At 42.7% G+C, this 121896-nt stretch overlaps 4 protein-coding genes and 1 non-coding gene across 10 annotated transcripts; 2 read left to right on the top strand and 3 right to left on the bottom strand.

Annotated features, from left to right (window-relative positions):
- Positions 1 to 750: 750 nt before the first annotated feature.
- On the top strand, positions 751 to 82957 carry SH3D19 (SH3 domain containing 19). 5 transcript variants are annotated; one of them, XM_032109560.1, is made up of 21 exons: positions 17398 to 17704; positions 39159 to 39199; positions 41596 to 41711; positions 45253 to 45293; positions 46198 to 46240; positions 47470 to 47617; positions 47852 to 48053; positions 48674 to 49666; positions 60979 to 61086; positions 64539 to 64651; positions 66837 to 66895; positions 68938 to 69202; positions 70445 to 70513; positions 71784 to 71856; positions 72170 to 72300; positions 74610 to 74668; positions 76255 to 76442; positions 76709 to 76761; positions 77258 to 77444; positions 78416 to 78513; positions 79808 to 82957. In XM_032109560.1, exons 4-21 carry the CDS (start codon positions 45278 to 45280, stop codon positions 79922 to 79924), a joined length of 2922 nt encoding a protein of 973 aa, XP_031965451.1. In that variant the 5' UTR covers positions 17398 to 17704; positions 39159 to 39199; positions 41596 to 41711; positions 45253 to 45277; the 3' UTR covers positions 79925 to 82957. The 5 variants fall into 5 exon arrangements, with proteins under 5 accessions (XP_031965449.1, XP_031965451.1, XP_031965450.1 ...); XM_032109558.1 differs by lacking the exons at positions 41596 to 41711; positions 45253 to 45293 and adding an exon at positions 751 to 798 and having other exon boundaries at positions 17665 to 17704; XM_032109559.1 differs by lacking the exon at positions 41596 to 41711.
- A 1983-nt stretch (positions 82958 to 84940) lies between these two features.
- Positions 84941 to 88542, bottom strand: RPS3A (ribosomal protein S3A). The gene is made up of 6 exons (XM_032109561.1): positions 88407 to 88542; positions 88047 to 88150; positions 86732 to 86919; positions 86350 to 86558; positions 85684 to 85793; positions 84941 to 85104 (listed from the first exon to the last, which is right to left on the bottom strand). The coding sequence occupies exons 1-6, from the start codon at positions 88466 to 88468 to the stop codon at positions 84983 to 84985; spliced, it is 795 nt and encodes a 264-aa protein (XP_031965452.1). The 5' UTR covers positions 88469 to 88542; the 3' UTR covers positions 84941 to 84982.
- Positions 85369 to 85438, bottom strand: LOC116444883. Its single transcript, XR_004240571.1, has one exon. It is a non-coding gene; the product is annotated as a small nucleolar RNA SNORD73 (small nucleolar RNA).
- A 1972-nt stretch (positions 88543 to 90514) lies between the features above and the next one.
- LOC116444289 (ribonuclease CL2-like) lies at positions 90515 to 91553 on the top strand. Its single transcript, XM_032109562.1, has 2 exons — positions 90515 to 90619; positions 91015 to 91553. The coding sequence occupies exon 2, from the start codon at positions 91021 to 91023 to the stop codon at positions 91453 to 91455; it is 435 nt and encodes a 144-aa protein (XP_031965453.1). The 5' UTR covers positions 90515 to 90619; positions 91015 to 91020; the 3' UTR covers positions 91456 to 91553.
- A 2180-nt stretch (positions 91554 to 93733) lies between these two features.
- Positions 93734 to 119618, bottom strand: PRAG1 (PEAK1 related, kinase-activating pseudokinase 1). Of its 2 annotated transcripts, none has more exons than XM_032109554.1 (6): positions 119558 to 119618; positions 116634 to 117026; positions 113653 to 115481; positions 105989 to 106146; positions 101952 to 102685; positions 93734 to 98620 (listed from the first exon to the last, which is right to left on the bottom strand). In XM_032109554.1, the coding sequence occupies exons 2-6, from the start codon at positions 116988 to 116990 to the stop codon at positions 97583 to 97585; spliced, it is 4116 nt and encodes a 1371-aa protein (XP_031965445.1). In that variant the 5' UTR covers positions 116991 to 117026; positions 119558 to 119618; the 3' UTR covers positions 93734 to 97582. The 2 variants fall into 2 exon arrangements, with proteins under 2 accessions (XP_031965445.1, XP_031965446.1); XM_032109555.1 differs by lacking the exon at positions 119558 to 119618 and adding an exon at positions 119159 to 119345.
- Positions 119619 to 121896: the final 2278 nt, after the last annotated feature.

The following is a 121896-nucleotide window of genomic DNA, read 5'->3' as shown; positions in this document are numbered from 1 at the left end:
AGTGGGGTTTTTTTGCATGTAATGTGCACTGCCAGAATGGTAATATAAATAGGCATTAAATAAGCCTGCAAAATATTTTGTTGTAGGCTTTAAGAAATGTAGTGGCACCTTAGCAGACTGTCAATTTAAATATTTCAGTGTGTTAAACTAATTGTGAATGAAGCAACTTAAATTTCTGGTATGTTCAGCTTGTGCATGAAAGTGCCTAACGGCGGTTGATCACCTTTGTCCTACTCGTGCAAGGCATGTATGCGAAGTGGGAGCTGAAAGGTGAAAGTTCACAAATGCTTCTGACTCATTAAACACTCAGATGTAGTTAGCAGTGGTTTATTGGAGAAGCAGAGCACAGGAGGGTCTGGAATGAAGAAGTAGTATTTTCTCTTGAAGCCAGTCACAGTTGTGCTGTGCCGTGTACTGCAGGATGAAGCCAGCTAAACTAAACTAACACCTTGCCGCTGCTCTAGAGGTGTGATCTCCTTTGTGGGTGTGCACTTCTGCTTTCTCTTGTGTGTCAGTTCTGCTGCTTGTCCAGCCTGTTGGTGAGTGAAGTCACTGGAGCTGTGGTTTGGTGGTAGCCTGGGCTGATGTACTGGGTGGCTGCCTCACTCAGAGCCCTTGTACTTGCTAGAACCTGCACCAACCTGTTTGGGTGCATTGTCCAAGCAGAGGGATATTTTTCTGGTTCTCTTCAGTGGGTGGGAGTCTTTTGATTCAGCTCACTGAAATGGTTTTGCACAGGTTTGGGTGAATGTTGGAGCTGGCACAAGGGAAAGAGTAGGAACATGCAGCCAGAGGGAGGTAAGAGCCTATGCCACCAGAAGTTAGTTTGGCTTAGATTGCTGTGAAACTGCAGCCTGAGATCTGTTAGACCTACTCATGGTTTTGTTTTTTTTTTTTATTTGGTTCACTGAAGAGTTGATCTGTTTGGTTTTTTGCCGTGTTGGGTTGGGAGCTTTTTTGCTGGTTTAATGAGCTGAAGATGCTTGCTTTAAGCATTAGACTGCCAGAGCAGATATTGAAACATGGAAACTTGGAGGAATGAGATAGGAAGAACCATCTGTGTCCAAGGGTAGTTGTAGACAGCTCAGGTGGCTTGTCTGACTGCCTGTGTCTACCACACTGCATGTCGTGATTCCATGTCATGGCATTATTTTCTCTGAATTCAAGAAAGTTTTTATTTGGCATGTTCTGGAAAACCTGTGAGAAGATATTAAATAGAGCAATTTGAAACTCTTCTAGAGAAATTATTTTCCCTTTGAGAAAATGCTGATTGAATTTATATATATATATATTTATATACATATATATATAGGTTTTTTAGGTTATAGGGAGGAGAGCTACAATACATTCTTTAAAAATTGAAAACAATGAAAGCAGCTGCATAGGTTCATTAAAACTGAATTATCTGGTCACCTGCTCTGGGAAAGGAAGACACTTTTGTTGGGAAGTTTTAGGGTTTTTTACGGCAATATAAATAAGAACAATAATGTGATTGATTTTTACCTCCTTTGTTGCATATTTCTGTCACATACATTATTGTTCTGGGAAGTTATAGAGACCACAGGATCTTTACTGGATTTTTTTGTTTAGAATGTTAGTATTTTTACTTAGTTTGTTTTTAATAAGGTGGAAACAAAAAAATTCCAAACAAACCAGAACAACCTCACTAAAATGCTATTTCTCCACAGGCTCTCTCCAGTCAGACTCTGGGCCTTAATCTGGTGTGCTTTCCTATTTTCACTACCTTTTTATTCTGTGTCTACTGACTAAAGTGGACTTGCAGGAAAGTTTATAGTAATATAGTGAATTTTAGTTATGAACTGCATTGTTTGATTATCTGTCCTTGCTGTCACATTAGGTCTGTGTACCACAGTATTCTGATATTATCTAAAGTGCACAAGAAATTTTTAACATATTCACTATCTGCATTGTTTCACTTTGAGTTCTGGCCAGTGTTCCTTGAGAAAGAATAGCCCGTTACAGATATGGTAGAACTGTCCTTACTTAAAAATAAAATGAAATTACCAAATATGGAAGCCAATAATTAAATTATTTTGAGCTGATAATGAAGACCTATGTGATTTGTACTTGAATGTGTGGTTAAAAGTACAGGTGGTCAATAGTACAAGGGAAGGCTTTGGTTTAATTTAATACTACTCTGTTTCACTTATCACAAATGCTCGTCTGTGGTTTGTTGTCATACAATGGCTGTAAATTTTGCACATGAGTTTTGCTGTGCTGACTGAAACATCTCTGGGTTGAGTTTTGTTGGGTTTTCTTCCCCCTTCCCCTGTTTCTGTTTCTCCATAGTAGTTCAGATGTTTCCTGGAACTTTTTCAACTCTAGTGAGCAGTTTGAGATTTTGGGTGAAATAATCTACTTTTGATTGGTTGATTGACTGAGTGCTTTGAAGAGTTTTTTGCCAAAACAAGATTTAGTTCAGAGTTGGATCAATTCTTTACACTCCCACAACTCCCACATCAAAACTGGCGCTGACTTGTTTTTGAAGCTGAGAACAATGAGCTGTGTCCAGTATAACAAATTAAGGTTGAATATTTCACTACTCAACATGCTGAGAGGTTATAGGGGTACATTTCTGTAGTGTGTTTGATGAAGTTCGGTGAACATTAATTTGCAGGCATCATGGACTTTTTACAGATAAATGAAGAATTTAATACAACAATGCTCAGCAGTTGTTCCCATGTTAATGCAAAACTACATATTTGGCCTTAAGAAGTAAAGAATGAGATGGTCTGCAATTCTTCATTAAATTCTTGGGTCCGAGACTGTTTTGGTGGTGATGTCCTTTAGGGTTCACTGGATCATAACAAGAAGAGCTCAAGCTAAGTCCTCCCCAAGGGGTGCCAGCAACCTTGGAGCTGGGAGAAAGCATGATTAGGAAAAGGGTAATTCGAAGACTTAGCTGCTTAACTGTTCCTATATTTCAGAAGTGGAAAGATAGGCATCTTGCAGAAGAGAAGTCAGCATTGTTCAGCTGGAAACTTCTTTGTCTGCATGCCTGTGTCCTTCAGTGCTGATCTGGAAATTGTTCTGCTTGTCCATACCAAGTGTAACAGTTTATCCTCTTTTATTCAGAGATGAGAAAAAAGCCCCCATGAAGTAGATCACCTGTTTTAAATAAATTCATAAAGTGTACCTATGATCCACTAGTCTGTCCGTGTGTACACAAGAAGCCCTTAAAAAGAGGACTAAGAGGAGCATTCAGGGTAGGGGAGTGGGTGCCACTATTTTATTTATTTCTTTGTTTAGTCAGTTAGCTCACAAATTCAAGAAGCAGTGGAGTTGATGGCCAGCTGAACATCTCTTCCCTCTTTTCCCTGGGATTCAGTCTGTTTTGTTTTGGTAGTCCCGATGCAGATTTAGGAGCTTCAGTTTTAATAATTGCTTCAGGCACCACAACAGTAAAACACTTAGGATCCAAAGAGCACAAATAATGTACTTTTCCTGTAATAATCTCTGACTGATGCTGGTATGTTGTGTCTAGCAATTGTTAAGAAGGTGAGGTGATTAGGCATTTTTCATAGCCCATTGAAGTTACTGCACACATTTCTACTATTTCATAGTCTTTGTAGTTTGCTTGAGGTAAATATAAATACTAACTAAAGTTTTTTTGGAAGTTAAATAACATAGCCTATACATGGAAATTCTCCAACGTATCTTGAAATTCAAGTTAGTGGCAAGAAAAACCTGCTTGCGGTTACTTGGAGTGTACCAGGAGTGTAGACTGAACCCCAAAGAATGTTGTGCCCTCTGAAGAAACAAGGCTTCTAAAAATGAAGGCTGGTCTTAGGAAAAGAATTAAATAACTTCTGATAGTCAATGGGGTGATTTCCTAGCCAAGGAAACTGTAGAAGGACAAATAATAATAAGTATCATTATTAAGTGATTAAATGGACCTTCTTCATTTAGGTTAGAGCCAAAGCAAGGCACAGAAGTATATAATTGCTTAGGGAGAGGTGAGTTTGTAGCCAGAGAATGACCCACAGAACTATGATTACCCAAAGACCTTGCTGTTACCGTGTTGTAAGCAGTCATTTCCTGTCAGGGCAACAAATGATAAGTCTGGGTTGTTGCATAAAGAATGGGGATAGACAGCAAAGGGTAAATGAGTCATAACCTCATTGCAAGAAGCTTTTGCCAAAGTGGTTGTTGTTTACAGATGGAAAAAAGTGTAATATTTGTGAATAAATTTGTCAATATTTGCTTTTGAGAGTCTAGCCTTTGTTGTCCCGAAATGGGTTCTTTCACCCAGTGTGCAAGAGGCCAATCCACAGAGTCAAGGTATTTGATTTATTTAGTTCAGCACAGAAAGGGGTTCTAGCTGGCAAATTCACAAAGCCAATACACCAATTATCAAAACTTTTCATAATTTATACATTTTGATAAGCAAAGGTATTAATGTTTATTTGCTATAATTTTTATAGTTCTCTTATTAATTAGTATTTTATTTGTTAGTTAAATTACTCTCTTGCTTCTTCTGCTAATCAGCCTACATGCTCAGACTTCCTTTGAGTATATGGGTTTCTTGAGTTGGTGTCTGTGAGTCAGTAGTTGTGGTCTTCCCCTGCCAGAATTGCCTTTTACCTAGTTAGCACATTAGTTTGATGAGTTGGCTTTGTTTATTCCTCCTAATCTGGTTCCTGCTGGCCTTATCTTGGACATTCTGCCCAGTGTCCTTGCAGTCTATCAGTTCAGCATTCTGTTGTGATCCTGTTTCTCAAATTCTGTACTCTTGAAGTTGTCCCTTTTGTTTCTTTCTCTATAGCTGTAGTCACTGAGGCATGTTAAGCTGCGATTACTGAGCTGTTAAATATACTTTATCTATTTGGAAGCCGTGCATCACCTTGATTTAAAATTTGGAAACTACAGAGTAGTGGTGTTGACACTCTCCATTAAAAGTTGATGTAGTTCTGTGTGTTTTGTTTCAGTAAGCATCTCATACAATATGTGCCATATGAAATTTTATTTTGATAGTGCGAAAGTAATTTGCCATGAACTTCTTTATGCTTATTGTCTATAGTTAAATACAATGCTTTAGCATGGTTTAGTTTCTTTGCTTTGATGATTTTGTGTTTGTGTTCATGGAAGTGTTGTCTGGAAGGGAGCTCTGGGGTCACCTAGTCCAACCTCCTTCTTGAAGCAGGCCTGTTGCCAAGGCTAGATCCATTTAGCTGTGTCTTGAAAAGTCTCCTGAAAGAAAGGGATTTACAGCCTCTTCAGGTAACCTGTTTTAGTGCTTCACTTATTCCTAATGGAAGAACTTTTGCTCACATACAACCTGAACCTCCCAAGCTACATTTGTGACCATTTCCCCATTCAATGTTGTTCACTAACACCAAGAAGAGTTTACATCTGTGATCTCTGTTGCTACCCTACAAGTAGCTGTGTGCTGTGGTTCAGTAGCTTCTTTTCCTTCTCTTATCTGGGGTAAAGGAGTGTGGCCCCTTCAGCCTTCTCATTGCACAGTCCTGCCTTGCTTATTCAGGTTCTCAAACTGTACAAAAAATGTAGTGGAAGTGTTGTTTTCATTGCTGGCCAAGATTTTTTTACTCTGCACTTGAAAAACAGTATGCACAAAAGGCACTGAGGCATTCCAACAGCAGATTTGGGAACACAATATATCATCTGTTGATGTGTGGTTTATGCTTGGCAAGCATCCTTCCCTTTAGTGAAGGATGAAAATAAGTTTTGTGGGAAAGCATAGATTCTGGCTGATGGCACATACCAAGAAAACTTCCTGTTTTTCCCCTCAACGTTGTATAAATTTTGACAGACACAGGATCTTATGTATATCAATAGTTGTTAATTGACCATGATGTAGTGCTGTTACACTAATTGCTTCAGGTGATGTTTTAAATCTGTAGAGATTTGTATGGATTTCATGTGTTTTTCTAAAAACATCAATTTGACAATTCTGACTTGAGAATTTAGAATCTTCTGACAAAAGTTAATGGTAGGCTAAATAAGATGCTTCAAAGATGAACCTAATTGGTTTAGGAATTTTTGCATGTGTTATAAAACAAATCTATCCCTGTTTTCCTGCTTTCTATGGCTGTATTTGGATCCAGCCTGAAGGGCTGGATGACAGCAAGGCTGAACATGTTCACACTGAAGTAGAAGCTGAATGCAACAAATGTTACTGTTCATTTTTTTCTTTTCCCTAAGCTTTTAAAGAGGTTGTAGCGTTTCTTTTGTGTGTGTGTTACTACCTCAGTCAGCTTGTTCAGGCTTTTGAAGAAAACGTGATTGGATCAGAATGTGCTAAAGATTTCAAATGATTGACATTGTTACTCCTGCGACTGATAGTGGGCACACCATCAGCCTTTCAGAGCTGTGCTAGTAGCTCACGTGGCCCAGTGCACAAACTGAAAAAACAAATGTCTTCAGGAAAGTATGCAAGAAACACCTCCTAGGATTCAATTTTTACTTCCAAGAGAGATTCCTTCCCCTCTGCAGTCAATTTCTTAGCAACTTCTGGGAGGCTGCATATGAAAGGCCCTGCTAAATTGCTGCCAATGGATTTATCTTTCACGAATTCAATTCCTTTTTTGAACCCACTTAGACTTTTAGTCTTCAAATATTACATGATAGTAAGGAACACGATCATTCATCATATGGAATCAGTTAGTGCCTTTTGCATAGTGGTTGGTATTTCTGCTGCGTTCTTGAATTATGATGATAAAATTCTTATCTATATTCTGCGTTTTAATGTGATCTTGATTGTGGTGATTTACTTCCTTAAAAACTTCGGTAAATTTTCATGCACTGTGTTTCTACAGAAGAATTTTTGATCCATTCTCCTTCTGGACAGAATATTGTATGCATAAAAGAAGCAGTTCGACTTTTTTCTTTAGATTCTATTCATAAGAGATAAGATAAAATTAATATAATTTGTTTTCTCAAGGTGATAATTTTGTATTCATCATTAATTCCTTCTTGCATTAAAACCTGAGTGCTCAATATCACAGATCTATACATGAAAATTGGTTCAGGTTGTGCACATCTGTGCTAAATCATTTACAAGAATTTTTGAGTGTACAGTGTGCTGTGATCTTACTGGTTATTAAAAAACTGTTGGTTCATCCTGTTGGAGAGATGGGACGTAAATGCCTGGAAACAAGCTCAGCATTTCAGTAAGTTTCTCATAATGAATTCCTTTGTTGGTGTGCTGTATTCATTTTATAACTGTCTGCGCTGTAAATTTAGGGTACAAAACTAATAGAAATGTGGGACTTGGGATCAAAATAGAAGTTTTATAAGAAGTTTCTCTGCTTCTACCTAGCACTTGAAGAACAGGTGCCACAGTTCAACAGATGGCAAATGCTGTACACTTTGTCATTTGTCTTAAGCTTGCCATTCCTTGCAAGTATGTCTGACACAATAGTCAGTGAATTCCAAACTGGGATGATGAAGTTCACCTGAAAATGGAATTCTTGAGGCTGAGCACCTGTCATGTCCTACCTGACAGTCTACCACGTCCATTGTTTAAGCAGGTCAAGTCCATGCTTGGAAGAGCATCACTGCCAGCGTGGAGCAGGTATCACTGAATGATGAGATGGGATAATGCTGCAGACCTCATGTATTCAGCACTTATAAGCCTAACTATGAAAAAACTGGGGTTTTTTTCTGTTCTAGTGTGCAAAGCTTCCTGAAGATTACCATTATCATGTCTGGGAAATGCATGGTAGCAGCTGCCATGACATCAGGCACATCTCATTTCTCTAATTGCTGCCCACTAGCTTGATGTTTGTGGATCCATTATCAAGAACTATTTGAAGTGTGTCATTATGGTATTCTGGCACCATAGCAATGCAGAGGTACTTATTAGTGTATTTACAGATGTTGAATGCCTCTGACAGGGTCTGTAGGCCTTTTTTGGTGAGTGCACAGAATTGGGGAGGGGTCTAGGAGCACATGGGAGGGTAGTTATTTCCTCCAAGGTACCAAACAATTGGAACCATTTCTGCCAGCATTACCAGTGTCCAGAAAAGCTGTGTTTATCTGTGGTAAGCACACAATTCTTTGTTTTGAGGGTTTCTGAATGCTTAATAGCTTTGCCATCCTTTTGCTTGGTCATTTTAAGTTGCCATATGATTTTTGAAGCCTTTCATTGAACTGTAAGCGAAACTGCTTTGTGTTACCATGAGTAGCAACTGAATGGATGAAATTTGCATTTAGAAGACTGAGAACAAGATACAGTAGCCTCATGTCAAGGGTCGAAGCAGTTAAATAATTACTTTTATAATAGCTGCTTTTTCTGCTGTGTATTTTTGAGGGACTGGGAGGAGAAGGTAGTATGATTGACAAATATTTGGAAAAAACAGGTGAGGAGGCTTTGTGAAATACTGTAATATTCTCAGAAATAAATACAGCAGTCAGCTTTGTCTATAGTATGGGGGCCACACATGAAAAATGAAAGCAGCGTGTATCTGAGTGGTTGTTCAGAAGGCATTTCTTAGAATTGTGACTTACAGCTTTCATTTTGTACACAGAGAGAACTCCAGTGTTTTTATTATTATTTGTATGTTTTGTAAATTTAACCCTGTTTTCAATTTTTAAATAAAAAGTAATACACCAAACTCTGTGTTGTGGGCCATACTTACTTTTGTTGAGCATGCTTGAACTTGCTACCAAGTGGTATGAAAGCCCTGTGCTTTTATAAAACCCCAGGAAGGGTTGCCTACCTCTGTTTCATCACAGCAGGTGGTCTTTCTATTCTGTGAGTTGCTATTTCCTTCCCTGTTTCCTGTCTTCCCTCTTTATAAAACATCATTATCATCCTCTGTTTTGGAGCTTGGGAGGGTATGTTTCACATTGGTTGGGCAAGGGAGCCTGTCTTAAGAAGGTAATGGCAGTGTCCCGCAACTGCATCTTTCTGTCCTTGTCAAAGACACTGAGCACCTGTGGGCTTCTTCAGTAGTCCTCTCCTCTTTGGCACTCTTACCAATTAGTCAGGACTTCCAGTGTGTTCCCACTGTTGGAATTGACCTTCCATTTTGAATTCCTGTCTCAAGTTGTCGTAAGATCCTAATTTAGTGTTGCTCAGATAAGTCTACACACCTTCATTTTCCCATGGACACAAAAGACGTGGCTACAGAGGGATCAGTTGGACTGCATGCATGGGCCTTCTGCACAAGGTGACATCATGGTGCAAGGAATCCAGCTGTACAGAGTGATTACTGGTCAGGATGGTCTTCCATCAACAGGTATGCAGATTTACATGCACATGTTAGGCCAGTAATGAAGGACTCTGAGGTGCCTTAAAGGGGATTTAGTAGATGTTTAACACTTACCTTGGAGTAGATGTGGAGAAATTCATTACACACCTCAGTAAAATGTCTTCAGAATGCCAGGTGACTCACTTTTTTAAAAATTGGGTGCTGATCATTTCATTATTAAATGATATGCATTAAAACATTACTTGTTTCAATAACAGCAAAGTGCTGGGCTTCCTGTTCTGTGGAATTCTGGCAGAGAGATGCACAACTTCTAAGCATGTGCTCAAAGCTGATGGATGAGGGTTATCTCAGGGTGCAACAATTTTTTCATATATGCCACCATCATTAAACAAATCCATTTTTTGCGCCTTCACATTAATCCTTTTTATGATGTGTCTAGGTCTTGTAATCTTTGTTTGATGATAAAGTGCAAGAGACCTTTTGGGAGTAATCCATGTAACGGTACTTCAGAAGAATCCAGTACACGTGAGAAGCAATTGTTAGATTCAGTTTCCCAGGTATTTTTTATTTCTGTGTTGGGCAAAATTACCAATGTCACTGGAGGGAAAATATTTTGTTAATAGGCTAATTTCAAATGCACTTCCATAGAAAATTAGTACTTGTAACAAAATCATTGAGATTTAAGACTGTTCTCATTAGGTGAACTGGGTAAACAGCTTGGGGATTCTTTAATCATGAATAGTGACAAAGGACCACAAAATAGTCCAAGAAGAAGCTATTGAGTATTTCAGTGGTATCTTAAGAGAAATAAATACTTTCATTTGCCTGGTACATTTATTATATTTTTAGAGATACTGCCTTTTTAAAATGGTTGAGCGTATTATGGTCCTTTCTTTTCATACATTATTTTCTTTCTCTCTGTGTCTTTTCATGTTCCCAGTCTCCAAATTCCTCCCACAGTGCAGACCTATGCACTTACTTGCATTCACTATCATGTCTGATATCTAAATTGGAAGCAGTGTCACCTTTATTCTGTCAGTGGCTTCACGGGATGAAATAGTCAAGAAAGAAATTTTCTTGTTTGTTTTAAAGCCAAATTAGTTTTCCTAATATACAGAAGGGAGAATATCTTCTGAATTGCTATTCAGCACTTTATTGTGAATCCATGTCTGGCCCACTTTGAATATGGCTTAGCTTCCCAGTGCTTAATGCATTACACTGGGGACTTTTGTTGCTGAGGTTTGTCATCTCAACAGTAAAAACATATTGTTTCAGATTAGCAAATTCAGAAAACTTTTAATTGTCCAATGAGACAGGGTTCTTAGTTTGGTGAGGGGGTGGGAAGGGTGAAATTTGCAGTTTTTTACGTCCAAGAATAAATGATCTTACTATACAGCGTAGTAGATGGAGAGTCCAGCTTTTAAAACTAATAAAGATAGAGTGTGACTTCTCAAAAATTCTAAATGATTATCTGAAAAGTATACAACAAAGGCTCTTTCTACAACACCTGGTTTTGTACTGTGTAGATAAAAGGAAATTGTTTAAATGGTCAAAGTGGTATCCCTTGCAGTACTAGACTTGAAGTGGCCAGAAATTTACATGTTTAGGAAATGGTTGTTCAACAGGAAAATAACCAAATCAAACAAGCTAAATGCCCTGTGGAAAACTTAAAGAAAATGGTTCCTTTTAGTATTTATAGAAAGACTTTTATGATTACCTTAGTCATTCCACAGCAGTATTTCTCTGTGCATATCTTAGGTCTCCTGGCACAGAAAGTGCCCCTAAGTTGTGTAGTAAGGAGCATGTTGTGACAGGTGAATGTACCTACACACAGGTGTTCAAAGCTGGAGGCTCTTTTGGTGCTGGATGTTCTGGTTCTCAAGCAGGGCAAACTCCTGAGGAGGAAAATAATTGAATAAACTTGGATCTTGCATATGGTGTTTGAATGTTTATAAGATGGTCTGTTAATAAAGTGTCAGAAGGACAAGTTTATCCACACTTCTAACTAGTCCATTTATTGCATGTTGTGTATCAGCACCCTGTGACAGGCAGACGTAGGTAAGACTGAGTGAGCTCTGTGGTCTAGCTGAGGAATATGCAGAACCTCTGCAGGCATGCTAAATCCCTGATTTGGAAAGAAAAAGGTAGTACAGTGCTCTTGAAAGATAATTTCCTTTTAATGGCAGTGCTAGCAACATCAGAGAATTATTTTTCAGAAATGTGGATTTAACATTTCTGAAATGCCTAGAGAGGAACGTGTTTTGTGGTTATAAGTCTTCTGTTCCAACTCGGAATGTTGAGTCAATTGATACTTTCTGTATGAAAGTATAAAAAAAATTCAATAGTGGGGCTCATCTAGAGTAGCTCCCGCTGTGATTCTGGTGGTGTAGTGATACCTGTCTCTAGTTGTACCTGAAGTACATAATCAGAGAATTACATTGCACTGATCAGCTGGGATGTCTTTTATGAAGATGTGGGGATTCGTACTTTCAGGAGTTGCTAATTTCTTGAAAAAAGAGCTTTAGAAACAGCTGTATCCTAAATTTCCTTTATAAACAACTGTGATAGAAGGCAAAAGTGTGGTAATATATGCACGTAATGGGTGTATTTGATTGCTTATATACTTTGTTTATCATTTATGGCTTAAGAACAAGCCCAGTTCCCAGTGCTGAGTTTGGTCTAGGTTCTTACAGCACAAACCTTTTAGAGAAATGGTGAAAGCTTACAGAGTCTGTTTATGTTCTCTTTTGTTTTCTATGTCAGCCCCCTCTTATGATGGCACATATGTTCACACTGAGGCGTGCACACTTTTGCTGTTGCAGTGCAGGAGAAATTTAGGAGCAAGAATGAGGGGGTGGAGCTTCAGAGTCACAAAAACAAATCAACAGCAAATGTAGCACTGGCAAATGTAGCCTCTGCTGTCCAGTAAAATCCTTTTATCTCTTATATGTTGTGCACTTATAAGTACACTAAAGGCTTTAAAGGTGATTATAGTTTATTTTCAATCTTTTTAGCAAGCTAAAGATACTATAACTTAAAGTTATACTGTATTAATTATACTTATAGTTTGGATAATTAATACGCTTTATGGTGGTCAGTGGGTTTCAAAGTTAAATACTTGACTGCAGAGGTTCAATGTGTTCTCAGCTATGTGTTGGGGTCCACCCCCAGCCATCTATTAGTCGTGTTTAAGAGTGGGGGGAAAAGCATTACTCCAATATAAAAAACTGCAAGAATGCTTTATGCTTACAGACTCAGTAACTGTTCAGCACTAAAACTGACAGACTACTATAATTTCATTGTGGGGGGTGCTATAATGTTGGTTTTTTCCTGGCAATGTACTGCTCTGGATTCCAACAGCATACTGTAGAAGTTAAAGCAAGTATAAAAACTGTCTGCCTTTACAATTAAAAACTCTCAGCATGTCCTGATTTTGTGGCCTTTTGTAGTAAAGGGAAAGCTATACATCAAGTAAATCTAAGAAGTTTCTTCCAAGCCTCTCATTAATCTCTCCTTGAGCCTTCTGCCTTTTAAACAACTGATAAGAGACTCTGCTGTTAAAATACTAAAATACATAAACAAATGTTCAGTCTTATGGGTTTTGTTGTATAGCTGTTCCTAACAAAATTAACCAAAATTTATACTAGATTCTACACAGTGGAATCAATTTGCGTTGTTCTGATTCCTTACCTGATGGAAGTGCTGGAAAGCAGGAAGAGTTGCTTTGAGCCACAATATGCCTTAACAGACAGAGGCAAAAAGGTGGCAGTATCAGTGGCAGTTAGTGCTTATCTCAGTGCAGATGAAGCAACTAGCATTGAAAATCCCGCACAAATGCAGATCTTTTTCCCAGAAAATGTGCATTTAGTTTGAGTGAGGGCCCCATCTACATTGACAGTTAGAAATGGAAATTTGGGGCTCTTGATGCAGTTGGCTGGTAGGGACTGCTGCACCATTTAGCTATGATCACCTGGGTCTAGATGCATGTGACTAAAATATGCAGGAACCATCACATTTCTGCATGATGCCTTGTAAAGCTGCTGTATTGGTCTTAGAGTCTGGGTTTGTTAAGGCCTGGCAGCCTTCAAAGCTCGTTGGAGATTGATGCATTCAGATTAGGGCAAGTTGGATACAGCCTCTTTCAATAATTTGCCTATCTTGGAAACATACATTTTTGATGTGCCAGCACTGCTTAAAAGCCCACAGTTCCCATTGCTTGGTTTATCTGGAGGTTTGCCATTGTTGCAGGAGTGTGTCATGCTTGCTTTCCTTGTGAAACCACTGCTGGGCCATCAGGGGCTAAAAGCTATGGGGATGGAGACTGCTTAGTGCTCTAACTACGTGTCTTCCTGAAGAGTGTTGCAGTGTCCCGCCTCTTTTGCTGGCTGGTCAGTTTAACTGGCATAGTTAAGCTGGAAGATACAATATTTCCCAGAAATGGGAATGGCATGTGCCCCCCTTTCCTCCCTTCAGCCAGTTAAACTTTTAAGAGATGAAGCTGTGGAATGGGGTTAAAAGTGGGAAGTTACCAGCCTCTGGTGATAATTCCATTGGAGGTTCCTCAGTAGCTTTGCAGTTTTGATGCGGCAAAATGTGTGTTAACTTTCCACTCATTTTTCAACAACATTTTATGTTTATACTTGAATTTTTTTCTAGTGAGAGCAAACTTTTCAGTTGAAGTCACTCTTAGCAACAAGATACTTTGAAGAAGCTTGCAAAATAAACAGAGGAAAATAATGGCTCTGCTTAGTGTGAGTTGCCTTTTTCCTTTTCTTTGCTTGTCTTCCAGAGACAAGAGTGATTGCCTTAAAAGATATTGTTTTCTGCATTGGTGTTCTTTTTGGCAAAAACTTAAGCTATTCAGGGTTTGTAGAGACACTGAAATGATGTTGACTCAGTTATTTTTCTCCTGATGGTTATGTTTATATTTTCCTTGAGAAGAAAAACTGTTCTATCATATTAAAAGCAAACAACAAAAGAAGCTAATTTTCCCATGCTTGAAGTGTAAGAGAATCACCAGTTAAAGAAACCTGACCCTTTCTGAAAGCAACTGGAACGTGGCATTTCTGTCTGCCACTCAACCTTTGAATGCTGAAAAAAGGCATAAGGTGCCCATGCTACTGCTGAAATACACAGAGCACGGTCTGTAAATAAACACTAGATTTGCCAAACAGTTGTGGTACGAAGAGCAGATCTTTGTGCCCTTATGTCTTCTTTGTTTCTTCTGCTGTGCTCAGAACTGGCTAGCAGTCTTCCCAACTTCAGCCAGGAGTCTCTGACTTCTTCCACCTCCTCTTCTCCACCTGCTAGCTGCTTGGCTTCTTGCATTATATCCTGCTGCTGGATGAGGCTAATATATTTCTCCTGCATGGCTGTAATTTTTTGAGGGTAACAAAGGTTTTGTAAATAGTAGATGTGGGTATGAAGTGGAGAAGATCTTAAAGTATGGTCTGCAGGAGGTTGGAACATGGTCAGTTCTTACGGATTGAGAGACTGCGGGTCTCCGGCTATGCAAATTGTGGTTTGGAGAACAGGCAGAAAGAACTTCCTTAGCTATAATATACTTAGAATCATACGGTCCACTTCTGTAGCTTGTGAGTACTAGCTGCTTATGAATTCCTAGCATATTTTACTGCAGCTACATACACAGTAAGGATTTTATTGCTTTTACCAACAGAAGGATAGGGAGGACAGTACTGGTGTCTCATGTCTGGAAGGTAGTATCTGTTACTAGAAGTGGCGTTTTTTCCTGTACGTTTCCCATGCCCCAGTGCAGACTGGCCTATTTGTTCATTGTAAGTGCTAGTCCAGCAGCGTTCAACGTTTGCTCTAATCTGACACACAGTTTTGGTTTCCAGAGTTTAAAATTGAAGAATATACAGTTTTCTGCTAGAAAGACATCATGTCCTGTAATGTTTTATAGCAATTTCTATCATTGATACAGAGGAAAATCTGTAGTGCAGGATTTAATTTTCAGGTCTTTGCAACTATACAGTCTTCTTGCTTATTTCTGTTAGAAAAGATTACAAAGACATCTCTCTGCTGTTGAGGTAATGTGTAGAGAAAAGAGAATCAGTTGTGGGCATGCACTTTTGAGACTGAGCTTTTTTAAGCCAAGGATTTGCCTACAGAATGGAGAGATAAGATCTGTGTGTGTTTAAATGTAACATATGTGAGTGTAAATTGCCTGGGGTTTTTAGGCTTTCATATTCTAGTGTTTCTAGAGGTGTGTCATTCCTTGAATTGGTGCTTGTACCTATTGCCAAAACAGCATTTAGAATTGCAAAATTTACAGAATCACAGAATCAATTATGTTGGAAAAGACTTCTGAGATTGAGCCCACCCTATGACCACCACCTTATCAACCAGACCGTGGCACCAAGTGCCACATGCAGTCTTTTCTTAGACACCTCCAGGGATGATGACTTCACCGCCTAATTGACTCCAAGCACCTAACTGAAAGATGGAGCTCTTTCATTACACTTAATACTCATTACACTTAATACTAAAACAAATTTAGAAGATTAAGTTCACAGCAAACTTTGAAGAGGTGCAGGTTTTAGTTCTATTTTAAAATGCTGGCTCTTTACTTGTAGTATTACAATTCGTTCTTTTCAAGAAGACCAGTATGCGTGCGGATGGCGTGGTCTCAGTAAGTTTATCAGTAAATAAAATGTGCAAAACCAAATGTAATTTTGAAATATTGAAACAGGAATGAAAATAAAAGGGAAAAAGGAATCACACTGATTTCCTGAATGAGCAGGATGCAGCAGTGAGGGCAGGCTGTGGTGGATCTGTTCACTGGACATGGGCTGTGTGGGAGAGCTCCCAGATGCTGTGCTTACATAGGCTCTGACTTGGTTTCTTCCTTCTCACTGGTTTATTCACATGATCATTTTAGCAGTGGGAGGGCTTTGTCTGAATACTGTTAGATTGTGGCTGTGTACAGAGCAGGGGACACTGATAACAAGCAACAGATGGCAAGCAGATTTCCGTAGGAAGTCCGGTCTTGTTTTTTTCAGTGCTCACAGGTAAGGAGGAAGATACATGATAAGGATGGAAGGAGTGTGTGTTTGAAGTACTCTTGCTGCAACTCTGGTTTGAGCTATTCCAGAACTATACCATGCTGCTTCTGCTACCAGAGTTGCACACAGTGTGATGAAATGGAGATCTCTGTGAGTCAGGAAGACAATAAATTATAACTGTGTGGCTGTGACAGCTCAGTAGGAGCACCTATGGATGGAAAAAGCATGACATACTTTTAAGCACTGTTGACATGAGATAATTTTTTACCACTTTAATGAAAACATAATCAAATGAGCACATAAAGCTTGGAGAGCAAAGTATTTCTTTTATACAGGAGATAAAACTGTGCAAACAAATGTCTGCTGTCAACAGAACAAATTTTATTTAAAATGCAAAGCTTTAAGATTGAAAATACAATCTGTGAGTGTGAAAATTTTTTTAGGAAGACTCTTCTGTATAGACAACATTTTCAGTAAAGTGTTTATTAAGACACGAAAAATAGCTTTCTGTTTAAAATACACACAGATCAAATTAGAAGCAAAATTACCATAGTCAATGGAGATTATATGTAGCTCTAGGAATTATCTTCTGCTTGTATAGTGGATCTTTCTGCATTAAAAGATTAAACCCCCCTCTAATTTTAGAATATATGTATTTTAGGTGGACAACAGTCTCAATTTTTCAGGTAGTTCAAAAGTCATGCAGTAAAAGCTATTCTGGACTTAAAATATGAATGATAATCCATGAATTCTAATATCATAGCACTGTGGTTATTTTGTAATGCTTGGGTGATAATCATAACTCTTGGGAGAAATATTTTATACTTTCTATGCATACTGGTGCTTTATGTGTAGTTTTTTGTGAGTCAATCTCATTAGTCCAAATAAGCTACTTAAAATACTTACAGGATAAACAAAACCCTTTCTAAAAACACAGAAAGATTCAGTATCTGGAGCCCTCAGAAGCTGAAGAGTTAATGGTGGGACTGCACTGGATTCAGTGTATTTGCAGATGTTGCTGCAACCAACTGCTGATTTTTCTCCCATCCTGTCAGGGAACTCTGCCAGCCATGATTCATGGAATGATTTTTTTGCGCTGAGTAATCTGTGGTTTTTCTTTTTTCCTCTTCCCTCTCCCTTATTTTTACCATGAACTAAAGCCCTATTCATTTCAGCTAAAGGGAGGAGAAGCTTCCAAAGCATTAATACAAAACATAAATACAGTCTGTTTTGAGTGGAGGAATTGTAACAAATGTTAAACTTGCAGTAATTTTACTTGGTCTTAGGCAGTCTAGTCCAGTGTGGGAAAACAGTTTTAGAAGAGAAACAGCTTTTGGTTTTGCTAGTCATATGGTTTCACAGTTCTCTTAAGACTTCTGTACTAGTATTGCTAAAGAACATCCAACTTCTGTGCTGATATTATGCCTCCTTTCTCACAGATCGCTCAGAAAGAAATAAACCAGACTGCCGCTCTTCAGGGTAAGAATTGTATTTCTCTATTTATTCTTCCCTTCTCTTTCTTTTTTTTGTCCCCTTAGTTTTTCCTTTTATTGGGTGAACTAGGAAATTGGCCAGAAAAATAAAAATGCCATTTTTCTACTCTCTGTTTTGGTAACAGTAATGTAATACCAAAATAATTTTGTTTTAAAAAGAATTGTTATATTTCTTACAGGCAGAATTTTTTTCAATAAATTAATAGGACTTGCTACATTGTGATTGTGTACACTTAAACTCCAAAGGCTTGTTATGTATCATGCACAGGGTTGTTTGGTAAAACTGTGGTTTAAAACAAGAAGCCTGTCATGACTTTTGCTGCTTTGAACTGTTTGCTTCTATAGCAAGGAAAATAATTCTTGGTTCAGTCAAAAATAGCAACACTATTATTTATTTCATTAACTCTGATCCCATCATACATAATGTTTCATAAGATGCAAATGGAAGTGTGTTAAACAAAACATACACACACACACACACCAGCACTTCATGTTTATTTAGAATTTCCATCAAGAGTTGTCATGAACTTCTAGGCTATTGATTTGCAAGGCCCTATTTTCCCTTAAGCTTCTGAATATTTTGTAGTTCTTCTTATCCTCTGATTTTTAAATAATCTCTTTCTCTATTGCCTCATTTCCAGACTCTCTCTCTTTCAATTCTCCCCTGGGGAATAGAATTTTGTCCCTATCACGTGGTGGATAATGGGATTTTAATGAACTAAAGTGATAGAGCAGGCCAGCAAACACTGCTTCTCCCATTCCTTTGTGAAAAGTCTTTCCAAAAAATGCCCCTGATGTTCAGTCTTTTGACATGACCTGACCTTTTCATTTGATTTTTACAGTCTACATTTTTTCCTTTTTGGTACATTTTTACAGTACAGTGGACTAGCTTTTATAGTTGGAAGAACAGTGTAGCATTTTCTTACAGCACACTTGATGTGTTGTATCTATTGTGTGATGTGATGGAAGAAAGGATGTTTTTCCCTTCCCTCCCCTATCTGCCACAGCACTGTAGCTGATTCCAGCTGTGCATTTAAGTTGCAGGGGAGTATTGCCTTTGTCTTTGAGTACTTTTATCTACTTAAAAGCTCAATCCCTGCATGTCCTGATTTCTTTTTATACTTAAAAATACTAAACTTTTTTTTTCTTAATATGATGCAGTTACAGTCTTCATGTTAGAACTTTCATTAGATCATGTTGTATTATAATAATGTCAAATAAATCCAAATCATTATGAAAAAGAAAGCTAATTTTATCAAAATGTTTAGTCTCTTTCCCTTTCTTCTGTCTGGTCGTTCTCACCAGTATGTTTTTTTGCTCTGGAGTGTATTTTAGAAGTTTGAATTTGGAACCAAAAGCAAAGTAAAACTTGCGATTTTTTTCCATGGAATGGAAAAATCCAATTCCATTGACCAGCCTTGACAGTAAAATTCTGCCCTAAACTGTCTGGGCTACAGACTCCAAATTCTCATGTGGAAAGCACGGAGTAATTAACAGTATAATGTAGATTGCTCATAATGTTGAGAAAAATGTACCTTTCAGTAGCCTTTCATTCCTGTCAGTGGTGCATGTGCTTTCTGACCATATCTATGTCTCTTCTACGCCCTTCTCAATCTCACTGGCCATTGTGTCATGAGCTGTGAGGAAGAAAAGCCACCATTTAAAGGGTACTGTTGTTTTGTGCACGTCTCACTTTTGTTTCTAGACTGGAACAGGAGCAGCCTGCCTTACTTAAGTGATGTGCTCTGCTAATTGATACTGCTACACTCAATGGTTCATCTCTCATTATAATTGGAAGTATAATTCTGTGGTGACAAATTGCTGGGCGAGATTCTTATCCTCAGTCTGGCCATATCATGCTTAGGAAAAGAGCTGCGGTTCCATCAAGGCCAGAGCCCCTTGATAGAAGACTTGAGGTAAAACTAAACAGTGAAGTATGCAAGGCTAAAATTGAAGTGCAAAGCACACTTCTCTTGTAACATGGGGAGCATTTCAGAGCTGTTTGAATTTCACTGGGGATAGTTTTATGCCATTTTATGATGAGCTACTGTGCTTATGACACTGCGCTCTCTGGGAGCAGTTTGTGACAAGGGAAGAAGAAAATACAATGGTTCGGAGGCATCTTGGCTACTTATTCCTTAAACTGCTTATTGTGGGATGCATATCTTAAAAACCCAAGATACTATCTCTCTCATGATCTCAAGTGGAACAAAAATGATGGTGCAGGTCTTGGTACTTGAACTCAAGTTCTAGAAACAAGAATTTCTGCACTAGAATTACTATGAAATATTGGAGGTGGACATGGGGAGACCATCTGACAAGATGAAGGAATAAGCAGTGAGTCTTAAGAAAGGTAGATAACCTAAGATGAAATAGCAGATGTGGATGTTTCCAAGAGAGAGCCAGAGAAGTAGTTTATTGTTTTATATAAAACTCTGGTGAGATCTTGCCCAGAAGTCTATCAAGTCTAAGTACAAATGTAGAACACTGGGATAAGAAGAGACCAGAAAAAGGCCCAGATATCCACCACCAACTCTTCCTCATGCATTGTAAGGTTAGGTTTTGGTCTGGAACATGATCATTGTATTAAAATATCACATAATATTTCTTGTGATTTCAGGGGTCTAAAGCTTGCCCTTTCCAACTTCCTATTCTTACATATTTCTCTGCCTGTGTATTTCTAGATGTATTTCAGGCTTGTGCTTGAGTCTTTGCAGTATTAGGGATGAAAAGTTTATATACAGTGAGACAGGAACAGTTTTAAGACATAGCTTGAACATAATTCCTTTGCAATGAGAGACATATAAAAAAGCCTGTTCTAGGTAGAGCAGTATATAAATGGTCATTAATATAGTTACTTTATTATCGGGTGGTGCCATTTAGAAGAATTTTTACAGCAGTATTGGGAACTTTGACAAATACTCTGGTTTGGTTATTAGCCTATCGAACGTTTAGACTGGGAGAAATGCTACAGAAGGGGGGAGCATTCTGAGGGGTGATACAGGGATCTAGCATAGCATGGGCAAGAAATCTGGAGAGTGGATGAACCAAAGACCATAGATAATGATTTAAAGGGAGGGAAACAGATATTAGGTAATGTTTACAAAATGTGCATTACATTATCTTTTGCCTCTTTTGGTAATTAGCAACCATCTGACACTCAGGAGAGTTTAGATAAAGCAAGGAGTAGCAGAACAGGGCCTGTGAGTATCTATTTCATGTACTGCTCTGCGCTGATTTTTTTGTTAAGTATAGCACATTAGTAAGATCAAAACAAATGTTCGCTGAATCCAAATAATACCTATTGCTGTGTTAAATTTTTATCAAAAGACATTTAGTTTCGTGACCTAATAGCCATCCTTCAATTGTTACATTTCAGACAGTATTAAAATATATCTCTACTGGTAAGAGTGGCCTGTAATTACAATTCTTGATTTTACTGTCAGGTCATGCTTGTACTGTTGTCTCTGATAGCTTCAGGTCATGCACTGCTGTAACACAGGTCAATTAGGTCAAAAGAAGTAGATCTTTATTCCTCTAAATGTTTTCAAACTGAAAATTATATGATAGTAATAGAATAGAAAATTTCAGGCATCTACGTATTTGCAGTTAATCCCTGAACATGTAAAACTTGTAGAAGGAACTGGATTTTTTTTTTCTTCTTTTGGTTAAGGATTATGGATCAAAAAATCCTGAAACACAGTCCTGTAATTTGATATAATTCATTGTAGTTGCCTTGACCTTGGAGATGAGAGCATGCAGGTAGGTAACAACTGCAACAATTTATTGAGAGATTTAGTAGGGTATCAATCACTTGAAGTCAAGTAAGAAATCTTGATTTTTAGTGTATCAGTGTCTACTGTGAAAAATGGGGAGGGGGATTAAAATAATTAGTTCATTTCTAGAAACAGATCCTAGGTTTTACGGGCATATAGTCTGCCTGCTGATTGTAGTGTGCTTAAGTTCTTTTACAGCTGCTTGCCTTCATTTGATTGAACTAAATTGAGCTTTTTTTATTTAAAATGCATCAAGTCAACAGTACAAATAGACAAAAGTCGTCTTTTGTTCCTTTATAAACAAGCACTTGAAGTGGCTGATCAAAGGGACTACTGATCCCTTTAGTGGGGCTCTGGTAAATCAAGCGATCATTTTTATGAATGGTATTTTGTATCCAACTTTGGTTTTAGTTGTTTGGGATTATTTTTAATGTAGCAGAATTCCATTAGTGAAAGCTTCCCTGCATTTCTGTTTCCTCTGCTATGTAATGTTGATTTTGTGGAATTGTGTTTAATAAATACTACAGTAACAGTCTGACTATAGCTTAAGAATGCGTTCTCCCAGATCCTCTGTGAAGCCTTAAAAGACACCCTTTAATGAAGATCTTAAGCATTTAACAGAGCATGAAGGGAATCTTAAGGCACTGGCCTGACAATGTGGTGGAACTGTCCCCACTTTATAATTAAACTGAGGTGGTTTTACAAATCAATATGCTTTTGAGGTCTTGAGAAAACAGACAGTAACAGGTTTTTCTGTGTTGTAACCATTACAGTCAGTCATTTAATAGTATCGTAGAATATCCTGAGTTGGAAGGGACCCACAAGGATCATTGAAATCCATCTCCTGGCCCTGCACAGGACACCCCAAGAGTCACATCATGTGCCTGAGAGCATTGTCCAAATGCTTCTTGAACTCTGTCAGGCTTGGTGCTGTGACCGCTTCCCTGGGGAGCCTGTTCCAGTGCCCAGCCACCCTCCGGGGGAAGAACCTTTTCCTGATATCCAGCCTAAACCTCCCCTTACACAGCTTCAGGCCATTCCTTCAGGTCCTGTCACTGGGCACCACAGAGAAGAGATCAGTGCCTTCCCTCATGAGGAAGTTGTAACTGCAATGAGGTCTCCCCTCAGTCTCCTCCAGACTGAACAGACCAAGTGACCTCAGCTGCTCCTCACACAGCTTCCCCTCAGGGCCCTTCACCATTCTTATGGCCCTCCTCTGGACACTCTCTAACAACTTAATGTATTTTTATACTGTGGCACCCAGACCTGCCCCCAGCACTGGAGGGGAGGCTGCCCCAGAGCAGAGCAGAGTGGGACAATCCCCTCCCCTGCCCGGCTGGCGATGCTGTGCCTGATGCCCCCCAGGGCACGCTTGGCCCTCCTGGCTGCCAGGGCACTGCTGGCTCATGTTCAGCTTGCCATGGACCAGGACCCCCAGGGCCCTTTCTGCAGCGCTGCTCTCCAGCCTCTTGTTCCCCAGTCTGTATGTACATCCGAGGTTGCCCTATCTGAGGTGTAGAATCTGGCGTTTGTTTTTGTTAAACTTTGTATTGTTGGTGATTGCTCTGTCTTAGTCAGATGGGCAGTGTGGAGAGACTTCTGCCGCTTCTGTACTGAGGAATCACAGAATGGTGGGAAGGTCATGCAGGTCATGTAATCAAGCATTGTGCTCATAGTGGGAAGATGCTGGTGCTAGTTCAGGCCCATGATGTTTTTTTCTAGCCAAGATTTGAAAATCTCCCAGGAGTGGGAGATTGAGCCTACTTATTTTCAACCCACTCACAGGCTGCTTGACTGTCACTTACTAACTTTATTTCCAAGTGATACGGCTGTGGGAAACACTACCAAAAGAAGCAGTCTAAACACTGGACTACTTAATATCCAGAAGGACCAAATTCATTCACACAAACATCCTGAAGTACAGTTTTTCATTACGGCTGTTTAAAACCCTTGTGTTGTCTACTAGCAATGTCTGGACAGCCTTGTCAATGCTTCTGTTTTACATAGGAAAATTTCGGGGTTTTCCCCATCTAGGCCAGTGTTACAGACTGTAATACAGATCTGAAGTTTGAGACTTTGAACCTTGCTGGCACTCCATCTGAATGGGAAGGGTTGCGTGTAGAAGAAAGAATGAATGCTGGGGGATGTTTTACTGTGATATTCTTACTCGTTACATTTAGCTTTTGTAATTTTTATGGCTAGGGAGTTACTCAGATTACTCTTAGTCTAAGCATGCTTTTAGGCTGTGAAAATAGAAATGTCCTGCTTTTGTACACTCTCAGTAGGCCAGAAGTTGGGTTAATTCTAAAAAGTATCTAGTCTCCTTCCCAAATCCTTGGGGTGCAGTTTCACAATTGCCCTGAGCTGAACTAAGCCTGTGTTGCTCCAAGAAGGAAAGGACTCATTCTCTCCTTTGGGCTGCTGTCAATGCTCATGTGGTTAGTTGGATCAGAGGGCTGATCTCCAAGGAAAAAAATAGCTGTCTTCACAGATGAAGCAGGTTCAGCATAGGGGAGCAGAGTGATTTCTTGCAAGTTCCACAATCAGTCAATGGCAGAACTGGAAGCAGGGGTTCCGAGCTGTGGCTTTTCTTGTTATCTTAAAAGCGGGGTCACATGACTCCATATTTTTCATTCCAAGAGGTAAATTTTGGACTCATTCACTCAGTGCAATCCAACAGGTTAAATATAGATTGAAACGGGTGAAACTTGAAATTGGAATCTATTTATGTGTCTTTCTTTGTTTATCATGTGTTTCTCATCAGCACGTGCTTTCACGTCAGAGCTTTTGCTTCTGGGAGTAGAATAAGCTGGAGCAATTTTGTGCAGCATGTTTCTTTGGTAGCTTCTTTGCTACAATAAATCATTATGCTTAACTTTTAATTTGCAATGTTAGTTTTCACCCTGCTCAGTTTATACTTACCTGTAAATGAGAAAAAAAGAATCACAGGTAGAGCAGAGGAATAAATGGCAAATGGGTTCAGTGTAGTTTTTGGCAGTTAGGGATCACAGGAGTATCTGGAGCCTGTTCCTGGGGGCGTTTGTTTTAATGTTGTCAATTCATCACTTTTGTGTTGGGTATTTTTGGCTATTCATCTCACAGATAGCAGTAAAGAGTTACTGTGAAGGGCGCATCCTAGCCAGTCTCCTAGATCCCTTATTCCTAAACAGAGAAGAGGGATTTGTTTTAATAAAAGAGTTCTCTGTTACTGGTTTCTGCAAAGGGAATTCTGAAGGTCTGTTTGCTCTGGTGCCCTGAACAACTCCTTCCGTTGTCTGGGCTGCTCTCCAGTGCTTATTCTAATTCATAATGGAAAATAACGCTGCAAATGAGATGGCTGTTGAAAGAATAAAGAGAAAAAGGCTCACCCTCTGTCTTCACTGAAAGAATTTCACTGCTTCTTTGGGCATCTTGTGTACATGAGCAAGTTTTACCATCCCATCATCTTTCAGAATAGACTCCTATGGAAAGTACTGACGACCATCCAGACACATGGCCACACTCCTTGTGCATTAGGAGAATTATCTAGGACATGAACAACCATGCTAGACACTAGTTCTTAAGAAGGTGGTTTCAGGAAGGACACAATTGCACATCACTTTTTTAAAGTCAAATTAATCAGTCATGGTTATAATTCTGCTTCTTTATGATTTTTTTTCCTCCCCTCTATGACGAACAGCAGATGATATTCATCTGGTAGCTGGGAAGGAGGGCTGGGAAAGAATTCTTTCCAAAGGTATTTGTAATACTCTCAAAGAAAACAGAAAAGGCGGAGGAGCTGCTAAGGGAAGCCTATAGGATATGTGTCAGGGCTGAGGAGGCAGACTCAGCAGGTTGTAAACTTACAATGCTGAAACAGTAATTGTTAGGTTCTCTCTGAAAGAATTTCATGTTGGTATTTTAAGAGTGTTGGAGCTTTGGTTTATTTCCCTAAGGACTTATGTAGGTTTCTGTCTAGGCTCAGTATCTACATTTTCCTTTGCCTTTGGAATTTGAGTGGGAGAGCTCAGTTTGCAGTTACATTGTGTTCGTTTCCATGGCCTCTACTCTGATGTGCACAAAAGAGAAGAGGTTGTTATTTCGTTCTTTTTTTTTTTGTTCTCTTTTTCTGTACTGCTCACCTACTTTATAATTTCATTGTAAGTTATTCTTTGGTGTCTTTGTTATTTATTCTAGTATAGGGAATCAGTTACCTTAAGTAGCAGCATCTGATTTGGCAGGTTGAACATTGAAATGATTGATCAAGTACTCTTTTAAAACATGTTACAGTTGCATTCTTACTACATCATGGGGGTAAGGTATTCCTAGTGAGGCCTGTCACATTGAAAATTTCTTCCTCTTTACTGTATTTCAGTAGAAAGTACAGTATAATGTACAGTTTGCACAGCTGTACTTCAGACTCTGATCCTGTCATTTGTGAAAGATTGCATTTCTGATTTTGCTACAAAATTTCTCTTTTCAAAAGTGGTATTTTGCTCAATGCAGGCATCACCATTTGAATTTAAGCCATGTTTACATACTGAGTTTGTCCTAGTTTTGGCCATCTGTGACAAATCACAAGCTCAACTGAGCTAGTATTAGCCCTTAGTGTAGACAAGGATGAGCTGCTTTTTCATCTGTTGCAGCTGCTTCAGCTTCAAGAAGAGAACTAATATTCAGTGACATGAAAAGTCATGTTGCCTGTTCCCTTGGAGGCTACAGCCAAGGCAGGTCACCAGCAGGTCTCTTCATGCCATAGGAGGGTCCCTTGCTACAGAGGACTGAAATTAGACCATGCACCCCTAGATGTGGAAAGTATTCATAGAAGTATGGTCTTTATAAGTATGCATAGCTGCATCTTAATCTTGGGAGCATTGTTACAAGAGGCTTGTCATCTGAATGTGGTGAACTTTGCCATCTCCTGAGGCTTGAGGCAAAGGTTGACTTCTAATTAAAGAGAAGGTCCAAATCTAATCAGGGTGTTCCAACCACAAGCAATAATTACTTTGTTAAATCTCTCTTTTAATCTATAGCATAATATCTGGTTGAAGCAAAAGAAGTACCTCAGTGCTGTCACGTTTTTATTAGGCAATACTTTTGCTTGGAATAAATGCTTAGTAAAAAGAAACAGCTTTAGTTTTACTATTATAATTCTTCTATTTCATGTCATTGGGCTTCTTCTTCCCCAATACCTCACACACCAGTATCTGGTATCTAGTATTAGAACCTGAAAGGAGGTTGTAGAAGTGAGAGGACTACAGGAAGTGGCCTTAAGCTGAGACAGGGGAGATTCAGATTAGATATTATAAAAAAAATTTTGCTGTTATGGTGGTCAGGCATTGGAATAGGTTGCCCGAGGAGCTGATAGAGTCACCATCCCTGGAGGTGGTCAAGAGATGGATCTGACGCTGGGTGATACAGTTTAATGTTTTAGTGGTTCAGGGGTTACAGTGGTAGTGCTGGGTTGAGAGTTGAATTTGATGATCTTAAAGGTCTTTTCCAACCTTGACGATTTTATGGTTCTATGAATACAGTATTAGTTCAAACAGTACTGATACCATTTTGTGGTTGGACCGGGTCAGGAACTTTCTTTCCTCTTCCAAAAGCACATTTTCTTTGGGCAACTGTTTTTAAAACTATTGTGTTGTTTTATTGCCTTGTTACCACGGCCCCTTCTAAAATAACAGGTCCATGAATAGCTAAAAGCATGTAGTGCTCCTGACGGGTGAAGGTCAGACAACTAGGAAGAAAGAGAACAGTATCGTGGGACAAGTACATTAATGACAGTTGCAGGAGAGGCTTTCTCACCACACCTTACTGGTGTATAGGACAAAAGATTATTTGCTTTACTGTTCAATCTGTCTTCTTCCTTCTAAGGCTGTTGACAAGGAAATGAGTTCTGTTAAATGAACTTTTTACAGTGTGAACTAGAAATGCTTTCTGTTAATAACAGTATTTATTTTTTCCATCAAAGACAGATCTGAAATGACAACACAGTTCTCTGGTGCAACTTGAAGCCATATTTTCTTGTCCTTTTGCTTGTTATTTGGCAGAAGAGGCAGACCCCCACCTTGATACAACCTATTTTCATGTGGTTGTAGAGGGCAGTAAGGTCTCTCATGAGCTTCTTTTTCTCCAGGCTAAACACTCCCAGTTCCCTCAGCTGCTTGTTACAAGACTTGTGCACCAGGCCCTTCACCAGTTTCGTTGCCCTTCTCTTGACACTCTCCAGCACCTCAATGTCCATAGTGAGAGGCCCAAAACTAAACACAGGATTTGAGGTGTGGCCTTACCAGTGCCATGTACAGGGGACAATTGCTGCCCTGGTCCTGCTGGCCACACTGTTTTTGGTACAAGCCAGGATGCCGTTGGCCTTTTTGGCCACCTGGACGTATGCTGGCTCATGTTCAGACACTATCAACCAGCATCCCCAGGCCCTTTTCAACCAGTTTTCCAATCACTCTTCCCTCAGTCTGTAGCAATGCCTGGAGTTGTTGTGACCCAGGTGAAGGACCCTGCTCAAGCAGGGCCATCCTAGAGCACATCGTGTGGATTGTGTCCAGATGGTTCTTGAGTATATCCAGCGAGGGAGACTCCACAACCTCTCTGGATAATTTGGCAAAGTCACCTGCACAGTAAAAAAGTTCTTTTTCATGTTCAGGTGGAACTTCCTGTGCATCACTTTATGCCCCTTCCCTCCTGACCTATTGCTTGGCACCACTGAGCAGTTTGGCTCCATCCTGTTGTCACCCTCCTCTCAGACACTTACTGACATTGATGAGGTCCCTACTCAGTTTTCTCGAGGCCGAACAGGCCCAACTCTCTCAGCCTGTTATTTTAAGGGAGATGCTCCAGTCTTACTATCTTCATTGTCCTCCTCTGGACCTGCTTCTGGAGCTCCATGTCTCTCCTGTGCTAAGGAGCCCAGAACTGGACACAGCAGTCCAGCTGTGGCTGTACCAGGGCTGAGCAGAGGGGTAGGATCACCTCCCTTGCCCTGCTGGCAGTGCTCTCTGAGAGAAGTGATACTTTGTGTTTATTAGCCAACAGTGGGTTTTTATTAGTTTTTATTTTAGTTCATATAGAGTTTTAGCACCTACAGTGTGTTGTGGCAAGCAGTGCCAAAGCTTAACCTCACATTGCACGTTGAAAAGTCTCTCTGGCTCTTGAGCTTGGTGTTAGCTAGTTTTATATAATGTTTTCTACATTCTGTAATGTAAGAGACTGAGCTGTCATTCCCTATAGCTTTGCTGCTTCTCGAGAAAGTTAAAATGTTGTTTTCTGCTTTTAAATAGATCATGTCAATCAATTAGGTGGTCTTAAAGAAAAGGTCGCTATTACTTTTGGAGGCCCAGAGGCATGTCAGCAAGGGGAGAGAAGGTTGACTGATATGAGAAAAAGGACGGGAATGATTTACTGCCTTTGGAATTACGGGCATCACTGAGAGTGGAGATTAGATAAATTACCTGCTTATGTTATCTGAATCCAGGGCCTTTAAGTTGCACTGGAGACCGAAAAAAAAGTACTATTTATTTTCTGTGCCTGTCCTTGTAAAGATTATAGATCATTTTCAGGTGGAACTTGAACTTTTAAAGGGTTAGAGGTCAGAGATGAAGTGGTTGTTACAAGAGAAGGGTAACCCCACTGGTTCCTGTTTTTTCCGGGTTTTTTTTTGGTTGCCGGAATAAGCTCATCTTTGTGGCTGTTTAATTTCCTCTGCCTAATTTACCTGATGACATGTGGTGCATTGGTTGAAGTGCATGGAGGAACATGTGATAGATCTATGTGTTTGGGGGACACTTACAGGCGAGGGAAGGGCATTGATATCTGTGGCTGTGAAATGTTTTGGAGAGGTATTTCTTATGGCTGTTGCTCTGACAAAGTCCGGTTCAATCTGTTCCACGAGGTGTTTGTTTCTGAAGCTAAATTTAGTTGAGTGGCAAAAAGTGATGATAGTGATTATTTCTTCCAAGTTGTAATCATCCATTAGAGAATGCAGTATTTACTGACTTGCCATATAATTTGAGGTTCGTGATGTTGTAAGACAGCCAGGATATATGATTGAGGGTGGAGGAAGTTCTTTTTGTCTTACAGTATGTTTGCATGGTGACTTGCTCAAAGATGAGATCTCTGGAGAAATGTCCCCGGAGGTTAAAGGCCTTCTCTCGGTTGCTGAGGTAGGTATTTTGTTCTTACAGCAAATTCAGCGCTGTTCCTGCCTATCAGGATTTTGCAGTGGGATAGATGCAGGTTTTGTAGGCATCAGAATGATCTAAAAAATTTCTTTGGCTCTGTTGGTCGATGCTTCTGTTTCACTCTTGGAAAATAATTTGAGTATGTGTAAACTTGAATGCTTTTCCCCAGCTTGGGCTGGCAAAGGTATTAACTTTACCTATACACTATACCTTACCAACAGTCTTGTAGATTCAGAATTAAAAGACTTGAAAAATAATCTTTGATGCATATCTTTTTGGAATGGTTGACCTTAATCTCAGAGTTCCTGGATCTCTGTGAATGTATAAAAAGGACTGAAGTTTAAGATCATGTTTAAACTCAGAGGTATAACATTGCAGACCTACAGATATGTGAATGTTTGTTTTGTTGTTGTGTAGTGCAAATTTCTAGTGAATCATTTTCTGTATTTTGTAACCAAAAGCTCTGTCAATATCTGTGGCATAGAAGAAAAGGAAGCATTTCAGTAAAGGTAAGGGAAAAGTGTTCAGGAAAATATGCCATTTCTCTGACTGAGCTGCATGCAGGGCACCTTCTGGAAAGACAGGTCCAATGAAGGGTGTGGTTATGAGATTTTATTTGACAATTTCTGTGCACTGTGCATTCTGTAAGGGCCACTGTTACAAGTTCATGGATCTCACATATTGTAGGGTGTAACTGGGTGAGTCAGCAGTACATTGCAACAAGATGTGATCATGCATGAAGATAGTTTTACTTCTGTGAGATTTTAATGTAAGAGGGTTGAAAATTAGTGTTTCTGCTGTTTGTTAAATGATTTATTTTGTTTATAAGTACAAACGGCCTGTTTGAAGCCAGTATGTTTCTTTATATGGGCGACCTTGTACTATTCTTAAACACATCTTTTGGCTGTTGGTTCACATTTGTGTTGTAGACAGGGTTTTGGGTTTTTTGTTTCTCATTTTTAAGTGCTGAGTTAAAGCTTCACTATGTTTGGTGCATATGTATTAATATTTCTGTCTTGTAGGCTGTCCCTTCACAACAAATACCTTTGCTCTCAACACACATCTATAATTAAAACAATAAGGAAATTCCCTTTGTTTCCTCACTCAGCTAAAGGTTAAACTCCAGCACATTTCATGCTGCTTATTTGACTCGGCTGGCCTATGAAGAAATTGAATTCAGCTGAAGGAGCACAGAAATCCTTTGGCATGGGACTTGTCTAATACCTTAGCATTGGCAATTGTCATACTTTGGAATTCCCAAAGGCACTCAAGTGATTTTTTGGCACTGAGGTCACACCAGTACTGAACATTTCTCATAATCCCAGTTCTGTGGGTTAAGTTGAACTTTACATTTTAGATTCCAAACATCTGTCTTTTGTATTACACCGCTGGAATTGGGCTGCTAATCTTTGACTAGGCAGTAGAACCCATTTGGTAGTGTTCCTGGGCAGTGAGACTCAGTAATTCACCTGTCGGAGGCCTTAGTTGCCTCAAGATTCCCTAGGAACTCCTTCATTACACTCTAATTTCCTCTCAAAGGATGCACAGTAGTTGAAGCAAATGAGCGTATATTTTACAGATTATTTTTACAGAGGAAACAAACATATCGAGGCAAAATAAGAAACATCTGTACCTTGTTCCCTTGGTCTGATTACTGCTGTGATGTCTTTGAAGTCTGTATACTTGCAAGCACCTGAGCTTTCTCCACTGGATTTCTCACCTCCAGCGTATGAATCATCTGGGTGCTGCTGAGTTCTTGCCCTTGCAGTCAACATCCTTTTGTTCCTGCTTGTTCTTCTCTGGAGCAGTGCTCTTTTGTGTTTCTATTCTGAAGCTTCTCTATTTTCAAAAGTCCAGCTGAAATATACCCATCTTTTATTTTCTTTGGGTGATTTCCCCACCCATTCTCTATTGTTTTCTCTTTGCTGATCTGCAGATAACTGATTTAGTAGGGATTTAACATACTCACTGCTATAAAAGAAGTGTTATCTATTTTGTTATAGTCATTATTAATGTTTCTAGTCAGATGAGAGCATACCACTTTTTCCCTTTACAAAGCTTTAAAGATAATCTTACCACTATACTCGTGTGTTCTATGAAATATAGAAACTATTTGAAGAAAATCTAATATTCATACTTTATAATAGTTAAAGCCCTGTAAAGATATCTTGAATCCTGTGGATCCAGATTTACTGGTTTTCTTTATGCCTTTGTCCTGCTCATCCTTCATGATTAAACCAGATTTTATTCATCTGTGATGTCAATTACAAAGGTTGTGGAGCTCATTTAGCCGCCAGGTTATATTTGATGTACGGAGATGTATGAAGCAAGCAGAATGTCCTGTCAGTGGCTAGAGAAGGCTTTGATTTACTGACTGAAATGCAACTGCAAATAGTTGAATCAAAAAACCATTCTTCAGAAATAGGCTTTGTTTTGTACTCTTTGACTGTAAAAGTAGGCCACTGTCATCTTTCCCCATGTGCAAATGCAGAAACTCTGTAGACTTTAATGGTAAAGTATTTCCATCAGCAGCTGCACTTTACTAAATTGTTCTGTTTGAAAGCGCTGGTTTTTCCCTTCTGTTTTTTAACTGTTACTTTTGTGTCTGAATATAATGCTGGCTGGGCCCAAGTATCCTGTCCTTATCACTGTAACAATTCAGTGATACTTTCATTTACATTTACAGTGCTACATTGCTATTATGCTATTATTAAAATTACAGGTGTTTTCTACTCCTGGAATTATTTACCACCAAGATTAAATTGCCATTAATCATAAATACTATTTACTGATTTTAATCAAAACATACTAGCAGGCTTATCATTACAGTGAGTGTGATACGTTGATAGATGGCATACCGGGGAGTCTTTTTAGCTGTTACAGGAGGGTCAAACTCTTCTAGCATACATTTTATTGGGAGCTGAAATCAGTCAAGGTACAATGAAGAGTTGAGAATGACTTGAATCATGCTCTAAGGATTTGCCTTTCTGGAATGGCTGTGTTTATACACTCATCTTGAGGTTAGGGGCAGTTCAGCTCAGGTTGCTATAGGAAATCTAGCTAGTAAGTCTGTAGCTCAGGATCAGGAAAGAATTAGTTCAGAGCGCACACAAGCCAAGTGACTCAGATTCACAAAAAATGTGGGAGTTGTTTCAGCTTCAAGGTCTAAGCTGGACATTATTAAATGTGGAAGCTTTTGTAACCTCATGACTTGTACGCTGCTGTGAGAATTGAAGTGTGAAATGTTATCATCTGCTGCCATGATTTGCTTTGACTTCCTGCCTGTGTTCTGCCTTAAAATTGAAGGTTTAGTTGCTAAAATACAATCCCAAAGTATGACAGTGACAAGCACATGAATATGTAATAAGTGATTGAAGAAACAGCTAGAGAGCAATTCCTGAAAGGATTTCCCTATGCTGATCAACGTGAGCTGTTTTAATTAGTGGAGCAGCTGGATTTTAGCTGCTGCTTAACTACATCCTCACTCGTCCAGACAGTGGGAAGTCGTGGTTGTGGCATTCATTAAGTGATGCAGAAGTAGACATCCTCAGCATATTGATGAGGATTGAATTGTCACTGGACTTAATTACTGGTTCAGGATTTCTTGCTTTTGGAGCTGGACCCAAGAGAGAAGTAAAGTTGTGTGGGGATAAGTCTTAATTTCTAGATGACCTTATCTATACTACTGAGCGTGTGATTTCTTAGGTGACTAGATCTTTTTTAGCCTCCTGTCCCCGCAGGCCAGGACAATACTCCATGATCTAGCAGAGAACATGCAAGTGTTCATTTACAGAAAGACTGTGGGGACAGGCTGCTGCCAACCGTATTTTTTCTGGTGCTTGTCCGATCTCCTAGTGAGCCAATATGGATGACCAGCACTAACAGGAAAAAAAAAAAGAAAGAGTGGATCAGCTGATACTGAAGGATGAGAAGAACAGCTGATGTGAGGTATAGCCAGCATTTGGTGATTTACTGTCAGATTAGTGGCAGAGTCATGGACTTAAGGTTTGTTTTCGTGAGTGGAGGCTGAGCTGCTTACCCCAAGGACTGCTGCTGGCCTCCCCGTCTGTCCGCTCCCATCGCTTCTCTGGTGCCATCCTGAGGCTTGTGTGGCTCTGCAGCCAGCTGGAGCAGTTGGCCTGTCTGGCTGAAAATTAATCAGGGTATTTGGGATGGGATTCTTTGTTGTTAACAAAATCACATGGCTGATCCAGCAGACTTGTGGCCATGCCAGCACCAACACAAGAGAGCTGGTGGAAATGGTGAGTGTGAGAAAGGCAGGTGTCTGCTTCTCTGACACTGATGGGGAAAGTGCACCTGGATTCCACGTGCTGTGTCAGCTCATTTACACTATCAGCTGGAGGACTGAGGCTCCTCAGCAATGGAGGCATTGAAGAGGCTGACCACTGTGGGTGCATTTTCTGTGTAAATTCACTTCCACAGGGTTAATACAATTCTGTCCACTGCATCCACATCATGAATTTGGGATAGTTGTGAAAATTCTGTTTTAGCTTTAGGAGCTTTTTGGTAGAACAAGTAAGTCTGTCTTTGGCCTGCAGGTGGTGGTAAATCTGATCTTTTGCACCACCCCAAATTTAGCTATAAAATTATTGACATCTTTCTGTAATTTGGTCTGCAGTGAAATAATTTAGGTGACATTTAAAACATTTAGTGCTTGGAATAGTGTCTTTTAATAAGTTTTTAGAATGTTGCACTGTAGTACACTGTTACAAAAAAGGCATGATTTCTAAAGTAACTGAGAGGAATATATCATTTTTTTTATTAAACTCGTGTTTTGCCTTACAGTAATTTCAGCATGAGCTATTTTTAAATTCTTAGTTCACATTCCAAGAAGTCACAAGACATTAAAAATAGCAACATTTTAATTCTTTTTACTCTGTGTGTGAGTATAAGGCAGGGTCAATAACCATCGCAATTAGATATGCATTTAACTTTTACACAGGTATGCGAATCTAAAGACTGATACTTTATGAAAAGCTTCATATAACGTGACATAAAGGATAAATGTTGAGACTTTGGAATAGATGCTTCAGAATATTAACTTTTTAGAACAAGTGATCATTCTTTTTCATTATTTTTGTTGGTTCCTTTTTCCGTCTAGACTTTTATGTATGTCTAGAGTGATGTGTGAAAGAAGTGCAGTCAGTTTTCCTGTAGAATATTCATTGTTATGTCAGTTTAGATAAATAAACTAAAGATCCTGGTTCTGATAAAGGGAACAGGCAATGTGGAGGGCTGCTCAATTCCTGCTGAGAATCCCATGCAAGCCATTAGGAGGGTGTAAAAGTAGATGAAGAAGAGATGCTGAGACAGGCTAGTAGCTTGGGATGTCTTTTGTATCCCAAGCAGTATCACAACCTGTAGAGCAGAAGACTGTAGATAGCTGGGGGAGACCGTCCCTAGATGGCTCACAGGCAGGAGGGGGACTGTCACAAGACAGTCCTGCCTGTGATCTCCAGAGGCAGGTAAAATCCATCAATGGCTGTTTGCGCTCAGCAACCAAGCTGTCTCACCGTCAGCTGACTTGTGGGAATGTGTCTGTGAGGTGCCCTCCCAGGCTGGAGGCTCTGCTGCTCCTATACCAGCTAAAGGACCAGGTGGGTGAAAAGATAGCCCAGAACCTCCAGGCCTCTTGGGTTAGGTAGCTGTCCTGCTCTGGGCAGACACAACTCCCTGCCTGCTCGTTCAGAGATGGCTGTGTGATTTGAGCTTTATTCCACTTAAACGGCACCTTCCCTCCTCTGCTCTGTGGGGACTGTCAAGGTGAGTGACGCTCACACAGGCGCTGTGTTGGGTCAGGAGTCACCCTGCAGGAGCAACCTTTTGAGAAACCTGGTAGCTAGACTGAAGTTGTGCTTGAAGAGAGACAGTGCTCAGTCAAGGAAGTGTCAAAGCAGAGCCCCTAATGAGGGAGAAACCATGGTTTATGCACAGCAAGTGCACTTACTCCACGGAACAGTTTATAGCTCTTTGCCTGGTCTACCTTGTGGCAGTTTTATTTCCCTAGTGCACAGATACGCTTTTGAAGCGTTTTCCTCAAGTATTTATATTTAGAAAACCTGTCCTTGAAACCCAGAGTAGAGCCTGCCAGAAAGAGTGAGTAGGTGTTTAACAACTTCAAACACACCACTCCAGGTTCTTTATCTTTCAGAAATGGTGTCCCATGGGACCCTTTTCATATTGCTGCCGACTTGAAGTACCCAACTGCTTTCAGCATAGCAGGCACAGCAACTTACAGATCCCCTCTGAACTTATTGAGTGGATTTTTCTGGGTGCAAAGAGGACCAGACAGAAGTGGGTTTTGAGGGGCTGGTAAGGGAAGCTCATCAAAGCTATTGCCTTAGCTGGAAATGAAACAAAGTTTGTGCTTTAAATTAACAGTTAGCAAGGTCTTCTAGGATAAATGTGCAGATGTCAGAGGAGTTGCTCTGGTTGTCCACTCCTGCATGCTAAATTGGGGGGGGATGGATGAATAGTTTCCATCTTTACTTATTCCATATTAGATATTACTGTGGTGTTGTTGCTAATGTTTATAAGATTCTTTAATACTTTGAAACTTCCTGCTGTCTGCACTGTTTTCTTCCAGCAGTATGAGTTTGGACTTCGCTTGTGTACGTTGCAGGGTGGCACAGGAGCTGCTGTCTCCCATCCCCACAGCTACTTATTGTCACACTGTCCCCTCGGGTGTTCTCATGTAACTGTGAGAGGAGTTCATTTTGGATGGATTAATTTTTCCTTGGCATGTGCATTTGTGAGCATTTTCTCTGCCTTCTGGTTCATTGCTGTGCCTTATGAACAGGAGGAGGAGGTGGGAAAGAGGCAAGGACCATGCAGTACAGTAATTGCTGCAGCTCCTACCTCATCAAATAGTAGAATTAAATTTGATTTGGTTATGTTAATTATTTGGATGGCTTGAGAGAAAACATGTCATTAACTGTGGAGCAGAGGAGGTTATTAGTAACCTTATCACTTCTCTCCTTGCAAGACAGAATAAGAGACCAGAAATTGCTTCCTGTGGAGGAGGGAGGGGCAGGCTCAGTATAAAGTATGGGTAAAATCACCAGCTGCCTCAAGAACAGCATCTTATTTAAATTACTGGGGTTTAGTAAATAATAAAGTTATGAAGTTTGCCGTTCATTTACAGGGCTTCATGGGAAAAAAAAATAATGTGTCCACTCTCACTTCCATGTTTATAAAGGGCTTAAATAATTGTAAGCTAGATGTGAATCAAACTCTCCTGGGGGTAGGAAATGTGGTGCTTGCCAAAAGGTTGTTGATGAGTGACCTGTTAAAGTGGAAAAGAAAAACTGTCTTCTAACAGTTTGTTTTGCCTATAAGCTCATAAATTTTCGGATAGAACCATGTTATCCTGCATTCAATATTACAGATAGTTGCATATTTGAGCTGCCTTGCTGCCCTTGATATATCCATACTTCAACTTCACTCGGATGGTTTCATGAGAGGTTTTACTTTTTGTTCTTTGCATTTTGATTTTAAAAATGTTTCTTATATATCCTTTTGGTTCTCATGCCATATGGAAAGTTTGAATTTGTGTCTACATGATGACTCCTATGATTTCTAGCCAAAAATACTTGCTTTTATATGGAAGTGCTTCTCACATTCTGAGGCAAATTGCATTGGGTCAAAGGGCTTTTGCCAGTGGAAGAAAGAAATTGTTCATTTTTGTTCTTACTGATACTTGAATATGCATACTTCACGGATTTCCTAATTTCTGCCTATAAAACTTAAGTAAATCCTGAATTCTTGGTATAGAAAGTTATGGCTGCTCCAGAAGATTTCAGATTCATGTTCCTAGACTTTGGTCTCCTTCCTGTCTGATAATAAATATGATTAAAACCCTAAAGATTGTAGTTATTCACAGAAATGAGAGCGAAAGAATAAAGTTTCAAAAATGAAAATCCAAAAGAAAGAGACTTGAGATACAAGGAACTAAGAAAAGAGTCTGGAGTACATCTGTGAGGAACACACAACTAAAAGTGTTTCTTAAAGATAAGGCTGTATTATGATGGGACACTTTGAAGGAAAATTAGAACCCTTTTCTGCTAAAAATGCACAGTGAAATATGACTGATAGAAATGTTTTCTAAAGCAGCTTTGCAAGCAGTGTGGATTGGGGCCAAGCCACGTTTGAACTGTTTCTGAAACCAGACAAATAGGCATTGTTTATTCTAGACTAGCCAGACTGTTTCAGATAACAGTTCCGTCAGAGCAACATTCATTTCTAGTCTTAATTAGTTTCCAGAATGATTGTAGAGAGAGGACGTTTTTCATCCACATCCTTTCTGACTCTCTCTTTCTTCTCTCCTCTGAATCCCCCTACTCTTCATCTCACTGGAGTAATTGCAGCCATCATGTGCACGTGGAGCTAAACTGAGCCCTGGCAGAGTTGGTGTGCTGCACACCAGCAGAGCAAGGGCAGACTTAAAATGCTAATGCACTCGCTGTACTAACATTCCTGCTGTTCTACTGCTGATGAAGTCTGGTGCTGGAAGGTTTCTGGAAAAGGCTTGATTAGTATACCTTTGTCTTGTTGTTAAGATACCGTATTAATTTGAACCAGATACAGTTTATTTCAGCCTTTAAAATGTCTATTCAGCATTCCAGAGGCTTCTCACCAATAGATATTCTTTATTTCTGGCGTTTAAAGGAGAAAAAAGAGAAAAACCCCTTCTTATCTGAACTGATTGGTTGTTTTGTTTGTTTGTGTTGTCTTAATTCCTCTGTATCTTAGCACAAAGTGGAAGATTATTAATACCATGTTTTTCAAGTTGCAGCATTTCTAAAAGTGATAATCCCAAATTAGATTTGATTTTTACCTGCAAAAATAGTAGGGGCTGCTGTATGTGTTAAATAAGGCATTCAGAAGAGAGGCATCAGAAACCTTAGTCTTACTAAGAAAACAGATGAGTTGGCAAAAAGAAACATTTTTCTGTCCTGTGTATCAACAAATATTTGGTCATGTTGTCTTCCTAACCCCACCCACCAAGTTATTACTGAAAAATGTTATCTCAGCTGGAAGGGAAGACAAGTTGTTAAGTAATTGTTAACAATATTTAGCAAAAGGGTTTAGGTTTTTACTTCACTGTGTAAGTTTTATTTATTTATGAGAATGTTAAGTCTTTAAATGCTTATAATCTGCGAATATGCACACCCACATGAGACAAAATGTGAACTTCAAGACAGGATTGAGAGAAATAATGGATTTAATAATTGGTTTTCTATCTTTGCAGAGTCTTGAAGCCAAGCTGTAACCTGGTTTTCATTAGAAGGGGTTGGGTATGGTTGTATAGTCCAGGAGTTTTGCACAAATTTCTGTACGATAACAACGTAAGGGAAAAAAATGGGCTTGGCAAACCCTTTACAATATATGGGGAATTTTTGCATTATGTTACTTAATTGTTTTCTCTTTGAGACATTAACCACGTTTTAATACTTTTTTCTTCAATAAGCCAAGGACCGTTGTCATCCATAAGAGCAGCAATCAAGAGATGTAAGTTTACTTTTCCTTTTTGAGAACTGTAATATTGTAATATTGCTACATCTTTATTTTTAGTAACTGTTTAACTTGGTATGTGAAAACAAAGTAGCTGTAAGTAAGCAGTAAGCGGAGGGGCTGTAATTTCTCTCTTTTTAGACCAGCTTTTTGTTCCTTCTGTCCAGTTACTAACACTTTCTTACTTATGCATTAATGCATCTGTGCACAGATGTGATCCACCTCTGAAGAGCTTGGGTTAGACATGCCCAATTTTTAGTTCATTTGACAAAATAGAAGATTGTTTTATTTTAGTAGAAATCTGCAGCAACTGGTTTTTCACTGTACTGGGAACAGAATTAGACTCATATACTGGGCTTGTTTTGGGAAATAAAAGATTGTTTATTAATCTTGAATGAAAGTCCAAACTCTTCTTCCCTGATTTCAGCTTTCAAGCCCTTTTCCCCTTTCCCTGCTCACGATGTTTCCAGGCAGAGAATTTCTTCAGATGCATCTTTCAAAGTATTTTATGCTGTCACTTTCTTCCATTTTTCAGTTTTATTTCCTTTCTGCCCATGACTTTAATTTCATATTAATGAAACAACCCTCAGGATTCTGCTATGGGGAAAAATAAATTAGTGTGTGTAGTACTGATTTGTTTTTCCTGGACCTATTAGTCAGGGACTCATTAGTGTGGATTAGATTGGAGGTAGTGAAAGGGCGTCATGAAAGCTTTATTCAGAGCAAGTCTGCATGATACGGTAGTTAAAATGCAACACTTCATTTGTGCTGTTGCTGCCGCAGATGGAAACTGGAAAACAGAGAGCACCAGATCACAGAGGGCCTTTTGTGGTGGAGTCAGAATTGATTTACACTGCCTAAGCCCCAGTACCTTGCCAAACTGAGAAATCATCTAAGAGATCACTAAGCATTCGATATCTGTTTTTTGAAAATGTAGTAGCAAGTGATTCTTTGTTTTGAGGCATAATCACGTAAAAATCTAGTCAAGAAGCTATGGCTTATGTTATTTACTTACTAATATTAACATGTGAATAACTATGATGAAATATAAGTACCATGTGAATTATTCAGATAATAAGCTAGCAAAATAATAACCATGTACATAGCAAGGCACTGTATATGAAACTGTAGTTCTTTGTATGCCAGTACCCAGTGCTGTTAGGATCAACCTATATTAAAATGGATGCTGAATATTCCTAACTCCCCTTGCCATTAACCTTGAAAAAGTATGGTATTCTCTGGACAAGTGTATTTCCCTAACAGAGTTAGAAACCTGTCTTTCTTAATCCCAGATTCTCTGGGCTCTTATTCTCAAATTTTCATGAAACATGGTAAGTATGTACAGGGTTTCAACTTACCCACCTGAGGACGATGGTATATATCACTTTGTTTTGATAAGTTTCACCCTGTCTTGTGGCCAAAGAGGGTTTATTTTCCTTTGTCACCCTGAGCACAGCTCCGGATAGAAAGACGGTGTCATTTTCAGTTGTTTGACTGCTCCATAGGGTTCAGAAAAGTGAGCCCAATGTAACTTGAAAGAAGCAAGCATGTGAACATGAGATCTGCTCAGGAGTAATCTTTTGATCTCAACTCTTAAAAAGTTACCCCAGGATCTTTAATGATGGTCTCAGGCCTGGACACATCACTCTTAGCCAGCTCCCACTGAAATCAGGGAAACTATTTCCATTGATGCCAGCACAGCAACATGCAGAAGAATGCCAAAGAAAGTAGAAAGAGGCAAGCCAGATGCTGCACCAGTGAGACAAAAGGGAACAATGTTTTCGCTCGCTTCTACACTCTTCCAGACCAGGGTATTGTTAGGGAGCAGGGCTACAGAAGCAAGTCTCTTACCCTAAAATGTTGGAAGAATGTGTGGGCTTGCTCTGTTCTCCTTCTGTCCTAAGCAAATACATGGCTGAAGGAAGGATGTGTAACAGTTTGTATACACTCTGAGGCTGTGGCTTTCCATTTGGCAGTTTTGCAGCCATTTTTGGCTGTGGGTTTTGTTTGTTTTTAATTTTGTTTGTTTTGCTTGGGGACTTCCTAGGTTCTTTTGGCTCCCACTTTTTCCCAACCAGATCAATTCCATGACCTCATTCTCTTCCCCATCTGCACAAACATTTGGGCTGGCATAATGCAGGGAATGGTGCAGAGGCAGGAACATGCAGCCCAAGGAAAGGTGTAGGAAGGAGTGAAGTGCCTTCATAAATCATGATTGTCAAATTTGGTAAAAACTACAGGCTTACTCTAAGGGTGTAGTTATGAAGATCTTATTCAGCAGCAGTGGCAGCCTCTATGGTGCCTAACAGATCAGCTGTGAAAAGGGTGTAAAGGACTACCCTGGGGGTGGGAAGAGGAATCCCTGTTACTGCCCGAGGTTATTTTTTTATCAGTTCTCTCCCTGAAGTTGTACGAAGAAGCACTGGAGCCAGGAAGCAGAGGCAGGAAAGAGACTGCTGTTGGGGGTGGCATGTTCCTTCCCCTGTGCTGCTCGTGGTCTGAGCCCAAGGTGAGCAGGTTCAGGGAGGTAAACTGAGACAAAAACTGTACAGACAGTGGTTATTTTTTTATCACTGTGAACTCGCTGTGGGGTCACATGAGTGCTAACGTTCATTCAAGGGGATCAAAAATCCATGTTTGGAAGGGGAATTGGGCATCACCATCTCTTTAGCTACATTCAAGCGTTAAATCAGCCCAGCTGTAATGTCAGACAACGTGGTATTTCCCTGAAGTGCCTGGTAACAGAACCAGAAAAGGGAGCAAGACCTCCCCCTTGTGCCAAGAAACAGTTTGGGAGAAAACTCTCTTACTTCAGAGATACATGAAAAATTCCGAGTTAGTTTGAACCTCCACATCTACAGAAATAGTCTAATCAGATGTTGGGTGAAATCAAGGCTCTTTTTTCTGATGTTGGTTTGAGGATTATCTGATTATTTTAGTGTTCCCTGAAGAAGGACCTCAGTCATGTAGCACCTTTGATATTGCAAAGACCGCAATCGTGGCCTCTTTCATGGGACTGTTCTGTCAGTTCTTCGAACTGCATCACTTTGTAGGTAAGGGAGGGAGTGTTTGCCCACCCTTGAGGCTTTTCTTGAGAACTGTAATGAATAACCTTTATTCCTAGGCATCTATATAGTGAAACAAATAACTTCTCAGTCTTAATAGTCTCCATATTTCATAGGTTTTGTAGAGTGTCTAGCCTGGTTTTAGAAAGCATTGAAAGAAGGTGTGTTTTTAAATATTAGCACACGTCCTTGTTGTAGAAAGGCTTGGCCTATTAGAGGCTATCTTTCCAATCTTTAATGCAAAATTAAACTTGTTTTTTTAACACTCTGCAACAACAAAACTGTTCAGTATTTCTTACAGATTTGCTAATGGAAGCGTGGAAATAGTTACGCAGTTTGTACGTTGTGGAGGCCCTCAGTGCTCACAACAGAACCTTATTTATCTCTGAGCAGATCCTTGAATTATCTTCAGTTGTCTTTGTATTGCCTTAAAAGGTTGCCTGAAAGACTGTAATTTCTATCCCAGCTCTCTTCCAAAGGCTCAAATCTGCATGTCAGACTTCTGTTGCCGCCAGCTTGTCTGTAGCATCAAAGTTTATGGGTTTGTGATATAATAGTGGTTGTACTTACACAGGCATTTTGATCCCATAGCTTAAAATGTCCCCTGCACCATAAACTGTATGTATTTCAAATACAAATAACGTATTAAGTACACTTGAAAAGTAGGACCCAGAGAAGGAACAGCAGCAGAAAAAAATTTAAACATAAGTATGCAGCACAAATAGAGTACCCTGGGCCTGTGCACGTTTAAAAATAATTGGAAAAAGCCCACTAAATAGTTCTTCTGAGAAATCTGTACAAAAGAGGAATCTATAAGTCACTGAGCTGCCCTCTATTTACAGTATCACCATTAATCCTTTATGCTATACTAGGTTAAACACATTTAGATGCCTCATTGACACTAACAGAAATAAATAGCAACAATTGTAGGAGTTGATTTGATTCCCCCCCCCCCCGCCCCTCACAAGACCAATAAAGTTATAAGATTAAAAAGTGAGGGTTTTGTGCATTGAGTTTCCTCTCCTACCCCTTCTGAAGCTACTTTGCTTGTTTTACTTAAATACCCCTAAGCATAAGCTTCTGGAAATGTTAGTGATTCTCACCCTGAGCATTTCTTGTTGAAGTTGAGAAACCAACTGTTTTCAGCTGTTAGTGTATAAACTAGCACTGAAATACATTTCCATTTACTCCCATGATGGAAGAGGGGTTTTTTAAATCTTAAAACTGTCATAATTTGAAATCTGAGGGAAAAATTAATAGTATGCTTTTTCAAGGCAGTCTACAAAGGGAATGAAGAATGGACTTAAAGGATCAAAAGACCACAAGGCCAGAAAAATGGCTGCAGATTTTTTTCTTGTGTTTTTTTTAAGTCAGGTGTGTACTATATTTTAACAAATCATGTCTTTTTTCATGCACTTTTTAATTTAAACGTATTTATTTGAAATGGTGAAGGAATAAAAGCTGTGCAAGTCTGGGGACAAGGATTATTTAGAAAGTTTATATTCTCTTTTCCCTAGCATTTGTGGAATACCTGAGAGCAGAAGATGCAGTAGCTTTCACCTCTGTTTCTACTGTGCTCTTAAGAGCTTCCAAAACAAAATATGTTCTAAAAGTGTGGTTGTAAAAAAAATGTGACAGCAAAAATAGAGGAGATGTTGACAGAAGAAGGGAAGACCTTTGTCAGTGTCATTAAAAAATAAATGTTTATATTAAATGTTTATACACATGGAAGTAACTTGATTCCATAAATGCCTGAGAGATTTTTTTTTTTCCCGAAAAATGAGTACATTCTGAAATGTACTCATTTCATTCTGAAATGGCTTGGACATTAGTCCTTTTAAAGAGACATGTTTATATATATATCGACTGGTAAAGTTAGTTTTGTATAAATACTTTAAATGTGTTGTTTTCAAGAGAGCTTATTTGTTTACTTAAACTTTGGAGCTTGATGGATTACATAGATACCTCGCTGGGGTTTTTTTGCCTATGTTAAGAAAGGAAAAAGGTCTTTCAGGCTTTTTTTAGGTTTTTCCTGTTTGTTTTAATAACTTTGATAAATAGAAGCACATTTAGAATCTCACAGGAGGAAATAGCTTGTAGAATTTATCTAAAAATGAAGAAATAGTGAAGTAAGGCAACAGGTTTATCGATTCAGTTTTACGTGCCTCATTAATTAGCTTTTGTTTCTCCTGCCTTTATCATTGGTATTTGGCTATAACCCAAGCAGTTGTGTTGAATACGTTTACCAAGAGAACACCTTCTTCCATCGTCTTTGCAAAAGTAATCTTGGTTTTGATTGGTTTGACTCAGTTTGGGGTTTTTCTCCTCTAGCGCGTGTGTTAAATCAGTGCTGTGTTGCGATCTCTGGAGAAGAAAGTGAAGGCAAGGTGTTTATTTACTTAGTCAAACAATTTTTACGGAACTGATTTAAATGTGAAATCATGCCCAAAGCTTTGAGGTGTGCCTGTTACTGGGATCAACCTGCCCACCCATACCTCTGTGGTAGGTGAGGGTATAAATTATGGGATCCCAACTTCTTTGCACCTATATCAAGTTCTCAATGTAACTCATTATTTTTGGAAGAGAGAAAAGGCAGACCCAAATGAACCCAAATTTTAAACTAGAAAAAGCATTCAAAGAGATTTGATTTCCCTCTCCTCATTCCCATGGTGGTTCCTTGTTGAGCCATACAGTGGACACTTCCATGTTCAGTTATATTCTTCATGGTTAATTTATTGCAAGGAAAACTTCTGAACAGCCGCTGTTAAAATCAGCATGTGACTAGAAATAAAGTGTACTTTTATTTTAATATTTTAAGACACTATATTGTGAATAGACATTACAGTTTTCTCCTTACAACACTGGCACATGCACTATCCTTGCATGACTAACCCATTTGATCATGGCTTCTGGCACTCTGAAGCCTTGGTTTGTTCTCCTTCACCTCCTCTTTGTCTTCTGTAACCCCTTCTTTTTTTCCTCTAGCACTCATGAATAGTGCACATCCAAAATGCCCTGTCGAAGAGGTATGTCTGACACAACACTCTGTGACTCTTCAATCAAGTATGCTTTGCTGATTTCGGCTAATGATGCTGTGATGTTGCACAATTAGATGCTACCACTTCCTTAAATTGCACTTGCTATGCAAAAAATTTTTTCCCTTGGATAATTTGTTTTTCTCTCTAAAGAAATCCAAATGGAAATACAATGTGGCCATTGAAAAAAATTATTTGAATGTAAATATGACAAAATCAGAAAAGTGAAGAGGTCAGGATTTGCTTATTTTATGTACCTTGAAACACATGGTTTGAAAAAAAAAGAAAAGAAATGTTTCTGACTCTTAATCCGCAAAAGATTTAAACTTTAGCAAATATCTAGCTGGGAACGTTTAATATATTCTTCTTCCATGAAGGAGGGTGAAATATCTTTTTAGGTTCTGTGCCTTAGTACCTTTCCCTTCTATAAAACAAACAGAAAGAGACATTAAATAAGATTAAAGAGCACATCTCAGAAATCATTCATCGAAAGGAAAAGCCAGATATGTTTAACGCTTCTTTTTGTTTAATTCCTGTATTGTTTTAATGAAAGGAGAAGAAGTTTCAACTCTAGGGTCCCCACAATGCAGAATATAGGAAGGTGTGGGAGCAAAGAAGACAGGGGACAGGACCATCTCTCTTGGTGGTAACTTGGACACAGAGAGACTTAAAATTATTATGAAACTGCACTCTGAATATTTTTAAAACTTGTCATATTTAATACAAATAATTTTTTTTAAACTTGGCCAGTCTTAAAATCTGGGATTTAGGATCAGATACTCTATGTTCTCCATTTCATTTATAGTGGATTGGTAAGGGCTCTGCTATTATCCTCATATTGGTGTGACAGTATATTTTAACCTCTTCAAAACTTCCGTTTCTTTTCTTCAAATAGCTTCTCGGACCTCTGGCCATAGTGATCAACAGAGGGATAGAAGGTATGATACTGCTATTTATATTGCAATTAGATGTTACTGTAAAACTTGTTGGATTGTTTCACACTATTACTTTTTATGTCTTTCTCCTCTAATTTCTTTTTTTTTCCTTCTCTCTATCCTTCGTATGTTTAAAGCAGACTTGGAAAAAAATAGAAATACTTTGATTTTTAAAGTGCAATAGGTTAAGAGTTTGAGGAATTCTCTCATCAACTTTTGTATGTGTCCTCAAAAAGGGAATGCAACCAACCATCAAACCTCTGCAGAACTGTTTTATTTTCCTGACATCTATGTACGGGATCACTTCACAATGAAAATAAGCACACTTTAAAGCCTCCTTTCAGTTTCTCAAAGGGTATTGAGAAAGGAGGTCACCAACCTGGATGGCTGGTGAACTGAGTCTGCCATTATTTTAGATGTGAAGGAACTGTACCCCTCTTTTTTTAAATTGTTTTTAAAATCGTTTTAGAAATTATGCTTCTGCAGCTCTATTTCTGTCAGCAGACAGAAGATTCTGTAAGCAAATGCTTTATCTACTCACAGAAGTCCCTTTTCAAAGTGTTGTGTGAGATTCTGGATGGATCTGTGGTGCTCCAGGGACCATGGCCTGGGAGCATGGGCCAGCCCTGCAGCTGATGCTCTGAAATAGCTGGCACAGTAATAAACCAGGAGTGCTACCTGTGGGTCCTTCACTGTCACGGAAGTCCCTGTAGTACTGGATGATGGAAGCAAATAGGCCCTGTCCCAAAGACTTTGTGAGGCTTGTTCTGCCCCACTTTAGCACCCTGGAAGGTTTCTCATGAGGTCTGAGGATACACAGATTTTTAGGTATCCAGCCAAGAAGCAGTTTTAATTACCCTACTGCTTTCAGATTGTAGCAGGGCAAGGGCAAACACATTATTAGTTCTGTTTATCCTGTGAAGACTAAGACTTCTGCCATCTAATGGAGTTACACTTGTGTTTAGCTACTTTAAACATGTAAATTATTTCACTGAAGACAATAAACCTACTTTTTGGCTGAGGCATTTAATTAGGTGCTTTGAATGGAAGCCTAAGTGTTTGTTAGAAAGGTCAGGTAAGTTCCTTTGAAATCATGGAAAGACACCTTTGGTTAAATCAAAAAGACCTGATCTATTTTGATTTCCCATTCTGGGAAAATCTTGAACTGTTATACTTAAAAGAACTATTTTTAAATGTTTTAGGTAATTATTCCCCTTTGCCTTCATTTCCAGGCGTCCTGAAATTACAATAGTTGCTGCTGAACCCCTCCGGCCATCCTCCTGGTTTCCAGGTGCAAGTCCTGTTACTCCTCAAGGATTAGGATTCCCTTCTGCTTCATCTCATGCTCAGTGGAGGAGAAATGAGCATCTTCCAGCTGAGGTGAGCATGAATTTACATGAGGCATGTTTGATTTACAAAGGTAAAAAGCTCATTAGGTTAGAAAGGAACAGTTTTGGCTTGCTCAGACTTTCATCACATTGAATAGAAGGCTATGACGGTGTTCTCTTCCTCGGTATATGTTAGTTTAGTATTTCTTAATTTATATGCCACTTTTTTTTTTTTTAAAGTATCGTATCTGGATGTACCTGAATATTTATCTCTCTTATTTTGTAGCTTCCGCCATCGTACGAGCAGGTGATAAAAGAAATCAATCAAGTGCAAGTCAATACAACAAATAACAATAATGCTGCTGCTCCTAGACATACCACTACTTCTGCAACACAAACTGACTTTCCAGAGGAACTAATCAACACTTTGCCAGGAAGTAATGTAAAAACTAGTGTGCCTACACACTGGGAAGCTGCAGGCTGTCGAGGTGAGGCTGTTTTGGATTTCTCCTTGATGAAAACCTTACTCTGTCTCCTGAAGATGTACTTTATTGTTGGTCTGTGCAGCATTTAATATGAATAACAGTTAAATTTCTGTGAATTATTACTACTGTAAATTTCTGTGAAAATCCTTTCTTCTGAAAAGCTATCATTGCATTCAGACTGTAAGTAAATCTTGAAAGTTTTGTTCAATTCAGCCATAATGATAATCAGAACTTTGGGGCCAGAGGAGTTCAGATATCTTATCAAAATAGCAGCATATCATACATTCAGACTGAAAAGTGTACAAACTGAGCTGGGGATGCTACTGTACTCTTCTTTGGTATGGATTCTGTTTGCATGCCCCTCAATGCTGCAAGTTAACAGAAAGCTTTGAACTCAGCTTGTAGATACCATGCATTTCAGCAATCTTCAGCTTATTCCTAAAGTTTGTATATTTTTCCATTCATCTTTTTAGATGTTCTTTTTAGGAACAGAAGTGTATTTTTACAGCCACCAGGAGAGTTCTCAATGAAAGCCATCATGTTTACCATCCTGATGGCTGTCAAAAAATAACACAAATTAAATGTTCTGGAATAGATAAGTAAAACCTTTTCTTTTCTGTTAGCAGGGCAGAGTCCTCTTAAACCTCCTAGGCCTCCTTCATCTCTTCTGAGTAAGTCTCCTGCAGAAAATGAGAATCCTTTAATAGTCTTTGAAAATCCTGAAGGTCAGAGGTGCCAAGAAAATCCCAATGCTGTGATATGTCCCGTGCCAAAGCCAAGATCAAGAAGCAATCTCAGACCTGTGGTCAAAAGTACTGAAAGTAAGATAGACAGTGGAGAAGTGAACCAGTCTACTGCAAAACAGCAGCAACTTTCAATTCAGCAGTCACCTCTTCTAGATGACAGCTTACTAGACAATCACTTGGTGATGGACAGCATGAGTACAGAAAGGAGCCAGAATAGTATTGTTTCAATGATCAAAGTTTTTGAACCCCAAGGAACTAATGATACCTCAGGATTATCAAAAAAGCCAGAAATTGCCCCTCGTTCATTCGTCCCAAGATCTGTTACTACAAAGAAGCCAATAGTTGCTCCGAAGCCAGGGGTAGGCAGAATTTCAGAAGACTGGGATGCATGGACTGAAAGCAAATCAACACCTTCCAAGGAATTGCAGCCTCAGCCTGAATTAGTTGGGAGCAATGTTGTAACCAAACCTGAACTGCCAAAGAAGCCAAAACCAGGCCTTGTTAAAAGTAGCAGTAGTGATTTTCTTGATGCAAGGAGCGGATCAGTTGCAGAAAACAGTGATGGACAAAAGAGATTTCCTGTTCCTGCTCCAAGGCCTCTTGTTCTTAAAAAGTCATGTTACCCAGAAAATCCTGCCCTTTCTTTGGCCTCACTAAAACCGGTTGTTGCTCCTCCACGGCCTTCTGTATCTGCCCAAGAAAAAGTTTTAAAGTCTCTGGGGGAATTGTCACCTGCAACCAACTCGTCAGCACCTGCTTTGCAAAATAAACTAGATGTGGAAGGAGATCTGATCAGTTTTGATGATGATGTTTTGCCCCTAAGTCCAGCTTGTGTAGTTAAAGATAGCATCAGTTCTGAAGCAGCAACAGGTAAGAAGAAAATTTTTTAAACTGTCACTATGGCTATTCTTTGCAGGTGTATCCTTTGTAAGTTATGCCTACCTGTCTTGTCAGGGTTTATGTGTGTGTAAGAAACTTTTGGTTTTCTATTATGTCAAGATCACTGGGAAATTACATGGATTTTGAGATTCAGGAGGTTTCAAGGCTATATAAATCTCAGACCTTGTCTGCTGGATATATTACATGATTACTAAAATAATGATAAAAGACTTGATGTTATATGCTAGATGTCACCTCCAGAATGTGTTGCAGTTCTCTCTGGGGAACTCGGAACAGCTTGTGTCTCACCATATAATGTGACTAATTTATTTATAGAGTGCCTTAAGTTCTGTAGTGGAAACCTAGTCGTCTGAAGAAGGAGCAGTGTTTGTGGCATGTAGGAGCACTCCTGATCAAACATACTGGGGTAGTCTGTTCATCTCACCAATGCCTACTTATTTTCTTTGTCCCATCTTTCTGTCTCGTCTTGTCACGTGACTGCGTGCTTGTAACACAACTTCAGCTTCAGAGTTTTTTTAATAAATGAAAATAATTATTTCGTGTGGACAGATCAATTACTAAAGCTACATTCCTTTCATAAACCTTGCTTGATACTATTAGGCACTTAGTGTCAGTTTTTTTTAGTACTGTTTTAAGTAGTCTAAGACACAGGTGGGTATTGGGCTGTCATTACATTTTATAGCAATTGGTTTTGGCCTCTTAATATTCAAGTATGTCCTGGTTTAGCCCCATTGGAATCCAGGGAGTGTTCTGTTTTAAAGCAGAGGGTGTGTCAAACAAAATGCTTGTTTAAGGAACTAGCATTAATTTTTAATTTTTATTACTTTTAATTTTTTTTTTTAACCTCATCTGCTGGGTTTGCATGGTTTTGGTACTGGGGGGCCTACAGGGGTGGCTTTTCTGAGAAGCTGGCAGAAGCTTCCCCCATATCTGACAGGTGGGAGGGGTCCCATGCTGAAATAGGGGAAGAGTGTGGGAAGTCCTGATGCCTTAGGTTTTAACTTTTTTATTTTTCAAATCCTGTACTGCCTAGTGTGTAACTCTGAAGTTTCGTGTGGCCTGTTAGCTGCTGTTCTCTCATGCTGCTTAGACATAACAAAGTCTCTCTAGGTTTGCTCTTCAAGGACACCTCAATTGTCCCAGGCCCCAAAATGTGTAAACTAAAAGCCTCTGAAGAGGAGGGACAAACTTGGGGTAATTACATCATTAACTGATGTAATAATTGGAGAATTGACCCTGGTATGCAAATGGACCAAACTTATAAAAGTGTGAAGAACCTGTGACCCAGAGTCCATCTTGGGTGTAGCCTTTTGACTGCCCAGGGTGTACACCTCAAGTTTGCACCCCCCCTTCTAGGCTTTAGTTTACACATTTTGGGGCCTGGTGTCCTTGAAGTGCAAACCTAGACAGGTTTGTTATGTCTAACCAGCATGAGAGAGCAGCAGCTAACAGGCCACACGAAACTTCAGAGCTACACACTAGGCAGTACAGGATTTGAAAAATATAAGAGTCAAACCTTAAGGCATCAGTCATCCCCGGATGAGGAAGGAGCAGCAGAGACAACATGTGATGAACTGACCACAGCCCCCATTTTCATCCCTCTGTGCTGCTTCAGTGAGGAGGTGAGAAAATGGCAAGTGAAGTTGAGACTGGAAAGAAGGGAGGGGTGGGAGTAAATGTTTTAAAGATTTGGATTTATTTCTCATTACCCTTCTCTGATTTGATTGGTAATAAAGTCAAATAATGTTTCCCCAAGTCAAGTCTGTTTTGCCATGACAACAGCTGGTGAGTGATCTCTCCCTGCTCTTATCTCCACGACCAAGAGCATTTTGTTACATTTTCTCTTCTTCATTGGAGGAGTGGAGTGATAGAGTAGCTTTGGGGGGCACCTGACATCCAGCCAGGGTTAACCCTCCACACATCATTTATCATCTTAACTTTCAGAAAAGAGAAGTGTAGATGCTGTGTAGTTGTCACAGTAAATCAATATTAATGATTGTCAACAAATGCAATTTCTTCACAGTTCATGAATTACATTGTTAGATGAGGTTCCAATTTGTTATTGTTTCTCCTCTGTATTGTCATAAAAGCCCCAAGGCAGACGTAGAAAGTTCTCTTAAAGTTTTAAATTGTTAAGATTGGTACGTATAGACATGCAGTTCTCAGGGAAGCTTATAAAAGCGGTGAAAATAAGGCAACAAAAGATCCTGCAGGAGAGGTGGTTATCTCCACATGGATACAAGTCCATTTTTTCTTGGGCTGACAGATTCCAGGAACACTGCAAAAATATTACCAAGACTGAAAGGAGGCAGGAGTACAGGGTAACTGGAGAGGTGTTTTGTACTTATGTCAAGGAAATGTATGGCCGATGGTGTCTAGGTGGGAACAGAGGCATGATCATTGTGTCTGGAGACTGGAGTCATGGAACAGACACTGTACATGTGGATGGTTTTAGAAGAAAAGCCATATAGAGTAAAACTTTCGTAGTTTCAGCCATTTTATTTTGATTAATTGATGTAACAAAGAGAAGGAAAATGTACCTGTTCTAAGTAGCAGGCAAGAAAAGAGAGTATTTACATTTTGAAAAAGCATAAAAAGGAGAATCATATTTTGGCTATGTACACTAAAAAACAGACTTGCCCCCAACCTGGAAAAATTAAATAACATTAATTCTTCCATTAAATCAGAGGTTGAATGATCACAAATTAAAATCACCTGAGAAAAACAACTTCCATGCTGAAGTGAGAAGAATGTCATTCTTACTCTTTCTGGTTGGTGCCCTAGGTGTTATTCTTCATTTAATTAAGAAGAAAATGCTTTCCATTCTCATGGTTAACAGAGGAATTATTCAGATAGCAGCTTCCTGACTTCTTAAGTCACTTGTCTGTCATTTTATTCGTTCAATAAAATGTCATCTTTGCTGCTATCACTTCTTGCCTACTAAAGAGAAAAAGGTATAGCAGTATCACCACTTTATTACACTGTAAAATTAGGATTAATTCCAGATTTTTGCTGGCATTTTTAAGCTCAAGATCATATTCTGTACCCTGGATAACTAATACTGTGCAATGTCTTGACAGAGCATCCACAAGAACAACACTGGCTCTCTGAAAATGAGGCAACACAGAGCACTAACACTAGCTATTTCTCATGTTCCCGTAGGAACACCTTAGGATTTACAAGATGAATCCATGGTAAAATGTTTTGTGAAGGCAGGAAGAGAAGCTCTAATCTTGCTCCCAGTTCCACAGAGCTTTGCATTTCTTAAATATTTGTCATTGTCATTACTTAGCAAAATGACAGTGCTCTGCTTGTTGTTATGGCAACCCTAGGAAAGGGAGAAGGCTTTATGCAGTGGCATTGGAAACCAAGCATCAACACCTTGTTTGTCAGAGAGCAGTGTTACATCGCATATTGCAGCATTGCCAGAGCTTCCTTTTGTCTGATACGGCACCAGTGTGTTAGGCCAATGTAAACAGAACTGGGGATCAGTCCCTGCTGCTGCTGACTCCTGCTGTGAAAGGAAGAAGGGAAAGTTTTCAGTGGATGATGAGGAGGGCACAGAAGGCAGAAGTTGAAGTGAGCATATGAATGAAAAGGTGAAACAGGCAAAACGAAGTTCAGAGTCTCCACAGCAATTTAATTGACTGATGAAGGACATCAGCTTCCTCTAACAGAAGGCTACGACCTCCACAGTGAAAGATACTTGAATACTGTATATATGCTGAGGTCAACAGTGATGACAACAAACCAGTTTCGTTTCACCAGTTTAAATGTCAGTGTTTAACTGGTAGTTTAACTACCAAAACTATCTGAATGATTCTCTTTCAAGTTTACCTCAAGCAATCCCATGAGTTTTGTCAGTGTTTGACAGCATCTCCAACAGCACAGCCATTACCTGAGTGAATTTGCCCTTATCCAAACATCAATGATTTTATCCTTGTCCAACCTGTATGAAGAGGGGAATTGTTCTCGTGCAAATAGAGACTCTGGATACTGAGATTTCTTTTAAAGCTTTCAACATCCAGTCAGAGAGTTGAAGTCTATGAGAGCTTTGGAAGCTCAACAGCTGCAAAATTCAGAGGTGAACTGTGACAGAATCTTGCAGCCAACTCATGATGCTAGCCCAAGGGAAGTGCCAGGAAGGAGAAGTCAGGAATGACAAATCTGTAGAACTGCTATGTCATCAGCCAAAACTGATGCCAGTTTTAAGTGCCATAATTTTGGACTCAAAGGCTAATGTTCAAAGCTGTTTGTATACTAATGAAATTACTTCTATTTAAGTCAGTCATTTAGAACATGAAGGCATCTGTTTGGGACTCTGCACCTTGAGGTTCTAATGCTTTGATGATAGTTGTGATATTTTGGATCATCTGGGATACTTCTGCATTTCTTTTATGATAACAGGGATTTGTGCAGTTCCTGAAGGTTAAAAGTTTTGGTAATCTATCAGGTGGGCTCAATTCTCTATTACCCATTTTTACAATGGCTTGGAAATTAAATCCTAGTGCAAGTTTGTGTAAATATCACAGCTTCAGAACACGCATGGTTTTACCTGTGACTTGTATTAGTTGCTATGTCAAAGCATGTTGTGTGCCTGTTTGCTAAATGTTGTGAGAATGTATGTTTAGGACAAAGAAAATCAGGTAATGGTGCATTCACAGCACACACTTAAATTAAAACTTGGGGGTGATCTTGCTACAATGTTTGTATTCCTTTTCGCATATGGGGAGCTCTTCTTCCTTCTCTCTTCTTCCTTCTCTCTTCTTCCTTCTCTCTGAAACAGCATATAATTCGCTGCTCTGTGCCTGACATAGTAGAACTCAATTTAAACCAGATGCTTTGAAAAGTAGTTCAGAGATTACCTTACCTTACCAGCAGGAGACAGCTCACATTTCAATATCTTCATTACGTTCAGGTCGAACAGTAGTACGACTACTGCACTTCTTAATTGTCTTATCTATCTGTCTGTCTGTCAAACTACTTTATCATAGTATAAAGGTTCATTTCTGTCTGTCTGCTGGGAAAAAACCCAACCAAACCAGTGCTGCTATCCATTTATGGGTATTGTTGCTTCTTATGGCGTGAATGGTGGCATTTGTGTGACATTATAGACAATTCAGAAAAACTGCTGCTTGAGTAACTGCAGATTTGTCTGCAGTGGGCATATTGCCCAGCTGCTTGATTTTAATTGCTTCCTCAGAAAAGAAAAGAAAAGGAAAAGGAGAAGAAAAAAAGAAAAGAAAAAAGGGAAGGAAAGGAGAAAAGACAGAAATACTTCTAACTGGTAGATTAGTCCAGACATATCTTCAAAATCATGCAGCTTTTCTTAAGGTTCAGCTGTGTTTCTGATGACTCTTATTGTGGTTATTTTCAAGACACCAGTCTCCTCTTTTACTTACTGACAAATTATCACCCCCAGAAAAGAATGAGCTGTCTCATCCATTTTAATCCTCATTGGCATAAACCCCTGTAAAAACAGTTTTACCTGAAGACATGCTCTTGTGGAGTTTTGGAGGTTGGGGGCTGTGCTGTGTCCTGTTGTTTCTGCTGCAAGGTCGGCAGTCTCCAGCAAAAGTGATAACAAGCATCCATCCATCCAACTCTTCAGTCACTACAGATGCTTGCTTAGTGGGTATAAATTGGAGCCTTCAAGGACCTTGAAAGTTGGCCCAGGAGAGGGTCTTATACCTAGGCTCAGGAAACAAATAAGGTTTTTAAATCATAGCTACATAATAGATGAGTAGCCCTTTAGGCTGTCAAATGCAAATTAGTTTGGTTTTGAATTCCAGGTCTGTAGATGCTGTGAAGTAACACACAAGTAATAATGTTCTTAATAAGATCTGTCGTCTCTGATGATTAAATCTCTTTATCTTGCAATACTTAAAATGCAGATATCCTTTGTTCAGAAAGTTTGTCAAATAACAACAAAATGCTTATTTAAAAGAAAATCTTTTTAGAAAAACCTTTTTTTTTCCTTTGCTGAAAGCATGTGAGATTCTTGAAAGTGAGTAGATGGTATTTTAAACAACATTATAAATTACCTTGTCCTTCATATTTTCAATTTAAAAAAAAAAAGATTTTGTATATCCAACTGCTTTCCATTACCTGCTTTGGAAATTTCCAGCTTGCCTGTTTTGGGGCACTTGAATCTCTTGGCAATAAAAAATCATTCATTCACCTGGCAAGAATGGACAAAGCCATGTTTCTTAATCTTCAGGGTAATTTGGGGGTATATTTTCTTTGTCACCCATTCTGTGTCCAAATACCCTCCGGCATCCAATTTTTGAAGTCAGACCAGGTTACGCAACCAATTTCTAGCAACATGCCCTCACAGCTGACCTGGTCTGGGCAGGAGGTTTGATTAGAGATCTCCTGAAGGCTCTTGCAATTTGGACTATCCCAGTCTTACTTCAGCTAACAAACTAGATTGGTGGTAGAGGAGTAGCCTCCAAACTCTCCCATAATAGCTCATGCTGCTGTGTGCCAACAGCAGTGTAATTTCCATCACCCTTACTAGTACAGATGAACTATGAACCAAATGGTTATGCTTTTAGATACACACAGGTACAAAGTGTGGGCATTCCCACACTTTGAGAGAGAGGTGCTGAAAGCTCGGAAAAGGTCCATCTATATCTCTCTATATGTGCAAGTTGTATTCCTGTAGTTTTCAACAAGTACATTTAAGTCAAGTCTTCTGTGGCATGTCTTGGCAAATTTTTTTCTATACTTTCCAGAGAATAAAAAACTCTATATATTAATTCTTTGTGCACTTTGGTGACACTGATGGCTAGGCTCTTTCTGCAAAGCAGATTTGCTTGCCTCTCCTCCAGTTTTAAGTCTGAAGCAGTACTAAGTCTCCTCACAAATAATACTGCATTCCTTTTATTTGAATGAGCTGGTCTAGTCTCCTAGCATTAAGAGAATAGTGAGAAGCCTGAGTGTCACCTGAACTTACTTTCAGGTTATGCACAGATCAGATGCTGAAAGAACCTGCGTCTCATTCTCTCTTTTTTTAAATTATTTTTATTTTTTTATTTTCCAGTCTGTTAAAGGTTACAGTCAAGATGAGATCATGGCAACGTTCCATGCAGAGGGAGCTGTAAATTGCGTATTTTGTGAAAGGTGGTGTAGTCCATATTATTCTCTCTGTGTCAGAAATCCATTTCTGAATACAGTGAACTGTTAATTTTCTTGATGAAAAATACGGTGGAAAGCAGATTGGTAAAATCACTGATGCTGGAATTTAGATACGATACCTGTCTAATACATCTCTTTATAGTTGTAAATAGGTTGAGATTTAAAATGTCTGAATGAACATCAGACTTTCGATTGTGGCATTTCACAGTGTTTCTTGATCATGAACCTCATTCTTTGGAGTGTTACCTATCAGGTTTCCATTGAATCTCTGGCTATATTACTAGGAGGGGCCTGTTGTTGAGAATGTTCCCCCAAGTATGCGTTGATTATGCTTCCATAAACACCAGAGTGCTTTCACAGGGCTAGGTTTTAATAAAACCGTTTGTTGATGAGGTCTGTTCCTGTTCTCAGTTCTTGGAAGACTCTGGTAACAATACTGTTCTGTGTGAAGAGAATGTGTCAGTGTTGCCTTTAACAGCTGATTTAGGCTTTTAAATTAAACTTTGAAAGTAGACACAGTTGCATACTTCTGTAGTGACAAGTGTCGTAATATCAGCATCCACACCTTTGTACTCCATTGTTCTCCTGTGTACTGAGTACTTCTTGCAGGACTGAGCATCTTCACAACAGATAGTACTAGTCTGGGCTTTTAGCTTTCCACTTACTATTTGTTTGGAGATTCCCGTTACTGCTGCTGAGGTATCTCTTACCACTTAAAGACTACCAATAAATATTTCAGGAAGATACCCATTTGTCCTTCTTGCATGGGCAAAACCTACTGCTTCTTCTGTAACCTCCTCATTTTTAAGCAAGGGTGGTGTATGAGAATGGGGGGAGCTGAAAGGTTGTTTCTCCAAAACTGTTACAAGAAAGGAGATTATGTATGGTTTATTTGAATATATGGCTTTCATTTGTCTTTCCTGCAAACAAGCACACTAATATATGTTATCACATAAACCTTTGAAACAGAAACTCTAGAAAAATGAGACTAAGGAAGACACAGACTTTAAGCATCGCTGTAAAACTTCAATAAAAAAAATCAGTAGAAGTCTGATATGTGTTATGAAAAATTACTTGCAGATTAATTTCCTTGAGCTGAGAAGCTTTAAATGAGTATATTAACAATTCTGTTTTCACACCTCCATGAATTATCCTCAAACGATGCCCAGTTGTTGTTAAACAACATAAAAATTTGATACGTTGTCAGTCCCATTGCACAAAGCAGCACAGTCGTTTTCTCAGCCAATTTCTGCTGCAAGCCCAGCACTGGGGAATGGAATAACACAAACAAGGTAATGAGTTTTAAACTAATTATGAGGTGACAACAGTAAAATTGAACATAAGATAATGAGTGGAAAACTAACATTCATCAAATGGTTTTCTCGGCCTTAGAAATTGCTTTTCTCAGACTTAAAAATTGTCAGATGTATTGATGTAGAGACCTCTGCCAGCTGCTGAATGGTCAAGAAAACTGTTTCTATGCATAGCAGTGATTAACAGCTGACAAACAGCAATTTTTTACAATTTTAAATCTCCTTTAAATTTACGAGAGTACAGAACTGTGATTGTTTTAAGTGTTCAGAGCATTTCCACTTGGTCTCACAATGTCTATATTTTCATAAGATGGAGGCTTTGGAAAATTGTTTCCTCGTTTTTCATGCAGAACTTCCTTCACCTCTTCAGAACCTTACCCTGAGAGGTGCTCTGTGTGCCAGAGTGTTCCTTATGGTCATGCTGTGTCAAGGAGCCCATGACTTAGCCCTGCTCACCTTTGCTCGTCCTGTGTCTCCTGCTTCCCAACAGGCCAATGCAGCTTTGAGGCCTTGCTGCCTCACCAGGGTCACTCCTCAAAACTGATGCAGAGTTGCCAGATGACTAAAAGAGAGAACTAAGCCCAGTTTGAGGGGGTTTTTTTTCAGCTCCACTTAAAGTCGCTCTGAACACCAGCACAAAAATTAAGATTTGATAAATCCTCAAGTTTTTTTAATGCAGTTCAAGTGTTAGCATTGTGGCTAGCAGATGGAGGTATAAAAGAGTAAAAGAATATTGCAGGCTTGCTCCAGTGGTGGGATTTTGGTTTCTTGTGATGTCTGTACTTCCAGAATGCCTCCACCCCACTTGTGGTCTGTGTTTTGAAGTCCTCTACAAAAACTCTTGCTGTGATGCAGCTTTCATTGAAGAGACCTAAACCCTCTAGCCTCTAGTACTAATCCATAACTTGAACAAAATATTAAGTTTCACCCTTACATTCTAAAGCATTGTGGGTTGCCTGTACCTAATTTCTGGATGCACTGGAAATCTTTGGGCACAATGTGATGGAGCCATCTTTTGTCTAGATGCTAACAGAGTTTATTTTTAACTGTAGCCTGTATACCTTTATCTGTAGATAAATTGTTGACCTGCCAGGATCCTTTGTACCTGAAGTGTATGCTTGCAGCTGTTGTATGAGCAGCCTGACAGAAGGAATTGATTTGCTTGATTCCTGATTAAAATGTGATCTGAAGGTACCCAGGTGGGTTTCTGGGGAGCCTGTAGGCAGGTTGGCTTTAAGAGAGGCCATGGCACAAATCCACACAGCACACATCCGTATGGGATGGATCTGCCCATGGAGAAAGCCTTAAGCAAGGGACTAGTGGGAGGTGGACATCTGAGCAGGGTGAACATGCATGGGCCCTGTGGCATGTTGTCCCTGTTGCTGTGACAGCTGCACGCTGGCAGCAGGAGCTGGGGGCACTGCCAGAAGGGGCTGATGGTAGAAGCACCGGCAAGGGGGAGCTGTGGCCACCAAGTCATGTGCATGCAGGAGGGCATGAGGTTGTTCATAAATAAATACTGCATTTCTGGATTTTCTTAAATTTTATGTGAATTGCCAGGCACAGATTTGTAGTGTCTTGCTTGGATTGGATTGGATTGTTCAAAATTGTCCATAAGAAATCATGACTTCATATGACATAACTGTTTTTTCTAAGTGTTGAAGATAAAACTTTATCAAATACAGATTTTTCTAACTTTGTCAGGAAGTGTGGTAGTAGTTTGGGAAAAGGGTATGCTTTTATAATAGTCATGAAGAATTCAAAGAGATGCCCTGCATACTTCCTCTTTAGACTGTGGCACTCCATAAATAACATCTCATTGAGCTACGTATCTGAAAAGGCCAGCAGAGGAGATCAGACTCGGTTGTTGTGGCTATGAATATGTGTCATGGAGAATTTATCATCCAGAGTCCTTCTCCAGTTTCTACTGTACACTTTTATGATACTGTTAAGCATTGCCATTCTACTGCAGAATTTGATAATGTCAGAGAAAGAAGTAGCAGTTGTTAACAAGAGAGAAGTATTGCTCTTTGACGTGGAGGTGTACTTGAGAAAGAACACGTTAGTTTGGTTTTTATTTATGTACAAGTATTTTTACAGCTGCCTTCTACATGCACCGATGTTCCCATGCCTGTTAATAAGAGACCAGTGTTTAAGGTAATGAAGCACAGGAAACATTGCTCCTGTCTTAGCAGTGGAATGATGGGGCAGGCTGGTAGAAGAATGAGTGATACAGGCAGGGACAGAGCTCAGGCACAACTTCCAGACCTTGGTCTGAACCAGTTCCCTCCATGTCACCATGTTTATAACAAAATGAGGCAGAATCTTCAAGAGAATTAGTTGTTCTACAGCAAAGATATTTTGTAATCAGTAGTATTTAAGTGTATGTTTCAGTAGGTGTTTTATCTGCTGCAGTGATGGTTGTTTAGCTTTGGCAAGATTGTATTGATTTAAACTTTTCAGTGAATGTGTTCACAGCTATGTCAGTGCATTAGATCAACTGCTTTGTAAACATTTTCCTAAAGCCATTCTGATTTCAGGTCCCTATTATCAAGTGTCAATGCAGTTCCTCTTGTTCAGTGGCTCTTATAATCCCAGAAGGTATCTGGAGCATGTTTATGTTAAGGCACCTGTGAATGCAGGTGTACAAAGAAGACCTGTTATTTACAAAGAGTTGGGTATACTAGTTGCATCAGCCTGATCCCTCTTTTTTTTTTATTACTGTATTGGGTGTGAAACATAAATATCCTTAAAAATGAAAGCAATACTTGGTAAGATTTGTGTTCAACAAATAAGTATTAAAGATGTTGGGTTTTTTCCTCCTTTTAGATCCGTTTCAGTTCCTTACCAAAAATGAACCTGCCAAGGAACAGATGGCTCAACCAGCTTTAGCTCGGAAACCCACTGTGATCCGAATCCCAGCTAAACCCGGGAAATGTAAGCTCTTCTCCTAAACGTCTGAAGAATGTGTTAGAAAACCATTTCAATTGGCACCTAATATTTAATAATTGATATGCTGTTTGCTAGCTAATATTAGCTGCCAAAGGAATCCCGTGGTACAGTTTGACAAGACAGAGGAGCCACCCTAAGGGGAGGGAGAGGTAGATGAGCGTCATATTTCCCCTCTGCCTGTTGCCCAGCTGCCTCACTGGGCTCCCTCCCTTGAGTTTGATGTCTCTCAAACCTGATGGAGCTGATGCATAGCGGAGGTGAAACTATGTATGAGGCAGATCTAAAGGCTGGAAAGGAAGACTTGGAGGAGAGAGACCCTTGCAGCAGAAGCAAGCTTGTTTTTTCTGCTAAACTGTATCCTGCAGCTGTACCTTTTGCCAAATTGACTTCGGTGCTGACCTCAGCTGAGGTAATTTTAGTGCTGCTCCCAAGCTTCCCTGTCAAAGGAACAACATTGGTGCATTAAACTTTCCTTCAAACACAGCTTGGTTGAGATGTTTAGCATAGTTTTCACAGTTTAAATCAAGTTCCCTTGATCCTTTTTAGTTTAGGAATCTGTGGCCATTTAAGCAAGAATGTTTAAGTAGCAGTTTGAGGGAATAAAAAAAGGCATGTGAGAACTGGGATGCAAAAACCTGATGTGTTCAATTTTATGTCAAGGTCTTGACTACAGTTTTCTGAGAGTTACTGTATTCCTACAGCCTTCCACCTCTAATCCTTTACAGCTTTACAAATGACACTGACTGTGTCTTCAGAGTGGAAATTTATCAGAAAGCCACAAGGTCTTTGTGTTGGTCTTTGTATGCTGGAGTGCATACTTACAGAATTCTGTTTGGCCTTATCTTTGATCCTCAAAGCTTAGAGAAAAATGTCACAAGATAGCTCTTAAAACTCATGTTTCAAAATTGTGTTTTGCCACACTTAGTGGGTATACAGTCAACTTGTAGTAACTATATGTCCAGGTGGCATTTCTCCTAGGAGTTTCACTCATTATTTCCACTCTCCCCCGTCACCAACCCAGTGTTAAAATACTGCATTTTCTTTTCCCCTGCATATGTCACAAATGCAGTGGAAATGATTAAAAATGCAGAGAAGACTGAAGATAAAGCTGTGAGAAAAGGTCTTTCTGTTAATACCTGATTATAAATAAAAGGTTTTTTCAGTTGGAAGAATATGTTTATGAACTACTGTAAAGAAACCATGACATAGTTCTTCTCTATAAAGGAAATTTTAATTACAGTTAAAAATAAAATGAAACAAAAAAACCAACCAACTACCTGACATTTTTTTCTTTTCCTTTTTTTTTTTTCCTGAGATGGATTCCCTTTTGAACTTGCAGCTAACTGGTCCCTTGCTGCTCTCTAGTGGTAATTGAACTTTCCACAAAGGACTGCCGGTCCTGTACTTAGCTACCAGCAGCAGGAGGTTCTGAAGGACTGCCTGCCTTATGGGAATCAGTGGTTGGAAGATTAATGGGATAGCGAGGAACAGAAGCAGATTCCAAGAAAGCCGAGTAGCCTTTTGTCAAATAGGAGCTGCTGCAGAAATGTAACCTGTTAAAAGTTAAAAGAGAAGTACAACTGGGCCAAGGTGTAAATGGATATAGTAGGATTTACATTGTAAAGGGGCCACATAATCTCAGAAAGACCAGGGGTCTTTCACCATCTTGTTTATGGAGGGAGATAAATTCTGTCAGGAACCAGCAAAAGCTAAAAAGAAAAACCACAATGAACAAACAAAAAAAAGTAACACAAATTTAAAAACCCAAAAACACACAAAAAAAGCCCCAAAAACAGCCCAGCCAGCACTACCAAAAAGGGGACAGAACTGGATGCTTAAGAATTTAAACTCCAGTGAAGTTTTCAATTGGGATTAGCACTTTTGTTGAGATGCAACAGAAAGGAAGCATTAAACTTCCACTTCAGTTAATACACTTAGAAATCACTGAAAATAACACCTGCCTTCTAGTTTTTGGGGATTTTTTTGTTGTTGTTGTTCCTCTAGTTCCTTTAATTTTGACCTTAAAAAGACTAAGGGAGAGGAAATTAGGCCATCTGTGTAGCAAGATTTAAAGTGGTAAATAAATGTCTCATACTTTTTATAAGATGTGATAAGAGAAGATTTCTTTTGGAATTACTGCCAGGTATTGTTTTTACTTTTCATCCATCACAGATGCTTAGAAAAGTGATGAACTTCCTAACTTTTTTCCCCCATGCCTGGTCACTGCAAGCAAAACTGTGACCTTCTCCTAAGAATTGAACTGATCCAGTGTACTGATCCATTTTTAAACATCACAGCAGTGTTTTACATAATAGTAACGCAACAAAGGTGTTTAAAATAAACAACACTTCTCCTTCCTATGTTTAAAATAAACAACACTTCTCCTGCTGTTTCTTTGTTGAGAGTAGTTTTCATTAAATGAGCAACTGAAAGTTCTGTTTTGGATAGCATCTCTCCTCTTCTTTTTGTTATCAGTCTATAAATGTCCAGGCTGTCTACACATATTTTTATGTAATTCCAAGTTCAGATGGAAGTCAGAGGAGCTTAAGTGTCTGTAGTTCTCTCTGTGAAATGAATTTTCTTGATATACAAACAGATTGTAAAGTAGATGACAAGGTTCCAATATATAAAGACAAAGTATTTGGTAAATATGCTGGCAAAACCTGTCCAAGTGCTTGCCAGGTTTCAAAGGCAGAGATACTGAAAGCAAATGTCATACATTTACAAGGGTTTTCCAGTCTTTATTGAATGTGGGGACATCATCACTCTTCCTTAGTCAGATCTGTACTGTTTCCTCTTCCATGTCCTAAACTTGCTTAGCTCCCTAAAGACTACCTGGGAACTTCCATCTCTGTTTTCTGTCATCCTGAAGTTTGTAGCAGGCAATAATTTATTTTCTTGCCTTTACCTTTCTGGAGATTCTTCCATCGAAGTCTCCTGATCTTTCAGGGTTACTTGAAATAACCCTCAGCTGTTTTCCAGCCTGAAGGATATTCCAGGAGCTGACAGCTGAAAAAAAAAGTGAGCTAGTTTAGAAATGTGGTGATGGTGTTTCAGGGTATCCAGTAATGAATCTGACATTCCCAGGGGGAGAAAGTCTTCTACTCATCTAATATTTTATCACCAAGTATTGCAGCTGAAACCCTGAAACTCTGAAATGACTTGCTGGTGTCCTGAGAGTAAAAAGTGAAGATCCGTTATGCAGGATGGGAAATACTCCTAACTCAGCCTCAGAGTTAACCATGTTCCCTTCATGTCCCTTTTCTCTTTGCTGTTCTTTAAGTGGTTATTCCCTTTGGCTGCTCTGGCTTTGAGGAAGGAAATTGCATTCACACAAAAAATGCCCCAAACCGAGGTGGATTCCTTTACCTATTGTTGATCCACATAAGGAAGGTATTAATTAGACTTTAATTTGGAATTTTTTTTGGATTTTACAGCTTTAAATGACACCCCACATAGCCCTCCACCACTTCCTGCTGAAAAGCCTATTGGGAACACATCCAGTACCACAGTGGGAAAACCCAGCAGTGGTGACCTCGTGAAAAAAGGGGTAAGTTAGAACTGTTTTCCTGTATTACAGCTTTGTCTGTTTTGGTTAAAAGATCTCTTGTGATCCTCAAGCATTTTTTAAAGTAAGTTATTTGAAGGACCAGAAGATGAAAATGACTACTCAAAAATACAAAGCTTTTTTCTTTTAATTCTGTTCTCTAATTAATTAGGTAATGTAGACTGCTGTCAGTTTTGGAAAGCACTCTGGTGATACTTTACTAAACTTTGATCACATCTATCTAAATTTTCTGTATTCATCATCTGGAATCAGGATATTCTACAACTTAGTTGCAAAAACATTGCAAAGTGGCTCAAAGTCCAGTGGGATTTACATGGTGAAATGTTGTCAAAGTGCTTTAGAAATGTAATTTTTTACCTTTGTGCGCACAATACCTCTCAGTGTCTGTGCTAATTTGCAGGCAGAGGAAAGTTTTCCATAGAAGAATGAAGCTTGTTTTTTTCACCTCTTTCCTTTTAGTTGTTTCTACTGAGTAGAACCACCTATTTTGGGAAGTAAGGCTCTGCTCCAGAGCACGTACATAGTCATGGTAGGCACTGTAGCTATACAACATTTGACAACAATTTTCGAAAGGGAATTAAAATAAACTAGAAAATGACAGTAAAATTTCAAAATACTGAGTTTTCTGATGGCAAGAATGGCAGAGAATCTTGTGAAAGCCACAGGCAGTAAAAAGGTCAAATCAAATCAAATTAAAAGCCCTCAATAGATGGGTGCTGCCAACAAATGCCTTTGTAGCTACCTCTGCTATTAAGATAAAGGGTATTAAAAGGTCATGATTGAAAAGGCTGTTCAGAGAGGTCCTACCTTTTCTAGGTAAGGCTGAAAAAGTAATTTATGAAACAAGACAGTAAATGACATTTTATGCAGTGGAACTCCAGAACTTTTACAATGTCATCTAGGTTATTGTGACAGACATATATAAGCTTCAGAAGATGTTTTTTAAAAAAAGATTGTATTGAATCCACTGGAACATTTAAATCCTATCTTTGGAAAGGTAGGAACTGTGCTTCTAAAACTAGTGTTGTTTGTCAGTGGAAGTGATTAAACAGCAACAGCAAAAATTTTTGACCATAAGCAGCAGTTGACATAGAGTTCTTCCTTTTCACACAGAAGAGGAAAATTTTTGATATGAGGATGACATCCTCATCTGAAAGTGGCAGGTTGTTTTCTTTCTTATAGGGTCATTTAATCAGAACATTAATTTGGGGACTCAATCAAGGGTCAGATTTTGTCACAAAATACATCTAGGTATTTTCAAGGTAGGAAAAATCACAGGAATTGTTTATGAGTTTCAAGCACATTCAAGCACCTAATTAAGTAAACAAGGCTGTTCAGACCTATTTAAAACTACCGGTTCAGAAAGGGTTCTTTTGAGCACAGATTCAGCACTCTGATTTACCACGCTGTTCCAGAAGCAGCTGTGCTTGTTCAGCAGAGCTGGCAGAACTTTCTGGCACTGCAATGAAAACGAACAGCAGGAGGCAGTAAGGATGGTCACTTGCTAATCCATCACTGTGGTCCAAGCCCTTCAGGCATGGCACATGTCCTCCTCTCCTGACTGCTGTAGGGTGGTAATCTCTGGCAGGGCCAGCATGGGCAGCTGGGAGGAGTGAAGCCTTAATCTGCCAGAGCAAGATTCACTGGGATTTGTCTGTTAGCTCTCTAGAAAACATATTTAGATGCCTTCTTTAATGGGAGCTAATATTTGCAAGAGATGCTGTCCTGTGTGAGTTGCATTAATGTCATGTTTTCTGCTTTAACATGTTCAACGTGGTCCACGTGTCAAAGTTAAATCAAAGTTGATAATGCGAAATCCTGTGGGCAATGTAATTGCACATTTCTCTGACTCTCCTGAAATTGGCTCTTAACTCCTTAGTGCCATATAGTAGGAAAAGAGGGGCTGGGTCATACGTAATGCACACTTTAAGCTGTGTTTCAGGTAGTAAATCGGGTTATTTACCCTCCGTATTTCCCTCCATGTTCAATAACACTTTAAAATCGCAGAATCACACCGTAATACTTATTACTTTACTCCCAGACCTCCAGAAACTCTTGTTTTTCATGTCCATAGGATATAATTGGATATAAGAATTATATAATTTAAACAAAATCTTTTATTTTTCTTAGGCTTAAAGAAATGTCTTTTTTCTTTTGAATGATTTAGGAGTTGGATCACTCAGAACAGGGTGGAGTGCCTCAGCTAGAACCTCTACTACCCCCAAGGTGAGTGTGGTTTTTCAGACTCACTTAATAGTGGTGTTTCTGAATTAATTTGCATAGTTAGTCTCAGTGTAGACACTACTGCCTCCAGCCATAGCTCCATAGGCTTGGCTGGGCACTATGCTCACTAATAAATAGGCAGGACCAAGTCGGTAGCTGTTGAATACTTGTTTGTACATTATGGTATGAGCAGAGAGATTATAGGAGAGCAGCTGTTTGACTTTTCAGCTAATGTACAGTGGCTGCTGACAGTCATTCCTTTCTGAATCTTTAACCTTTTCACCTACAGCACTTACACTTGTGGTGGGGTTTGAGTGGTGAAGGAATGGAGGTAGCAGATGTTCCCACCCTGAAAAGGGCAGATGCTGGGCCAGCAGCTTCCCAGAAGCTCTGGCTAGTTTATGTACTTCAGACCTAAAATGCAGGTGCAGGATCAATGATAACAGGGGTTTTTTATTCTTGTGAACCAAAAAGAAAGAACATCTGCAAGGGCAAAAGTTGCTGGACCAGCCTTAAATTCATGTCCATCAATGCCAGAGGCACAGTGGAGGGAGATCTGGCATTGACTAGCCAGCCCACTGTGGGTATCTCAGCATTTGCATTCTAAATCTGTGAGTTTAAACACAAGAGTTTGCTCTGTTGCGTCAGGACAAGAGAATCTTTCTGTTACTGAACTGAGTCTATCAATAAGTATTAATTAACAGAAAAGAATGTGGATGTACCACAAGGAAACACCTCATTATTGCTCCATATGGGCTTGTTCCTTCCCTACATTCAGTTTAGCATAACATTCCTCATTCTTAGGAGGGTGTCTGGGACAGCAGTAAATATTTTGTCCTTTCACTCTTCTGCTCAAATGGATTTTTAATTTTTTTTTTTTTTGTAAGTAAGTAGTAATAATTGACTGAATTGCTTGTTAGGGTCTTCCTGTTTAGTTGAGTTGCTTTAAAAATGTGTGGGTTGGTCTGTTTACAGATTTAAGGCAGTCTAACTTGGAATTTCCCCTTTTGTCAGTATTAAAAATGCTTAGTTCAAGATGAGGACAAGAAAAGGGAGAGATGGATGTTGAACAGAAGTGGAAAATTTTTTTGAAATTTAAAAATTATTCCATACTCAAATAGTAATAGAGAGCTCTTATCAGGAGCATTAGTAGTGCACTAGTATCTTCTCAAGTGGTGGATGACACTCAGAAAATGTATTAGAATGATACTTCAAAGATCCACTAATGCACATTTGTTGGAGTTGATAATTTTTGCAGATCCATGAGGAATGCACAGGAGCAAATAATTATGCTGAATTACATTATATGAAAAAAAAGAGAAACATTTGTAGCAGAAACTTGCGGTAACTGGTTGAAGATATCCCAATAAAAATCAAACTATACTGTATTTTTGGGATATTACTACTAATATTAATTACTAGTAAACATTACTACTGTCACTTGCTAGTCTCTGGTTTTGGTTTCTAAACTGCTGGTCCACTAATGAGAGTGTGGTACCTCCAGCATAGCCAGAGAACTTGAGTATTTTCACCAGTGTTTTCTTTCTGCAGTAGACATCTGTTGCACAAAAATGGTAAATTCTGCTATTGATGGCAATGTGCAAAGTGGTGTGATGTGTCATGAGCTGCATCATAGTCACTTCAGGTAAGTGACATCCCAAGGAATGAGCTAGGCTAATTCCTGAAGACCAACTTTCACAAAAGCTCTCCAATAGCAGAGCTTCATCTTGAAGCAGCTTCAAAGAAAGCTCTTTCTAGAGGTAGATTGCTGAAACAAATCCTGCTTATTTAGTGGGCTCCCCAGAAAGCTGGCAGGCTGTTGGTGAGCAGACTCGGAAATACGTAGTCAAAGGATCTGTCTAAGCAACTGATCATCTGGTCCCAGTATCTGAAGAGTTCATGTATTCCTGGAAAGCTTTGGATGCTACACACTGTACAGCCGAGGTCATCACAAATCTTGTTTCCTCACAGCACACTCTATAGCTAGGATGAGGTGGCATGCTTATTAATATGCATATTTCTCTGATGGTTTGCACAATGTTTAGGCCTGTGGATGGAAAAATTGTACCTGCTCGACCTCCCCCACCTAAAAGTGTTCCTGGAAGGCCACCTCCACCAAAACTCTCTGCAGCCAAGACCTCCTCCCAGAAGGATGTTCTTTCACGATCTAGTTCTGACATCGCTTCTGATAAAAAAAACAATAAGTTCAGGTTGGGACCCAAGAGAGCAAAAAGTGCAGTCTTTAAAAATCCAGATCCAGCATTACCTCCTAGACCTAAACCGGGTCATCCTCTCTACAATAAATACATGGTAAGAGTTGAGATATTCTATCTGAGCACATTGTTTTTATAAAGCAGTGCTGGTTAAAATAGTAGAGAAAAAGGTAGTTAAACCTACTGAAGTAGGTTAGGATTACGTGGCTTTCAAAGTGTATCTATGAGCATAATCTTCCTTAGAAAATGCTAGTAGATAAATAGTAGTAAGTCCTGTAAGGCAATACTGGAGAAAGCAATAAATACATGTAAAGTATAGATCTATGTGGAGTATTTTTGTGTGTATATGTAATTATATATATATATATATACACATGTAGCTATATATCTGTATCTTTAATGCATTGCTCTTGGGGTTTGGGAGTTCTTTTTCCAGTTACCAGTTCTGAATTCTCTTTCAGTAAAATGATGCTGAATAATTGCATTTATATAATGTTTACCCATACATATCAAAATGCTTAGGAAAATTGGGGGAGCACTGGAACTTATAAAGTAGTTGGCCTTACTTAATCAAGCTTGCAAAGAGTGAGGAATGTAACATTGCTAATCTTACATTTTCATCCTATTGATGCCATCCCTTTTCATTACAAAAATGTTTTTGTCATTGTATATGTTCTTAGGGAATTTTAGATACTAATGGATCAGCATTACAGATAAAAACAAGGAAGTCTTTCCCCAGAAACTTGAAACTGGTCAATGATAGAGCTGGTGACTGCTTGAACCAGTGCTGTTGTCAAAAAAAGCAGCCACAAAGCCATAGCATGAACAGCATCAACATTCCATCAGCATGAAGTGGAAACTTTCTGTTCCCTTCTTTTTGATCTTTCACTTTTGCATTTAGAGTTTTGTATATGAGATTTTTTTTTGTGTGGTAATTTTTTTCTGTAGTAATCAGTAATTGCCCCAAAGTCTTACTGGCAATGAAAATTTCCTCCCAGGTTGGTTTTTTTAGTGTCCTCCATGGCAAATGAATATATTTCTGCATCAGAGTGTCTTTCTGAATTTCTTGTAGTATATGGTGTGATACCAGTTAGGTGTCTAAGACACTATTAAAGGGGGTGACACCACCTGAGTTTCTCAAAGTGGCAGTTCATATCACCAGCAGTCTGTTCTGAATGCCTTCCAAAGGAACTTGTCCCCTTCCACTGGACTCTTAAATTACTTACTTGTAGCAGGTGGTTTGAAAAGTTTCATCATCTGACCATTTTCACTTGCGGTGAAACTTTGAGGTGCTTAGAAATGAAAAAAACTTTTCCATTTGCCTCTGTTTCTGTTCAAGCTACCTGTGCCTCATGGAGTTGCCAAGGAAGATTGTCTTCCCAGGAACACTGGAGAACTGTCCTGTAAGGTAAGGTGCTTTTTTCTGCTGGCTTAAATATTCAGTGAGCAAGACTCCTGTTGCAGTAAAGTGTCAAGTGTTTTAGTCTTCAAAGGTTACACTGAGAAATGTAGTAGTGATTTATTAAATCCTTGTGTTTCTGTAATCAAAACAAAACAACTGCCAAAACAAAACCCAATAATGGTGATTTGCCTCGTAGCACAGGGACATTCTGCTTATAGAACAGAGCAAGAGTAATTACTTGGAGTGCCAGAAGGGAGAGGAAACCGGTTAAGTTCCTCCATTTCACAGGGAAATAATCACTCCCTTGGCTGAGTATCTGAGAATTGAGCAAAAGATAAGCGAGTACTTTATGAAGTGCTGTACATGATACATCAGTGAATTGGCTTTGACATACGGACTTGAAAGTATTTTCCTCTCTTTGCTTCTACAGATCCTGACTTGGTTTTAGGGCATGACTCTATTAATATTAAATAGCTAGTGGAAATTATAGCAATGAGCAGCCTTTTTGACTATTTATCAGAAACCTACATAGCTGAAGTAGATTTCTGTGCAGTATGTTGTTTGTTGTAATTCATGTTACTCTGGCCTTAGCTGGGCTTTTTTGGTTGTGGGTTTTTTTGTACACAATTAATTACTTTGAATGTAATTCATTCACCATGATTGTTATCAGTACAGCCTAAAAATTCCTAGTGGGTGGAGTAGAGAAGCTCAGCATTTTTAATATAATTTCCCTTTATGGAGATGCCCCAACAAAAGTGTCAGCTCCCCTCAGTGTTACCTTTGTGTAAGCAAAGGCATAGTGGCTTCCTTGCTCCTCTTGGAATGTTTGTTAGTTGGCAGATGTGCTGTCCCTGAGTGTGCTGGGGAGAGTTAGGTTGGGTGTTCCCTCAAGCAAGAAAGAGTGGCTGGTGGCACACAGGACCAAGCACCAGTGCAAAATTTGTCCACAGCCCTTGCAATGAGTGTTGTTATCAGTGCTACAGATTTCTGGCGCACTGAGATAGCTGAGGCTTTTTCTATACTTGGAAAAGTTGCATGCTTTCCCTTCCTTTCACTGGCTCAAAAGTAGATTTGGTGAAATGTATTCTTGTTTACACTGGCAAAAGGCAAACAGAATTCACACCCATAGTTGTGTGACCAGTAACCATTTCCTTCTGCAATACCAGAACAACTCTGTGCCCAAAGTCAGAAAATTAATTAAGGAGTACGTAACAGAGAATCTGTGTTAGTATCTTCCATGATTTATAAACTATTTGGATTTATTTGTCATTGTCAGGATTCAAACCACCCTCCAAAAGTTTCTGACACAAGTGCACCTCATGCTGTAGTCCTGCATGATTTTCCTGCAGGTAAGTAAACGTGAATATTCTGGACACTTGTTTTACTCCAAGACGTTCAAATGAAAATTTTCTTAGAAATTAGAGCTTAAAAATGGTATGGAAGCTCTGTCTGCAAGGTCTGCACATAGAGTTGTTCAAATCAATGGGTTTAGCTGTAGATGGGCCAGTCTTTCAGTTAAAGCTGGTTGATTTATAAAGTAAAAATAAGACTTTTTAAAAACTGATTCTGGTTTTGTCTGTGGTATTTGTATTAAGAAGGTTTGCTTAGAGAAAATCAGTGAGTGTGACAAGTACAGTTAACTGAAATGATGTTATCTTACAGAGCATGCTGAGGACTTGGACCTTCATTCTGGAGACACTGTTTGTCTTCTGGAGAAAATTGATACCGAGTGGTACAGAGGAAAATGTGGGAATCGCACAGGGATATTTCCTGCCAACTTTGTTAAAGTAGTTGTATGTAGGCTTTGTATACCTTGCTACATAAGATCCTATTGTATTTGTTTTCTGGTTCTGTTTTACTAAGGCTCCTGTGTATTTAACTCCATTCTGTATTTAGATAATCTCTTATCCCACTGGCAGCACAGAAGACATATCAACTTGTTTGTGTGGTATTAGAAAGATGTTTGGTTTGGCACAACCAGCTTGTGTTATGGGGAATAATTTGCTGTTAATTTAAAGCCAAGTGAGAAAATCATTGCCCTTACCAGATTCTCTTTGGAAACATGGGTAGTTTCTCAGGGTCTACAGAGCAGATTATTTTTTGACAGCTGCATGTAAGAATCAAGACTCGGTAAAAGATGGTTGATTTTTGTGCCTCCCCCCAGCTCCCCACCTTCTGTCATGTTCTTGTCCCTTGAGCTTTGCTGGAATCACCACTTTTTCAGCCGTGTAGTGAACTAGGTCAGGGTAGCAATTTGGCCCAAAAAAACATGTTGGGTTTTTTCTTCCCAGAATATTGTTTTTCCAACAGGATCAATTTGCCTAAATGGCTTTCTAAGTGGCTGCACAAATGGTTGTGCTGGCACAGTGCAAGGAGATTGTGTTGTTGAAAATGAGCAGCTTAAAGCAATCCTGTTACTGAATGTGACACTTGACAGTAAGCGGAAGGCAAGAGACAGGTGCTCTTTTGGAGCCCAAGGATAATGAATTTAAAAGGATACAATGTGGTTCCCTGTGGTCAAATGCTGGGTCAAACCTATTGCAAGCCTGAGGCTGAAGTCCATTTTGTGACAGTGGGAAGGGCTTTGGGCTGTCCACACCAGCCATGTGGACATGGAGGAATGCCAGAGTGACACCAGCAAGCGGGGAAGGTACCTGGCTTGGCATTAAAGACAGGAAGTGCCTGTGTGAACACTTCCTGGGCCGGGACAGCTGGCACAGTGAGCACTGCTGCTGCATGGGCAATACCAAGGATTTGGTAGACATCAGAGAGGGTGGGGTGTCTGTTTAGTTTGTAATGGTGGTATGGGAGAAAAGTTTTAAGAGCTGAGAAGTGCTGAAGAATAAAAACTAAACTCGTAGTTAGTAGTAATGGAACCATGCTTGATTCACTTTCACAAGAAAGATTTGTTAGCTAAATTGATTGGCTGTTTCTATACAGACCAACAATTCCATTTAAAAGCTCTTGCTTCTACTGATAGCTAATGAAGAAAAGATTTTATGTTAAAGCGGTGGAGTGAGTGTTTGGGGTCAAATTCAGCATTGATACAGACAGATACAACTTCATAAAAGCTAGGGAAGATGCATTTCTATTTTAGTTGTAAAAGATGGTTACCCTTTTAGGGCAAAAATCTTCTGTTTCAGAAATAAAGAAAAGGAAAAAGAGGCTAATTTACTTGAGTGAATTCTCCTGCTAATTCAGGTCAGGTTTCATATTGATACAAGGTCTCTATACAGTACACTATAATGTGTTTTACAGTATTGAGCTGGGCAGTAGCTTAGATCTGGACACCTAACAAGAATACATAGTTACGACTTCCCATAGAACCTTCAGAGCACCACAGATACCAGCTCCTTCAGCAAGTGCAATGCAAAGATTATTTGTCCTAAAAGGCATTGTGATTTCCTCCAGTGCTTCACATAAGCTAATGGAACATTCTTGTTCATTTTATGGGAACTGGCTGATGTAATAGTGAGCTGTAACCCAAAGCTCCTCACCAGGGCCTCTAGGCTTGTAGTCTTGTACATCTCACAGATCATCCTTCATGTCACACCAAAAATCCAGTTGAAATCCTCCTATGGTAAAGGACTTGAATGTTGTCTGTTTGATATATCTGTATATTGATTTTCTAAGTTGTATTTCTCCAATTCAAGTGAGAGTTGTGAGATGTGTTTTTGTTTGGAGAGCAGCTGGCTACCTACCAAAGCACAAAAGGGATAAGTGTAAACAGTAGTTTTGTCTATTGTGGTATACTGTGCTAGTAAATAATTGAGAATAATTACCAGTTGAGAATTGGGATCTAAGTGCAACAACATGTAGTAGCATCTAGTCACGTATTCTGTCGATCCGTCATGCCACAAGTAGAAACAATAAACCAGCTTCATAAAACAAAACATTAAATATTGCTCCTTGTTTGCATAAGATTAAAAAATGAGAAAACAGGCATAAATTTACATTAATGTGGTCATATATCAGAGCATGCCAACAATTACAGAGTGTGACACATCTGAAAAACTGGTAATTCTAACCAGTTTCAAGTTTATTGTGGTTAGTTGCCATGAGATTGAAATGGAAGATTTAACTTATTTTATTGTCTTATTAGATTGATGTTCCAGAAGAAGCCACCAGGAAAAAAATACCCTCTTCATCACGATGTATTAAGTGAGTCAGATAAATCTTTTTTTTTTCTCATGTTGATTTACAAGGAATTTAAAAGAAAGATTAACTTTGAAGCAGGGGCTCTCTGCACTGAGGTTGATAGGGTTAACAATTTATTCACCAAAATATATTGTAAAGATTAAAATATATGTTTTAAAAACCTGAATGTTTATTATGTTTTATTAAGACTCATATTTAGGTAAAAAAAGCCTACTTTCATGAAAACTGGTTCCAGAAACCATGAACCAATCTGATTAACTTCAGCAGCATTGTACACTCCTCTCTTTGCTCCTGACCTTGCTGCTTTCTTCCAGTGTCCTCACAAGATGGAACATGGTAGGGCTCCTACTCATTTGAAAGAACAAGATACAATGGGACAGAATATAGAGGTACTTTAAGGAAAGAAATCTGTCTGCCCTGAAAGTGTGCAGCTGTATGGGTAAATCTAAAGTTCCACAGTTTGAATTATGAAATCAATTGCCACCACTTTCATTTTCAAACAACTTGTACTAATATTTGTGGGCAAGAAATTATTTTTCATGCTATTTATTTCACAGTGGTGCTTATTGGATTTTGTTATCATTTATTCCAGGAATTAAAGTAAATTCAGGCAGAGGCAGGAGCAACTAGTGTCAGTTGTTCATTCAGTTGTTCTTTAGATGAATCTTGGTTTGTTAGGAACAAAACTTTATTTTAAAAAGCTGCTTCTGCAGCTAAGAAAGAAACAGAAAGTTCTATCTCTGTCCTGAAAGACACATCTTTGCAAAGATACTGAGTGGGGGACAGGGGTGGGAATCAAACTTCTTACTTTGGTTGCGTGCTATGCATATATAAAAAGAATTAAATCCTATTACTGCTTTTTTCCAGCATGGAATTTCTGAGAAACAAAAAAATTTCTTAATTTCTTAAATTAAATGTATTAGGTTCCTAAATAATGAAATCTATTTTAAGTTGGGGGAAAAATAATTAGGTTTTTTTCAGTACTGTACCAAAGTATATAAAATCTTATCAGATGCATTGATGTTTCTTTCTTTGATAGATAAACTATTTCCCCTATGTATAATCTTATAGGGATGGATTTTACAGAATAAAGTATGCTAAAGCAGATAAAAACTAGCTTCTTCCTATGAAACCTCCATGTATTTGGGACAAACATACAATATCCACCCCCACCCGTGTTTGATTGAATCTAAGTGGGATGCTAGCTCGAAAAACAATCAAACTGTTAACAAAAGTGTATCAGGACACTTGCTTGGATATAGGTAAAGATGTTAAATTGGACAGGCAAGCCAGAAACAAGGGGCTTTATTGTTGCTTGGAAGGGAAGTGGAGTCTTCTGCAAAATATTCTAACAGCCAGGAATTGGGATGCTGGAACTGCATCTGGCTCCTCCAGGCTCTGTACTCATTCTCCTCAGAAAGCAGAGAGGAGAACCAGGGCTGCCCCCCAGTTTTCCACCTGTTCTATCTTCAGTGCATCCTTTTATCATTTTAATTAATATATCAATCCATATATTACGCACAATTCTGTCATATTATTAAGTGGACAGTAATAAAGAAGCAAAGTAATTTTCTCTTTTGTTTGTGCAGAGGTCCAAGATGTGTAGCACGATTTGAATACATTGGAGATCAGAAAGATGAGCTCAGTTTTTCAGAAGGTGAAACTATTATCCTGAAAAAATATGTAAATGAAGAGTGGGCCAAAGGAGAGCTCAGAGGCACATCTGGAATTTTCCCCTTGAACTTTGTGGAAGTAATTGAAGATCTGCCTGGAACAGGTATGAATATGTTTGCAAAAATCTTCAAGAGCATAGTTATGTACTTAATGTAAATAGGCAGCATACAGGAGAAAATTCCAAAAGGACAATGAATGCAGAAAGGAGGTAAAAAGAGAGGGAAGACCAATCAAAAAAAAAAAAAAATTAACAGTAGGACTTCTTAAAAGATATTCTTAATAATGACTTCAAATATCTAAAATCTCTGTCATTAGTAACATTCTGAATAGGACACTGCTCCTATTCTAAGTTGTGCTTTACTTATGTAGGTACAGAAACAGCACTGAAGAATAAGGTGGAGATTTCGTCTTCCCTTCCTCAGGTAATAAAACTTTATAGGTGATGGCCAGAATTTCTGTATAGATTTATTTGAGACTATTATAATGTGAGAGTAACTGCAGAACAAGACACAGCTCCCACAGCACACAATGCTGCATGGTCACAGCCTCAATTCTGACACTTGGCCTAAGCTGATTGAATTCAGAGCTTCTGACAAATTAACATTAGTAAATTGTTATCCTTTGTGCTGAAGGAAATTCTTGTTAGCTCTATTTTAAGTATTGCTGCAGTGATCTAATTTTGAATTTATTAATCCTTTCCCCTGCCACCAGAGATAAAAAGGAATGTGGCCGAGCCTAGATGAAATTCTGTGGTGGTAATTGCTGAAATGCCATTCTAGTCTACATCTGCAGCAGCGCTATTGTATGGGAGAGTGTCAGGACACCCATGTGCTGTACAGCTGCTTTCAGCAGCACCCATCAGTTTGTGGGCTCCATTCACACTTCTAAAATTAATGCATCTTCTGTTCACTTGAATAGAACAACAGACGCTCAGTAGAGTGGTGTGAAGCGCTTCATGATTTTACAGCAGAAACCAAAGATGATCTATCCTTCAAAAAGGGAGACTACATCCACATACTGGAACAAGTAGATTTGGAGTGGTATAGAGGAAGACTGAATGGAAAGGAAGGGATTTTCCCAGCAGTTTTTGTTCAGACCTGCTCAGGTACAGTGCTCCTACCAGATGGCAATTCTTTATTCCTTGTGTTGTGCCAGTCATGACAGAGTTGTGGAAGAACACAACTATTCCACTTCTGGAGAAAAGGAGACTCAGAGGTGACCTTACCACTCTCTACAACTACCTGAAAGGTGGCTATAGTCAGATGGGGGTTGGTCTCTTTCTCCAGGCAGCAACTGACAGAACAAGAGGACACAGCCTCAAGCTGCACCAAGGGAAATTTAGATTGGATGTTAGGAAGAGGTTTTTTACTGAAAGAGTGATAAAGTTCTGGAACTGTCTGCCCGGGGAGGTGGTGGAGTCACCGCCCCTGGATGTGTTTAAAAGAAGATTGTATGTGGCACCCAGTGCCATGGTTTAGTTGAGGTGGCATTAGGGCATGGGTTGGACTCGGTGATCTTGAAGGTCTCTCCCAGCCCGGTGATTCTGTGATCAACAAGTCACACACCACCACAGTCTTCAATATTCTAAACCTAAACTTAAGTTTTGAACCGACTTCTCTAATAATGGCAATATAATGTTCTAGTCAGTAAGTAATCTGTGAGGTGACACAGATTCTGGGATGTTTTCAAGGGTGGTTTGGGCACAGGTGAAACAGGGCAATTGAGCCACCTTTAGGAATAATTCAGGGGTACTGATGCTGCTTCATCTTCGAGCAGAAAGAGGAAAAGTCAGCTTTTATTACGTAACACCATTGGGAAGTTCAAGTTAATGAGGTTTAAATTTAGTGCTCTTACAAGCAGATCTGTGAGACTGTGTTTAATACTATAAAATGAACTGGTGGCAGTGGAGTTTTTTATTCCAGCAGGACAGTGAATTTGTTAGAGCAGTAGCAATAACGTTTGGACAACTTGTAGCGCAATAGTGGGGAGAAAACATGAGAATGACAGGAAACTTCTCCAGAAACAGAGATTTATTTCACTCCAATGCAAGTAATTTCTCTTGTCCATGTTCTGTAGCCAGGGTAGAGCAGTCACAGCCTGGAGGAGGGAAGAAAGGAAAAGCCAAAGCTCTTTATGATTTTCATGGAGAAAATGAAGATGAGCTTTCTTTCAAAGTAAGTACACCTCTCTTAGACCAATTTCCAAGAGGCCTTGTGTTCCTAATGAGTGCTAAAAAATAAGATTCATCCACTGTGAAAACAGGCTTTAGACAAGAAGAATGAAGCACATAGAATATGCATAGATATTAACATATTTGATAAGTGGTCTCTCTAAAAAACGTTTTTGCCCTTACCACTCCTGTTTCCTATCAGCAAAAATTGTCATTAAGGACACGGAGAAGAGGTCAGGAGTTGCAGAATTCTTGACTTCTCTGATCCCGTAAACATGGCAAGATAAGCAAACCTCATTTTGCAGTACATTCAGTTGTTGATTGGCTGATATGGTGAAGGGAGCCTCTTTTTGTACTAGAAGGACAGCACTGAGTAGGAGGTAATAGTGAGAGAGCCAGTGCTACAGCAGCCAGGCCTCTAAGGGAAACCTGGTACAGCAACATCTTGAACTGGCAACACAGTACAGAGTTGCCATGGGAACAAGGGGAAAATTAAATACGTGCTGGATGCCCAGATCATCTTAAGCATGAACAAGAAACAGAGTGCCCTTGATACTCAAAGTCATGATTTAGGTAACCATGTTCTCAAAAGCAAATTTCTGAGAAACAGTAGACTTTCACAGGAGGTGAAACACACAGTGTTTTCTCTTCTAAAACTAGCAAAATAGTTTCAGCATTAGCAGCTTGCAATGCTGAAAGGACAGACGATTCTTTAAAGCAGAAAAGGGGAGTAGAGGTACTGGAAGAAAGGCCAGTACTTCAGATGAAGGGTGTGGCATGGGACTGTGAGAACAAAAACCAGGACCAAACACAGGAGCTGCAGTTTAAATGGCCACACTGAGCTCTTACATTGCTTTTCTGTTTTCTGGGAAACTTTCCAGGTGTTAGAAAATACTGGGACTAAATTTAAAAAAAAGATAATTCTTTCCAGTGTTTTAAGAAAACAAACCCTCAAAACACTCACAAATAAGCAGAAAAGCAGGGGGCCCATGAGCCAGCTCTTAACATACCTGGAGAGCCAAAGCAATGTGAGAAGTTATCCAGCAGTGCTCTTTTGTCCCTCCAAAGGTAGTGATTTTTCAACATAGACAAGTATTTGGCCTAGAAGAGGCTTCAGCTGGTTTTGGCAAACAGTCTCCAAGAGGTGTAACCAACAGAAGAGACTGGCCACGTCTTACTTCTTTTCTCTTTGATTGATAATAATTGCTTCTAAATAAGATGAGCTCTGCATGCATTAACATTGCTCAGTAACATTGCACAGTAAGCTGTACTGACTCACATTACTCCTTCTCTTTCAGGCAGGTGACATGATAACAGAGCTGGAATCTGTAGATGAGGACTGGATGAGTGGAGAGATACTAGGAAAGTCTGGGATATTTCCCAAGAACTTTGTTCAGATTTTAAAAACACCATGAAGTGTTGCCTTTGTACTACTCCCTGTGTGTGGGAGAGAATGTTTTCTACCCTAAAGGCACAGCAAAGACATCAACATGTGTTGATTATCAATGTTTTGCACTACTTTTTCTAGACAGTCATAGTAGTATCTTGAAGTCAAATAAGAAAATTTGAGTCTTTGGTGACAGTGTATGTAGTCATGTTTCATGAATGCTCAGAGAGCAAAACAAGCAGGCTTTTTAGCCATTTCCAACTAGGGAAATACTGTGGTGCGACACCATTTTAACTTATATAGCATTCTAGTATGTTTACTCTCTGGTATTACGTTTATCATGCACAAAGTCTGCATATCATAAGCTGCTTTGGCCTTCTTTGAAAACTTCTTAAGATCCAAACTTTAAAAATTGTTTTAATATATAATTACAGCACTCAGTATGTAGATGAAGTTTGATATTCAGGTTTCATTACTGCTTGAGTTCCACATTAGCAGTAGAATCCACTTGTTTTATGACTTAGAGGGTAAGAAAAATAACTGGTATTTCATAGTAGAAAGGTATCAAATCTAATACTGGTAAGAGGGAAAATGGAGAAATAAATCCTTGTGTAGTATCCTTCTATTCTTAGCCCAAGCTGCTCATACAGCAAGATCACAGAAGTAAAATGTTGCCTTTTAATGAATTCTGTTTAAATTCACCTGAATCATCTTAGACCTTCCTCGCTTTCCCCAAATACTTTACAAATACAGGTTTAGATTTTTCCTACTGCCCACTGTTCTCCGAGCACCATCATACCCTTCTTTCCCAGCTGAAGTTAGCGACAGACAGTGTTTATTGAGCTTTCTCAGATCCCAGCCATGCAGTAGCTGTACTATTCCAACTATTTGCCCCTCCACTCCCCTCATGGAAGTGGAAAGCCAGTGTTCACTCAGTCTACGTTTTATTTGTCACTCAAGCACTGGAACATACTTCAGTAACACTATTCCTATCCTTAACATGAAGGATATTATACAGCCTTGGGTTTAGCTTTCAGCAGACGTGGGATTAGTTTCCAGTTTGTTGCCACATACCAAATCTACTGAGCACCCTCATAAATGGTCTGTCAAGGCCTTAAGGAAAACATGCCTGGCAAGAGGTTCCTCCAAGCAGCTCTAACCAAGGCACTTGGTAAAAAGCAGCAGGGTAGCTTGACTGACAAACTAAGATGGACATGATCGAGGTAGTTTCACATTATAGGAACTTCTAGTAGTCAATTCCTTTTTGTAACACTTGGCTTCTGACAAAATAGTTAACTAGCATCCTGAGTAACTGCTAATTCCACCAGACTGGAATAGAAAAAATTATGCTGCAGTTGGTTCTTTCACTGCTGCCAGTATTCCACCCCTTCTGCTCTGTATCACCAAAAGGAACCAGTAGGCTGAGGAGTCACTACTCCAGAGAGCTGCAGGTCATTGGATATCAAGATACCCTCAACAAGACTTTCCTTCATGGGTGTGGCAATTCAGGTTGCAGAAGGGCCAACAGTTGGAGGTGGATGGAGACTGGAAACCAGAACCATCGTGATGGACCTTGAGATAGTTTTGACTTAGTCATGTCCCTGCCAACTTGACTGGTGTGAGCTCTGAGCACCACAGCAACAAGTACCTGCTGCCATGAGGCATTGGGGTGCGCCTGAACTGGGGCCTAAGAAGGCTGGGGAGGGTGGCCCTGCCCTCCCCCTGCCCTGGTGACCATCACAGCAGGCAGAAACAGGCATAGCCAGAACTGCAGGCCTCTCCCCAGCAAGGAATGGGCATCCAGTCCCAGTGGCAGACTGGAGCTCACCTGTAGCAAGTGTGAGGAACCTGCAGTGCAGACATGAGGGCCTTGGCACCACTCACTCAGCAGTCACTGCTTAGGCTGGAGAACCGGCACAGACAGACACAGCCCCCCTGCTTTGTGGTCTGTTGTGTATTTAAACTACACCAGTACCATTCACACAACTGGGGATGAAGACCACACAGTGTTAATGAGTTGAGAACTGGACTTCTGCTTCCATTAAGGGATTAACATGATAACAATTCTGAATTATGTGCCGTTCTAGAAGGATGGAAATGCAACAGTGTGTACAGCTGTTACTCGGTTTTAGCATCCCCAGCAAGCCTGTCCGGAACTCCTGTGGAATCACATGAAGTCCACAGCCAAGGACAATCCTTCCCACTCTCCAAGTTTTCCTGTTAAGAGATTCTAAAGCTTCTTGTTTATTCCAAAAAACACAGTGATCTCCAAGAGAAATCCAAGGAATAGCCAGGTCCTTCAAAGACATACCGCACACGTTGTAGGGGTAGATGAGGCTGAAGTGTATGATGTTTACTTCCTGTTCGTCTGGCAGTTTTCTAAGGTTTTGATACAAGTCTCAGAAGTAGAACTGATCTTTTTATAATTTTTTTTCAATTTCCTCTTCCCCATTTTTATAACTGTGTATTGACCAGTTGTTTTTGTAACTTCACTGAATGTTTAAAGTCAGTGCTTGTCCATAGACAAGACCACTCTGCTGTAGGTCATCTCCTCCCTGTGCGGCAGGGCAGGAGTAGCAGCAAGGCCTTTTACTCAGAGCACCGAGTGCCATCTAAGGGCTGCTCGCAGGGCTGCAGGCAGCTGCAACGGCGTCTCTAAAAACGCTGAAGCAAGGGAGAACGGCTCGGCTTTTACAGGACAGGATTTTCCTAAGATAAGGCCCTACACCACCATGAGACTGAATACAGATCACAGCATGAAATTCCTAAGGTGTACAAAAAGCCGAGAATGAGGTGGAGTGCAAATCTTAACTGCAATGTAGTACCAAATTTCAGCTGTAACCTTGAAATCCAGCTAGATCTCCATGCATTAGAATAAAAGCCTCACTTACCGAAATATTTTGTTTGACCCGTCCTCTGGAAATATCTTCAGGAAGATGTCTTTGTTCTGTGTATAATTAACAGTGTCCTAAATAAACCTTTGTTAAGTCCAGTAAGTTTGTTATGGTACCTCTGTAAATTAAGAATGTATTTAACCAATAAAATTTTTATAATTAAGTCATGAGGGCATTTTAATTGTCTTGTGCTGTGGAAAGCTGAGCTTTCCACTTGACAGTCTTATGGATCTCATTCTGCTTATATATTTAAGCCAGCTGCAAAGTAACACCCCACCCCCAGACAAATACAAATAATAACCAAATAAATATTGCACCCTTTTACACGTAGTCCAAACCCCTCAGAGAATCTGGATGACTTTAACGTGGTTTATTCAAGCCTTTGGATGTGGGTATGCTTCACACTCACCACCTACAGAATGTATGGCCTTGGCTACCTGCAGCAACAAGCTGTCACGGCAGGGTGTCACACACACTGTGGTTCTCACTGTAACAACATTTTGACAAGACATGGGCTGATCCTGCACTAATTTAGGTGTGCTCTGCTGACTGCTGCTTTCACACACCATGATTTTTCAGCTGGTATTTGTTGAGAGAATACAGAGGATACACAGTATTTTCCTTCCTCCTTTTCTCCCATCTGCAATCACATTACAAACCCTATATTTACCCAGAACCCCTGCACGGCAATGCACTCTTCCAAATGACAAAGTTAAAAGCCTGAAAAAACCCCCAAGTTCTTGTTCTTTCCCCAAGTCCTCTTGGACCAACCTTTTTGCAACATACAGTCCTCAGACATGTAAGTAACAAGGTAAAAGAGCTTCAAAAATGTGGCTCTGTGGGATTCCTGGAGGCAGATGACACCTGCCTCAGCAGCACAGATGGAAAGAGCAAAGCAACACGATTCCTTCCCCCTCTTCCAAGGTTCTGAGTGTTGAGCACTCACTACACTTCCTTCACTACACAAACTGGAAAAAGCAGAACATATTAAAACTTTAACTTGGAATCACAACACAAAATTGCATCACCTGCAGTGTTCTGAAGTAAGTTCAAAACCATTCTTCTCATTTTGCCTATTACTTGGTCCAAACCAGAATTATCAACTAGGAAAATGTGAAAGTCCCCAACAGGGAACAGTACAGCCCTCATGGGCAGCAGGGCCCCTCTCCTCTTCCCCAGTAGCTTTGTTGGAAGAGTAACATTTCAGTATTTTCCTTTATTTCTTGTCCTAAGCTCTGTGACAACCAACTGCAAGAGCCACCACTCTCAGTGAGCTCCCCATTTTGCTCTCAGGTTTTAAATCACTAACTCATCAACAATTTAATAGGACTAAGTTTAGGTTTGTTGCCATATTCTAAACACATTGATAACACAGAAAACTCATTTTAGCCAGAAAAAACACTCTTCTATTTTTAAGCCAACATAAGTTGAACAAGAAGCAAAAATGCTGTTAGATAATGGAAAAGTCTTAAAATTACTCAGCAAAACATTTAAGTGTGCTTTGTTTTCAGAACACAGACCATTGCTTTTTTACAGAACTTCCCCCCCCCCCGAAGTTTCATAGGTTCTCCATGATTACTGTCACCCCTCAGTTCTGACAGCTTAAAATCCAACACCCAATTCCACTGCTCGAGCACATTCTGCATTTCTGCACTCCTCAAAACCAATGCTGCTTCCATCATTGTAATTACACCATCTTTAAACACCTTCTGACCAGCAGAGACACCTGTCCCATTAGAGGGTGTATTACATTACCACCAAGAAATTTAAACATAGACACATAATTCTGAAGTAAGTAGTCTGGATAAATCCCTAAGACTTTGCAATAGTACCAAATTCTGACACAGGTTTCCCTGTGCAATTTCTGCCTTCCCTGTACTCTCTGAGGCACCTCTCACCAATACAACCTCTGCACACATACACAGGGTTTTTTTGGTGAGGATAAAATTACTGGGAAAAACCATCATAGAGAATCCACAAAAAGCACAACCCGCCTCCTTCCTCCACCCATCCCCACATCACAAGTGAAGTACACAAGTACTTTTATTTATTTTTTTTTTAACCAAGACCATAGGTTTACCTTATTAAAAACCCATCCACACATCTAGTACCAATATTGTCCAGTAGCAATACAGGCAACCAAGCATTAGTTCTGTATATTAAAACCTTTTATTTTCCACCAGTTTTTAGTTTCACACGGACTCTTGCACGGGCGGCTCATATCCATCAGCTCGCTCTACCTTAGTGCCTGCCTCGTCCCCAGAGGGCTTTCCAGCACCACCACCTTCGCCATGCAGCTCCATCAGCTTGCCCACTAAAAAGAAGCAGTGATGGAAAGAGTGAGACATGGACCTGTTTAAACAGTTTTAAATTACTCAATTACTCATCATACACAAATGAAACCACCAGAACATCTTCTGTACGCAGGAGCAAGTCCACTGCAGACAGCTCATGCACAGAGATGTCGCTGCAGTGACAGTCAGCTAGAAACAAGCAGTGAAATAAGGCTACATAATGAAACTGAAAACTACACTTTTTTCTAAAAAGATCTGGACTCAAGAACCTACTGCTGCACGGGAATGTCAGAAAAAGGGGAAATGGAATCATTCCACATCATCTGGGACCGAAACATTTTGTCATCATTCATTCCCAAAGCAAAGTTTTTACATATTCAGCAGCAGTTCCAGGTGAGAATTCAAGAAGCTCCCAAATGAACACTCACTGCTTGGGTTTCTATCCTGGAAGTCACACAGCAGGACAAGGACACACTGTTCCCTTCTACAAATACTTAGGGTCATTGATGCTGCTGTAATATCTTTATCCAAAAGCAAACATATTTGAAGTATGTATCCTTTCCACACCCTCCTCCAAGTGTCTGCAGTAACTGACTTACATTCAAACTTGGGCTTCTTGAGCATCTTCACCTTGCGGACATAGACATCGTGCAGAGGGTAAATGGACTGACAGGCCTTCTCAATGTCCTTGCCAATGCTGTCTGGGATCCTGAGACATCACAGAGCACCACAATGTTAAAAGCTCTGCCTGCTTCTTCAGCAGCAACACAGCTAAATATTCTACAAAAGTTTACATCATCACTTTGACAGTTTTCCTCAAGTACATTTAGATTCTAAGCCACTTCCCTTGTGAAGTTAGAAGGGACAAAGCACAAGTGTGCCCATTTTGAGAGCAAATCTGCAAACTTTTGGAAGCAATCAGCACCCTTTGGTAAACTCTTCTACCAGAAGAGCTCAGAGCATTCACAACCCCAACCGATCAGAATTACAACTTTAGTCTGCAGGAATGGGAACCACAAATTCTCTGGAGAGTGACTTTACAGTTATGCAAACATGACATAGGATTCAGGTCAGACAGGATGCAGACACTAAGAGAAGCCATTTGCAGAAAAGGGCAATTGCCTTTTCCACAGGAGGGGCTCCTTGCCTGGTCTCTGACAAACAGCTTGTGATGCACCAGCACTCCTCAAGCACTCAGCAACAACCAACCCCCAAAAGACGATTTAAACTGCAGGAGAGAAAAAGAGAACACAGCCAAAGCTTACAGCTTATTGACAACTTCCTTCAGGTCATTGGTCTGCACCTCCCGGGTCATGATTTCCATCATTTTCTTGCGGATCTGCCGGACCTGCTGGTGCTGGGCATAGGAGGTCTTGCGGATTTGGTTATTGCGCTTCTTGGTGAAGCCCACACAGAAGAGGCGCAGCAGGTACCCATCTGTGGTTTTGACATCCACGTGGGCTTCAATCATTGTCTGAAAGAGCAAGCACTGAACATTTACCACCCACCCAGCAGTCAGGCTGCCCAACCCCATGCACCCGACGCTGTTGATGTCTGATGCAGCTTCAAACACGGCTTTGCCAAGCACCAGCAGCTCCCTCCCTCCCTGAAGGCACCGGCAGCAGGCAGACCTTGTTCCTGACACACCTGCCATTTTTTGACCATGGAGCACATTTTGTCCCGTGTCAGGTCCATCCCATGGAAGTTGGTCAGACAATTTTTGCCCTGAACGTCCTCAGTGATCAGTTTAAATTTGCGGAAGGCGACCTCATCGTTCTGCAGATCAGCCAGGCTCACTTCAAACACACGGCCCTTCAGCCCATCAGAAGCAATTTCTGTGTGATGGAACAGAACAGAACACCTTTTATGAACATTAGAAGCACATTCTTCAAATCAGATCCTGAATTCCTGCTGGAATCCTGTTTTCTGATGCTTTCTAATGGTGATCACAGAGCCAGCAAGGCTGGGAATGCCTCCCTTTGGGAGGAAACTTTTTAAGGTAATAGTATCAGGTATGGGATATGGAACAGCAGCATACAGCACATTCTACCACGTGTAATAATTTGGTTTGTTTCAAGCATAAAGGGGTTGCAGAGTATTTGGAAATTATGAGCAGTAATGAAAAAACTAAACATAAAAAGCCACAAGTGCTCAGCAGAGATGAAGCAGCAGTGAACACCCCAGTACAAACACTTCACAGCTCCTCCTCCAACAAGGAACCATTTTAACAACACTGGCTGGTTCACACTTCGTTTTGCAGTGGCTCCTCATTTTATTTGTTTCACATGTTGAGTTCAAATTAACAATCACTGTCCTAACTCTGAGTGCAACCAGCACAGTATCATAAAACTATTTAGCCATTCTGCACAGCTAAGCTTCCAAAAACAGGGTTACCTCTATCCAGACACCCCTGCATTCCTAACAGACATTTCCTCTTCCTAACGTGTGCCAGATCATATTAAACTGAATTAACCCACCAGTGATACATCAGTGCTCACATTAAATCAGCAATTCCAGCTCTAATCATTACCCAAAATCTTTAAGAAATTTCAGTGTTTTGATGTGCTGGTCGTTATCACCCTATCAGGACTAAGGTCTCCTGTGGCACTCTCCCACATCTCCCCCTGTGACAGAACTACTGCTTAATTAACTTTTCTCAACTCGCCAGGTACCACAAGAGGAGCTCATTAGAAACTTCAGGCCCTTCCTTCCATGGTTTGGCATTTTTGTACAAACAAGGGTCTAGTGTATGAACTTCCCTGAAGCTCATTTATTTAAGCAACTCAGGTCAACTCAAAAAAACCCCACTCAAATCATCCAACTTTTTTAGTTTCCAGGTTCGTAACAGTACAAGCAAAACCTATATGTCAGCAGTTTTTCATCCAAGAAGTTCTTTAACCGCTTGGAGCTAGCACATGGAGCAAACACAGCCCCTTCTACTGCACCAACCCCAACTACTCACTAGTTCCTTGAGTCCTGGTGACAAGCGTCTTCCCGATGTTTCGGATATTGAACATCGCCGGAGCTTTGACATCGTACCAGTCCTTCTTGGAGAAAGGGTCGACCCTTAAACCAAATGAAGAAGATTTTTTTACCGACTTTCCCAGGCCAAACCGGGCTGCAGAAAGACCTTCCTCTCCCAATGCCCGCCGCTGCTCCCGCCCCGCCAGGCCCACGCCCGCACGGCTGACGCCATGACAGCATCGGCCCTGCTCCGGCCGGGCCGCCGCCGCCATCCGCCCCTCATCCCCGGCATCCCGCCGCCGCGGCGCCCCGCCCGGCGCCCCCGGGCACCGCCCGCCCGTGCCCCGGCGGCCCTCACACTTTCTTCTTGGCGCCCTTCTTGCCGCCCTTGGTGAGGCGCTTGTTCTTCCCGACCGCCATCGTCCGGCCCGCGCCGCGGAAAGGGCGGGGCGCGCCCGCTCCCGCGAGAATATACGAGACCGGCGCTCGCGCGAGACCTGCGAGAACGGGGCCGCCCCCAGCGCCGGGAGCGGGGGGGGCCCGCCCGGGACGTACCACGGCTGGACGGAACCAACGACACGGGGGGGCGGGGGGAGCGCTCGGCACAGCCCGTGCCCGTGAGCGCCCCCGGCTGGAGCCGTGCGGAGCGCAGCGCTGGGAATGCGGAGGGCCGAGGGGGCCGCTGGCCGGGCCGGCACAGCCGCAGGGACGGGGTTCGCTGCGCCAACTGTGCCCGGGAGAAAGGCAGGTGCCACCTCCTGCCCTTTCTGATGTCTTCAAGCCGAATTATCTGTCCCCAGGCTGAATCTTGTCACTTCTGGTAAACGTAACTGATGTCGTCTGCTTTCTTCTACAATGGAAGTTGCTTCATAAAGAAAAGAACTTTGTACTTCAAGCATCGCGTAAGAGTATGTCATACAAATAAATACGCATCGGTGGGCGGGGAATGTGCATTAGACAGGCGGGCTGATGTAAATTTTACTGTATAAAAGATGTCACTTTTTACCCCATGGTGTGTTTGATTTGTCAAACCTCCACCTTGCATCCCACGCAGAATAAACAGTCTCCTTTCTAAACTATGCTCTGTGTTTAGAGAGCTCCTAAAATCGGCACCTTTCCCAGGCCATGGGGCACCGAGGGGACAGCCAGAAGCTGTTGGTCTTGGCTGCCCCAAATGCCTCGGCCGATGGCTCCTGTCCCCACCGCACAGGGCAGGAGGAGGCTCTGCTCAGGCCCCCTGCGTGGGCAGGGATGGGACATGGAGAAGCAGTGCCCAGGACAGCACCAGGCAGCTGGGACTCCCCAGGGACAAGAGGTGACCACAGGCTGTGGCTCACCAGTGAACCTCACACCCACCTCTGGCAAGGGTATGCCTGAGGCTCTGCCAGGTGGGATGGAATCCAGCACAGGTACCTGTACTATGCCAGCTGGAGACAGCCCATTGCCACGAATCCGGGCTTGTTCCCCATCCTGTGGACACCATCCCGTTTCCACCCACACCAGGACAGTGGAAAGCAGAGTGTGTCCAAGGGGTCATGATGAGAGTCCCCATTCTCCTTCCATGGCCAGCAGGAGCAGGGGGTCAGCAAGGGGGCTGTGCTGACCTTCCATGTCTGCAAGGTTTTGCTAGGTGCCTGAGCTGTTCCCACTGTATGGGCTGTGCACCTTTGAGGAGGATTTTTTCAGAGGCTGTAGAAATGCCACCAGAGCCCAGGGCAGGACCTTCTGCACCTTCACTGTGACCAATCTTGGAATTGTTACAGCTCTTTTGGGAAAGGTGCTGCCCAAGACCTCATTCTCTGTTTGCCACTTCCCATCACAGTCTCTCTGATGTCTTTGAAGAGGAGGATGGAGACCACTTGCAGCCACTCGTGACAGCCTCTCCTGGGCACTGCATGCCTCTCCCTCTGGAGGAGACATGCTTTCCTTGGGGCTCCATTATGGTGACCATGAGACAGGAGTATTTGATGGGCTCAGGCTGGTTCCTGGCTCTTTGCTTGTCTCTGCATCAGTGGAGTAGCTGGGAGCCTGGGAGGTAGCAGCGAAGAAAAATGCATCCTGGCACTTCCCAGGGGTATGAATTTGCCTGCAAGGGGACACAGGGAAAAGGAACACATAGGTCCCTTAGCACTGCAGCACAACCATGGGCATGCCACATCTTCCAAGAGTTGTAGGAACATGTGTCAGCTGTCCCAGAGGTGACGGTGACATCCTGCTCCCCACCAGGGAACCAGGTATCTTGCCCTGCCACCCAAAGGGACCCAAGTATCCTGCCTTTCATGGGACAGGTGGCCAAGGCCAGAGTGGGCAGGGGCCACGCAAGGGGATGCACACAGACAGTCACGTGGTTCGTTAATGACTACCTAATGACCTTGAGGGGCCATGAGGGTGAGTGGGGCCTCCTGGACAACTGGCTCCCCAGACATCCACTGGACCTTGCTCTTTACCCTGCCCCTCCTCCTGGATCCTTGCCCATTGGGCACAGCTGGGGCCAGTATAAAAGAAGTGCAGAGGAGTGGGAGGGATCCTGGAGACCCTGAGGCCATAAGGGAAACTGAGGCGCGCGCACAGGTGCGGGTGAGGGGTGCATAGGGGACCAGAATGTTTGTGGGAGGGGTCTGTTAGGAACCCAAGCATCCAGTGGGGAAGGGAGGCTGTGTATGGCACCTGGGTGTCAGGGTACGGGGTGGATCTATAGGGGAGCCATGGGACTGGTGAGCAGGTATGGGGGGTTCCATAGGGGACTGAGGATTCTGGGGAGTGCATGACTGCAGGGGACCCATGCATCCAGGTGAGATCCACAGACAGCCCAGTTGTCCAGAGATGAGCCCCCACGCACTGGGAGGGGATTTGTATGGGACCCAGGTGTTTGGGAGGTGGAATTTGTAGAATAACCAAGCATCCAGGGTGGGATTTCCGGTCGGGGGCCCAGAAGTCCAGATGGCCCTAACCCCACCTTTCCCCAGGTGTCCATGGCGGGCTGGGTGCTGTGCATGACCCTGGTGCTGGCAGCACTGGCAGGGGCGGCGGGCGAGACCCGCTACGAGAAGTTCCTGCGGCAGCACGTGGACTACCCCCGGACATCCACGCTGGCGGCGCACCGCTACTGCGAGACCATGCTGGCGCGGCGGCGGGTGACGGCCCCGGGCAGGCCCTGCAAGCCCTCCAACACCTTCGTGCACGCCCCGGCCGCCGCCCTGGTGGCCGCCTGCTCCCAGGCGCCCGATGCCACGGGGTTCCAGAGCACCCCGAGCGCCGTGAGCCTCACGGCCTGCCGCCTGCGCGGCGGGGACACGCGGCCGCCCTGCGCCTACCGGGCCCGCCAGCTGCAGCAGCAGCACGTGCGCGTGGCCTGCCAGGCCGGGCTGCCCGTGCACCTCGCGGGCACCTACGCGGCGCCGCAGTGAGGCCCGGCCTGGCGGCGTTGCGGAGCCGCGGCGCGGGGGCGGGTTCTCCCTCCCGCCAAGGGCTCTGTTAGTGCTGGCAATAAAGGAGGTGGCAGAGGCCTGGGCTCCAGCATCAGCTTCTGGGGGGACCCTGCAATCATACCCCTCTCTGGGTGCCCCTGAGCCCCTTGGGTGACCCCAACCAAGTCCACCTTGATCTGTTCAAGGTGGACTTGGCCCCCATGTGCTTTATAAATCCCTGGGTTTTCCCAGCCTCCTGGATGTTCCATAGCCCCCTAGGGTGTCTCTGACTTCTCCTGCGCCCTCTCCCCTTTCTTGAGTGTCCCACAACTCCCATGGGTGCCCCATAACCGCCACCACCCTCCCACCCAAGGCGCCCTGATCTCCCGGATGTGCACCCAGCCCTCTCTCCAGTATCCTGACCCTTTGGGTGTCACATTGCTTTCCTGGATGCCCTGTAACTCCCACAGGGTTTCCCAACATCCCACATGCCTCATAACCCCCTGGGTACCCCCAAATTCCCCCATGTCTGCCCCATAAACTGTCAGATGCCCTGTCTCCCACATGCCTCTGACCCCATCTGTGACCTCTCTGGGGATGAAGCTGCTCCCCCTTGGGACCCCCACAGGACTGAGCCCTGGCTGGGGCCACACAGAGCCCTGAACCACCATCCCACAGACACTGAGCACAACACACACACACACACAATGCGCAAAACATGTAGCCACACTCAATACAAAACATACAACACTCACATGCCTGCTCCTAGCACAGCACACAGCACGAGCACACACAGGACACGTACACAAGCACGTACACGCAATATGCACACACATACAGAAGTTATGGTCCTGAGTCTCGAGGGGATTTTACATATTTCAGCTTGTGTTTGTCACCTCTTGTCCTTCATTCTCCCCATCAGTACTTACCAGTATACTTATAAGCTCCCCCTGTCTGAGCCTTCTCTTCTCCAGGCTGAATAGTCCCTGCTCTCTCAGCTTCTCCTCTGATCAGACATGCTCCAGTCCCTTCATCATCATCAACTCCTTGTGGGACTCTCTCCAGTATGTCCATGTCTCTCATGTACTGGGGAGTCCACCACTGGACCCAGCACACCAGGTGTGTCTCAGTGCTGAGCAGAGGAGCAGGATCACCTCCCTCCACGTGCTGGCAGCATTCTGCCTAATGCAGCCCAGTAGGCTGGGGGACCCCTTTGCTCTGGTCCTATTGCTGTGGGAGCCCATAGAAGTCCCAAGGGACTGCTGACAGCCAGGTGCTGTGCTGCTGCAAAAAGGCAGCCCAAGTGCATCCAGAAATTGTAGCTGAGAGGAAAAGGAGTGCAGAAAATGGTCTTCCTGATCCTTTTCCTCCCTCTTCAAGATACCTCCTGCTCGTGTGCCTTAAGTAACTCAGGCGCTCCTTTTCTGAAATTCACGTGAAAGGCATTTTGAGGGCCATCCATGGACTGGTGAGCTCTACCTCTCAGTACTGGCCTAGTGCACTACTCTCTGTGCACTGTGGGGTAATTAGGGTATTTCAAAGGTATTTGGGGCATTCCTGGCCCGGCAACTTACAGCAGACTCACTTCTCCACCCTGCTCACTCCTGGCCATGGGAGAAGCTGACTGGCTCAGGAGGGAATACCTGGGGTCTCTGCAAGTACAAGGGTTTGATCTCTGCTTCTTGCTACCTTCATTCTTCAGGGCTTGGAGGAGGATTCCATCTCTCCACTTGTTCTCTGGTAGCTGAGATCATCCTGGCAGTGACAGAGAAAAATACTGTCACTGATTTACCCCACAAGCTTTGCACTACAGGCTCTGAAGTGCATGGGTAGAGGTAGCACCCATCCTGGGGAGACAGCTCTGAGCTGCAGTCCCAGAGCAGCAATACCATTTCTAGGATGCCCAGCATGCTGTGGCTACCTGAGTCTGCTGGAAAGTCTGGATGATTCCTGGCATCTCCGATTGGATGGCAGGGCAGCTCAACCCCTTCAGCACATCCCATCCCATGATTGCACTGTTGGTTCACTCCTCTGCTGTGTTTTCCCCTAAGAAGCAGGTCTGTTTCTTCAGCATATGTTTGTGTCTGTTCTTTGTGAAGGCTAAAGGGAAAAAACTCAGCCACAAAGGAATCGTGATCATCCAGAGGGTGTTGTGGCCTTTGCCACAAGCAGCAGTGGGCCATTTACAGGCAGTGCTCAGCAAATTTGTAATGGCAGCAAGTAGCAAAAAGGCAGGGAGGGACTGGTGCCTGAAAATAAAGGAAGGAATTTTGCAATATTATGTTTTAATAAATCACTGCATTTATTTCTTAATTTATTCCTCCTTTAGATACTTTCATGTCCTGCCTAACACAGTCAAATGGAAAGTTGTGAGGTTTGTGGTTGATTCTGCTTTGTAACAGAGAAAGTGATCATCTCTGCTTTGTGGGTAGGAGTTAAGCAGCTTTCCTAGGGTCACAGAAAAGTCTTGAGACAGGAGCTCAGTTCAGACCTCAGCCTTATTTATAGCCTCCCTTCCCATTTATGTCCTTTCTTTTTCTGAAGAAGACAAAAAGATGCAACCAAAAATGTTTCCAGAACAGTACTATATGCCTAAAGCTTGTATCTGAGTCATATCTGCTTGACTTTCATGCCCAGAGTTTGCTCTGACAGTGGTCAGCCTGCTCTGCTCGCCCGCTCTATTGTCAAACAATTCATTCCTTCGCCAGGAACTGGCTGTTGCTTGTTTAGCACAGGGAAATGAAACAAATAATGCTGACTCACATGCTTCATTATGGCTCGCAAGCTTCCACCGCCCAGCCTTTGATGGTATAAAATGAGAGGCATGAGCAGTGTGTCAATATTTCCAGCACTGCTGTGGAAATTTGTTCCTGCTCCTTGAAAAGCAAGGGCATTTTTTCAGAACCATAGCAGAGAATTGCTTAAACAGGCACTGCAAAGGCCTTCAGAAATATTTACTCAGCAAAGTCAAATATCGAGCCCCATGGATTTGGCAGAATGAGTCCTGTGAAACCAGGCTGTTGCTGCATGTCATGCATGCCAAAATTGACATGGAAAAAACTTCTTTCCAGTGTATCGCCTGCTCTTAAAATACACCCTGCAAAAATACAGCAAAATACAAGACAGTTTCTGTGCAGCACATCCACCTTTCTTGTTCACTTGGACCACTGGGAAAGGGGCTGCCAGGCTGCCTGGGGGCAGCACGAGACAAGAAAACACCCCCTTCCCCATCCAGCAGCATCAGTGAGATGCTGGGGTCTGTGGTGCTCCTCCAGTCACTGCTCCTCAGCACTGTCCCTAGGGCATACAGACCTCAAGCTGTGCTCCCAGTCAGATATGTCCTGCAACCCTCCTTCCCCCTGAGCAGGTGACACACTTGGTCCCCAGGGTGCAGGGTCACCTGTAACCCCTGCCACACAGGGAATGATCCATCCCCTCCACCATTCTTGCAGAGGTTCCTGGGCATGGGGACAAGACTGCCTGCTAGGAAAAGGGGAGCTGCTGCCCATGGCATGGTGGGGACAGCACAGACAAGGGGGGCATAAGACAGCAAAGTCCTCAAACTCAGCTGTGGCACTCAGCTGAGGCTTAGGTGTCACTTTCCCCACAACAGCTACACATCAGAAATCCTAATGCACTTCTCCAGTTCAAGCATTGACCCTAAGACCCAAAACCTAGGACTGCTCAGGCTGGAGAAGAAGCATGAGCTACCACAGGGGAAAGTACCAGGAAAGCCTGGAGCTAAGAATTTCTGTCCATATGAGACCAAGAGGCCACCCACCCAATCTAAAAAATATATAGGTGAAAAAGACTACTGTTGGCCTCTGGTCTGCTGGGAATGCTGCTGCAAGGTGCCAAGATCAACAACAGAATCAGACTCAAGTGCCCAAACTCAAGAGAAAGAGTTTTGATCAAGTTAACATCCTATGCTATGCAGGCCCTGTGCCAATACCTCTAACAGTGTTTGTCACCAAATTGAAACTCACCATGCAAAATGGATCCAACCTTGTGTTATGTGGGCTGGTTGAATGTTTGGCTACCTCCTGAGTCCCACTGTGTACCCAGCTAAAGCTTTGCAAGCCACTTGATTTGCAAATTATCTCCCTGTTTTTAGCACAACTTGGATGTCATGGCCAGTCCCTTCCTCCTTCAGTGCTCTCCTGCAGAGCTGCCACCAACCTCTTCCCTACATTCATGCTTGGAAACTGAGTCATCTCTTCATCTTATCTCAGAAAAACATGCTGGGCTCCTTCAGACAGGTTCTCCAGCTCTTTCATCACTCTGCTGGCCCATGTGAGACCACATGCAGCAAGTCAGAGCCAGACCTTCCAGAGTGTTGTGTCCAGGATGATCCCTGGGATGGACAGTGGTTCCCAAGCCAGAAAGCTCCTGCTAACTTCACTGGAGGGAAGTGAACCCAAAAGTCAGATGCAAGAAAGCCAGTGTATAAAAAACTCCCAGTGGTCACAGTTGGAGCCATCCCACATTCTTCCAGCAGGTAGGGACCTGCACAGCCTCCTCCCTAAGGGGATCAGGGGAAATTCATTGCAAATGGGTACCCAGCCAAGGAACTATCCCCTCCCATCAGCTGCAACCATAGCCAAACAGGTAAAAAAAAAAAAAGAAAAGATTTCATAGAAAGTACACGAAGTGTTAAGAAAACCTGGGAATTAAAATTCCCCAAAAGAGCAGGCTGTGTCTGGAGGTGAATCAAGGCTGGAGGAAGGGCTCATGAATTTCTCCCTGTTAGAGCTGGGAAGTGGGTAGCTCAGCTAGTGACATTCTGTCTCAGATAAGCTGATGCTAGGCTCTCTCCAAATGTCCCAAACTTACCACTTCTCCAAGGGCTGCAGAACTGGTGTCAGGAGCAGGGCCGCTCATCTCTGCCTCATGTTGGGGTGCAAGAGTAAAAGAAGCCCACAACCTCTTGAAAAATCTTTTTTTTTTTTTTTCTCAGCAGCATCATCTCTCTCCCAGTCTGAGTGGCTGCTCTATGTCTGGATGGAGGGAAAGGGGTTGAAGGGAGCCAGGCCAGTTTCTCTACCTTCATTTTGCTGCTTCTGTATCCCATCTGCTGGAGAAATGTGTTTGCAGCGCACCCAGCCCTACGCATCTCTAATTCAAACACCAGCAGCAATAAGACCCTGCCGGCCTGCAGTGGCCCCAGCCTTTCACGTGCCAGCTCATCTCTCGATAAAGGAGTTAAATAAATGTTAGACACAAGGTACAAGTGAATTACCAGGCAAAGGGAGGGAGCTGGAGGGATGGGGAAAGCCAAGCAACCTGGCCCTGGCTTCCCCTGCCAAGGCCTTGGAGGTGAATTGGGGATTTTCCATTTCATTAGCTTTACACGGGGTAATTCCCAGCGCGCAGCATCATCCTCATGAACAGACCCACCCCGAGCTCTCTCTCACCCCTTCATATCCAACAGTGGTGCTCCACTACGGCTGCACCACCAGACAGGAAAGCCAGGCTGTATTAGTATCTAACGAAGGTAACAGGCAGCTGATATTGAACTGCCCATAGAGAAAAATAGAACTGATACACAGAAACAAGCAGGGATTTTTGTTTTGAAAGTGAGAAGCAAAATGGATGCCAAAACCCACAAAAGAAGTGAACTTGAAAGCCCCGAGTTCTCCCTTGAAAAGGAGCATTATGTGAAGTGCCCTTGCTCCTGAGGAGAAGCAGCCACCTGTTCACCCCTGCTGCCCAGGGATGATCCATGGGATGGACAGTGGTTCTAGAGTGTGGTGGTGTTCCTGGGCAAAAAGGCTCCGATGCTTTGGGAGAAGTGGGGATCAGAGCATTGTCCCACAGGTGCAGAAATCAACTTGGTACAGTGAGTTCATTAGAAACATGCACACACGCAGGCAGTTTATTAGTCCACATTTACCATACCAAAAAACAAAAATCCCCCAAAATAGGGGTAGGTTCCCAGTTTTGCCTGCTCGCAAATTAACAGTGCTGAGGATACTAAACATGCCTTGTGCACTCTGACTGGAGTGCGGGGCAGGAGCTGAACGTGCATTCACAGCTGAGACTCAAACCTCTCACATATAAAAGGGCTGTGTACCTTTAGCCACAAGGCAACCAGGAGCCCTCAGCTGCCTCCAAGACACATCCAAGGTCAGAGCAGCTGCAGCAGTCTTAATGTGTGCAAGAGGGAGGCTGGCTCAGCAGATGCTAAGTACTGGCAGCACAGCCAGTCCTCCAGTTCAACACTCCGCTCCGTGTCCACGGCCCTCTCTGCGAACTTCATCATGAGCAGGGCACGCTTCATGTCCACCCAATTCTGCAGCACCTGGCGCAGGGTTTCCTCCTGGCTGAGGGGCTGCTCCATGAGGTCTTTTCGGGGCCCCCAAAGCAGACACTGCAGCATTCGCTTGGCCTCGGTGATCCGCACACGCTTGATGGGATCTGCTTCCAGTAGTAGGTGTGCCAGCTGCTGGAGTCCCCGGGAGTAGATGGACAGGCTGGGTAGAGCAGGGAGGTCCTCAGGGCTGTACTCCTGCTCCCTGAGGTGCACCTTCTCCTCAAAGGGGTTGGGCTGGTGCAGCAGTTCATAGATAAGAATACCAGTCTGAAACTCATCAAACTTCTTGTACTGAGAAGCCGACACAATCTCCGGGGCCAGCCGGGCCTGACTCTTCTTCAGCTTGGAGTCTCCAGTTCCAGTCTTCTGTTTAGCTTTCAAAAAATTGCTGATGATGAGGCGGGGTAAGTGTTTGTCATCTTTGGCTTTCACACAGCTCATGGGGGGCTTGCAGGGGACAAGCAGGAGGTTCTCCAGGCACAGGTCACGATGGATGATGCCATGCTCTTTGAGATGCTCCAGGCCATTGCAGAGCTGGAGGAGCAGGAAGCAAACGCGACGTTCATACAGCTCCGGCTTGGCTTGGTGCAGTGTCACCGAGTCCCTCACGAAGTCAGCGGTCGTCTGGCTTGGCACCTCGCGGGTGATGACCACCACACAGTCGTGCTCACTGGCAGCGCGGGAGGGATGGAAGCCATCTCCAGGCATGCTTTTCCCCACATCTGAGGCCAGCAGCATGCTGGAGGGGACAGAGGCCACAAAATGCCCACAGTCTTGCTGGATGTTGAAGTGAACTGGCACTGCAGGGCTGCAGTACGAAGCAGCTACCTTGGACTCCTGGGTTTTACAAATCTGTGAGGAGAGACCGAAAGAACAGACCATCAGCCAGTGACAGACACAGGGCAGCGACCAGAAGCTGAGGTGGAATCCTAAGCTGTGATTTGCAGATGCTACAGAAGACAACAGTAGAAGCAGGATGAGCATTGGTGCCTTAAGTACTTTAAATAATCTCCTGGCTTGAGGATTGTTTTTGTCCTGCAACAGCCCAACCGTAGCAACCAGATGTCTGGGTTGCATTTCTGGGCACACTTCCTTTGCCAGGCAATGCCCAGCAATTGGAGGAAAGGAGGACGGTAGTCCCACTGTAAATAACTTCTGAAGATTTTGTTTCATTGCCAACAGAAGCAACATATTTTTTACATCACAGATGTCATTGAGATAAACTCCTGCAACCCAAGAGACATTCCTGAAGGGAGAAAAGCAAAGCTTGTGGCAGAAGACATGCTGTCTCCATCTCTGGAGACAGTTAACACTCCTGGATGACGCCCCATGCGATGTGAGGTGACAGCGAGCAATAGTGCTGTTCGTGGTGAGGCGTCCAGCACTTTCTTCCCACCTGATCCTTCTCTGGTCCTAAGCCCTGGAGCCACTCTCACATCCTCCTCAACCATTCCACTTCCTTGCATCAGCAACTACTCTCAAACCCCTGATCAATGGCTAAGGGAAACCAGCAACAAGCTGTACTCCTCAGCACAGGCAAAAAAACACCAAAGAGAAAATGGGAGCTTACAACAGGCCTAGAAAGAAGTGAGAGTGCAGCAAACTCTAGGGAGAAAAAAGCATTTTATAACCTGGATTCTCTTTAACCCACATGATTTCTATCTTCATTTTCTTCTGTATTTTAGCTTCATACTGCATTAGAGACTCAAACCCAGGTTTATTATAGGAATATCCATTAGCTTATGGGGCCTTCTGGCATTTCTATTGTACTTTTCCTTTATTTAGCGATGTGTTTATATGCCATCCACAGGAATAAGCAACAGGCTGAAACTCGGCATAAAAGGTTTCAAACCCTGGAGCGTGCCACTGCCAGTCACAGCATGCGTGCAAAATCGTACGAGAAATCAATTTTGCCTCCGAGTTAAAATATACACAAGAATAGAGAGGAGCTGAAGAAGAGGGCTGCTTTTGTATTCCTCTAGCAAGGGTTTGAATCTAGGCATTTGCAGGTAATTCACTCAGATGAGACAATACTGTGAAGACGGGGCATTTCAAATCCCTATTGTCCTCTCTTTTCTAAACAAAAATACCCTGCCATGGCTTATTTGTGGAAAGACAAGCTTTGGACAGCTAGGCAGAATGCAGATGAATGCAGCGGGACCCAGGATGACGCAGGAGGTCCCCAAATGCAGAATAGCCCTTCCAGCCCTCTGGCTAACAAACCTGCTTGTTCCTCCCTACAAAGGAAAGACATGTAAGGCATAGGAAATGGGGGGGAATTCCTGGCAAGAGAGGAGTCTCTGGAAGAACAACTACAGCCAAACGAATGCAGGGAAATCTTCCCTGTCCAGCCATTCTTCTTCACTTTGGCTGCACCAGAGGCATCCTCCATGCTGAAAGCTCCAAGTAGGAGCCTGGGGCTGCCTTAGTCACATACCTCTAAGAGGAGAAAGAAGCGAACACATGGAGCATATCTTGGCTTAATTCCTCTAAAGCCATTTCATGTAACCCTGGCTCCTTCCAACTGTTTTATACATAGCCATGTCTATCTGTGCACAGCTCAGACTCTGGCTCCTGCTCCTCCATAGACTCCTTGGCTCAAGTCAGATCCTCTGCCCATTTTGAGCTCTCTAAGTCTAATTTTAACTACAGGTCTTTGATCTCTTTCATGTCAAAAAATCTACACCAGAAGCCAGGAGAGGCAGCTAGGGGTCAGCCAATTGTAATGTTTCACAATTATTCATTCCCTACCAAAGGGATGGTGGCACTCAGGAACCATATCCATGCACATGGATAAACACATACACAACATCACTATGCTGGCACAGAGTAAGGCCTTGTTGCAGTGGTTTTGACTTTGTTAGGTTGCTCTGCAGTGTACCAAGGGCACAGAGTAAGCTCACTTCACACACAGGGACACAAGTGCAGTCCTGTCTAGAGGCTGAAATGTGCTGTTTCTGCCTTGGCAAGAATTCATGCACTACAGCCACAGAGCTGAGCTACTGAACCCCACCTAACACGGCAGGCAAAAGCAAAGGCGTAGGTGTGCCACAGGGAACTGCAGATTGAAAAGGAGCACAACAGTTCACTACACAGTTTTTAGGGTTCAGGAAGAAAGTTGTGATGGATTGAGGTGTAACGCACAAGAAAAGCTGAGGCTCTGAGTGCTGGACTAAGGGTACTGGTGCAAGATCTCATCTAATTCCATTCTGGTTATTTACAGCCCCCCTGTTGGGTTGACTGTACTTCCTTTAGGATATGAACTGGCTTTTAAGCTATCACTTAACTAGAACATCCCTTAGGGATGTTTTAAAACATCCTAAAACAACCCTTAGAGTTCATAATGGTGGAAACTATTCAGCAGAGACTTTTTTTCTTTTTTTTTTCCTTCTTTAATGCATCTCTGACAGTGCTTTTTTGGGAATTACTTTAGGCTTTGAAAACAATGTGAGGAATAAGGAGCAGTGAGACGTCCCTAGTGTTAATGTCAGAATGGAAATTAAGATCTCTGTATTCAAGTAGTACCATGGATCAAGAGCCCCAAATCCACAGGATGTCCATGGAACGGTTTGGATAAGCTTACTTATCCAGGTTTCAAAGAGCTGAACTATTGCACCTCAAGTTTCCATTTCAAAACATATATTCCGTGGAGTTACAGGAAAATATTTCAGACCTGACCTTACACAGCATGTCTGGGTCAGCCTCTCATTGTTTAATTGGGATCTGCAATATCTTACTGTCTGTAGTTTCAAGATCATATAAGCATTCACATAGTATCTGGGTCAGACCTTCCACTTAAAAGGCAGGCAGAGGCAAAAATGCTGTCTTTGAGCAGCCTTTCATCAGCTTGTGTCATCAGAGGCAAATGCCTCTGAGTTTACAACAGAGTATTTGCACAAAGATGCTTTCAGAGAGAGAAAATGGTTGGGTTTCAGACCCCTTTAGCAATAAGCTAAACCTGACTGTCATTTGTTACAATGAAAACTCCTTCTCCAAATTAACCTTTGCAAGCAAGTAGGGGAAAAGTGGCAATTTTGGAAGGGGTTTTGCTTGCCAAACTTCACCAGTGAGAAATACAAGCAGGGAAAATGAGACATTGTATGGGACACCATGTGCTGATAGTGCACACATCTCCATCTAGAAGATGGAGATAAGCCTGGATGCCTGCTGGTTGTGGACTTACCTTCACAGCATAGGTAGTAGAAGGGTCCATGGAGCAAGTGGCACAGTAATAGATCGCGTCCCCCGAGTCGCAGCAGGGCTTGTTGCACGTCAGCTTGAAGAGCGACCAGTTGTTCTCGCTGAAGTGCAGCTCGTTCTTCTGCTCCCGCATGAAGCAGTCCTCGCACTTGGCAACCAGGCGGCGCAGGGACTCGGCGTACAGGGCCCCCAGCTTGCTGTACACCCCCTCCTTGCTGTCGATGTTGCTCAGGAGGTTGTGGAGGCTGGAGGCTGATGACACCTGGCTGGACACACTGAGCTGCGAGGAGGACAGGGACTGGAGGTTTCTGCCGGGGCCGCAAGCCCCTGTGCTCTTACCAGTGCTCGAGCCCCAGTAGCTGTTTCCTTTGGAGCTTTTCTCCAGGGACTCGGAGGAGGAGAAGGCACTGGGACGGCCCCCCAGGCTGGCTGGGTGGATGAAGGGAGGCTCCTCTCGGAGGCAGACATTGCTCTCAGAGTGGCTGACATTGAGCCTGGGGATGGCAGCACTGGCTGCTTTGCCTGAAGATGCCTGTCCCCCAAAAAAGCCATCTGGAGAAGACACAGTTCTGATCACGGTCTTCTTCTGAGGCAGCGGGGGTGGGCAGCTGGGGGCAGAAGAGGGGCCATCCTCAGTGGAGACAGGAAGGAAAGGGACAGGGGGAAACAACTGGCTCCCAGCTGGAGGGGGCGAGTGGTTCGGTTCAGACGAGTGTCCTAGGGGATAGCAACACACAAGAAGATGCCATGAGTGGCCCTTGCAGGCTGAGAGTGCAGGTCCTTCTCCATATCCCTGCCACCCCCAGGGCCCTGGCTGGGAAGAAAGCAACATCCGAACCCAGCACAGTCTTCAGCTATTCACAACTGCAAAGTTTCACTAGAGGGGTTAGGGATTTAATCCAGTTTAACAGAGCAGGTTTGCAAAGCAGGCTGCAACCAGCCATGTAGAGAAATTCACTTCTCCACCCTTGAAACCATTCCCCTATGAACTGCATATACAGTAGTAAAAAGGTAGTAGAGGGTAAATATTTAAGCTGTGATGTCATCCACAGGAAGGTAAGAATGAAGCACTTGATACAAAGACAATCCTTTAAACTCAGCCTCTCTCTGCTGGGAGCTGCCACCCAGTGCTTCAGCAGAAGGGCATGATAAGCAGAGTGACTCACGGCACACGGCTCCAGCCCTCTGGCTGTACTAGAGCACCCCAAGTATACTGAACCTTTCTCTCTGCTTCACACTGGGGAAGGGTCGCTGAGCAAGCCTGGAATTTTGGCAATTTCCATCCTGCTGAAAAAGAATCTGGCCTTCCCCCCCACTGCCTGTTTCCCAGCTTATTGCCAGACTTCTTTGCTCAGAGGGCAGGCTGGCCCCACTACATACCACTAAACCCTAAGCAGCTCCACATGTCCACTACACATGGATTGGATGGCTCATTTTGGGCAGCCATAGCAGCTGCTTTCCTATCTGGGCCAGACTGGAGACAGGTAATACAGTTAACATGCCATGAAAGAAGTGGGACGTTAAAAAAAAAGGACAAAAAGGTGATCTAACATTGAAATAAAGAACAATAATTTCAGGTCATAAAGAAAGAACAAGTGAGGAGTGGAGTGGAAATTAAAAGAAGAGAGACAATAATTTAAGGGAATTTATCCATGCCACTTGAATGACAAACAGGACTCCGCTAACAACTTGCATGCAAGTGTAAACCTTTAAAGGTGAAAGGTGGGGTTTTGCTCCGATCAAATAGCAAATAGTTTAGCAGATAGCAGGATCTATTGCTTTCTTTAAATCTATTTTCCAAAGCTGCAGAGTGGTAGAAAACGATCCTTCCTCCTCACAAAGCAGCTGCTGAGGGTTCAGCTGCCAGCAGGCACTTCCTCACAGCGGCTTTCTGCCTGCTCCAGAGGAATGCCCTGGGGCAGTTTCCTGTCAGCCTGCAGCAGGCACTTGTCTCCATCACAGTCACAGCCCAAGTGAGTCACCAGCAATCACGTACAACCTCCAAGTGCAGGGGCTCAGGTCCCTGAGCTCCCAGCCTGTCCTGACGTGTCACTTGCAGGTTTGCACCAGCTGAGCCAGAGCAGCAATCCCTGTTAGCTGCTCCACCACCTAAGACCACATGAGGTGAGGGCAGGTCTCCTGGCTCTCAGCTACCGGAGTGGATGCTGCCACCATCTGGCCCTATCGCTCCTCACCAGATTTTGGTAGCACTGGTCAATTTTCATTTGTCTCCTCCACTGCCAAGGCTCTCTGTATGCACCTCCTGTAATGTACCCCATCACAGCAACATCACTGAGAGACAGCTCAGGAATGAGCAGCACTGATTTCAGCTTCTGCAGAAGGTATGTCTCCCATGCAAGGCTGTTTCAGCAGCCAATTTCTGACAATATGCTCAGAAACAGCTCTGTAGGAAATGTGAATCAACACATGTTTTGCCCCAGTGCTTGGGTGCTGAGCTATCTGACTCCTGTTGGACCCTTGCCCCAGGTAGGTGTGTGCCTGCATTGTACACCCAGTCGCCCAGCAAGTGACTACTCTCCAGTTTCAGCTGAGAAACATCTGCCTTAACAGCTGAGATTCATGCCCCAAGCTTTAATGAAAAGCCAGACATCTGCATCACACTCTGATGGGTCCACAGGAAAGATTCTCTCCATTAAAACCCTGTCAAAAGCCACAGGCAGGGATCATTCAGCATGGCACCTCTTGCCACTTCCATCCAAGGGGCTTTGACAGAGGATAGAGCCCAAAGAAATTCTTCAGTGTGCAGTCCCTGAGTACCTCACCAGAGGCATCTCTGCCAGGACATGCAGCTGAATCCCTGCTTCAGGAGACAAGATTTACTTGAGAGAGTCTTAGGAAACAAACATCAGCACTGGAATGTTTGGCAACCGGTCCGAAAGCCTAGCCCACAAATGCCAAACTGCTCTTAGCTTTTTTTTATATGCTGCTGGGCTCTGCCCCAAGCAGAAGGTAATGAATTAAACTCTTTCACAACTCTCCTAACAGTGCTCTGCACCTTCAGCATAGAGTCCTTCTGCATGTCAAGGGCTTAAAAGCTCCCCTCCACTTCATATTTTAACATATGACAGCATAGCCAATTAATTTGAGCTCACCTCACTCAGTGGCTGACTGCACAGCTTCTTGCTTGCATCAGCAAGAAAAACTGCATCTGAGTATTCATTTAAAAACTCATCTTTCCCACGATGAGTTTAAACAGTTGCTTCTGTTAGTGGAGGCAGAGAAATCCTCTTGTCCCTATCATTTTTGACAGCAAATTGCTTCTGTGCCTAGCAAGTAAAGATCTAACATATGTGAGTTTTTCTTACCCCTGTACAATTTCCTGGCAAGGTCTCACTCTCAGACTCCAAGTTAGTGGTGGAAAAATGGAGTTTCCAGAGCTCTGGCTCTTAATTTTATTGCTGCACATTGTTGCTCTTGGAAAGCCAGAACTTCCACTACATGAAGGTTGCTCTTGCTAAGGAAATACTTTCTGAGCTGCTGAACACGTTAGTGCATGTCTAAGTTACACACTGATGAAAAAAGTGACTTCATAGTAAGTATTTTTTAATCTCAGTTAAACGAGTGCAGGCAGATTTTTTCCCCCTTAAGAAATAACAGGGAACACAATGAGAGGGAGGGATCACCTCTAGCACAAAACTCCTTCTGGTACTCCTCAAATCTATGGAGGACTTCCTACAGCACTGCTACTTGTGACATCGTGAAATGCATGAAGCACAAGCAGGATTGTTTCTATATGGAGATTTTATCCAGACCAGAGGAGATCTACAGGGTGAATGATACTGGCACGTGCTGACTGAAAGAGGAAAAAGTCTATGATGCTGGTCTGACTCTGCCACATTCATCTAAAGTGCATCGAGAGGCAGAAGGGTAGAAGTGGAAAGATGAAGGGTCACTGGGGGAGCTGGGGATTGGACCCTCGTGACCCCTGCTCCGAGGATGCTGTCCCAGCAGTGGGCCTCAGGTACAATGCTACCTCTCCCATACCCAGTGGTCACTTACTGCCATCGCTGCCTGTCTGTGTGTCTGAGTCGAGGCTGTCGCTGGAGCCAGCCGTGAAGGTGACGTGGGCACTCCTGAAGGGTGGGCTGAGGCTCTCTGCAGAGCTGTTGCTGACTCTCTCCAGCTCAGTGTTATTTGGGTTCATTTTCAGAGCATGCCTAGAGAGAGTGAAAGAGAAGTCAGGAGACAGATGGCAAAAGGATGCCCTGCACACACTTTTGCATGGAGACTCGACCTGAGAGCAGCTTTAGCTTGCTCTCTGCCTATCCATACTGCACAACCTTTTATCACACCAGACCACCTCATTCCTGTACTTTTCTTCTTTCTCCAGCACCTGGGGAATTGCATCCCATAGACTCTGAGCAGGTTATAGGCTTGCAGTCCTCATGCCAAACTAACTAGCTGTGCTTGAGCAGAGAGTGAAAGCCAGTGAGCCAAGAGCATTCAGCCCCAGTCTGCACCATCTTTGCATAGAACATGTGAGGTGCTGCACCACATCCCATTTTGGCCACTGCCACTGGGAAGTGGGGACCCACCAGTGTTTGCCTTCAACAAAGTTCTCAAAGGAAAGGAGTAGCACCACTCCTCCCATTTTACAGAAGGCAGGTCGAGGCTGGGTGTGTGAACCCTATTCCTTCATAACAGAGGCATAGGTACCAGAAGAGTCCATCATCTCCAACTGTGCACCACAGTAACAACCAACACCTTGCAAAAGAAGAAGCATCTCTGCAGAAAACATGCGTCTGCCAAACTCAGAACCTATCATGCAGTTTTTAATGTAAGACCTACAGTTTTCCATGCAGCTTCCACCTAAAAAAAATTAATAAACCAACCATAAACTGGGCTTATAACCTGCTAGGTCATGGTTTAAGTGACCAGTTTAGACAAGCAGGACTTTTCGCTAAGATAAAGAATTTCTCCTGCATTTTCTTCATTTTTCTGCCTTGGAAAACAGAAACTGTTGAAATCAGGCAGCACAGAAGAGCATAAACACTCCTAGTATTGGTATAGTTCTGACTCCGTCAGCCAGCAAACAAAAGTTATCGGTCCACATATTTTAAGTAAAACTGCCAATCTGCTGATAAAATTCAACACATTGATTAAGAATGTAAAACGGTTAGTGGCAGACTTGTACAGAAGTAAAAGGACTTCCACCAGCTAGCTTGCTGGAAGGTATCCGGCGTTTCCTAATCAGACGGCTGAATGGCTGCTGAGAAAGACAAACAAAAGACATGCACGGCCGTTTGCTTGTGGCACCCTGGTCACACACACGGGACCCCTCCTCGTCCAAAACTCCCAAGCACAGCAAGACACTACAAGAGATTTTTATTTGAGGATTGAGAAATGTTTCATTCCCAATCCAGACAAAGCACTTACTCTCATGTCCACACCACCACATGGAGAGCAGAGTGTATGAGAAGCCCGGAAGAAACTTCTGCCAGACTTCCTCATTTGCCTGAGCAGCCTTGGTCTAAAAATACTCAAGGGCTGATGAAAATAAGGCTCTAACAACCAGTTCAGGTATACTTCAGCAGAGACACTGGTCTTGCACCAGTGATGAATTTATCACAGCAAGCCTCTTGGGGATGATTTACAAAACTTCACAATTCACCACACGAGCCACAGTTTAAAAAATGAGAGAGAGAGAGAGAGACAGACAGAGAGTTTGAGGGGCTTAGGTCTGTTATGACTAATGCTGTTGAAAGCAACCAACTGCACTCTCTTTTTTTTTTTTTTCTTTTTACTATAAAGATATAACTTTATCCTACAACTTTCTCAGATGTTTAACATTTAGTAATTTGGGTGGAAAAAACACAAGGGTGCACACCCATGCCGGTACACTGTCTGACCTGGCAAGAATCAAAGAAGGATTTGAATCCATAAGAGAAGAAGATTTAGCAAGATATCCAGTCTTGATTCACACAGATAAGATGTTTTCTAACACATTCCTTCCCCCAGCCCCCCCGAAAAGTTGGTGCGTTTCTGTTTCTTTCCCATCACTGAACACAAACTCACGGAGCTGCCTTACCATTCCCGCACTCAGAGAGAGATGAGACTTTGCTCGGCGCGGTCCAAGGTCCGCTGTGCGCAGCCACACCTATTCCTCCAGGCAACCTGGGCGCAGCGCGGCACCGGCCAGAGCCCTGCTGACTGCTGCCCTTGCTGCCTCAGCGTCGGTGCAGTCAGATGCAGAGAGAGCCCCGTTTCCTCCCCGCACCGCCGTGACTGATGTAAAGTGCAGTTCCTGAATAGGCGCACCGAAATAGAAATTGTTTGCCGCTTAAACGACATCCTGCTCTTGTTTCAGATGTTACAGCCAGGCCAACTAATACCTCCTGGAAATACCTCTGCCTCACATCTCCCTCTTTTCCTATGAGCTGCTTGAAGCCCAGGCTGCAGCCTGCACAGATCAAAATACCGCCCACTCTACCGAAGAATTACTACTGAAAATTTGCTAGGGTCAAACTCTCTCATTTCAGTAAAATTCCACGCCAAGAGCTGAACAGCTCATCACTGCAACAGCCTGTGGGACCCTGATTTACAGCTCACCCAAACATCCCCTGCTTTTCTAGTGTTCCTTCCACCTCACCCGAGTTCAAGGGCACACAGGTGGCTATTCTCCATCTTGCGCTTTACACCAAAGGATACTGGAAATCACCAAAGGAAGTTGGAAATAAAGAGCACCAACCCATCTTAAATCTAAAGAAAACACTGGGTTTGTGCCCTGCACCACTGACTTACAAACACCTGTGGGCTACGCTCCACTTCAGAAAGATGTAACAGTAGTTAATTTACATCAATTTAAAAATGCCTGCTCAGCACCTAAAACATAACCAACAACTTCAAGAGCAGCACCAGAGCCTTCATCATGTGCCTGTGCATAAAGAACAGGTCACCAGAGTCAGCTCTCCCAATCTAATAACCTAAACCCACAGGATTTCACAGATTTTCAGCTCTCCAATTATTCTGGTAGCTTTAAATACACTTCAGCTACTCAACATCCTCCATGCAACAGCCTGGCATATTCAGGCAACCCTTCCAGTTCCCTATTTCAGAGTTTTCCCATCATAAACAATTTCATCCAGCTGACTTTCCACATGATTCTCACAGTCCTGCCTAAAACAAGTCAACACTGAAAAGAGTGGTTTTGTAAAAAAGCACACCAAAACATAACAACGCCACCCCCCCCCCCCCACACACACAGTTTGGAGTTCTCTTAACATTGAAAAGGGAGCCAGCTCATTTCCCTTCTCTCATGTTGCATCTCTGGCCAGGGCCTGTTTCATCTTTCCCGTGTCTCAATTTGACCAGTAGCCATGTGTTTAATTTCACATTTTTTCACAGATAGGGGTCCCACCTAATGCTGCTGTGGGACTCCAGCACTGCCAACTGCATGCCTTGCACTTCTCAGAGAGACAGTGGAGATGGGCACCAAAGCCTGGCTCCCCTAACTGCAGCAGACACACATGCCTTGGGATATTGCTCCAGGAATCCCTGGACTTTGGACATACCTTCAGCTTGAATTTCCTGTCTGAGATTTGACAAGGAGATCTGGTTACTTTCACCAAGTGCAAGGGGCAGGTTTTGAGAGCAGGAGGCCACTCAGACAAAAAAGCTGCCAGGCTCCCGCTTGCTTCTTTCCAGCAGCTGTCCCCACGGGCAGCCTGCTGGCAGCCCTGGAGGATGTGCAAGGCACCTCTGCCCCGCACAGAGACCTGGTCACTCTGCAGTGCCACCATGGGGGTCTCCCAGCCTTGCTGTGCCAGCAGGAGGGGGACACTCCTTCTCGGCACAGATGACAGGACTGAACAGATAACAGAGATGCCGAGCTTTATAAATCATGTGACAGCGGAGCGAGGAGAGGAGAACAGAGAACACACAAAAATCACCACACAGCAAACTGCACTGCAGGAGGTGTTTGGTGATAATGTCAACAAGACACCCCCTCCCAGAATAAAATAATGGAACTAATGCACAGAAGAGAGAATGGCCAGACTGCATTACAGCATCAAACATAACATATGGCTAGGCATAATTATTACACAAGAGGAAGCACCATTGTACCATATGCTTGTCTATCATGAAACAGGAATAATTGTATCTTCCTCCTCTTGCCACTTGCTGTTTCTTCCAGCATCTTCCCTTGGTTGCAGAGGGAAATTAAAACCCAGCATACAGGAGTTTACAACATTTGAAGCTTAGATTTGTACTGACCCTTCTGCTATCATCTGGCAAATGTGGAGAAACCAAAACTGAGGTAAGGGAGAGAAAGGATTTTGAAGAACTCCTAGCTCTGTTCAGAGGAGCACACAGCTCCTTCCTCTATCAGAGGGGTTTTATGTAGCACAGGTTAAGTTGAAACAAGGGTTTGGAGTCTGGAGATGCACAGGAAAATTCAGATAGGGTACAGAATTAAGATGGTAGGTGGGTCAAAAATTACATCACTGCATACTCTGATGTGGTGAAGAAGGTAAAAAACCTCATTTCAATTTCCAGCTCTGTGCTTTTTTAAAATGGTAAGACACACACAGAAGAGTGAATTACTTTAAATTTAAAAGAAACAAACTCTCCTAAAAGATTGGCTGATAAATCACAACCTTTTAAGCCAGTCTGTTTTGTCACTGGGGTACACCCTGACACTGAGCTCCGAGGAGAAACAGCTGCCCCAGGAATGGTAAGAAAAGAGGACTATTCTGCCTCAGGTACAGTGCTGCTCCATCACAGACTGATTCCTTTTAAGGAACACACAGCACAGCCCCACCAGCCAGCACCACCTCCTCAGCGAGGAACAAACCTGGCTCTTTTCCTGGCGATCCAGTTCCCAACACCTGGCTCTTCTCCTGGTGAGCCAATTCCCAGCATTGCAGTTTTTCTGCAACGCTCCTGTGCTCTGTTCCCTCTGGCAGCAAGCGGTGGCAGCAGCACTGGAACAGGCAATCCTGGCACTCCTCAGGCTCTTTCTCCCTGGCTGCATTCAGCGATGACAGGTGTGGGGAAGTGCTGTGCTGCACCTTTGGTACCCCACGCTAGCACACTCAGCAAATTTCAGAAGCTTTTTTCGGCACTGCTTTTTGAAGGTGGCACTAATTGTAATGAAAACAGCTCAAGATGCTAAACAGCATCACTGTTTTCTTTCTTTAGGAGGCACATGAAATAAATTAGCCATCAAGGTTTTGGAGGCTAGAAGAAACAACGAGGATTATTTAAGCCTGATCCTCTGTATAAGAAAGACATAAATTTCAGCAAAGATTCATTCCTTGTGCCAAGAAACTGAAGGCCATACTAGAGCATTTTACACCAAAGAGCCTTTAAATCATCATTGCACATGCATGTCCGGGGGATCCTAGTTTCCCTGGTGAGCTCCTTCCTTAGCCAACTACCTTCCCAGCTTTTGGAAGAAGACCAGCCCCCATCTTCCCTTTCCAGCCTCTTTCCCCTTGTAATTATACTTATTTGCCATTCTGTTTCAGACCAAGCAAACATTAAACATCTATAACCTTTCAAACAAGCACAAAGAGAGGATTGTATGAAGAAACAGTTGCAAGAGATCCTAGAGTAGCTTTATATAGGACAAAACAGGCACAAATTCATTATCTCCCTTTTTTTGTGACAACTTTTAAACCCCGCTGAAATCACTCCTTCCGCCATCCTAAGAGAGAGCTTACTTCAAAACCAGAGCTTCCTCAGTGTCTGGAAGGAATTTACCCTGTAAAAATTTTTTTCCCCTTTAATTGTTAAAGCCAAGATGAACAAAACGAAATCTACAGACTCACTTTTTCTTTCTCTGCTTTTTAACTAGCTCAAACACACATGCAAATTTTCTTTAAAATAAGCAATTAAATTTCATTAGGAAAGTCAAACAGGCAGACTTCATTTTGCAGCATGAAATCAAATGCCTCGCTGCCGCTTGAGATCAAGAAGGAAAAACGATGGTTACATGCCTTTCTTGCAGCTGAGATGAACCCTGATCTGCTAAGCCCCCAACCCCAAGCCTGTGCCACAACCATGTTCACACTGGCTTCACCTTCATCTGCCAAAGGAGCCTTTGCAGCTGTGCCACCACGGAATGTCCTGGGCTGAGGTGCTCTGTCTGTGTGAGGAACTACATAAGCCTAAGAGCAGGATCAGTGGTTCTTCCATTAGGGACAAGCACGTGTCCACAGGCTGCCTGGCACTAGGAGAGTATGGATGTGCCTCAGAGTCATCTTTGTGATTCTTCTTCTTCAGGTATTTGGCTGCAGCCCAGGATGAACAGAGGGCATGTTCCTCCAGCACCAGGCCACGGCCCGAAGCTGCAACGCCTGCCCAGGGTAACACAATGCCACTGTGGTGATTTTACTGGCTGTGCATGCAGCTATCCCTCCCACTGCCCCGGTTCCTGCCTTGACACACTTGGAGCAGCCACAGCTTTGCTTGAGACAAAAACAAAAGCACCCTCAGAGCAAACAAACAAAGCAGGGCTTGCAAAACCTGAGTCTGATCAGATCACTCCTTACTGCTCCTCAGCCAGCTGAGCTTCGGTAGCTGGAGGCAGGACTAAGCTCTTTCTTTTGAGTAAGGTGCCCCACGGCTCTGCTACAGGTATCAAGGCCCTTGGGAGACAAATACCTGTAGCACAACCTGCCCTACAGCCACAGAGGGTAACCAGCACCTACCTCAACCACCTGGCAGGGTTTACAGTTCTGCCAGAGATCCCAGTCATGGATGCCACGCATTCCCTGACCTCAGTTTGCCTGCCTGCTTTCACACAGGCTTTCTAGCACACGGATGCTTCCAGGATGACTCAAAAGCAACTGTTAGACCTGTCACAAATTTTCTTCCCCTATTTGACCTTCTTTTTTTATTTATTTTTTCCCTTTTTTTTTTTTTTTTTGGTGATACACACAGCTGCAGATACTGAATGCACACAAAGTATTGTAAGCCTGAGGGTTTTTTTAATTGCTTAGCAGAGCTATTTCCTTCCCAGATGGACAGCTCTCCCTCACTCACTTATGTTTTCTGGGGCCTGCTGTTGCCCTGCCTGCAAACCTGACTTCCAGGAGAGCGGTGAGCAGAAGGTTGCCTGAAGCTGGGTGGCTCCCACACATAACAAGCCCATGTCAGGCAAGCTCCAATTACCTGCTTGCAGGCAAAGAGCCCTCCCTGGGAAATTGCAGCTTTGAGAGTTCACCTCGAAAGCAAAAAGTCATTAGAGCCAAACTGAAAATGTTGATTTTGGAGGCCCTTCTTATTAGCATCAAGAAAAGTTGCCCAGTTCCACCTACAAGAGAAGATTGCAACCCCAGATTTTCTATGCTATTCAACACTGAGGAACTGCCAAGACAGAATGAAACTGACCTGGGAAACAGCAGCCATCCCGGGCATGGACCTTGTTCTCACTTGAATATTGGGACTTAAGGCTATATCTTGCAGCCCTGAAGGGCTTTTACAAGTGCTCACGACATTCAAACCAAGACTTGCAAAGATCAGACAGCTTTTCAGAGTAAAAAGACAAACAGCTTTTCAGCTGTGCAGTCACCTCCCACGCTCCTGAAAGCCCACCTTTGGACAGAAAAGGCAGAAAACAAGAATGGGAAATACCTCCTAGTCAATGAACTCCCGCAGCAAGCATCCCAGTTGCAAAGGGTTAACAGACCACCATGCACACATTCACAGGGCTGTACCTGGACTGCTTTTTCGGCGGCGGTGGTGGTGGTGGTGCAAACTCCATAGCATTGCTCTTGTCGTTAGGGAAATCAAAGGAGAAAGAAGACGACTTGGTGATTCCAGCCTGGCTCTCCAGTATCGGGCCGTCATCCACAAAGTCGGCACCAGCTCTTCCACTCTCAGCTCCTACTGTCCATGGGTGGTTTAAGACCTCCTGCTCCTCCTCCTGCTCCTCCTCCTCCTCTATTCGGCACTGCTTCGTCCATGTTGGGTTATAGTATTTCTGCCTCCTGTCATAGGACGAGCCTCTGCTGGACTCCTCCACAGAGACCCCATTCACATGAGCACAGGGAGAAGGGGACGCCCCAAAGGCACCTGTATCAGTGCAGCTCCTCGGCAGCAGCTGAGCACCAGCTCCATCATGGCTGTTATCATCACCAAACATTCCCACATGAGAGCTGACTGGGGGCACACGGCTCCCCTCACTGCCTGGCTGGCTGTTTTTGGACATCTTTGGGGGGATGGCTGGACTCTCAGTAAGTGAGGTTTTGACAGGAGCTGCCAGATGAAATCTTGTGCTGTTTTCACTTCCAGATGCTTGAAAAATCTGTCCAGCCTCAATAGCAGGTGATGAAGTCCCAAAATCGGGGTGGGAAGTGGGGCTCATACATGGCCACTGAACCCCTACCGCTGAGTCGGGGCTGCTGAGGAATATTGTCTTGTGATCATCCTCAGTGTGTGCTGTCATTATAGTTATCTTTGCCGCCACCTGGCCAGTGGAGTCCTGGTATTCCTTCTCACCTCCCAAAGCCCAGCCACCATCCTTCCACAACCCATCAGCTTTCTCCTTGGCAGTGCCACGGGCCAGCTTCTCTGCTTTTGCCTGGCTGCCAACAGCCTTCAGCTGTGCCTTCCTCCTCTTGGTGCTCTCGGCATAGATGGGATCACCACGGGCTGGCTCGGAGAGGCGAGGGCGCTGTGGCTCCACCAGAGCCTGCTGAGGGGTGCTTGAACCCTCAGTGCGGGGGCCTCCTGTGACAGAGGGCTCCCCAGGGAGAGGCAAGTCCTCATCCTCCCGGGACAAAGCAAGGGCAGCCACCTTGCTGCTCCCTGTGCTCTCAGGGAGGCTGGCAGGCTCCGTGTGGAGAGCCAGGTTTTTCCTGTCTGAACACAGGGCATAGGAAAGAGGATCACTCTGGTCTTTTGTGATGCAGAAGGCCACGTTCACAGCTCTGCGCTCCTCTTCACTGAACTTGACTGTCCGGCCACTTGGCCTGGGAGTCTCAGGAGCATCCCGCTGCCTCCATCCACTGGGAGTGTGACTCTCCTTCTCGCACTGTGCAGCCTTTTCCTCTGTGCAACACAGCTCCCACGGGACGGGGTGCTCTTTGTGGCAGTTCGTGATTGAACAGTACTCGCCCCCTTCACTTTCAAAGATGGAGGAGATGTGACCACAGTCACCCCCTGAAGGGAGCACTGCTCCTTCTCTGGCTTGGGAAGAAGGGTTTCTGCTGGAGTTAGTGGTGCTTCTGTCCCCCAGGGCAGATGGATTAGGGCAGGGGACCTGATGAGGCAGGGCAAACTTGTCTTTAACTCTGTCCTCCTGCTTGCCCACCTCACCCACAAGTACCAGGCTATGGATGGAGACATTTCTCTCCACTCGACCCTCCAGGCTGCGCAGACCCACCATGGAGTAGCTGGGAGGGCAGCAAGACAAGCAGTCGCTGGGCTGGTTGTGAAGGAAGGGCTTTCTCACACCACCATTGCCAAAATTGTCAGGGCAGATGCGCTGCGCATCTCCTGATTTCAGGAGGAGTTGTTTGCCAGAAATCACACCCCAGCTGACCTGAATGGGTCAAAGAGACAAGTGCCCTGTCAGAATGTGCATATGCAAAATGAAAGACAAATAAAATTTAAACAAACCCACAAACTGCAAAAACAAAAGCCCAGCTCTGCAGAACAGTACTCTGGAATTCACTATCTATTTTGCTGTGCTCACCCCACCTCTAATTCCCACAAACCTTTCCTGCTAAAACTACACTTGTTGTATTTCCTGGACCATTTGTAATCCTTGCATTACCAACAATGGCAATGCACCGGAATAAGACATTCTCCTTTCTCTTCCTATGGGTTTGCTGCCAGAAACATGTCCAACCTGTCATCTTGTCTGTGAATCACTGTGCAATTAAAGATTCAGAGAGCGAAGGAATATTTGCACCTCTCTCTGCTTATTTTCATTTAATTTCACACTGCTCCAGAGTGTGTGACTCCAGAACACAGACACAGACTATCATGGGTTATCCTGGGATAGCAGCTTGGCCATGGTCAGAAGCAGGGATCGGGGAGCAGGCATGCCAAATCCGCACGCACAGATCAAACGCCACCAACAGTGGCAGCTTGTGCTCATGTGCCCTTCACCCCTTAGAAGAGAAGAAAGGGACAGCAGTGGGAGGCTAAGGGATCTGGTGAGCCCTGACTCTCCTCTGGGGCACGGGGAAATAGGAGCACACCTATGCCGTGAGCAGCAGGGCAGCAGCCTGTGCGTCACTCTGCTGAGGCACTGCTGGTATCGACTGGTCAGGGCGAGGAGCTGCACCCACAGGGCATTACTGCTCTGGCAAAGATTGGTAGGAAGAAGCAGGGAGGCAGGGCACCTTCTTCCTCACCCACAAAGACCACGGATCCAGGCAGCACTGACTGCAAGCAGACAAGACATCTTTTCAGTCAAACTTCCCAGGAAAATAACCCGCATCCTCATTTATAAAACGGAAGTTCCTAAACAAACAGTGTATTTTTAAGCTACTCTGGATATGGCTTGTGAGCAACAGCTCATTCAGCTTCATCCAAAGGTATATTGGGAAATCAATATGTGGCTTAAAAACCTGAGTCAAGACCAGAAGGAAAAACAAAGGGAAGGAAACGGTTGTAACAGATATTCCTAGCACTCTGAGGATAGGTAAGTAACGGGAAGTCATGCTTTGACTGGATTAATCATTACCTGTGACAGATCTGCATTCATATTCACATCCGCCCACGCGTCAGAAACATCTGAGTTTATCATTGTTGGCTTCACAGCAATTGTTGGCTTTGAGAAGGGGGAAGTATTTACACCTTCGTCTTCCAACACGAGGCTCTCAGGCTTGGTCCTAGCTCCATCCGGGAGCACGCCACAAGCTCCCACGTCTGGGGGTGTTTGCAGCCAATGGGAACTCTTCGGGTTGAAGCAGTTTTTGCAGGAGCCGGGCTTCCAAATGTGTTCCACAAAGTCACTGCACGCAGACATCTTCAAATCCTCGTGGGTCAGACTGAGAGCCCACTGCGTCTTCTGCACTGCCCTCCACTGCTCATTTTGCATTTGCTCCTGAGCCACTCGTAAGGATCACCTAGTCATCTGGAAAAGCACAACACTGTCTGATTAGTTTGATTATGCCCCCAAATGGGAAAGATTTTTAATAAGACAGGTGATAATTACACTTACTCTGCCTTCATCACAAAGGCATATTGTTTACAAGACTTTTTTCACAGCTTAGCTAAAGCCCACACAATCATTTGAAAAGCCTCAACTTCTAAGCATAGCTCTGTAATAGAGAAGACATCAAGCGAGCAGCATTCCTATGTGATTTAATTCCCTGCTTAATGAGCATGTATAACCAGCCTCATGCAAGGTTTAGATCAAGGGTAAAGAAAAGGGGTCTTGGAAATAGCTGTTCACAGCCCCACAAGCAGAGCCAGCCAGGAAAAATTTCTTCTCCAAAGTGGCATCCTCTCTCTGGAAAATAAAAAGGCCTGGAGACACAAGGACCAGAATCAGTGACCGTGTAACCAAGGGGACCAGCAACAACCTTCCTTCACCCAGAAGCACCACTGTGATTACTGCCGTGGTACACAAAGACTTCTCTCCCACCCAGTGAAAGGCAATCAGCAAGGCTGGGGCTGGCACTGATTTGAGCAAGTGTCTGGCAGAATGCTCTTATCTGGTTTGCCAAGAGCCACAAATAACAGTGTCAGCTCGCTGAAACGATTCATTGTCTGCAAGGGGAAAAACGTTTTGCTCTTGGATTACTTACAGACAAGGATTCCTTCCCATCTTCCTTCCCCAGGAGGAAAATGCCCCAGGAACAAGACATTCCTGCATTCCTGTGCAACACGCCCCCCCCCCCCCCCCCCCCCCCCCCCCCCGCCTCCTGGCCAGGTCTGATTGCACTCTAGCCAGTAGCTAGATACCTGGAACTAAAAACTTTGGAGATACTTCCGAGGAGGACTCCCACAAAGCTCAGGGGATTAGGAAAGAGAAGATCAGAGAATGCAGCCGGCTGCTATGGGTGTCAGGGCACACAATTCCCCCACGTGGCTCCGTAGAGTCCTTCCTGATCTAACCAACTTCAGGTCATCATCCCCTAGCCAGCTGATCCCCAGGCAGACTGAGGCCCTTTCCCTGAGGGTCTCCAACTGAACAGGCACCTTTTACACTCCAATCCTGGAGGCACGTGAGCAAAATTTACCAGCCTGACCCTTAAGCACTTCCTCCACGAAGGCATACTGGAACACCACCAGAGCTATGAACACTTTTGCAGCTGCATGCACCCCTAAACCAGCTTGCATTGCAGTAAAGATTCTTGCCTCTGGGCTCAGAGATGCCCTGACCAGCCTCTCCAACACCCACCCACACTGCATGGCATAAAGAAAGACAGCTAATAAGAGCCTGGGTGGGACAAAGTGAAGCGGAAGAGAGCCACTGACCCACAAGCATCACCGAATTCAAGTGCCACCTACGGGAAGGGTGTCTCTGATCGGCTAAACCATTAGCACCTGCACACTCCTTCTGTCTGGCAGGCTAATAAATTAAGATCTGCTTCTTGAAAAAGCAGGGGAAAAGGGGAATATCGGCGGGATTCACCAATCAGATTGCTGAATGTCTCTTTTTAGGGAAGACACTGTTTTAGACAGGCTTTTTCATGGACTTCATAGAGTCCGAATTAACCAAAGAGCAGTGAATCACTCTCAGGCATATTCCAACACCTTCAACGAGGTTAACAGTATTTGCAGGAGACACAGCTTTAAAAATATTCTAGCCTTTGTTTCCTTTTAGATCTAGCATGCAGTGTCCAGCATTACCCAAAGCTGAAAAAGGGTCCTGATGAGAGACAGCAAATTTAAAAGAAAAATCAAAGGGAGGGAAGCAGGCACCGGAGCCAGAAAAAACTCTTCACTTCTGGTTTAATATTCGGCACTGCCAAATGCCTCTTAAAGACCAGCGTTTCCCTGTCTCCATCCCTCATTTCTCGCCGCCCAGATCCCGGGGTGGGCCCGCGTCCCCACGCCGGCTGCGCACCGGGGATCCACCCGCGCCAACCCACGCGGCGCCGCGCGGGGAAACAGGCCGGGAGCGGCGGGGGATAAGGGACCGAAAGCCAGGACCTGGCTCTGCCGCCGGGCAAGCCGAAAGCCACGACCTGGGTCTGAGGCATCCCCGGAGCCCCCGCGCGTCCCGGGGCACCGGCGAGAACCCGATGTAACGGCTACCTGTTCCCAGGGATAGAGATTCCAGGCTGCGGCACAAGGATGCTCCGGCGCAAAAAAACAGCCCCAAACCCCCAGCCCAAGTAGCTCTGGCTGCCAGACGGTCCCTCCGGGGCGCCGGGCGCCCACCAGGACCGGAAAAAGTTTATCGGGCAGAGCCCACCGGGGTTCCCGAGGCGGGCGGCGGTACCGGTCCGGACCGGAGCGCGCCCCGAGCCGGCTTCAGATCCCCGCCCCAGCCCTCCGCCCGCATACTCGGTGGGCAGCGGCACAGCCCCGCCGCCCCGGCCCCCGGGCAGCCCCGCCCCGGCCCCGAGTGGCGGCACAGGGGTCCCTCCCAGCCCGGCTTTGTCCCGGGAGGCGGAGGCCCGGTGCCCGCCCCGGCGGCAGCTCCCCGCTCACCAGGCTCCCGCGGCGGCGGCGGGCTCCGCTCGGCTCCGCGCTGCGCCCGCCACGGCCGCCGCCGCCACCGGGCGAGTGGCGAGCGGGGCCCCGCGTGGGCCGGGGGGCAGCGGCCGCCCCGCCCCGCCCCGCCCCCGTCCCCCCCCACGGGCACGGCGTGGGCACGGCCCGGGCGGGAGCGGCGCCCCCCGCGCGTCCCCGCTCCGCACAAAGCGCTCTGCCCGCGCCCTGCGAGGCGTACGCGGCTCGCAGCCACATCCCCACGGCACCCCCGCCCCAGCAGCGCTCACGCAGACAGGCACTGCCTCAGGGACATCCCGGCGGGTATCGGCCCCCCGGCCATGCAGACACCCACGTACCCGGCAGCCCCGCACAGATCCCATAGGGTCCTACACACGCACCCACCCCGCACCCCGACACCAGCCTTGAAGACGGTAGTGATACAGCTGGAAGGGACTGGGAGCCAGAGGGTTCGCTCATCTTCGTCAAGCTTGCCAGACAACGGCATGGTGAAGTTCGTCTCGAAGGGATGCTGTGGAAGGGAGAGAAGTTTGCTGCAACTGAAATCAGGATTTGACCTCACTGTGCAAAAACTGCAGACAGCATCTCAGGAAAATCTCCAATCTCAGCTGGTGTGGGAGGCTGGGCTTCACTAAAAGGAAACAGGATGAGATTTTGTTCACTGTAGTGTCTGAGCTATGCTTTAGGGCACGTTGGAAAAGGAGTGGTCTTCACTTACCCTGGTACTTGTTCTGTGGTGTGTAGTTTTGAGCAACTAAATTCTTTGAAACTAGGAAAAACCAAAACAGTTCTCCCCCTGCCCTGGCCAGGGCCTTCAGTTCCTTGCTTAAGTCACTGCTCCTTTAGTGCAACAAAGAATTCCTAGTCTCATACATAATAGTGGATTAAAAAGGCAAACAGGCTTGCATAATGGAGAATCCAAGCCCCAAATAAAAAAAAAACAGAAACTGGAGATATGCACAGCACTTATAGAAAAAAAATCCTTCTCAGGAACCAATCATTCCCGTAAATTCTTCTCCTTCAGGGAATTTTGGCAGTAGCACAGTTTGCAAACATCCCGGCTGGCTGGTCTTGTGCAGTTGTGGCTGTCTGCTCATGTTCTCTCTTCTTTTTTGATCAGTTATTAAAACAGTCCAGAGACCCCACAACTCTTCCACTTAATTTGCTGTATTGCCATGAAGACATCTGCCCAACAGTCTCCTGCTTCTTCTTTCAAGCAAACCACTCACAATCAATTTGCTGCGTCTTTTTATATGCAGGATCCCAATGCCAGAGCACCCAGTCATACAAGTAAATAATCTCTCAGAAGTGCCTTCATCATGACAGAAACCTCTCTCCTAGCACAGATCAGCTCATCTGTAGGATGGAAAACTGAGCTGGGAAAATGAATGGGCCAAATTTCTGACATTTTCTCTGTTTTAGAAGGTTTGAATGAAAGAACCCAGCTCTAACCGGCCCAAATGAGGTTGTGGCTGCATGGCTGGCTAATCCTGGAGGGTGGTAAACGTCTCCAAATTCAAGTATCTGAATTTCATACCTGAAACTTTAAAAGAGCCTCCACTCTTCAATAAGAGCCTATAATTTTCTCAGTAAGCCTTCTTAGTGAAGAGTCAGGGACAGCTTTGAGAAGAAGAACCAGATTTAAAATTCATGCTATGTTCACACTGGAACAGCACTGAACTGAGTGAATTGTCCTGAGACATTTACCCCAAGTAGGAAAATGTTTCCCATGCCAGAGGCCTAGGGATTACAGGGTAATTAAAGTTTCTTTTTTCTAATGAAGTCAGCCTGTTAATGCCCAGAGATTTCAGTAGAAAATTGAACAACCTCTAGTTTTTATAAAACAATTATTCTGTAAGGTCTGAGACCAAGCATGATAGATTTTACATGTCTGTAAAGTCTCATGGTTTCTCCAGTACAGCATTCATCATTGTCCATTTTTGGTATTTTCTCAATGTCCAAGAAAACTTGCAGAAAAGAAGCCCTCTCAAGTGGAAAACAGTACACAATACCTGCTAAGACATGACTACATATCCTAGCCTGCCATGTGTCTCCCAGTGTATTGTTTTTCAGAACACTGTCACAGCAACAAGGCACATGGCTCAGAGCAACCCTGACAGCACAAAGGGAAACTTTAGGATGTCTGGAGCTTCAAGCACCAGGCCTCACTGGCAGAAGGGAGACCATCACTGAGTCTTGTTTTCAAAGTGTCATCTGAAAGAGTAACTCCTTGAGAACAGGCAGACAAGCAGGCATAAACCCACAGTGAATGTCACTGTAGGCAGACAAAAGAAGCAAAGCTCTCTGGAGATGGGTTC

The sequence above is a fragment of the Corvus moneduloides genome, chromosome 5, assembly GCF_009650955.1.
Source record: "Corvus moneduloides isolate bCorMon1 chromosome 5, bCorMon1.pri, whole genome shotgun sequence".
NCBI classification, from domain to species: Eukaryota; Metazoa; Chordata; class Aves; order Passeriformes; family Corvidae; genus Corvus; species Corvus moneduloides.
This window is presented reverse-complemented; position numbering and strand designations above follow the sequence as displayed.

Bases quoted from the DNA above. Each gene is read 5' to 3' on its own strand.
- SH3D19 (XM_032109558.1), top strand. The intron at 39,200-46,197 runs GTAAGTTTACTT...TTCTTCAAATAG, and splicing joins AAGAGCAGCAATCAAGAGAT to CTTCTCGGACCTCTGGCCAT. The intron at 74,669-76,254 runs GTGAGTCAGATA...TTGTTTGTGCAG, and splicing joins TCTTCATCACGATGTATTAA to AGGTCCAAGATGTGTAGCAC.
- RPS3A (XM_032109561.1), bottom strand. From the start codon at position 88,468: ATGGCGGTCGGGAAGAACAAGCGCCTCACCAAGGGCGGCAAGAAGGGC. The intron at 88,151-88,406 runs GTGAGGGCCGCC...ATTTGGTTTAAG, and splicing joins AAGGGCGCCAAGAAGAAAGT to GGTCGACCCTTTCTCCAAGA. The intron at 86,920-88,046 runs GTGAGTAGTTGG...TCCATCACACAG, and splicing joins CACCAGGACTCAAGGAACTA to AAATTGCTTCTGATGGGCTG.
- LOC116444289 (XM_032109562.1), top strand. From the start codon at position 91,021: ATGGCGGGCTGGGTGCTGTGCATGACCCTGGTGCTGGCAGCACTGGCA.
- PRAG1 (XM_032109554.1), bottom strand. From the start codon at position 116,990: ATGCAAAATGAGCAGTGGAGGGCAGTGCAGAAGACGCAGTGGGCTCTC. The intron at 115,482-116,633 runs GTAATGATTAAT...TGACCCATTCAG, and splicing joins TGAATGCAGATCTGTCACAG to GTCAGCTGGGGTGTGATTTC. The intron at 102,686-105,988 runs GTAAGTGACCAC...GCTATCCCCTAG, and splicing joins ACAGACAGGCAGCGATGGCA to GACACTCGTCTGAACCGAAC.